This window comes from Lygodium microphyllum, chromosome 22 (assembly GCF_053477565.2).
Source record: "Lygodium microphyllum isolate KBCC chromosome 22, Lygodium_microphyllum_v1.1.10, whole genome shotgun sequence".
Classification (NCBI taxonomy): Eukaryota; Viridiplantae; Streptophyta; class Polypodiopsida; order Schizaeales; family Lygodiaceae; genus Lygodium; species Lygodium microphyllum.
The window spans coordinates 41363000-41507178 of record NC_141156.1 but is presented as its reverse complement, the minus strand read 5'-3'; the positions used below and the strand labels follow the sequence as shown (position 1 = coordinate 41507178).

Genomic DNA, 144179 nt, shown 5'->3' with positions numbered 1-144179 from the left:
ATCAGCTCATTCTTAGTCCTGAATGTTACTCGCTATAGTAATGCGTTGAAGAAAAATCCTTCAGTTTGTTGGCCTAGATGGAAATCAATGAATCTTGCTAGTCTTTTGTGAGCCTGGATATTGTTTTCATAAGCATCGTATAGATTGTCTTCAAGATTAGATGTAGTTGAATATTTGATGATGTTGTATTTTTTGTGATACTTGTAGAATGTTAGGTTGTCTAAATATGATGGTCAGGTAGTATAGATTGACGAGATGCATGATGATATTCCCTATTCTTGTGAGCTTTTGTTATCATATGCTAGCAAGGGAGGTGTCAATGTATTTGATCGTCTCATTGTTACTATTGGAATTTGTATGTAGTTCAACGCTAACTCAGTAGTAGGAGATATTGCCTTAGAAACTATTGTGGTGGATACTAGCTTTTGCTTGTTTGGATCCAAGTCTTGCAAGCCTAGCCTTTTGGCATCTTCTGTCTAAAGGCTTAATCTACACATTGACTCGGCTTCCATTACATATTTCGACATGTAGAATGAGATGGATGAGTTTGTTACTCATTGAGTGTTCATGTGGATGCCCCACAAGACTAGTAATATCGGATGATATGGCACAACATTATGGTGTTCATCTTCGGGACAATAGTAGATGTACCACCGTGTTTCTAGGTCTATTGTTAGTTCTCAACCATTCTATGCACAGCAAATGGAAATCCGTGCTCACATTTTCCATACTAGTACCAATTATATAGCAGGCACGACGACACTTATGAAGTTGTTTTGCCAAGATGAGGGCTATTAGTTTTTGTATCAAACTGCATTGATCATCATTCGACAAAATATATGCACAAATCTCGTTTGTTGTACTATTAATGTTTGCCTCATGTAGCCATAGAATGGCATGTGCATGTAATGAGCTTCTATGTTGAATCTCGTACACTTGATAACATGATTTTGCATGCATCCTAAACAAGAGGCTTCTCCAATGATGTATTGATTGAAAAATAGGTGAAATTCGGTACAAAACAGGACAACGCACTTGGCTAGGCAATCTTTCCATGAGAATTCTAGATTGAAATGTTTTGCAATGGCTTTCAATGTGTTGATCTTCAGCCCACCTTGTACTAGTCACCTCATCTATAGTGAACGTAAGAAAAAAGTGAGGCACGCCCCACACATCCACCATTGTGATAAGGTCCTTAAAGTTACACCGATGTAAAGAAGGGGATCTTGGTATTGATGCGCAAATGCTATAGCAAAGTACATGCCAAATGAGTTCCTCATTGGAAATGTTTTCATTCACTTGCTTGTAGTTGTCGATGTCTCTTTGTAAGCAAGTAGTGCTCATGCTGTTTGCAATTAACACAACTTGTTTTAGTTGGCATAAGATTAAGATGTAGGGATTGTGCAGGGTATAGACAGAGAACAATGTTGATGTGTGCATCATAACGCATTCACTAAGATGCATGTTACCATCATATGCACCATATCCAAGTGGAAAGATGAATGGGAATATGGCATTCTCCAAGGTGATATTTGGGCAGATGAACATGCTGCAAGTCATCTATTTTGAACATTGTTGTTCAAAGAATGATGCATGCAAATTCATCTTGATCAGCCCTTTCAAATGCCCGTAATTGGCTAGGCTCAACTATGTTGTTGAAGATGTTTCATGGTATAGTTCTCTAAGCCTTTCAATTGATTGTTTACTGAGGATGCAAATACCTATCTTTGGACGTGGATATTCTACTATTGTATTGTATTTTTGGATAATTGGATTATACGCCATATTAAACTTAAATACATCAGCAATGGTAGATGTTTTCAAGTTAAGTTTGGTGGATGGATGAGCAAGCATTGCATCATTCCAAGAGACCCAAGGATTGTCAAGAATTGATCTTCAATCCAATGTTCTGTTTGTGATTCCTGATATTGTTTTGGAGACTGAGATAGAGACGTCAATGATGCTTAGAAGACGTAGTTGTCATGGTTCCCACATGTAGAAGCCTTTTTGTATAGTCTGGCAATAGGGGCATGACGTGTTTGTTTTGGGCTTTATTTGCACGACACGATGCACATTTTGCCACTACGATATCAACTATGTTTTGCTAGCACGCAATAAAGAGGATAATCCTTGACAAACCTATCGAAACTTGCAGTTGATCTACATATCTATTACTTGTTTGTGTTTGATGATGCATCGTGACTACTCCACAAGTTGAATATATTGCCAATTTGCTAATGATGCTTGCACATTCTGTTTCCAAGATAATTCAAATTTGTGTATATCATATCAACTTGTAGCATATGGTTTTATTGATGTTTTTCTCGAAGCCATAGTTTTTCTTTTCCTAGAAGACCATAATAACATCCTACAATTTCGCATTTGCATGGAGTCCATTACTATTCTGTATCTTATTAATATACAAGTATATATCTATGCATTAGAATAGTATATTTCCATGATTGGATAGACTCTTACATCTTAATTGAATGCTTGAAAAAACCAAAAAATGTATTGATCTACAACTAAGCAAAATGGAATGATATCTTTTTAAATGTATGCGTTACATGAAGAATACTTATGAGTTTTTTGAAGGTAATTAAATTTGGTTGGAAACTTGTCACTTAGCTTGACATGTTTAGTTGATCAAGAAAACCTTGCAAAACGTAAAATGGAAAACCAAAAATTTGGTTAATGAAAGCGACATGTGGTGTTTTCTATGTTTGAATTTTTTTTAAAACATGTTTTGATTGATATTGAACTTCTAAGTTTATAAAAGTGAAGTAGTAAGAAAAAGTAATTGACAAACATGTTATGCAAGTAGTATGCCGAAGAGTTGGCACATGTTTCTTTGTTATTTTATAATTATGGGGGAAGGTGCCATTGCCTCATCTTTTGAGAAATATTCTTCTTTTATTTTCTTTTCTTTCCTTTATTGTTGAATATAATAAAGAGCTATTGAGTACGATAAAAATATAAAAAGGTTGATTCTAACTAATTGAAAGATTGTATGTATGAAGATTACAATTTCTTTTGATGAAGTGAACTCTACAATAGTGAGACAAAACTAAATCAACAAACTATAAATTCTAAGTACAAGAAATATTTGTTTGATGTTCAAAAATAACAACCAATATGGAATAATTTAAACATAATAAGTATATAATAAAATAACTACATATACATTCGCATCATCCCCAATATAAACATGTATATACACATATACACATACTAATCAAATTAAGCAATGACAATTTAATTTAATTAATATTAAGCACCACATTACAAAGTAATGACATATTTATTAAATTATTATTATTTGAAATATTTTTCTAATAATTTTAATTGAATAATTACATTAATACTAAAAAAGCTTATTAGTATGTGAACTAATTACATTTTATCTACAAAATCACACATGTAACATGCTCTTTTTTATTAATTATTACTTAAATTAACTAATAAATAATTATATTTATATTAATCATTAAAATTTTATTAAATAATATAACTAAATAATCTTAAGAAGTAAAAATTATGTTTTTTAAATTTTGAAAATATTACTTAAAATAGTAACTTGTTAGTATGTAAATTAATTACATTTTTCTACAAAATCACACACTATTTAATTATTGCTTAAATTAACTAATCAATGACTATATTTACATTAGTAATGAGAGAAAGAGATGTTAGAAGTTTGCATAGAAGAGAGAGAAAGGGAGTGATAAGGAGAGAGAAAGACATAAAAAGAAGAGAAACCATAGAAGCGTGAGCAAGGTGATGAGGAAAGAGAGTAATGTTTCAAAAAGATGTGAAAGATTACATGTCTCTCCCTTTTATATCTATGTCAGTGTGACATGGTAATATTATTATTTCTACACTAAACATCTCTTCTTCCTTACTTCTTGCAATCCATGCCATCCCAAAGGTTTTTACCTTACAAAACAAACTTATAAAAGTTGGAAAGGATGGATGAAATAGAGTAATGCTCTGTTTTTAGCTATACAAGTAAGGAAATGAATGAAAGATTGAAGACATTTGGACTGAAATGAAGGAATGAAAGTAAGCCTTAGCTTTATACATGATCAGGAGTGCTTCAAAAGTGTTTGGAGCTGTAAAGTCTTCAAGAAATAGACTCAAAATGAAGAAGACAACTTGTTGTAAGAACATATCCTACTACTAAACCAAATTTGCCATAACTTCTGGTAGAAATGTCTAAATGAAGCGTGCCACATGTCAAAACATAGCTCTTGAAGAATACTTTGACCTATGTAGGTGGCATAATTTTGAAATTGGGCAGAATAAAAATTGTTCTAAAACAGTCTGCTCTGTCAAAACCCTGTCTACACCATAATTGGCTCCACAGTAATCATGGGTCAACCATCAATGTGTCTTGTAGGTAAGGAAACTCATCTAGTATAGAATCGGGCCTCCAAAAAGGTTCTTTAGGTGGCAAACCTCTCCATTTAATCAAATATTCAATGGTAGAGCGAGAACAAAGCTTCTTCTCACTATGGCCTATAACAACCTTAGGGATGTATTAAATAAGACATTCTTCATCAAGAGGTGTGGCTGCTCATAAACTATATCAACAGGAGTACCATAGAAAGGCTTGAGTTGACTAACATGGAATACATTATGAATGTTAGTAAAAGAGGTAGTTTCAATCTATGTGCCAAGTCTCCAATACGCTTCAAGATCATGTTGGGTCCATAAAACCTGTGAGCAAGCTTGTTATTGGATCCATTCTTCAAGGTAGAATAACAAGACTTGGCACTTTCAACAAAACTAATTCTCCTTCTTGGAACTCTAAGGGTCGCCTCTTCTCATCTGCATATATCTTTATCTGATCTTTGGCTTTCCTAAGATTTATCTTACACTATTGAAGAAGGGTTTGCATTCTTTTCAATTCTTCTTTCCCATTAGGATTGATTTTCTCATTGAAAATTATTGTGGTTAAGGGCACCTTATATCCATACATAGCCTCAAAGGGTGAAACTCCAATGTTAGCATGAGTGGAGTTATTATAGGCAAACCCAGTCAAGTGCGACCAAGAATCCCATGAATTTTTCACATTATGAAAGAAGTGTCAAAGATAAGCCTCCAACCAATTGTTTACCCTTTCTATCTGCCCATCAGTTTGTGGCAGATGATAGGCTATAGAAGGAGCCAATTTTGTACCCATGGATATGAATACCGCCTACCAAAAGTTACTCATGAACTTTGAATCTCTGTCATGAACAATCACTTGCAGTAATCCATGTAATCTAAACATTTGCTCCATAAACAGACTAGCCACTTGTGAAGCAATAAACTGTCTTGGTTGGAATGAAATGGGCTAACTTGGTAAATCTATCCACCACCACATACATACTATCTCTTTTTGGTAGTAGGCAAGTTAGTAATGAAGTCCATGGTAATGTGCATCCATTTGCCCATAGGAATAGCTAATGGCTATAATAAACCACCTAGCTTATGGGTGATGTCCTTATTATGTTGATGAGGCATGCACTTCATGACAAAATCTTTAACATCTTTACATAGTCATTTCCAATAAAAGCTTTTATTGAACTTATCATAGGTTTTAAAAACTCCAAGGTGTCCAACTAAAGGTGAAAAATATAACTCCTCCATAATTTTCGGTGTAAAAGAAGAAGTAGAGGGAATAATGATATTATCATTTAACCATATTAGCCACTTTTAAGCTAATAATTTGAGTTTTTCTCCATGAGACCTTGCTGTAAATTTTAAAAAACATGGCTAAGTTCTTCATCCAAAAGATAGGCTTCCTATAATTCTTCAATCCAGTCATTATGTAGCTCAATCATAGCTGAAATCTACATGTCCACATATACGAGAAAGAGAATCAGCCCCACTATATTATCTTTGCCCCTCGTGTCAATGATGTCAAAATCATAATTTTGTAGTGTAGCTATCCACCTATGCTGCTTAGGAGTAAGATTGAACCGAGTAAGGAAATACTTTAGCACCATGTGATCAATTTGAACTCTAAAGTGACTGCCATACAAATAATGGCGCCATTTGTTTGTCACATGTAAGATAGCCAACATCTCTTGGTCATAGACATTCATAGGCATTTTCTTATCTATGAGCTTGTAACTTTCAAAGGCAATCACTCCATGATCTTATAACAAAACAACCCCTATGCCTCGGCCACTGGCATCACATTGTATGGTAAACTCCTTTGAAAAATCTAGGCATATTAAAATAGGGCAAAAGTAAGGAGTTCCTTTAATTGGTTGAAGCTACTATTTGCAAGTGCATCCCAAAAGAAAACTTCTTTCTTCAATCTATTAGTCAAAGGGGCTGTAATAGCTGCATAATACTTAATGAATTGGCAATAAAATGAGGATAGACCAAGAAACCCTCTAAGTGATGTAGTGGCAATAGGTGTTGGCCACAATCTTTAACACATTGCACCTTCTTGGGGTCAACCTAGATCCCTTTTTCACTGATAATACATTCCAAGTGCTCCACCTTAGTTTGCATGAAAGAGCATTTCTTCTCCAAAAGTCTATGATGCCTAAATACATTAGAAACCTTCCTCATATGTGATAAGTAGTCCTGAAGAGTCTTGTTGTAAATCAAAATGTCATCAAAGAAGACCAGGACAAATTGAAAGAGGAAAGGCTACAAAATCTTATTCATCAAACTCTGGAAGGTAGCTGGAGCATTAGCAACCCCAAATGGCATCACTAGAAAATGGTATAGCCCTTGATCAGTCCTAAAGGCAGTCTTGATTTCATCACCCTCTTACATACGAATTTGATGATACCTTGACCTCAAGTCAATCTTTGTAAAGAATCTAACCCCCTTGAGCTCATCAAGCAAATCATCAATTCTAGGTATTGGGTACCTATTCTTCACTGTGATCTTGTTTAGATCCTTGTAATCAACACACATCCTGAAAGATCCATCTTTCTTCTTCACTATCAAAATAAGATAAAATCAGATATACATAAGGTGAAAAACTAGGTTCAATGAATCCCATTTTAAGAAGCTCCTTGATTTGCTTGGATAGTTCTTCATGCTCACACGTAAATAATCTGTAGGGTGGCATATTAATTGGCTTTGAGTTGGGCTTCAAATCAATAGGATGATCTACTACTCTCTTAGGAGGTAAGGAAGTAGGTACTTCAAACAAGTCCTTGTACTCCTCAAGAAGAGCTTCCAAAACTGGTTGATTTGTTGAAATTTGGACTGGTCTTCAATCTCTTTATTCACGTGAAAAACAAAAATCTATGAGTGCCTCTTATACTCCTTCTTGAGTTGTTGAATGGTGATAAGCTAAAAATCTAATTTACTAGAGATTCCCTATAAATGGATGAGCTATCCATATCAAAGATAAAATCCATATACAACTGTGAGAAATCCATAGTAATTTTACCCAATGTCATCAGCCAATCACACCTGAGAACAATATCTATGGGCCCCATTTCCAAAGTTATGAGGTTTACTATTGCTTCATAATTTTCAGCCAGTTGTAAAGAAACGTGTGGGCATATTTGGGTGCTGATTTCTTCTTCACCATTGGCTATTTGAACTTTTATGGGCTGTTGTAAATCAGTGGGGGAAGACAATTCAATTTATCCACAATGGACTTATTCACAAAACTATGTATACTGCCACTATCTATCAAGATAAACACATCCTTTCTATGAATATTATCCTTCATATGAAGTGTATTAGGACTCTCAGAACTCGTCTAAGCATCCATGGAAATGGAACAATTAGTGGCAAAAAGAGGCTCATCATGAGTTCCTCCTAGATCAAAAGGAACACTACCACCCAGATCAAAAGGAAAAGTGTCAAAAGGATCATAAAAATTTTATTATCCAACTTCCTCCTTAACATCCTTATTTTCAGCGGTAGTTATGCATTGATCTCATCAGTCTCATTCTTTGAATCTTCAAAGACTAACATACTATGAACCTTGGCTTTTGCATTTTTGTATACACACTTTATTGCATGATCAACTATATACTTTTCTTCACATTTGAAGCATAAGCCCTTTTATTTCCTTCTTTGTAGAGGTCCATAGGAATAGACTTTGGATTCATATTGGCTAAAGTAGATCTAAACTTGTTGTCCCCTTGTTTAAAATCCACTCTTGGATTGTTTGATGTCTTGAAATTACTTTGAGGTCTTGAAGCATTGAATGATAGATAAATTTGCACTCTTAGGCTCCCACTTGATGCATGATTGTTGCTACAAACATTGCCACCTTGTCCCTGTTTTAAAACAATCTTTGGTTGTCCATAACTAGGCTGAAATGAAGACTCCCTTCTATACTTTCTTCCATAATATTTCGTAAGCTCAATAGCTTTGAAAAGTAATTAATTTAAACTAATCTAATGAATTAAATAATCTAATCAATTTGAACTTATGGCAAACCAATCAAATTATTCTAATCAAATTAAATTAATTTAATTGTTTAATTGTGAATTATTTTATCATAAATTATAGTTATGATCTAGTATAATTATCTATAATCTAATTAATTATAATATAGTTAATTGTTTAATCTAATCTTATATAATCTAATTACAATGTAAATGCTAATCTAATTAATTAATCTAATATTTAATAATAATAATAAGCTATTAAAATATTTACTAGCTAAATTGTTAATCGTTATTTTTTTTTCTAGGAGGGGGCACAACCTTATGGCACAAGGATAGCATGTGAGTAATGGACGATTGATGGCACGGGACATGGCATACGAATACTAGGTGAATGGCCTACAACCATAAGCTAGTGAACGACAACAACTCACAGCCACCACTGAACAACGCAAGTTAGCGATCAGGAATAACAGACAGCTGCTGCCGAATGGGGCAACAAAAAACATCTGTTGGAAACCGAAAATTGGTGAATGACATCAACACAGCAACCACCACAGATCGACGAGGACGAGTGGTGCACCATGCATGGTGAGTGGCAGCAACACACAGCCACCATCGATCGATGAGGATAAATGGTGCACAAACAATAAGTTATATAAAATTAAAAAATTTCAAAAACATATTAGAAGCAAAGCTTTCAAAAATATTAATGTAGAAATAGCACAACTGCAAAAAAAAGTCGACATTTAAAAAAAAAATAAGTAAATACAAAATCGTGTTTAGGTGCACGTGTGAACAGGGACTTTTTGAGGACACAATAGGCAGATTCAGTATAGAGTCTAGACGGACCAATGGGAAGAATGGCAAGGGGTCTTAATGATCTCTCTCTCTCTCTCTGTCTTGCCGTCTGTTCTCTCAGATCTCCGAGTCCCGAGTCCTACCCCCCTCGCCTGTTCCTGTTCTTCTTTTTATTTTTCTCTTTTCGGTTTGGTTAGGGCCTAGGGTTTTCTTGCAGCCTCACAGCCATGCCGGCCACAGCAGGTCGTGTGCGTATGCCCGCCAACAACAGGGTGCATAGCAGTGCTGCCCTTCAGACGCACGGCATCTGGCAGAGCGCCATCGGTTACGACCCTTACGCCCCCGATCAGACCAAACAACAGCCCGGTGGTGATCGCACCTCGTCGGCCCCGGCTTCCTCCGCCGCCGAGCAGAACGCCTACGACAGCTTCCAAGGTCTCCTTGCCCTTGCTCGCCTCACGGGCTCCAATGCAGACGAGGCTCGTGGCTCTTGTAAGAAATGCGGTAGGGTCGGTCACCTCACCTTCCAGTGCCGGAATTTTTTGACTGTGAGGAGAGATGATTCTGCCCTGGCAGCTAATGGTGGTCTGTCTGGTGCGGATGGTGTCACACGAAGGGACAAAGCGTCTGATGGCACTGTAGGTTCAAAGCCCGACCCTTCTCTTCAAGGGCAAAGTTCTGATGATGAAGATGAGAGTGATGTATCGGATAGCTCTGAAGACTCAGCAATGGAAAAGGCAATAGAGGCAAAGTTTGGGAAAAACTTCCTTAAAGGTTCTAAAAGCAGCAGAACCAAAAGCCATAGAAAGGAGAGGTTGGATGCTTCACCCAAACGCAAGAGATCCTCCAAAAGGAGCAAAGCAAAAAGGGATAACGACACAGAGTCTGGCACAGAAGACAGCTCAGAAACAACTGAGAAGCTTCACAAGAAGCATTCGGGACATAAGAAAAAGTCGAGAAGTCACAGAAGGGAAGAAGAGATTGACGACCCAGGCTCTTCAGATGACCGGCACAAGAAGAAGAGCAGGATGGAAACCAGTAGTGATAGTGAGGAAGAAAGGAGGAGGAGGAACCATTCTCACCGAAAGAGGAGGACAAGTAGTCACAAAGGCAGGGGGTCCACTTCGTCTGATGAAGAGTATTCCAAAGCTTCCAAGAAAAGGAAGCACAAGGAACGAAGGCATCACGATTGACTTACACATGTTTCTGATTGGCATGTTGATTTGTCTCGTAAGTTTATTATATCACAAGTGGAAACATAAATGCCTTAATGTAGCCATGTTTTAAAGTATTCGACAGATTGATGACCATTCGTGTTTCTAATACTATTGTGGTGACAGTTTGTTTTCAGCTGCTAGTGTACTTGTCTTGATGGTTTGAATAACATGGGTTTGGCATGCCAGTTGTTGACCTCTGCAGGAGTTTTGATGCAGGTGGTATTGTTTCTCTTTTGAGTGGGAGTTTGCACACGACATTCAGAAAATAACCGTGTCTCTTGATATATGTTATCTTTATCGTATTGTTCTCTTCCAGCCTGCTATCTATATAAATTACGATGTCGCGTGAATCTGAACAAGCTGGGCCTTTCTAATACTGTTGTGGTCACTGTTTGTTTTCAGCTGCTAGTGTACTTGTCTTGATGGTTTGAATAACATGGGTTTGGCATGCCAGTTGTTGACCTCTGCAGGAGTTTTGATGCAGGTGGTATTGTTTATCTTTTGAGTGGGAGGTTGCACATGGCATTCAGAAAATAACTGTGTCTCTTGATGTATGTTATCTTTATCCTACTGTTCTCTTCCAGCCAGCTATCTATGTAAATTACGATGACGTGTGAATCTGCACAAGCTGGGCCTTTTTGAAGATTGCATATGTCCAAGTTGAGTAGATATTATGCGTTATATCTAAACAGCCCAATAAGAGCTTGTATGACATTTAAAGAACATTTGGTATGTGGTTCAACATGTGTGGACTTCAGGGCTACTTGTGGACACAATTTTTGGCTTAATGCCTGTGACATGCAATCTGGTTTTTGTTGTCAGCCCAGCAGGAGGTCATCCAGGATCAAAGATGCTTGTGAAAAGCCCCTTGCATTGGAAGTTTGATGGTTGGATCATCTAAGACAGCTTGTTGGCCCATCTATCTGCTGCCCTAGTAGTTGCATGCTAAAGTGTCAATGATTTATTTCCAACCTGTATTTCAGCGGGATGTACTGTGTGCATGTTAAAAGTTTCAGAAATGTACGAGGCATGTGTTTTTATTCAACTGGAGAAACATGGAAGCCTAAGAGAATTGGGAAGAAAATAGTGCACACCTATGTAACATGTGCACTCGCGGGTCGCTCAACGGGTTGGTTAGTGTCATGCTTGAAGAAGAATTTTATTGTTGTAGTAAACTGGCTGATTGCGTAATTCTACAGTGGGTCAATGTTACTACGTCACCTGGCACTGATGCAATGGTTATGCTAACTGATTTTTGACCCTGGGTAATAAAATATGGGGTCTTTAATGGGATCAGGTCAGTTGCTGCTGAGCATTAATCACAAAGAGTTTTTGTACTGCTGGCAGAGTGCCTTTCTGGTGAAGGGATTGACAGCTGGCCTGGCCTTTGAAGGATGGATTTCCATTGAATTGGAGCCAACTTTGACTGAAAGCTGTCTGACTTTATAACCCTTGTGGTTGACTGTAAACACCTCAGTATCACAAGTTTTGCAGAGATGACCGAGGTTGACTTTTCTGGTCAGTGACAGATACAAGCGTACATTTCGGACTAGGACAGCTTATGAAACAATTGGAGCACTTGGAGAAACTTGAGTAAGCTGCTATGTTTATTGGCTGGATTAATAGTTGGACAACCAGTCTAAGGACCAGCCATCTAGTAGGCCAAGGATGTGGCCAGTCAGATCCAGAGGTGACTGAGGTTGACTGTTCTGGTGAGTGACAGATACAAGCATACATCTTGGAGTAGGACAGCTTATACAACAACCCTTTTTTCTTTTTGCTTTGCTGTGTGATTTTTGTATACAAGCACGTATGCAGCCTGCTTACTTGATACGAGAATCTAGTGATTGTTGACCTATTCGCTTTCTGATCTGCTGGTCTGTGTGAAAGTGAATCGTGGGAGGTAGCTGCTTTGCAAGACTCCTTAGAAAAGTCGATGCATGTCACAACTTCCTTTGTAAGGGTCCCACACCTACTCCATCATCTTTCAGAGTTATCAGTTGTTTCCAGGCTATGGTATGCCAAGTGGCCTTCCCACCTTATGACCAAACAATTTATTTGTTTTCTTATCTGCTGGTCTGTGTGAGAGTGAATGTGGGAGATGGATACTTCATGAGACTTCTTAGAAAAGTCCTCGCCTACCCCACCCTTATAACGAAACAAAGCTTCATTCACTTGCTCTATCTGGGACCAGTTAGTGTTGCTGAAGGAAAATATTAAACCAATAAAGGGAGTCAAAGGGTGCCAAGATACTCCTAGCCACAATCAATTTCCACCCCTTCAGCCATTCAAAGTACTGCTCAAGGTTTATCCCGAATCATAAGGGACAACCCAAATACTGAGCTTGTCTCTTTTATCCAAGCAATTAATTCATCCCAACTACGCACCAGTAATCCACTCTTATCCAAAATACTGAGCTTCTCTCTTTTATCGAAGCAATTGTTTCATCCCAACTACACACCAGTAATCCACTCTTATCCTGGTCAATCTTGGAACCGGAGGCTGCTATGGATTCCATCTCCCAGGAAATTATCCAAGGGCTCCTTATCAACCTTGACAGGCTCAATGTTATTGTCAGGAAATGTTTTGGTCATGAAACTTTTGCTCCTTTGGAAAAGAAAGCCCCCTGTTACATCCTTCTTGAGCTCTCTTAGCATTTTTGGCAGGTAATGCTGTGATTAAGGGCAAAGAGAAGAGAAGCAAGGGGAATCCTTGATGGATAGACTTGAGTCAACCAAAGCCCTTCCATGAGAGATAGAGATGGAAGCAGAAGCATTTGAGAAGAGTGCTCCAGTTTTTTGACAGTAGTTGTTCTTGCTCTCTTAGCATTATTGGCAGGTAATGCTGTGATTAAGGGCAAAGAGAAGAGATGCAAGGGGAATCCCTGATGGATAGACTTGAGTCAACCAAAGCCCTTCCATGAGAGATAGAGATAGAAGCAGAAGCATTTGAGAAGAGTGCTCCAGTTTTTTGACAGTAGTTGTTCTTTGATAATAGCGAAGAGGAGTTGCAAGGGGAACCCCCCACCCACCGCCCCCCCCCCCCCCCCCTTTTGTGAGAGTCCACCAAGGAAATATTAAATTAATTTACTCACCAAAACAATTTAGCCTTTAGAAGTAACTAGGACAGCAAGCTCGTTGTAGCCCTATGGGCTTATTGAATGGTCTGTAAAACTGCAAGAGACTAGAAACTATTCCAGCTTGCCAATGGCACAAATGCCATGGCCCATACAAGTTTTAATCCCTACATACATATAGCAGCAAAAGAATACTAGTGCAATGAAACTCGGGTCAAGCATCTTCAAGAGCTTGAATGCAAGTAATGCTATAACAAGCTCATTGTAGCCCTATGGGCTTATTGAATGGTCTGTAAAACTGCAAGAGGCTAGAAACTATTCCAGCTTGCCAATGGCACAAATGCCATGATGCCCATACAAGTTTTAATCCTTACATACATATAGCAGCAAAAGAATACAAGTGCAATGAAACTCGGGTCAAGCATCTTCAAGAGCTTGAATGCAAGTAATGCTATGATTAATGACAAAGAGGAGGTGCAAGGGGAATCTTTGATGGATAGACTTATGTAAACCCTTCCAAGAGACAATGGTTGATATAGATAACTATGGAAATCCTTTTGTGAGAGTCCACCAAGGAAATACTAAATCAATTTAAACTATTTAGCCTCCGGAAGTAACTAGGACAACTAATACATGGTAGCTCTATGAGGCCTACTAAATAGTCTATGACTATAAGTGGCTAGAAAGTATTCCAACTTGTCAATGCCACATGTCATCATGCCTATATAAGTTTTAGTGCCTAGTATACAAATAGCATTACAAGAATGGAAGGGCAATGAAGCTTGGGCCAAGCATCTTGAAGAGCTTGAATGTATTTAAGGTACTTGCCACTTTGCCATGCAACATTGCAATTTGCGAAGAGGCTTCTTCCTATAGGAAGGCTTGGTTTCACAAGTATGTCATGAAAAGGGCTCCAACAAATGCAATTAAGTGTTGGTTTAGTTGCTTAAAGGACACAAACAAAACCAAGAACTAGGGTGCTTTAATATTTACTGCTCAAGTAAAACAATAGACCTTAGAAGGCGAGATCAGCATGGAAGCCAAATAAAGAAGTACCATCCACTATAATGTCCATGTATGACCAGTCCATGCCTGAAGCTCTCTTACTTTGCCTTCAATTGAATCTTAGCTACTAGGGAGTTGTGTGATGATGTATGTGTGAGCATGCATGCGTGTGCATGTGTGAGTGATGCTTCAAATATAATATGAGGGCCTATCATATGGGTTGATTATAAGGTATTGGCTCTAAACATTCAAATCAAAATCTAGAAATAAAATATGATTTAATCAAGCAAGGATCTAATAATAACTAAATACCAAATTTTATACAATTAAAAGGTGAATGTTGATAGATCATGAATTTCAAGTCCCCACTAGGCTAGGGGAAAATTTTTAGACATCTCAAATAACTCACCTTTAGAAACTTTATTTATAAGTTCTAGGTTATTATGTTGAACGAGTATTCTATTATTATGCTCAATAAGTGTGAATATAAAATTGCTTTTATATGCAACATTTTTTACACTAAGTATGCTTTTGAATGTCAATTTGAACATCCTTTTATATGAGGTTTTATTAAAACTTATGTGCACATTTAAACGTGCTAATAGATGAGAATAACTTTAAAAAAAATTAGGAAGTTATTGGTTGTAGAGCTACCTATAAGGTTGTATGCATTTTTGCAACTAGTAGCTCCTTGGTTCTTTCTTTTACAAAAACCATAGCTTTAATTTTTCGAGGCCAAAAATTACATAATAAGTTCAAAATTACACAAAAAGTTCAAAAATAATATTGTATATTTGTTTATGCAAAGTACATTCATGATTGTGTACATGGACTATAAGCCATTCAGTTTGACTTTATTGCAAGAAATATTACAAAAAACTATAACTAATATGGCTTGTGGTATTGAACAAGCTACTTATTATATATTGTATGCATTACTCAACTTGTTTGAGGAGCTATCATTATCATCCACTCCCTCCTTATCCTCCTCATTGCCCTCTTCTTGGCTTGCCTCATTGTCTTGTTGCCCTTCTAGATGTGGAAAGAGAAAGAAAGAAACAACAAAGAAGTTGGAATATGTATGACAAAATAAATGACTTTTAACAAAATTTGATTATTGTGATATCATGCTACGTATGTTCCATGATGATGCTCTTATATAACCATGTCCATGTATTAATATTGCTATGATGATGCTTATAAGCCATCTTGCAACTAGTGTGATGTTAGCTTGCAATATTCAACTACAAATTAAGAACATTAGTATTACAAGCGATCAATCACAACATTAAGCACATATTAACTTAAGAAGAGATTTAGACACTTACAAACTAGCCTCCCACATTGATGCCTCCTAATCCAAATGTGGCCATGTACATTACTCCATTCGGGTTCGTCATGCCTTTGTTGTAGGCTAAGGATCTCACATGCTAGCCTTCTTAATGCTTCGCTACACTCATCACTATGTGTAGTAATTGGCATTTGTATAGGACTTGAGCCTTACTATGCCCTCTGCTTGTTTTCTACAACACTTTATTTAACCAAGGCCCTCTTATTCTACATATCTTTTGGCTTGAGAATGACTAATTGGAGGAACCAACTGAGTTTTGGGGTCACTAGTCCAAAAGACCTTGGAGTTTGAAAGTGATGGTCCATGTGTGATAATCAATGTCCTAATTGTATTGATTTTTGAAAGTCATACACAAGGCAATGTTTGATGATTGTAGAGGTGCAACTAGAAAGTCTCACTTTCTAAAACATATACAATGGTAATTTCAAAATCCTTGATTTTCCTTGCTCCATTGTATTTAATGCTTTGGAATGTTGATTTAACTTTATACAAGGACGGATTAGTTTCTAGTTGCAACCTCTCCATCAACTTTTCTAAAATAAAAATCATGTGAAGCACCATCATCATATGATATAATAGCTTTTTAATCTTTATTACTAACATGAGGTTGGGGGTGTTGGCCACATGGCACTCTCTTGTCCCCTCTTGTGCTTGGCAAGGTGGTTGCAACGTGGCATTGCGACCCTCCCACGACTCGTGTCTATGTTGTAATGTGGTGCATTCCTCCCATAGGCACAACAAAATTGAAAGAGTCCTTACAAATAAAGCATAAAATGAAGTGCAGGGGAAGGAAGTATTCTTGATCCATGGCCCACTAGCACGGCTCGCAAAGGATGGGCTGATTTAAATTTAAGGAAAATATATAAAACACCTCCCATGTTACTCGCATGTCCACCTACTCAATGCATGAAGCGCGCCATTGTTTACTTGTGTGTGTGTGTGTGTGTGTAAAATTTTGCCCTCCCCCTCCAAAGCGTGCTCACATGTTGCAAAGTATTTATTCCCAAAAATATTTAATTTTTATCTAAAAATATACAACCTCTTAGCATCTTGTTGCTAGATTATATATATTTTAGAAAATATTAAACACCACCCCTCCCCTTGAGATTATCTAATTTTATGAAAAATATTAACCCTTTGTATCAAGTGTTTATTTAATTTATTTTTAAAAAATAACCCCACACCACTCCCCTAGGGCGTGTAGGATTAATTTTAACTCCCTTGTTGGCTCGCTCGTTGTAAGATTTATTTATTCATAGAAATATATATTTCTTTGGCTTTTGAGGCAACTGTGTACACACATACGTGTGTGCATGCATGCACACATGTGCGCACATGCACACACACGCACATGCACATGCACACGTGCATGCGTGTGCGTGCACGCACACGCGCGCGCGCACACACACACACACACACACCCCAAATCCAAAAACCACCCACCCATGCGCACACCCCATAAGAGACATGCAAGCAATGCTGAGTAAGCTCCTCCATTGTAAGGCAAATTTTTGCCAAAATCAAGTTTGCATTCTTGCATTTGAAGGCCAATACGATCCAACACAAGTTCCTTCGGAAATAAATCAATAGGATCTAACAATGGGTGCTTTTAGCTTGATGCAGATGGATCAATTGAAAAAATGACACTCTCTACTTTGATTAAAATAATCTAGCGTTATGTATTATCATATAATTTTACTAATTATTGTATAATGCTTATTGTATGTATATATAATTTTAATGATCATATAATATTATACATGCGTATGTGATATATTATACTATATATTATATATGCACTTGCCCTTGGTGTTAAAATGCACATGATTCCTTCCTTTCTTTGTTGAGATGCATATAGGAGCCGATAATATGGCTACATAATGAAAGGCCTCTCTAAACTTATGTTAATACCGTGGTTGTCTAAATCTTAAAGAGATCAATATCCACTTCTTCCTCTTCTTTCCAAATTCCTAAAGCTCAAGAAAATTAAAATTTTTAGTCCAACAAGAAATGAGTACTCAAGAGTAATAGTAATGAGCATTGATCTTAAGCTTAAGGTCACCCAACACTATGTAACTCTCTTCTAAAAATGAGGCAAACTATATCTTTTGCATATGTCAATCATATAGAGTTGCATCTCACATAAAAAAGAACTTGCTTTGATAGTTGCTCAATCAAAAGCATGGAGAAAGTGAGTCCCCAAAGCTTAACTCATAAGTTGCTTGTTGTAATTGGGTTTCTTCCTCCTCCTGTATGTTTGTCCATGCCATTGGAAGAAGCTTGAGAGATCCTTGGGAAGTCACTTGTAACAATGTCTTTCAAAGTTGCAAATATGCCACTTTCTTTTGCTTTTGAAAAACATGGATGAAGCTCCAATGAAAAAGATGAGTCATATTCATATTACTGTGGAAGAAAAATATTCCATATGGCGAGAAAATAACCATAAGGTGCTTTGCAATTAAGTTGAGATGGGAAGGTTGAGAGATGAAGACAAGAAGTACATTGATCTGTGGGTAAATGGAGGCTTATATCCAACAGATTCATTAACATGTTAGCCACCTAGATTTTGGACATTTCATGACACAATTAGATTTATTAGAGATGGAAAGGATGGCTTCTTGGGGTATTGGAATTATTTGGAGTCTCAACATGTAAGTGAGGCTCACGATTTGAGGCAATTACTTCATTTTCACAACCATTTTTCTTGAGAGACAAAGTATGGACAACAAGCAAATAGATCGGACGAGATAGAAAAATAGTTTAAAAAAATGAAGGAGGAAATGGAGAAGCTCAAGGAGGAAAATAAATCACAGAAGGATCAAGTGGCTAAATTAAAAGCCTCACTAACATCAGTTGGTTTTAGGTTTAGGTAAATGTATTTCAAAAGCCTTGACAATTTAGCAACTTAGAGTAAAAGTTTCAAGTGAAGAATTTAGAAAAATATAACAAATAAGGACTTCAAGAAATTTTGTTTCATAAGGCAAATAACACACAAAAACAAAGAGGACATTATTAATTTGTTGTGGAATCTAGCTTCAATCTCTTTGCGGAAAGCTATGTGGAAGGAGCTAAGTAAGGATTTTCAAAACATGGTTGAACCAGGAGAAATTTTGAAAGCATGTGACAATGCTTCAATAAGTAGATAAGGGTATAAATCGATTAGCAAGGTGGTGGTAAAAAATCTTCATCAACATGATCAAAGTGATTTGGTTTTTCCTAGACCAGATATGATTGTAGAAGAGAGGCAAATGCAAAACATAGCAATCATAAAGCTCTTAGGTGTCTACAAACATATTAAAGATTCAATGCATTTAACAAAGGGAAAGAAAAAAGATACGTTGGTTTTTCACTATTATGAATTCAACAATGTATAGGTGAACCTAAAGAGTGTGCAATTCGCAATGGTACATGCTTATGCTACGACTATAGAGAATACAAAGGGAAAACTTGTATTTGTATTGAAGCTAGATGAGGCACAAATATTAAAACACCAACAGATAGAATGTATGAGTATTGCACTCATGAAGATGGCTCTACAACATTCAAGGGATTTGTCATCATAGGAAAATGTAAAAAATGATCTATGGTGGATAGGTGCAGCCCAGGTGCCCAATTAGAGCCATGAGACCCTCAAATGGATTTTTGGTTACACTGACATTCCAAGCATCATAGAGTCACAAGAAAAAGGAGTGCTACTTGAGGTAGAAGGCATTGGGTCATTTGAAATAGAATGGCATTTAAGCATTGACTTGAAGCCTTAAAATGCATATTTGGGACTTTTGATGGAGCAACAACACCACATCTATGCTTGTATTGTATTGATGAAATGAAATGACCTCCTCGGATTGGTCTGACACAAGAAGCATAGGTATTTCCCCATCAAGGGATAAGACAAATAGTTGAGCTAGTACTTTGAACAATGTAGGAAGGAGTTTACAAAGTAATGTCGTTGATAAATTGCAAGATAGAAATTGGGAGGCTATCTTTCGAATTCCATTAGAAAGAGTGCTTATTTGTATGTTGCATGTAGAGATTCAGATTCTTGGTAAGCTTTTAAAGTTGCATTTAGATTATGCTTATTGTATCAAGCCTACATCACTTTGAGATACCTATATCAAGAAATGTGAAGAACTCCTTTCAAATATGGGCTTTCATAGAGACATGTGCATTTTTAAAAAGATATATAACAATTTGGAAAATTAGAAGATGCCTTAATCCCTATATCAGTGGGAGGGGCAAAGGCTAGAAGATTTCTCTCCAACTTTGATAATGTCCAAAAAAATGCAATATGGGAATGTTGGAAAGAATTGTGTGCATGTACAACCAATGTAGCAAGTAATCCTTTAGTAGCAAATAATTATATGAAGGTCTGGATGGAGCTCAATAACTTCTTGAGACTTTTATGTCAAAGCAGGAGTAGTGCAAGCTATTGTTTAGACTACAAGAAGGCTATAAAAATTTTGGTCGAAGCAATAGTTAAAGTTTGGGCAAAGAAAGACATCACATTTTACTTGGTAAGGATACTACTTGGAACTTTATCTTATAACTGCATTTTTTCTTGGACTTGACATGTTCCTTTTTTCTACAACACATTTTACTAAACCATGGAACATACTTTGTTGAAAACTATGGATCATTATCCATATAGAACACACAAGGCATGGAGAAGTCCCACTATCAAGCAAGAACATTCCACTTTAGAACCATGAGACGTGGTGGTGGCCAAAGGAAAGCAAAATCATATTGTGTGAAATGTTCAATATCTCCTATAGAAGACAACTTAGGTGTGTTAAAACAATTAGCACTATTCAGGAAACTGAGGAATCCACAGAGGACTGATATGAAACTTAGAAATAATATTCTCATTAGCATTAAGACTTTGTACATAAAGTGATTGTCATCACATTTTCTTGGAGAGAACATTCACTCTTTATAACATTCTATACATATATTTAAGGATATTATGTCCATATGGCTCAGAGGTCTTTTGATGTTCTCCACTTTCCCATGTTCTTTGTCTTTATTGTTCTCTAGGAAAAATGTGCTACTACAGGAGATATCTTTGCCTCCTATACCCTTGAAAAGGGGGGTTTCTCAAGGGATTAGCAGCTAGGGCATAAGCATGTAACATAGAAAGTATCTACTTCGTAAGCCTTTGCATCCTAGAACATAGCCAAAAAACCTAATTGCAGCATACTTTTCAATAAGTATAATTTTATCTCTATTTGCAAGTATGTGATAGGTAGGGTATAAGCACTGTAACATAGAAAGTATCTACTCCTTGAGCCTTTGTATCATAGAACATAGCCAATAAACCTAATTGCGGCATACTTTTCAATAATTATAATTTTATCTCTATTTTTGCCATTATGTTGAAGTAGTCTAAATATTTTAATAAGGTCTTAAGGGTAGTCATTGGAAGTAGCCTAAATATTTTGTAAAAGAATTAAAGGATTAAATATATGTGGAAAAGGGCTTCAATGTACAATGGGTTAGAATTGTCTCTTATGCACCCTTTTCCACATATTTTATGTAACATTGAATCCCTATGATGTACATTGAAGCCCTTTTCCACATATTTTATGTTATCTCCAATCAACACTTCATGCATTATAGGTATTGTTCACTCATATTCTCAGTGATTTGTAAGCCAGACCCAACAAAGTGTAAATGGTGTATGAAACCACCATTTTGCACTTCATGTGGTCTAATATTTGAATTCCTTTCATTTACCTTAGACCTCATGGGGCATATATTGTGTTTCGGGTTACTTAGGTATGTACACACTAAAGCACATCATGAGGTCCAGATCGCATTTACATATTGGACCACACAATGTGCACATCTTTGATTTTCTTTCTCCATTCTTGACCAATGCATGTTGTAAGTTCCGATTGTCCCCAACTTACATGTTTTTTCTTGCATTCTTGAGGTAGGTTCTAGGATTTCGTACAATGGCAAGAATTAAGAACATTGTAAAAAAATTGTGCAGGGAACATGTTGGCAGTTTATTAGAGGTCAACCTTGAAGTAGAGGCAACCCAAGCTATTGAAACTCCTTCGCATAGAGAAGTTACCAATCACACTAATGGAGTACCTATTGAAGCTCAATTTTAGGGCAAACAGGTGGAAGAATAGCAGGTCTGGAGAGTCATTGAAGAAGTAGCCAATGATGTTGGAACTCTTGGGGCCTCCATACCATGGACATAATCTACAATTCTTAGCCTGGTGGCATTAGGTGGCCAAACTCAAATGGTAGGGAATCTTGGCAAAGGCAAGGAGCATATGAATTTGCATTAGCCAGTAGTGCCAAGGAAATGGCAGTCAAATCAGTGAAAAAGAGATTGGGCCAACAAATGAATGCCCTTAAGGAAATTCAAAAATCCCAAAAGTCCTTCCATAGTCTCATTCCTAAGGTGCCATTATTGAGACTTGTAAAAAGTATTTGCATTAGATTGGGGCTCAAGGTCAAGCGGCAGTCTTCAGCCATGGCATATCTACAAGAATTAGCTGAGGACTACCCCATTGATTTTATGCAAGATAGTTATGTTCGTGCTATTGATGCCCATAGGTTGACCTTAATGGATAAAGATATGGACATAGCAAAGCTAATTAGGTACCACTTGGATAAATTGCTTGAGCCTACTCACACTCCTAATAGCAAGGCTTATGAGATTTTAAACGTTGCTCCCAATAGAAGATCAAGGGAATCAAGGAGGTCATTTTTTAAAGAGTGTTCATTGAAGAAGTGACCTACAACAAAGGAGACAAAATCCCTCATGAGGCCGGCCTTGGTGATTAGGGTGATGATGATGATAGGATTGTAGAAGAGGGGCAATAAGAAAATTTGAATAAGGCATTGGGTGGGTAGCAAGAACTACCAGATGAACCTCTTGAGGATATTTTTGATAACAAAAACAATAGGCAAAAAATCTCAAGAGAAAATGAAGAAAATGTGCAAGATAGTCGCGTTGAAGAGCAGGAGAAGGTGGATGGTGAGAAAAAGGAGAGAGATCAAGCACTAGAAGAAGAAAGAGAGGTAGAACACCACCGAGCTACAAATTCTAATCCAACAGAAGAAAGCGGAGCCGAATACTAAGAATCTAATGAACACCAAGGTTTTGCCAAACACCAAGAAACTACATATAATTTTGTTGAAGGGAGTGACATAATAGAGAATAGCAAAAAATGATAGAGGAAGTCCTTGAGAATTAGGGGGGTCAAAGTAACTATAACATGGAAGATCTAGAGAAGGAAAACTCTGGGAAGTTGAATCTAATTCTAGGCCAAGATGTAGTCACCGTTGCTCGAGATGAGAATATGCACTACCTATCCATCTCATCGAGGCACATAATCTTCCTTCACACGAAAACTTAGGAAATATATGACACAAAAATTTTGATTCTTTTAAGGTTACTAAATCTCTTGTCAATTTGTTATTGCCTTTTTACTTATCTACTTGCAAACATTGTTTCAGTATAATTAATTCTTGTGGACCCAATGACATGAAATATAAAAATACACCACTAAGCACCAATTTGGGCATCGTGGAGTCTAGGTCTTTGAGATACTAGGACCCTATGGTGTGCAAAAAGACCATGCTTCTAGTTAGTAATGCACCCATGTGCATCATACAGTTTGGATCTTTTAGATACTTGGACCCTATACTGCACAAGTTGACTTTGCTTCCACTTGGTTAGCGCCTCATTGCATGGTAGAGTTGGGGTCTTCAAGATTCCCACACCCTACGGCACACAAAGTGACTCTACATCCACTATGAAGCTCCATGTGCACATTGTTGAGTCTGAGACTTTTGGATACTTGGACCCTACAATGTGGAAAATTACCTAGTGTCCAATCAGGGACTTCCTTTTGCATGCCATTGAGTCCAAGTGTTTTAGATAATGTACCCCATAGTGCAGGAAATAAGCTAGCATCCATTACCAAGTCCCACTTCCACATCATTGAGTTTGATCCTTCCACATTCTTGGACCCTATAGTGTGCGAAAGTAGTTGGCATCCAATCTCAAATTATTGATTGCATGTCATTAAGTTTGGGTGTTCATGATGCACAAATGCTTCGGTATGCAAATATTCTACCCATCCACTTTGGATTAATTCCACATGGTGCATCATTGAGTCCAGGTTCAAGACACCCAAAACCTTCGATGCACAAATAATCTATCTGTCCACTTTGAATTTATCTAATGCACATCGTAGAGTCCAAGCAATGATATCAACCTGTTTCCAATCTTAGCTAATAAATTCTCCTAAATAATGTTTCTAGATGTCTTATTCTTATACTCCCAGCTAACAAGATATCAACAAAGTTTATGTTGTTGATCCCCTTATATTTTCAAAGGAAAATGCAAATTCAATTGTTTTTTTTTTTGCAAAGATAAAGCCTGAAGAACTCCAATTTGTTATTATTCCTTATCATGAGGGGTACACTCTTGTCCGATTTAATTTCATGTTTAGAAAAACCTAATTGTTACCTAATATATAATGCTCAAATATCTTCTCATATGAAATTCACACTAAAGCATGTTAGTGTTGGATTTAAAATTCAAGAAAATTTATCTAATGAATTCCCTTGACAGTTTCCATGGCAAAGTTAGACTGTAAGTACAAAATTAACTTTCTTCCTCTAGTGTTTTCCAATTGAATTTCTACTTCTACCTATCAAAATCATATTGAATATGTTTTTTAAAAGAATATTTGCAATCATTGAGAAATTTCCACATCCTAAAAGGGACAAAGAGGCATTTGTTTGTAGTTTGCAAGTTCCACACTCGCCTAACACCTCATCATGTGGTTGGAGAGTAATTGCAAATGTTTGGAGATTTCTACAAGCAAAGTTCATGCTTGAAAAAAAATCAATAACTGTAAATAAATTTTAACTTTTTAAGTAATATAAAAATACATTTCCATTCATCTTCATATTGTTTATCATATTTTTGTAGTTCCCACAAGATTGCTATCAATATGACTTTGTTTGACTAGTAATGGCACTAATAATCAAGGTTCTTATCAAAAGGCACATTGAAATCTGAGCTGACCCTGACTCCCCTGAGCTTGAAACAATACCTAAAGCCAATAAGAAAGATTCATTCAAGAAACCAATTGCAATGAAGAAGCCAATTGTTGCAAGCAAAGAAAAATGCACTGTGGAAACCAACAACAACCAATAAGCTAGCCATAGTCAAGAAGTCTCTACCAAGAAGTCAACATCAGTTAAGAAGGCAACAACAACCAAAAATCCACAAGTTTCCAAGAAGGCAGTTGCCAAGAAGCTTGCATCTACAACAAAAATTAAGGAGCCTCCCTCTACCAAGCATAAGAGCACAATTGAGGAAATGGTTGGAGGAACAAAGGAGATAGCTAGCAAAAAACAGAATCTCAATGTTGATGGAGGCCCCAATGCCACCACAAATTTTTCCAAAAGCATCACCTCCAAGGCGAAGTGGAGCTCAAGGTTCCTAAACTACACCTAAAGCACCCCAACTTGTCCCATGGAAGTGCCCACAAAGGGAAAGTGCAACTCAAATCTCCCTTAGAGAATCCCTTGGTTCAACAAGTAGGCATCTAGAGTCTAGGTTATTTCCTTAGGAACATTGTAATACCCCAACTAGGGACAAGGCAATTGCTAGTTTTCACAATTCTTTCTAACTCATTATAAACATGCTAGTCTACTGAAAACTCAATCACTAAAAAGGCAAATGGGAAATGTTATAGCAAAGAAATGAGTCCAACTCTTTAAAAATCTTACAATGTCCTCTTGGGGCAATTGAAAAATGTATACACTCTTACTACCCTTCTTCCAATCAATTCACCTTTTATCTCAAACCGAGATCTTGTATGCATAGTTGATAAACTTGCAATGCTTCTCTTACATTTGCCAATGTCTATTTCTTGTTTACCAACAAACATATTTCATCCCCATTCTCCAAGTATACAATCACTATGAAGCTATCATTGCTTTCCTCAGAGTCTAAAGATATCCATACACATTTCATCTTCTTCCATCTCCTATACTAGAAAGAAAGGTGCAATGTTTGCTTTGGAATGTTGTATTACAAGGTACCAAGTTCCTTCAAACATTTGCATAGAAACAAATCATCCTTGACTTCTTTCTCAACCAACAAGGTATTTTCTCCAAAGATTTGAATTAATGTACTATATGACATTCTCCTCACCAACCACATTGTTTTTGTCCTATGCAAAACAGTTCCTTGAAATATTGATCCAAAAATATGAATTGGAATGAACTAAGATAAGTTTACTCTCCTTGATATCCTCTCGATCTTCATGGAATTTTGAATATCTTCAATAATCTTTAATTTGAAGCCTTCGATGGTTCCATTTTTGAGGTTATCCTAAACTATTAGCCCATTAAGTTCTCATAAAGGAAGTTCTTCTAATCGTCTAAATTCTTGTGTGTTTGGTGGAACAACATAGGATGCACATACAAAATATGCATTTTTTTCTATGAAAAAGAAGGATGTGCAATTGGGGAAAATAAGGTTTCCTATTTCAATATGCATTACATGGAATTTACTTATCAAGGACTCCAATGGCTACCATTCCATACTTGTTGATAGAAATACATCTGCGTAGACTAAATCTTGCTCTCCAATCTCTAAGATGACCATATTAAGTAAACAATCCTACAATAACATACTGTCATGAAAAGTAAATTCTATTGCCTTACAATGAGCTTGAAACTATTGTTGCATGAAAGGTGCCAAGTCAAGGATTCTTCGTAGTATACACATGTTGGATCCTTGCAAACATTTTTTATCATGTATTTTAAACCCTAGAATTTAGCCTTTCCAGTGAAAGCTCATGTTTTCTCTTTTCCATTTATTAATATTATGAGGACCTTTACAAGATGGAAGCATTGTTATCCAATATTTAGCTTGTATATTGATGAATACCACACATAATTTTCTCTTGTATTGTAGCATGTACATGCCTATATGGAGTTAGATTCCCATCTTTAGGAAGAACTAAAAGAAGAAGCCATGGAAGACGAATATTGAGATATTGACAAGAAATGAGGTTAAGACAGGATATGGATTTTGCCAAACTAAGTTTAAGAAGTTGGGACAATCAAATAGTGATAACTATGAGATAAATATATATATATATAAAGACGGGAGCTACAAAAACTTCTAAATAATATGTTGCCTTGAGTTGTAATTAAAAATAATCTACTTTTATTATTTTCAGGCAACTTTAAGTACCCCACTTTTCAAAAAGTCACATCAAGGGGATGAAAGCAAGGAAAAGGACTTGAAAAAAAGTCATTGGTAAGGACAAATTAGTTAGTTGGAATTGCCTTGTGAGGATAAGTTTATAGGTTCTTTTTCACCTTTTTGTTGGCTATAATTTTTTTTTGGTGAAACTAGTAAAGAGTCAAATGTTACATTGGACCACACATGGCAATGTCCCATTGGCCTGTTCACTAATCTCATCATTATTGATCATAATGTGGTGCTTGACTTGGGATATGCCATGCAATGGTTTAAAACTCCTTTTCCACATCATTTCGAGCCATGCTTGGATGCTAACTTGAGGATCATCTTTGTAATTTTTTGAAGTGTGTTCTTAAGGTTTTTCTCAAGTAGTTGAAATGGGTTTTTCTAAAGCATTCACAATAGAAGTTGTCAAAATCTTTCAATATAGATAGTCACAATGTTGCCTTTTTACCATTAAAGTTTTGCCTAATTATGGCTAGCATGAAGTAAAACTAACTAGAAAAGAATGATTCTTGATGTTTTTGAAAATTTGCATTCCAAGTAGTAGGATGATCAATGCTATGACAAAGAACATTCCACTAAGGAAAAGCTTAAACCATCAAATAATTGGTGGGACACTTGATTTTATATTTTTCGAGAAAAGATGTGTCATCAAAATAATTATCAAACTACCTCAACCAAGACAATAAAATTTTATAGCCCTTTGCTATCAAAATTGAAGAAACTTACAACTTTTCTTTTTGGTCCTTCTTAGTTTGTTGAATATCAAAGATGCCTCAAAGGATGTGAACAATGTAGTCATCCTTAGGTTTTAATGCTTGATTTTGATGTTCTTGCTCCCGAAACACTTTGTTCAACAAAATCATGCTAAAGGAGATTGCTTTGTTATTTATTGAAGCGATAAGATATCTTAGGAAGTGGAGATTCCATGCTATCCTCATCTATAATTGAGGGTCCTAGGATTTTTAATTATTTATTGTGATTTTTAAATCAAAAGTTCATTGTTCTCTTTGTGATGACATCTAAGTATTTTTTGAAGGTGAGTTGCTTAGGAATACTTATAAAAGATTTGATGTAGTCTTGCACATGAAAGGCCTCAAGATTTTATTTTATTTTGCAAAAGCTTTAAAGATATATAACGAAGCTTTTAAAGCTTAGCATGGTGCATGATCAACAAAAACATCAATTGGTTGAAATGAATAGGTGTTTTCCATTAACAAGGGCATTTGGAATGATCGAAGGTTGAAGAAGGTAGTTTTGTGCTGGCAACATCAACATGAACATACTAGTGTAGTCCAATTTCAGTCTTCTCCCCTATATGGCCAAAAACCATTTTGCTTCTCAATACCACTCTACAGAGTCATTTCACTTCATACTTATAATTTTTTTGGAAAAGAGAATTCTTTACCCCTTTTTGAAAGGTTTATTCACACTCTATTTTGAAAAAGGGAGGGATTTGTTGAGCCACGATCTATGATGTAATGTGAAGAGCCCTTGCAAGGATAATAGGATGATATTTATAATGAATGATGCTAAGACCGTGGATGGATATATGGATCTTCATTGATGTTCATGCATAGATCAACCACCACATGCTCTAATACTAATGTTATTCCCTTCACTATACAATGACCAATTACTCACATGCTAGGCTGCTTCAAGGCAACACCATATGAAGCTACCATGAAGCAACATTGTTAAGGAAGAGAAGTTATGCAACTTCACTCCCCTTGCTTCTTCCTTTCCCATGTAGAACCTTCTCTCCTATGCTTATATTCTCTCTTTCAATCACATAGAGCCTAAGCACTTAGAGGTTTAAGGGACATGTGTCTATGTGCATGTGTATGCATAAGCACATGTGTATGGGGCATTGAAGTTGGGGGATGTTAGAAACCCATGGTGCACCTAGGGATTACTATGGTTCTCTCTCTCTCTCTCCCTCTCTCTCTCACATTTGTGGAGACTAAATTTTGAAATATTTAATGCTATAAAGGATAAATGTGAAGTTAAATACTTTAAAATAAATATTAAGAATCAATTATCCTAATTAAAGTTCACAACTAATCATTTTGAGCCCCAGTTATCCTTGTTGTTGTTTGCTTTCTCCCTATAATGGTTAGCACCTTGTTAAGAGAGAGAGAGAGAGAGAGAGAGAGAGAGAGAGAGAGAGAGAGAGAGAGAGAGAGAGAGATTAGGGCCAAAAACGCTTCAAAAATGGCACTTGTAAGAAAGTGATTAAGTTGCTAATTAGTTGAGGTTTAGGAAGAATAAAACCTCTAAATTTGGTTGTCCAGATGTGATTAATGAGAGAATATTTGGTTCATTGAAGAGGTCGGCCATTAATTGCCCTCATCTTTTAATCTAGGTCAGGGGTCACCTTTTCGGCCGTTTTTGTCTTGGAACTCGAGAGATTTTGTATTTTCGAGATTTTCGTACGAACTTCGCATTTGTTTGCTCCCGCGTTTTCTTTCTACACACTATTCTCTTTTACCATTCCTTTGTTGCACTTGCTTTCTATCACTGTGAGATTCTTGCTCGGTTCATTTGCTAGAATGTCTAGCAATACTACTTCAAATAACACAGGCGCAAGCACACGTAAATACAAGCTATCTATTCAGCTAGATCCGATTTACACATCTTGGAGAAGTATACATCATCGAGTATTGATAGATGAGATTGAAGCCAACGGGTTGTGAACACAAGGAATGAAGCATATAGATTTGTGGGTGGATGGAAATATTTATCCCAGGGATCCTTCTATAGGTAAACCACCTCCTTTTTTCAATGTCCATGACTATATAAGATATGTTGGAGAAGGTTACAATGGAATGCTTGGCTACTGTATGAGGTTATACTCTGCGTCTTACACGTATATAGCTCAAATGCACGAAATGAAAAAAACACTAGAAACTACACAAACAAATATTTTAGAGTTGACTAGTCAGATTGATATTTTGAAAAATCTTAACAAGTCATTGCAGGATAAGCTAACATGCTTGAGAGAAACTCCAGTAGGATTTAGAGAGAGGAAGAGACCATTAAAAAATATAACCAGCTTGTGTGAGAGAGCAAAGAAAAGGAGACTAAATCTTACAAATAAATATGTCTCTAACATATTAGGCATAAATATCCGAGAGAATGAGGAAAGAATCAAACTTTTGAAGGAAACCATGAATAAGAAAGATATTTTGAGGATTCTTAAGTCACCCGAAAATGCGGATTTGAGAGGTCCAACTCTCAAAGAGTTAGTGAAGGATTTAAAAGGCACGGTGAAAGCAAATGAAATCGTAGAGACATGTGATACTATGGGTATAAGTCGAAAAGGTTATCGTGCTATCTCTGGATTATGGTTTAAAAATCTTAAACGCAATAGGGTAACTATATTTGGATTGCCCCGAGCCCTTGCAGTTTCGATTGCAAGAATTGCCATGAATCGCAAGATTCCACATGTTTTTGGAGATTACATTCACATCAAAAGGTCTATGTCCTATGAAAAACAAAAAAAAATAGGTAATTTTTTATTACAATGCGTTTAACAATATATGGGTTGATCTAAAAAAGGTGCAAATTGCAATGGTTCACATGTATAAAATCACAGTAGAAGAAAGTTATGGTGTTCTAAAGTTTGCCTTGAAGTTGGATGAAGCACAGATTCAAAAGGTACAGAAGATGGAAAGAATTAGCATTTGCCTCATGAACATGGCGTCGGACCATAGCAATGGTGAGGGCCAAGCTCCATTGCATAAGATCCAATCCGAGATGGAGATTTGGTGGATTGGTGTAGCCCAGGTACCAATTGAAAATCATCAAACGTTGAAATGGTTGTTCAACCATACAGGTATTCCAAATATCATTAAGTCTCAAAGTGAAGGCGAAATGTTGGTAGTTGATGGGGTTGGTAAATTTAATGTGGAATGGCATATGAGTGCTGATTTGAAAACCATCAAATGTATGCTTGGAATATGTAATGGTGCAAATGCAAAATATCCTTGCATTTATTGCATGGAAAGTATTGGATCCAAAGATTGGAGTAGTTTGCGACCAGTAAGAAGAGCCCCAAATAGAGACTCTATAGATTTGAGTAAATTTAAAAACATAGAAGACATCTGGGATCCCATTCTTTCCATCTCTCTTAAGAATGTTCATATTTGTACTTTGCATGCAGAGATTAGAATAATCGATAAGCTTCTCAGGTTGCATCTTGACTACGCATATTCCATTAAGCCATTATCTTTATCAGATGAGTGTATTGATAAATGCGAGGCATTACTATCGAAAATGGGATTTCATGGGGGCCAAGTTCACTTGAGAAAGGATCCAATACTTTCAGGAAAAATAAGAGATATCTTGGCCAATGTCTCTATGGGAGGCTCAAAAGCTAGACGATTCTTAGGAAACCATTCAGGAAAGCAGGTAAATGCGGCTTGGGAGTGTTGAAGAGACCTATGTGAGATCACAACAAAAGTTGCAAGCACGCCGAGGCTTGGGTTTCTTAGAATGGAGGTATGGATACACCTTGATGTTTTTCTGAAACTCCTCAGGCAACATAAGACAACATATACATATGCGAAAGAGTTCAAAAGATCAATCACAAAGCTTGTTCAGGCGATAAAAGAGGCATGGGGAGAAAAAGATATCACTTTTTATCTGGTAAAGTAACAATTATTTAATATGGGCTTATTTTGATAGGCTTTTCAATTGGTATAAAATTAGTGTTACTTTGTATTGCAGCATATTCTTCGTATTCATGGACCTTACTTTGTGGAGGAGCATGGCCCCTTAGCAACTTATAGTAACCAAGGCATGGAAAAATCCCACTATCAAGCACGCACAAGTTATTTTCGAAGCACAAGGCATGGGGGAGGAGTTACAAGAAGCAATTCTTTGGAGGAGCTATTCAATTGGTTTTTTCGACGACAACTTCAAAGAATGCAGATAAAAGACGGCAATGACACATGAGCAATCACACTTTTATATATAAGAAAGAATATATACAAAGCTAGTTTTCCAAAACTCTCACATTCTCTTCCTCCTCAGGAATCTTTCCTCTATAACGTAGAAATTTTTTTCTCTTGTAGCCAGCTATAGATTTTACATCAGTTCGGTTTGCAGCCAAGGCATAGGATGTGAACGCCAAAAAGTATCCTGCTCTAGAAGTAGAGTAACCTGGACCGTAGCCAAAAATCCTAATTGCTGCAGTCTTTTCCAAAAACATTACTTTGTGGGCATTATATTGTAATCCTGAGAAACCTAGAAGCCTTGTAAGAGCTTTCATACAAAGTATGGGCCATGCTGCATCCTCTGAGAAACTACTATGAAGTACTAAAAAGGAATCAGGGTCAATCCTAGCCAAGTAGTGGCCGAGTGCAATGTCTTTGAATGTACTACCAGCAGCTCTCGATCCTTTGCCATGTCCCAAGAAGTTATTTGTATCAGCAATCTCCAACTGCAAATAAAACCCATACTGAATGAGTATGAAATGTAAACCTACCAATGTGTAAAAGAAAATTCAAAATTATCTTACCACTTGATTTTCATCGTACTCCAATTTAACTGGATTCCATAAATTTATTGATGATGATGTCTCATTGGTGTTCATCAATTCTTTAACATATTTAGACTCCTCTCTTCCAAAATTGGAAATCCCAAGTTCGCTTTGAATGCGATCAAAGTTCTCATCAGTAATACTCAACTCTTTCTCAACTTCTTTGGCCTTTTCAAAACAAAGAGAGAGGGCCTCACCAGCATCAATAAACTTATCGTCTAGAGTTTCTTTATCAAGTTTGAGTATCTCTTCCTTTGATTCATTCTCTGTGTCAATTATCCCATTTGCAGCATCAGAAGCCTCTGCAATAATTGCTAGACAATAATCTTCCCTGAGATTAAAAAGTTTTTGAATATTTGACAGTAAAATGTACTCCTTGTCCTTGAAAGGTATAGATGGTAGAGAAGGAATAGTATGGTGAGAACTCTCATCAGTTGGAGGGTTTGTATCTCCTTGGCTCTCCACAATGATAGTCTCAGCTTTGAAGTGAGCAACATCCAAATTCTCAGCAATAGAAGCCTCAAAATCTGCATCTACAACCTCCTCTGTTTCCTTTTCATCTGCTAGATCATCTAACATGCAAAAGCTGGCAGACTTTGCTCCTTCCAACTGTTGCTCCTCAGCTTTCACAGGATATTTGACAAGGGTGAAAACAATAAAAGCAGCAGATTTTCTCATCATCTTACAATTTTTGGAATGAGTGGAGCACAATATGTCTCTTGAATAAAACCTCTCCAGAGAGTGGGCACCACACTTCTTAGTAAACACTGACTTTTCATTTCCTGTTGACCCAATGGGAACATGGACATATTCAATTGTGCCAACTTCAATAGAAGGACCTACAAGATTTTCAAACTCCAAAAAGTCCTCCAAAATATATTTTTTACAAGATTTCAAAACATTGTCAAGGTCCCAATCAGGATTAAAGACATTCTTCACAACTCCATAGAATGAGAGATCCATTCCATTCTGAAGGATAAAATCAAGAAGCCTCTCTGATGGAGTGATATCAATAAGCTCTGATACTCCTTGACCTCTCATTACCAACATTCGCTTCCCTGGAGATGTACTTGGCATTCTCACACTGGTGGCAGAGCATGGAGAAGAAACAGAATGCACAGGCTCATCACATGTTGATGCCCTTGAGCCTTTTGAAAGCCTTGTTCTTTTACCAGTTCCTGGAAAAACCCTGGAGCCTAGGAATTCTATGGGTTCAGACATGTTTCCAACTTGTGCCAATACGGCGTGATAAGAACGAAATGCTTTAGACGGATGTGCCTCCTCGCGCCGTATCGGTGATTCCAGCAAGAACCTTAACGAAAGAGCCGCAACCATAAGGAGAACAGAGAGCTAGAATCAGTGATCACCCGAGCTTGGGCACTATGAGCTTAGGAGGCAAGCTGAACGAAGACTCTGCAGAACACCCAAAACGACGCGAACAGACAAAAGCGCACAAGACATACACTCACTCTCGCGCTGTATTAGGAGAAGAGATAGAGGTCCACAAAAAACTGAAAAAAGCCAGACGGATTAGGGACACACCCTTATGTAGGCGCGGAATAATGCCACCTGGCACTATCCATTGGGCTTCGACACGTGGCAATAGCCGTTGGCCAACACGTGGCAAACACGTGGACCGGTCGTTAGTCCACACGTAGCATATGCACGATATGCGCAGACACGTGGCACAATTAGCGTCAGACACGTGTCTGACACGTATCATGATTGACGTGGGTATATAAGGGGTTATTTTTCCTACGTCAATCATGTAAAGTATACACGTAAGACTTGGATCTGTGTTTCTAATCTTGCGTCTTCTGTGTTTCTAATCTCTCGCGTTGTATCGGTGGTCTTTTTGCTGAGTCCTTTGCTTCGCTGGTCAAAACAAGGTGTGCCGATACGGAGCGAGGATGTTCATCCGAGGCTTTCGTAACCTCCCCCTCGCGTCATATCGGCCTTGTGTCATTTCCAATACGGAGCGAGGGCTTCTTTACGTAGTCTTCGTTTTCTCCATATTGCACCATATCGGCATTGTCGTCTCCAATACGGAGCGAGGGCGTGGTTCCATTGTCTTCGCATTCCTCCTATTGCGCCATTTCGGCATTTCTCCTCTTGTAATCTCCAATACGGAGCGAGGGCGCGCTTCCATACTGTTCGTATTGTTCATATGGCGCCATATCAACATTTCTCTTTTCATCCCTTCTCACGCCGTATAAGGCCTGTTGCGTTTACAGATTTTTGCTATTTCAGTTGTGTTGTCCTTCTGGTTCTTGTATTTGCTTCTCTGGATGGCAAGGACAAAGCAAACTGCAAGAAGAGTCTATCTGGATAGGAAGGACAGTGGGGGTAGAAGAAAGTTACAATTTGATGAATCTGAGGAGGAGCCCTCTTCAAATTTTGCTGAAACTGGGCCATCACAGACCCTAGAGCATTTTACCACAGAAATCCCCCCTACACCAGGTGTTGGCCTAACATCTTCCATGGAGTTAAAGAATTTCAGTGCAGTGAATGTTTCTTCTCCTGAAGTTGAGGAAGCAAAGGGTGAGACTTGCCCTGTGAAAGATTCATCCCCTACAATTGCACCTGAGCCTACATCTACTGAAGCCACTGAACCTCCCAAGCCACAAAAGAGAAAGAGGAAGTCCCGGTTCTTCTATATGCAGAGATGTTTCAGTGAGATCAGGAAAGCCCAGAGAGCTATACATCATGTCATTCCAAAGGCTGCTTTTATAAGAGTCGTTAAAGAGATCTCTGATAGATTGTCTCAAGTGGCAACTGTCTCTGGTCTAAATAAGAAGTGGCAACTCTCAGCCATTCTTGCCCTGCAAGAGGCCGCAGAGAATTTTGTTATTGATTTCATGAACGATGATTGCATTTCTGCCACCCATGCTCATAGAATCACCCTTATGAATAAGGATTTCAGCATCATCAGCAGCAGAATCAGGTATAGGTTCGATAAAGTGCTGAGGCCCTTGCCTTCCAATGATCAAAAAGCCCTTGAAATCCTTAACATTCCCCCGAAATTGTCCAGGAAAGGGAAAAAGCTTAAGGTTGAGGATGTAACTCACCTTTACTCTACAAGGGGTGCCACCCAGCAGGAGTCTTTCTTGAGTGAAAAAAATCAGGAGGTGTTGGAAACTGAAGACGAAGTTTACAAGAGGAAAGCTGCATCACTTGCTCCCATCAACAGCGAGAGGATGGGCAAAGTGTATGGGCAAATACTTGTGAATGTTTCTGCGGAACCTGAGGAGGAATATCTTAGTATATCTCTCGAGGACAAGCCCATGTTGGAAAAAAGGGATGTCCAACTATCTGACTCCGTTGTTTTTTGTTGCATAAGGTAAGGCTTTTTTCTTCTTCTTTTTTGCGTAAGTAAAGTCTTATAGGTTCAAGTATATTTTGGATGTAATTTGTATTGAATAGCTTTTGCTATTGACTGCAGGGCATTGGTCTCCTCTCTCACTCTCGATATCCGTAGAACCATATATATTGTTGATCCACTTCTCTCTATGGAACTATTTGCAAAATCTGGTTCTAATATTTCACCATTTTTTCGTAGCTTCGATAGTGTGACAAATTACCACATCTTTTTCCCTTATGTAGAAAGGTATTTTTCTTTTTCTGTAGAGGAAAATTTATATTCATTTGCTTTCACCCTTCTACTCACCTCTATTATGAATTTGCAGAGGGCATTGGAGTCTCATCTACATTAATTGTCTTACAAGAGAAATTATCTTTATGAACTCTCTCAGCGGTGTTCATGGTCAAGCACGAATGTATGTTGAAAGAAAATTACTTACTTTGATTTTATTTACAAAAAATATTTTGAACTTACAAAGCTTCCTTTTGCAGTGGTGGTAGACTTGTTTCTACATTTTTGGATACTACATATGAGGATCTTGCTGATCCTCAAAGGCCTTATACGTTTCTTCTACAAGAAGTTCCATTGCAAAGCGATGCTCATTCTTGTGGATGGAGAGTTATCTCAAATATTTGCAGAACAGTGGATTCAAAGTTGTTACAAATAGAAGGAGTGAATGTAAGTTAATTTCATTTGATGTTTGTGTAATCCTTATCATGATTTCTTTTCACTAACTTATAACATTTATTCTTACAGTGTAGAGACTATCCTGATTCATATGTTTGGTGGATAAGGGAGAGATGCATTGAGCTTATTCTGGACAAGGCAATCACACCATATGATCCTGACTCCCCTCTTCCTCCCAAAACTTCAATGGCCAAGGGCACAAGCAAGGGAAAGGGCAAGGGAAAGGGTAAGGACAATGGCAATGGTAAGGGCAAGGGCAAGGGCAAAGGCAATGGGACCACTGCTGTAGAGTCTAAAAAAAAAAGGAATGCCAATGCTTTCTCCTCTGAAATTTGATCAATCCCCTCTTAAGCCCCAAGAAAAGAGACTACTTGTAAAGGTGAAATTCTTTCAACAATCAAAGAAAGGCCCTATGAAAAAAAATATCTTTGAAGAAATCGATAAAGAATCAAAATAGCAAACATAAGCATACACGAGCCTTATTATTTTGGCTTTGTACATTTATATGAAATTTTTGTACCTCATGGTGTAATGAAATTTTTCACTTATAAATCGAATGTAATGTACATTTTATTTATATACATTCGAAAGGCAACTTGCTTCATGATAGCTTATGAGTTCCCACTAAAAAATATCTTAAGGACAGTCTATTAAGATAAATTCCTGCAAAGTTTTCATTCTCAAGGCTCAAAACTCACAATTGTGGGAGACAAACAACTCGTACAAGAGAAAGAGCACTCGGCTCTTTTACCAATTGTTACGCCATTCACTTTGAACTTATATCTAGGGGATGTATTGTCTAGCAATTCCAAGGTATCCCTCACATCTTTCAGGCTCCAATTGGAAGTAACATTCACCTTCTTTACTTCTTCATGCGGCAAAACGTGCACCGCAAGTTTATATGGTGTGCAATCTGTATCGGAATCCAAGGGAACCCAAATACCCAATCTTAGTTTGTATCTCCTGTAATCAAAGCCCAAAGCAAGAGTTTGGCGAGGGATATTGTAAGCCAAAGCCAAGGATTAAGGGCATGCACTGCACCTCAAGATATCACCCTTATGGTCGCACTCTCTAGATTTCCAAAGCGTCCCTATAGTGTTGTCCAAATCCTCTTCCGAAAAGTTTCTACTTAGCCAGGATACCTTCGTTCTTTGTAAATTTGCTGTTTTGAAGCAAGCCACGAAGATATGGAGGGGTACAAACCATGATAAACGTATTCTTCTTGAGATCCTTCCAGCTATCATGGACTTTTTAATGTCCTGAGATATTTTGAATTTGAAACTCTGCATCGTTACCTTGTCAGGAATCTCCCAGTTTAGAGATGAAAGACTTGGCAATGGCAAATCTTCGATATTCCCATACCTATCCGCTTTAGAGGGAACCATATACTGTGCATAATTTATAAAAACCTTGCATTCACTAAAAAAAGACATAGTTTGATCGGCATAAATAATGTCTGCCAATACCTTATGAATGGCATGAAAAGTCCCACTTAGGCTTTCCACAGGTTGCCATTCAATACTTGTTGACGGAAAGATATCTACAATGACGAACCGTTTGTTAGAACTTGCATAAATGGAAAAGAATTATATACGTTATTCAACTAATAACTTACAATGTGTTTGTTGGGGAACACGTTCGTTTGGAGGCAAGTGCATATCCTTGGCCATGTAAACATGTTGCACCTTGACAAACCAGCCTTCGGGCATAATTTTGAAGGCAATGATATGCCCCTTCCAGTGATGTTTTATATCATCTCGTTTTCTTATTTTCACCTTATGAGAGCCCTTGCAAGATGGCAGCATGGTAACCCAATCGTTTACAGCAAAGGTTTTGGGCTCAAAATTTCCATCTGCTCCCTGGCTATAGACTGTGCAAGAGTGTATTAAACGAGAAGGGCGCCTGGAGGAAGCCATGAAAAGAATGAAAGCGCAGAGAAAGAAGCTCAAAGAGGGGTGAATGAACTAAAAAGTAGCGCCAAGAACACAAATGAGTATGTATTGGGTGCCAAAAACAATATTGAAAGATCTCCCGACTTTCAAAAAACTCATTATTAATTTCATCACATCTCTGTCACGTATTTTGTCAGATTTGTAAGTAAATAACGTCTTTGGGACTCCAAAACATGTCAGATTTTAGGGGTTTTGGCTTAAAAAGAAGAGAGAATCACGAAATGGACTCCACTATCTCTAAAAAAGAGGAGGCAAGAATACCATATTCTTGCACACGTGGCGAACTCTCTTTGGCCCTTTCCTTAATCCCGTGATTAACAAGAGTGCATTTTTTGAAGCGTTTTTGGCCCTAATGAGAGAGAGAGAGAGAGAGAGAGAACTCTATGCTTGATGCCTACTATGTGTTTGTCACTCCACCCTTGCCATTCCACTATTTTTGCTCCATTCACACCATTTTTTTAGGTCTGAGTATAGTTAGATTTGCCGAGCTTGAATGTTGCACTTATCTTTCATGATTAAGTTGTTTGGTAACCTAGACCCTATGGTGTTTAGCCATTTTGAGAGTGTTGAAATGGCTCCTTGCACATTGTAGGGTCTAGGTCAATTTTTAATGCTCTCTTATAGATATTTTTTCCAATGGAAATGAATATTCTCCCGTGCCTATCAAGCTTGAATGTTGGTCTTGTCTTCAACAATTGCATATTCATAATCCAAACACCATGATGCACATGAGCCCTTTTGAGAGTGTCGAAATGGCTCCATGCACACAGTAGGGTTTGAATTAGTTTGTCATGCTCTTCTATAAGATTTTTTAAAAGTATTGTTTTTGTTACTTTGCTTACAAAGCCAATGGAGCCTAATGAAAAGAAGACCATATGTCTTGATGTTCTAGAGTCTAAAGATGTATACATTATAGAGGAGATACCAACTTTTTATGAAGAACCCTTTTTTATATCAAAGGAGAGTGTGAAGCCAAAGATAGTCCTGAAAGATTAAAATATCTTGATATTTGTATTAGAGAGGAAGTCATTGCACATGAGTGCCTTGTAAAGAGTCTATTCTCCTTCCTTCACAAAGTTGGTCATAGTTCAAGCTTTGATAGTGCCAAGAGAGTTCAACACCTTCAAAGACCTTGCGAAGTCAAAAAAATTGTTGAACATTCTAAGTTCTTCATACACTTTCCAAACCAGGCAAAGATGTACAATCCTAGGAGGATTGTTAAAAGAAGGCTCCAACAACTTCTTGATAATTGCATGAAAACATTGAACCGTCCACACCATAGGAAGTGATGTGACATTTATGAATTCTACTCTAGTTTCTTGAGCTTCTTGGCTTATTAGAAAGAGCTTTCTCACCCAACAAGGCTTCAGGAGACTGCCTCCTCATGCAAGAGAAACATAGATATTGAGGAAGCTAGCATGGATATGGAGAAGATCCTGCCTATTGAGCAGGAGGAGAAAATGTCAAATGAGCTTGATATAATTAATTTGAAAGTGTGCAATCTTGTGAAGAGAAGCAGAAAGACATATCAATGTCCATTGAATCCCTCACTCTAGCCAATCTCCCCTCCATTCCCATACTTGGGAATGAGTTTTTGTTGCTAAATGATATCTAAAAGTTCACATGGTTTAGGGAATAATTCTATATTGGGGTACTTGCTGAGGCTTATGAGGATGAGCAAGACCTTGTTGATGATTCCAATTAGTAATTCTACATCCTAGATACCAATACCTCAAAATTTGGTTACAAGAATGGAGCTCTTAAATTTTGCCTACAAAAGGCTCTTAAGCACTTAGAGACAATTCCAACTTCTAGAGAAGTTTTTGGAGACTCAAAGGTGAGTTAGAATTAAACACGTGGATAGAGAGGTGAAAAATGTCACCATGGAGGAAGCTCAACTAGGTTTTATCAATTTGTGGATAGGAGAAAGGATTGCAAAGAAGAAAATCCTGAAAATGTGAGCCCTAATTTTGTTTCTTCTTTGCCATTTCTATAAATCCTCAAATATTCAATAGTCAAAATAAATCATTTTCACCTTTTCTCCAAGTATTAGTTTACGTTGATAAGGAGGTTATTCCATCCATATAATACAAGCATGAATGTTGTATTATCACTCCACCAAAAATCCCAAACATGCATTTTAGACCTTTGAAGTCAGTGCTTAAATGCCATATACTTCATATGACCCAATGCCTTTTACCTCAAGTAGCTCTCCTTTGTCTTGTGACTCTATAATATTTAGGATATATGTGTGATTGAAAAGCCATTTTAGGATCTCATGGCTCTCGCAGTACTTGAGTTGCACCTATCCACCCTAGATCATTCTTGAATTGAATGCTTCTAACCTTGCCCTGTGATGACAAATCCATTGCATGTTACAAAGCCTTGTTATGAGTACATTACTTATATATTCCATCTTTTGGTGTTTCAATATTTGTGCCTCTTCTAGTTTCCTCTTTGCATTCTCTAAAGTCATATCATAAGTTTCTACCATTGCAACTTGCACACTCTTTAGATTTAGTGTTTTAAGTATTTGTACCTCGTCCAATTTTAATACAAATACAAGTTTTCCCTTTGCATTCTCTAGATTCATATTCTAAGTATGTACCATTGCAACTTGCACACTCTTTAGATGACCCATACATTGTTTAATTCATGTTATTGAGAAACCAACACATCTTTTTTCTTTCCCTTTGTGAAATGCACTAAATATTTAATATATTTGTAGTCACTTAGGAGTTTTCTTATTGCTAGGTTTTGCATTGCCTCTCTTTTGCAAGCATGTATGGTCTAGGAAAAGCTAGAACACTTCCCCAATGTTGATGACGGTTATTCACCACCACCTTATAAATTGCTATGTACCCTTTTCTATTTGTTGAAGCATTGTCACACGCTTTCCAAACTTCTTGTGGTTCAAATATGTTTTGAAAATCCTTGTTTAGCTCCTTCCATACATCTTTTCATAGGGAAATTGAAGGCACTTCCTATAACAAATTAATAATGTTTGTTTTGGTATTCTATTCACCTCATGAACTGAAAATTCTTGAAGCCAATACATGTTATATTCTTTTTGATACTTTGCTTGAAGCAATCCCTTTGGTGCTTAACTATCAATGCTTTTAGAATACCTTTATGTAAATCTAAAACTAGCCAAAGTTGCCAATGCCTTCAATTTAGCCACTTGATTATAATTTCTTCTCCTCCTTGAGCTCCTCCATTTCCTCCTCCATTGCTTTTAACTATGTGTTTGTCTCAAGCAATCTATTCACTTTTTGTCCATACTTTCTTCCCAAGAGGGATGGTTGTGATAAAGCAATTGTCTCAAATTGTAAACCTCACTTACATGTTGACTGCAAATGATTATAATGCCCCAAAAGCCATCCTTTCTATCTCCAATAAACCTAATTGTGTCATGAAGAGTCCAAAATTTGGTTATTTGACCTGTTAATGGATATATTGAATATAAGTCTCCGTTTATCCACAATTCAATGTACTTCTTGTCTTTGTCTCTCAATCTTTCAGCTTCAACCTAATTAGAAAGAACCTTATCATTCTCTCCTATCCATGTGAAATATTCTTGTCTTTGTCCACAATTCAATGTACTTCTTGTCTTTGTCTCTTAATCCTTCAGCTTCAACTTGATTAGAAAGAACCTTATCATTCTCTCATGTCTGTGTGAAATATTCTTATTTCACACTGATCTGAATATGACTCTTCTTTTACGTTAGAGCTTGATCCATGTTTCTTGAAAGCAAAGGAGAGTAAAAGACTTGCAACACTGAAAAAATAGGTTATGAGTGACTCCTTAAATTAATGCAAGTGAAAAGACAAATGGAAATTACTTTAGTATTCTAGTTACCTTAACAAATTCCTTACTTTTTCCAATCCAATTGGCATGCCAAGACTTTTCCAATAGAGCATACAAATACATTAAATGTAAAAGAGTGATAATAAGAAAGAAGGCAAAAGGTTGTCACAATGAAAAAGACTTCTTAATTCTTATAGTGAGCATTTCAATTACATTCAAAATTTTCTTTCTTTTTTCAATTCAATTGGCACATGAAGCCTCTTTCAATAGGGCATACAAATATATAAAAAGAGCAAGAGCAATAGTAAGAAAGAAAGAAAATAAAGAGGTTGCTTATCATAACAAAAATGACTTCTAAAACCATAACAATCTTTACATTCCAATTACCTTGTCAACCTTCTTACTTCTTCCTATCAGCTTGGCAGTTTTATGTTATTCGGATAGCCGTTCCTTGGCTTTGTGGGGCACTCTCCTTCATAGTTCATTAGTCTATTTTCAAATTGCACTTGGATATATCTTGTTACTTTTTGTGTGCAAATAAACTTTTGTCGTTACAGCTTTTTCATTGAGTTCAAAGAATCCATTATTCAATATTGAAAATCTTGATGGAACAAACTTATCATATGAAAAAGAGAAAATATACAATGTACTGATCTAAAATAAGCAAGTGAAGCTAGTCAATCATAGTGAAATTAAGCCTTAAGACTAAGGGCATGGATGTAGATTATAGGAGCGATTTGCTATTATGTTGACACTCTCAAAGTCCATGTATTTTAATATGAAAGGCACATCAAATGCATGTGGTGTATGGATTTATGACATATATGAAAAAGAAAGTATGGCCTTGCAAGTTTATTGACTTAAAAAACTAATTGATCTCCGCATGGAGGAGAGGGCTTTCATGTCTAATCATCTCAATGACTTCAACACTATTTTCAACCGTGACATCTCAAAATATTTTTCTCTCATGATTCAGTGAAGGCCATATTCTTGTTAGTCACTTTGCCTCAGAGTTGGAATACTTTTAGGATTTCCATTAATAACTCTGCACCCACATTGTTCCTATAAGTGCTAAATAGAATGAACAATACATGGTCACAGAGCTCTAATGCACTTGTGGTGAGAGGAAGGTCAAATGCTAGGGGAAACTCTTATGAGAGAGGCAAGTCAAGAAGTAAGTTACGCAAGAAAAATGATGTGAAATGCTTATTTTGTAACAATAAGGGACACATAAAAAAGGACTATTACAAGTGGAAGAACAAGCAAAAAGGCAAATGACAATGATGGCAAAAAGGAAGAGAAAAACAAGACAAAGAAGAGATAAATGCATGCAGTAGTAATGATGGTCATACTTTGTATGTATCCTCTTTGGGTGATGCATTCGTGGTTGGCACAAATAATGGCATGTCTCAAAATTAGCTTTTGGATTTTGGAGCATCATTTCATATCACTCCACATAGAAAGTGGTTTACTACCTATGATGCTAGAAAGAGAGGATGATATACATGTAGCATTGTTAGTGTTGGGGATATACACTTGTCATTGCCAATGGTTCTTCTTTTGTCTTGCAAAATGTATGACATGTTCTAGACTTGACAAAAATTTTAATCAATATATGACAGCTTGATAACAGTGGTTATAGAGTGATCTTTGGTCTTGTGTGGAAAATTCGCAAGGGATCTCTTGTTGTGCCTAAAGGGCCAAAATCTAATACTTTATATCATTTGTATATTTTTATTGTTAAACTCCATGTTGTATTTGTCATTGAACAACCATATATTTCTTTATGGCATCATTGTTTGGGCTATATATTAGTCATTGTAATAAAAGATTTATGCCATTTGAACTATCTTTCTTGTTTAAATTTTTCTGATCTTAGCTTTTGTGAGCATTGTCTCTTTGGAAAGCAAACATTAATGCCATGACTAGGGATGATAGTCATAATTAAAAGAGGGCTATATAGTGGGAGATGGATTCTTTGGTAAAGAATGTGACATGAGAGTTAGAATCTTTGCCTAAAGGGAAAACATGCATTTCCATGTATAAGTGGGTCTAGAACCTGAAGGTATCTCCATCTAATGTATTACCTAATTGCAATGCAAAATTATTGGCCAAAGTATTTAAGTAAGAAAAGGGGATTATTTGATGAGATCGTCTCCCAAATAGTGAAGATGACCACCCTTCGTATAGTTCTTGCTTTGGTTGCTAGAGAGGAGATGAAGTTGGTTTAGATTTGCGCATTGAGCTTGTCAAGATCTATATGGATGATAACTATGCAAATCTTCTCACAAAGAGTTTACCTTCTAAGCACTTTACACACTGCAAAGTGCTAATGGGCATTGGATAGTAGCTTTACTATCTTCTTATATTTCCAGAAAGATGTATTGGCTTTTAAGTGGGAGGTTTTTGGGTAAAGGCCAATGGCCTATAGCCACAGGGGCGAACACCCCTTGTATATGTACACATTGTATAGTCATATATACATGAAGATAAAAAAGAACAAATGTATATTTCACTTGGTACCCACATAACTCTCTCATGGTCTCTCTCTCAACCCTCCTTTACTCCATAGTTTCTATCTCACATCCCACCATTGCTTCCCTCTCAAGTATTTTAGTAATCCATTAAGGATTTGTTCGTTGTGTAGCTTGGCTCTATCAATAGACTTGCGGTAGGGGCTACATCCATGTGGCCTTATTTTATGGTTTTCTTAGCCTTATGCCATTATGTATTGGTCATGGTGTGCCCCCCCACAAGGACTAATGTTTTTCTAATGTCATATCATTTTCTTCAAGAAGACCTTATTAGTTTGAATTTTGTTTAATGGAGGCTCTTTTTGCATGTAGGGAGTAGCTTCATTATGTGTGTTGTTCTAAAGCTCATTCTTTTGAACTCATCCATTATGTTGAGGTGTTTCTTGTCTATGAATTCATGCTCTTCCCATGTTATAAGCCTATTACATTCTAGTTGTAGGTCCTCATTCAATGCAAATATGTCATTCAATTTGTATGCTATTGCTAGTATGTTGTGAAAATCATCTAAGTCCTTTAAGTGTGTGCATAGTGTAAAGCCACTCCCCCTAACTTAGTCTTTGTCCATTTTTTTAATCTTGATTTTCTTTTTCATAGTCTAGCTTTAAATCAATAGGAGGGTTAAGTCTATAAAAGCATACCTTAAACACATGTTATTTTCCCTAAGTGTTGTTGGGCCTTAAATTATACTTGTTTTGAATCAATAAAGTCGTTGAATGCTAAAGCCTTGGTCTCTTGTTCATCTAATGTGGATGCAACTATTGGTCTCTAGTTACATTGGTTTCACAAGCGGCTACTTCTTTTTCTACTCTCTTACCTCCTTTCAAGGTCATCATTTCTCTTTACTCCTTCCATGGCTACGGTTGGTTGTGGGACTTTTGCATTAATATATAATTATTGTTTCAATTTCATTCTTAATGATTTTGATAAGGATTTCACTTAATTGTATGCAAGCACTCATTTTTAAAAGTCCCTAGTGGCTTTGATTGTCACTATTGCTATGGTTGTGTGCATATTTAGCACTTGAAGGACGGTTGCTCAACCTTAGGTTGGGTGTCCTTCTGTCTTATATTGGTAAGCCAAATAATGTCGATGTCTTTATATTGTCCATGTGCACATGCTAACCTCTTGGGTATCCATCATACCTTAGTCATTCACTTATTGTGATATCTACTCCTTCCAAATGGTGGCAACCTTTTTTCTATTTCCAATATGACTTTACTTAGGTTGATTAGGTGACTTGACTAATTAGTTTAAGATTCTCCTTAACGACTTCTTATAGTGTTTTCAATAACTCTCCAAACCCCCTTCCTTGCAAACCATTAGATTAATGATCAAATGGTATACCTTAATTGTGTTGGCCTTTAAATAGACATGCCAATTAATTCATCTCTAGAATGTGACTTGACATGATGATGTGATAACAAGGCATGACTTTAGAGAGGAAACAAGACAAAAAGCACATGACATGCCACATCAACATGACAAGGGTAAGCCATGTTAGGCCTACATGTTGTCGACATCAAGTTATAAGTAATGTGAAAACAAGAGAGAGAGAGAGAGAGAGAGAGAGAGAGAGAGAGAGAGAGAGAGAGAGAATTGTATTAAAATCCTTTTAGAGGCCCCAAAGGTGTATCATACCCAAGAGACAAAAATCAAGGTTTTAGTTAAAATCCAACTCAAAGTGTCGTTGGCACAAAAAGAAACCCGATTGAAGGTGCCATTAGTATAAAAAGAAAACCAACTATCAAAGCTATAAATGTTACTAGATATGTCATGATCTGAAAATAACTTAATGCTTAGGCCTTCTTAACTTCTCTATGATGACTTTGCCACCTTTATGAACTATCCTTTTGCCCTTGTTTCTAGCTACCTTCATCTTGGCAATTTCACACGATCATATGCTTTGAGATGTGCTAATGTAAGTTCATTTGTGATCTGTAATCAAGGTTCCTTGAATAATTTTGGTTGCTTTTATACTTCAACCTTATCTTCCATGCTTCCAAACTCTAAATTTTATTCATGCTTTTCTTAATGATTTTGATTTTCCATGGCATCCTCCACTTGATCCCTTTTTCTTCTAAAATTGACCTTAGAATCTTTAACCTACATGTCTCCAAACACCCTTGGCACTCTTCATTAGATAGTTCATTTTATGTTTCTTCATGCCATTCATTAGGAAGGCCTCCTTAAAGTGCATGGCATGCAATTTTTTTTCGAAATGTAGCTTCATTAACTATGGAAAAGATAGTGTCTTATCATACCTTGTTGATGTGTCTCCTTCCGTGTTTCAACTTCCTTATGTATTTCCTCTTGCACTTTGGCTGTTATGTCTATGACTACATCTTACATTCTAATGGTTGTAGCTACGTCTATTGCTAGGATTCTCTCTAGCTTCGCCAAGCATATAAGCACTTTGGCAAGTGAGTCTTTCAAAACTACATTCTCAGCTTCCAATATGCAAACTTGGTGCAAGTATTCCTGTAATGGACTTGGCACTAAATTTGGTTTGGGTGGTGATGCAAAAACCTTTGAGAAAGTCTTTGGGTATCCCTTGCTATTAGGGCAAGAGTCAAGTCAAACCCTTAACCTTAGGTGTTTTCCTTGCAATATATGGGAAGGTGGTTAAGGAAAATTAAATACCAATCAAGCCTCTATGGATGAATAGGTATTTGAATAACAGAGGAGAAGAGAAGGGGGAGGAGCAAGGTGGGGACACACGCGTGTGTGTGCACGCACACGCACACGCACGCGCACACACACACAAAGGTTGAAGCTACAAGTAAGGAAACTTGAACTAGGTCCAACATAATAAACATAAATCTTTCTCGAGAAATGAAGACATGAACTAATAATATCACGTCTCCTAGGATTTACCAAAAACCATGTGCTTAATGACATTTATCTTTTAGAAAGCTAAGTTGAATGTAATCCCTCCAATATTAAACTCATGCTTGAGCCAAATGGTTGTCAATTGGTTTCTTAATTGCCAAAGACATAACATATTACATGTTTGAAGATGTTCCAATTATGAGCTACATAAACATAGTAATAATTCACTCATCCAACCAACTAGTCTATTCAATTATACTCACTTGCCTCCCAACAATATCATTTAATATTGTTTTATCATAATTCCATGCACTTAGGCCTTTATTTATTTTATATTGTATTTTACATTAATTGAATTACTTGGCAAAAGCTCAATGGTTTGCATCAACTTGGTATTTCTAGCCTCATCTAGTCTACTACTTCTTGTTAAGGTAAAAATTTCCAACCAAACTTGTGAACTTTAAGAAACATTTGGAATTTCCATGGGGAAAATTTTGTATTTGGTACGCAATCAATGTAAGAAAAGCTACTTCCTTACATGTGAGTTCAAAATCTACAACCTTTAGGGCAATGGTCCACAAGGGTGGGAAACATCTCATCCCATATCATTGTTAAACCCTTTTGGCCTTCTAAACAAGTGAACCCATACTTCTTTTGCTTCAAAATTTTAACTATGGCCTAAAATACCAACCAACCAATTATGAAAATTCTACACTATGGAAATAAGGCCATATAGCCTTCAAGTGAATATAGGTAGCATCCATTATTGACTACTTTCCAACCATGGAATCCAATTGAAACCATTCCATTATTGCTCATAATGACCTAATAAAGCTTCTTACCAAATTCATTAAACTTCCTTGCACAATAAATTTTCATAGGATGATAAAAACACAACAAATTAGTTGCTTAAATAGCATTTTTGAATGTCAATTATAAATGACACAAGAAGCTTGGAAGTAATTTATGTTTGATGCAAAACTTGTTAATTCAAAGACCATACAAAAAGATTTAGTCACCAATAAGCCAATAAGCCAACAAGGTAAGTACCTAATAAGCCAATAAGCCATTGCCTATATAAAGCAAGAGCTGCTTAGACTCACAATTTAATATTGAAATTTGGTTAGTAAACATATTCACTATTGTTCTAGGCTCCAATCCCATTTTGAGTTAGATAGAATGGCATTTCAATTTTCTAGCATGGATTACTAATTTATTTGAAAATCATAAGTACATACTTATGCTACATACTACCCCAATTTAACACAATATCAAACATTGGCTTGATATTAGCATTAATATGACTTAACAATTCAAAACACAACTCAAATGCTACAACCTTCCTCTACTATATATGGTATCAAACATTAGCATGATGACACCATCAATAAAGACCATCATTTACAGCATATTCAAGGGGGAAACCAACTTGAGAATGCTTGCTTTAGCCCCTGGAAGCTTGAAGCCATATGTGCACGTACTTGCAACTTACACGACTTATTAGACAAACTCAACAGCTTTCTAAAGTCTTAGCATGGCAATGACAATTCCTTAGCAAGATAATAGATTAAAATGTCATTAAATTTAGAATGATTACATTTGAAGAAAGGTAAACTATGCCAATAGGTTGTAGCCCAAGTAGTTTGAGTGTGTGGGTGTGTGCATGGGTGTGCAAGTTCAAACCTTGGATACAACCTAGAGGCATCTTGCATCTTTCAAATTCCAAAAAAAAAAAAAAAAAAAAAAGGTGAATTATGAATTCTCTTGGACACTTTGCAAGCACATACACGTCCAAGAAACAAGAAACCAAGACTGAAGAATGTGAAGTCAATTAAACAATTATATGCATACAAAGTGAAATGCAAGGAAACTCATAACATAAACCAACTATACAAGAATACCAAGACTTAATGCAAGCAAGTGTTAGAAATGTTTGAAGCCTCAAGTGCTCAGATCCGAGAACCTCAAACCTTGGAATCTTGTTAAGCTAGACTTTTATGCTTCCTTTATACTGTTGCACAAAGCCTCTCTACCACATGCAAAAGAGTGCATAATCAGTATATGCAGCCCCCTAGCATACATCAGACTCATTACACCTTGAGTGGACAGATACCTGAATGCAAAGAATTTTAGAGACTCAATAATTAGGACTGCTTGAAAGCGGAGATCATAGAAGTGGTCTCGCATAAACCTTGGCTTAACTTCAGCAACATTCGCATGAACAATTGTGATGAAAAGTCACTGCTGTGGAAATGTAAACCAGTAGTGCCATATCTGGATTACTAATGTTAATGAGGTGGCATTGCATCACTAAGCACCATCATATCTCATAAAGTAAACGTTGAAAGCGTGAACCAATTCTCTTTGTTTGTACGACAAGCAACACCCTGGACACATAAGAAACAACTTACTATTGTCAAAACAGCTTGCAAATACATGACTTCACAATCTCTATCGCAGGCTTGCAATGCTCATGGTACACAGGCTAAGGCTGGCAAAGAAACATTATCATATCTAAATTAGGGATGTTGCTGAGGCGTCTTTGGCCAACAATCACCCTCATATATATAAGTAAACAAGATTTGCAAGCAGAGAACAAAATGTAACTTCAGCCAAGGAGTGGAAGATCTATTTAGATCAGTTACAATTGGCTTACAAACAGAGCTGCTAGAGACTCTTACACAAACCCATGTGCCCTCTTCACTGTCCGGTGGAAGCCTTCAACATCACAGGCTTCCCCACAGCAATGACCATTTGAAGATTATCACTAGTTAACTTTTGCAATACTTCAAATATTTATACAGCCATGTAGTTTATAGTAAATAATACACAGGTTAACCTGCTGTGACTTGCATCTCCTAATACCATCTGTGATATAAAGAATCTTGTCGGCTTGAAATTTGTCATTACAATTGTTGTGCAGCTCTTTTACTATCTGAGGATCACTTTTTCAGACCCTGTTATACCCGACTCTCTTGTTGAACATTCTCCGAATCAAAAATATTTGTGAGAGACTAGCCACAGCCAATGCCAAATATTCTGCAAATGTATAGGCCATTAGGCGCCTCTGAGTGCTTTCTACAGCTGCAATGGGGAAAACCATTGGACGTGAGTATAGATGTTGCAAGCCACATTATCAGGTCAATAGCTTAGAGCTGGAAATCGGATGCATAAACAACACATATACCATGTACAGGACAATGTGCGCACGCACGCGACCAATGGTCATCACTAGTTGTGCAAGCATGCATGCAACCACACACACACACATTGAGAGAGAGAGAGAGAGAGAGAGAGAGAGAGAGAGAGAGAGAGAGAACTGTAGCGGTGTCGTGCATCCCGGGCCCTTAAGTACTGCTGATCTGCAATTACTTTTTCAAGTGCCTCTCCCAGCTCTGCTATTTTCACATTCACTGGATTGAGATGTTCTGGAAAGACAACATAATAAATCATTAAACCAGTAATGTTGATTCATAACAGTTCTTCAATTGTTTGAGCAAGTGTTGTCTCAACATACCGTCTTTTGCAAGGTCATGTTCATTGGGAACATGGCCTATGTGTAGATAAAATGAGATTGTTTCTGGTGTGGTTCCCCTGTTGTGAAAACAAAATTTGTAAGCACCTCTCCTGGGTGCTCTGAATTCGAATTTCTCACCAGATGTGCCCTGCTGACTCAGGACCACTGTTCCAGCAGGTGCTGTCACCTACTCAGAAAACATCACAGAAGCTATTCAATTATGCTCTTTAAATAGAGGTTTCAAAAGAAATCGAGATAGCACCTTATCTAATAGACATTAGGAAGGCTTCACAAAGACTTCATAAGATCTAAGACACATCCTACAAAGCATGGAGAGGAATGCAGGCTTAGCAAGGACTTCATATGATCTCAACCAATGGGTCTACTATCCAGTATCTATAAGTCACACCCTAATTCATGCTGCAGATCCACCGAGTGCATGCTTAACTAACCGTTCAAGCTCTACCTTTAACAAGTGTATATTTAGGCTTCATGAGCCCAGTTGAACAAAAACTGAACAGAGATGAAGCACAAACACGTGAACAAAGTGCACTATCTTGCAAACTAAAGGCCACAAGATACTGAAGGCCATGGGAACAAGGAAGACCCACTTACTAAAGTCGTAAGAACTGTACAAGAGGTATTCGACTGAAACACTAGGAAAATCACTAAGCACTCAAATACCATTCCAGACTCCCACAAGCTATTGCAGCTAGCATATTATAGCACGCCTATAACATGGAAGCACTTCCTTGGCAAAACAAACAATTTTTGGCAGCAGAAAGGGTCAAAACCTTCTCTAAAATGTTGCCTAACCATATGTACATAATTGGTAAAAGTTTTCAACATTTATGATCACCCTAGATAGTCATTTTAAAGGTCGAAAGTGGGATTTAATAATTTGACTGACTTCAAATGTTATTCACACTTCGCAAATTATTTCAATGAGTTTCGGGCTACTTAAAGCAACTCTTGGTCCTCAATTGGGAACCAGAATTAGCATTTTAATGACAGTGTAAGTGCCTATGGAGCCCAGATCATGGATCAAAGAGCATCAACACGAGGCCCATGAGATGGCCTACATCTCTTTTCCTCAGCAAGATCTCACCTAGAGTGATCGAGATCTTCTTGGAGAGTTATAATAAGATAGCAAGTACGAAAAGGCGCAAGCACGAGTGAGTGATTCAAGGAGCATGGATTGGAGCGTCGTGGCTGCATGGGGTCAAGTGAAGGCCAAACAGATCAACACTATGCTGGATTAGGCAGGCATGTGCTTTGCAAATAAAAAGCACGGTAGTATATCGAATAGCACACAACTTGGCCTTTTGATGTCATAACGCAAACCCCCCAAAAAAAAAGTATCATTTCTATTATTTTGCATCTATAATTATTTATTAAATTTGTTTCCTTTGCACTTACTAGATATAAATAAAAGTGCATTAGAGTTGGCCACTCATGAATAGTCACAAGCTATGGTACACCAATTAGATATGCTCAATACTCCACCCTCGTAAGGTGCCACCAATGATCCATGATGCCCTAAGTTATAAGGCCCCCATTATGAGAAGAAACCAAGTGTGAGCCTGGACATTGGGTCCTGACTTGTATGTCAAATGAGATCTATGTAGCCAATCTGTCTCGATCGCCCTCTAAGCTTCATAGTGAAAGCACACGGGTGGACAGAGCCATCTTTGTATTACTTCATTGAAAATTAAAGCAGTTTATGTTCTTCTAATATTTGCCGTGCATTCTCTAATCCTTTGCTCAAATTCTATCCATGGTACCATGTAGCTTTTACATGGTATCAAAGCCCAAAGGGCTCTAAGGAGTGAATAGTACGCGAGAGGCAAGGGTGTCAACAATGAAGATAAGAAATGTCGTCTACTACATCAAGTAGCGATACTAGCGCATCAGGTGGTGGTGGTGCTATACCGACAATTCAAACACCGAGGCTTCGTCCACCAACCTTCAGCAAGTAAATGATACAAACTACACTTTGTGGAAGTTTAAAATTATGCCTATCCTCGATTCTTATGAGCTTTTGAAGACAATACTAGGGACTAGCCCAAAACCACAATCCACCTCTAACCCATCAAATTCAAGTATTATGATTCCTCCAAATGCAGATCTTCTACGGGCTTAAAAACAAAGGAACACATATGTGTCGTGTGTCTTAGTTACAAGCTATTCCGACAGTGTTTGAACCTCAATTCAACATACAACCAAGGCATCAAAGTCTTGGAACGTATTGAGAAGTGAGTACAAAATGTGAAATCAAACAAGGATTCAAAACTAGAAGAATCAACTAGCAACAAAGAGGGATACAAAAGACTAGTAATGAGGAGCTAGCTCAGAGATATCTTCAAATTTGTCCATCAAAGTTTGTGGACTAGTAACTGCCCTAAACACTCAGGTGAGACCCTAAGCTTTGACTTTTGAGAGATTTTGTACACTACTAATGAAGGATCAATTACGGCTTAAAACCCAAGAAGTTAGCAACAGTGGAGATACTCCATTCTCCGACAATGCAAAAGACAACAATAGTTTCTTCACCAACAATGACTAAAGACATAAGGGTGATAAGAAAAAGTTTCAAAGAATGTGCTACTACAAGGACATGCAATCGCATATTGTCATGTCAAGAAGGCGGATGAAAAGAATGGCACCATCAAGACTAAAGGAGAAAATAATCAATACAGTTGAAGCAGAGTTCGAATTATTCATAGCGACCATTGAGAAAGTGTGTTCCTCAGCACAAGAAATATTTACCACTAACTCATAGATATTGGATAGTGGCACCTCTCATCACTAAACTAACAAGAAATATCTATATAGTTTTGTGAAGCCTCTACAAGAATTCATCACTATGATGCTTGAAAATGATGCAAAATGCCCTACTGAGGACAAAGATACTATTTTATTTGTTGTTGCAAGTGGTGGACTCAAAATCTTTCAAATGTGTCATATGTTCCAAAGATAAAGAGAAATCTGTTATCAATTGCTTCTATAGCTGATCTTGGCCATGAGGTGAGATTCACAAAGATAGATGCAAAAATTATTGCTAGTGCTAATAAAGTTGTCGACAAAGGAGAAAGAAAAAGCAACTTGTATGAGCTAAGTGCTTTTATAACCAAACCACTACTGGTGTGGATACAAGTAAACTTTGGCATAAAAGATTCGGTTACATTGGTTTTACAGTGCTAAAGGAGATACATAATCAAGGTATGGTTTACTCACCTATCTGCAATAACTGAAATGAAAGAACCATGTGAAGCTTACATGATGGACAAGCAATAGTAAGAGGCATTTCCATAAGAAAGGCAAAACAAAGCAAAGACTCCTCTAAAGTTAGTGCATGCTGACTTATGCAATAAAATACCTACACAAGCCTTGGGCAATCTACTTATTTTATATTGATTGTCGACAACTACAGTAAGAAGATATGGATATACTTCATGATAAGGCTCAAGCTTTTTATAAGTTCAAATAATGGCTAAAACTTGTTGAGAATGAAACAGGACAAAGTGTAAAGAAGTTTAGAACTGATGGCGGTAGTAAGTTCAACTCAAGGAGTTTGAAGACTTTTGCAAGAGCAAAGGGATTAAGTGTCAATTGACGACACCTCATATACCTCAACAAAATAGTGTTATTAAACATCGAAATTGCACCATTGTGAAAATAGTAAGATGTATGCTTAAGAGGAAGGGATTACCGAGCTAGTTTTAGGCAGAAGCTATAAATACTGCAATCTACATTCTCAATCGGAGTTTCACAAAGGCTCTTAAAGCCAAAACTTCTCATGAGACCAATACTAGTAAGAAACTATCTATCTCATACTTCAAAACTTTTGGATGTGAATGTTATGTATATATTCTAAAGGATAAGAGAAACAAGTTTTTTTTAAAAAGCACCAAATGTATTCAATTGGGTTATAATGATAAGCAAAAGGCTTACAAATTATACAACCAAGAGACAGAAGATCATAGTGAGCCGTAATGTGGTGTTTAAGGAGCAACCACATAGTGGAGGAGGAGAGTATCAGTTCTTCCACTTTATCATTCAACGAAAAAGTAGTCCACTCTGAACTTATCCCAAGAGTGTCTCTACTCTCCAAGAGGAGGAAATATCATCTTCAAATGATGAGAAAAAAGTTCACCAACCTGCAATCACGCCACCAAAAAATCCATTGTCGCGATGGATAAAGCAACTCTGTGATTGCAATAATGGTATGTCTACCACTATTGAGGAAAAGATAGATGAACCAAGAATATCTCAAAGAATAGAAAAGCAAAGAAAGACTTATACTCCATTGTCAATATAGCCTTGATGGCTAAGATTATGAGAAAATTCTGCCCAAAAAGGAATACCATATAGAAGAAACAAGTGACCACTTGTCACACCTCATGACATGTGGCTGGTAGACACTTGTCTTATGCTAATTCATTTTTCCTTTTTGCACTAGCTCTTTCATTTTTCCTATAAAGAGGTCTCTTTTTCCTTATTCTACATCAATTTTCTTGGCTGTAAACTATTGTATAATAGGTGAAGATAGCCTAGAGTTGGCCCTATCCATCTATATCATCATCCTCCACTCTATCATCAAATACCTCCATATTCTCTCTTCTTTCATTGATATTTTACAAGGTAGCAAACTTGTAAATTCATTACGACCCCTTCTTCTTGAGCTCTTCTTCCATTTCAAGAACAAGAAGCAAGCCATATCAATTTATTGTCGTTCATCAACAGAGAAAAGCTATTTTTTTTTTCTTTCTATTCTCATCTTGTAAAAAAATCACTTGTAATTATTGCATAATGAGTCATGCATATTTACATGTATATCTTTACATGATCTTGTGAGAGTAAAAACTACTTTTTAGTCTCTGGTTGATCGAAACTCAACTCTTTCCTAAAGGACTTCGGTTGAGTGAAAATACATTTATTCAAGGAGAGTTGCCCACATTACTATTACATTTCCATAGTTGTAATTTTTTGAATAGTTATCATAAATAGCTTTAAGTATTTGTCTTCTCCATTTCTTGAAATATCAAGTCTCAAGAACAAATGAATATTATAATTATTGAGCATCTTACATTGTTTAGGGTATTTACAATGGTATCAAAACTTTGGCTCAATCCTCACCCCAACACTAGTAGTGCTTATGTTTCTAAGTTTGCTTGTTTTTAACCCTTGCATTGAGTGCTTGAGCGTATATTCTTAGAATCCCGATGAAAGAGTTAAGTGTTATCTTTCAAGCCATTCAAAGCCTTAAAGATGAGAACCAATATATTTATGAGTAACTTCTCAAACTAGAAAGAGTTTAGAAGCCTAAAGAATTCAAGGAAAGAAATCCATCTACTTCAAGGAGACAAAGCCATACCAATGAAAAAAGTAAATTAAGAGGTTCGACTACTTTCAAGAGGTGTAGTAGAACAAGTAAAATGTCTCATTCTACTTTAAGACAAAGAAAGATATCACCTCAAAACCATGCTCTTTTTCAAAGGCATCTGATGCCTATTCTAATAGACCCTCATCAAGCAACAAAGTCACATCTTTCTCATGGAAAACCCCCTCATCAACAAGAGGCATCAACATTATTCACAATCATCTCCACCTTCATCCCCATCAACCACTTCATTGGGAATACACAATACTTTCCATGCAAGTTTGCTAAATCCTTACACAGGACCAAAACCAAAGAAACCCATTGCTGAGGATTCTCCAAAAATTGAAAACTCCGAGCTCTTAAAACCTAAACAAACTTTTTTTCACAAGTGGCCTTGTGACATGAAAAATTCTTGCTAAAATTCAAAAATTTACTAGCAACATATACACAATGGATAGATAAAAATTTTATGAATCAATACCCAAATATTCTTTGGTCGTATGAAGAAGCTTTTCAATAGAGGACAACTAAATAAAAGCCGAAGGATTGTCATAACACAACATAAAAACAATTTGTATCCTTTCTATTATTTTGCGTATTAAATTGACATTTAATTTTATTTTCTTTGCACTTGATAGATATAAAGAAAAATGCATCAGAACCGGTCACTAATGAGTAGTCATAGGTTATGGTGAACCCTCATGGTGGGTTAAAGAAAAGATAGCACAAACTCATTGAGAAACCACTACTTCAGTTTACAGACTTCATTTAGAGTTTCACACTAACAACCCCAAAAAGGACTGGTGTCTATCTATATTATGTTCATTTTTTCAGTAGGTGCCTATACAATGGTGCACTACCCTACACAACTTATGCCTATAAATAGGCCATCACAACATTCATTATTCACCCACTTTAGTCATTCTTCATCATTCTGATACTCTTCCCTTCTGCCTCTCCACTGCCCTCACACCCCTTTAAGTGGACATTGTGGTTCACAATGGACATCCATCAACTTCCCTCTTCTTGGCATCACCCACAGGCATCTAGCATCAGGATTTCAACCCCTAATCCTAGCCTTTGGCAATCAAGTCGCCTTTCCATCTTGCATTTGCAATTTCCCAGATATATTCTCCACCTAGCTTCATCTCCTATACATCAAGCGTCAGGCTATAGGTTTGCCTTTGTACTCCAAGAGAATCTCCACCATGAGGTGTCGCCTCTCCCACTCTTGGTATCATCACGACTTCTGCATTTAGGAGATTCAAAGGTTCTTCTACTCTATTACTGGTTGTGAAGATATACTAGGGTTTGCACTGAGAAACACAACATGTATGAACCAAGACTGAAACACAAAGATTCACACAAAGACAAGTAAAACTCAAACCCTAAACGCAAAACGCACAACACACAACGCAAATGCAAAGCTCAAAACTCAAACACAAAGAGAAGAAACTCTGAAGTGAATGAATGTTGTAAACGAACGTAACAGTGTACAAAATGCTTAAGGGCAGAGCGATGCAATGTCAGAGAGTGACGTCCACCGGAAATGGATCCCAAGTGCTGTGATTATCTATCGAAGAGAGAAAGACTATCAAACACAGACCCCAGCAGATGCTGGAGATGATGGCAACAGCTATGGAAGATGGAAGAGAAAGATGGCAACACCAAAAGACTGCAAATGCAACCACGAAGGAGATGCCTAGATGAGGAGTGTCGCCAGCTGCCGCTTGGAGTGGTGAAGGCCAAATGCAAGCAATAGGAGATCGTCGAAAGATGTGGGAGATCGCTGCCAACTGTCACTTGGTGGAGTGTTCAAACACAAGCTGGAGGAGATGGACTATGTGCTAGCAACGGTAGAAGAGTTCAAACACAACAAGGAGAAGGGTACTAGACGATGGTTGACAGCCAAGGAGGAAGGCACCAAGCACTGCAAGGACTGATGAAGGAGTATTAACAATCGCAAAGGGTAGACCGCCACATGCGTAAATACTAATAATTGAAATCTACATTGAAAGAATGAGAAACATGCACAAAGGGATTAGGCTGAATGATGGGTAGCCTGCCTAATTATAGATGTTCAAGGGTGTCCCAAATAATTAGGGTTTTGGGAGACCACTGAAACTCTCTCAAACCACACACTAAATTAGTGTTTTTCATTAATCAAGCATGTTTTAGGGCTGATTATAATGCTAAGCAACTGTAAAGTGTGTTTTAGCTCAACACCCCCTCTCATGCCCAAAACTGAGCCTAAAAGGCAAGACCAGCAATGTTTACCCCACAGCATCCCACCCCAACGTAGCCAAGGCATCAGACAAAGAGCTAAGCAACAATAAAGCATGTTTTAGCTCAACACTCCCTCTCAAGCCCAAAATTAAGCCTAAAAGACAACAAGACCAGCCCCCATAAGGGCTAAGAGTTGCACTAGTCGGTGTGAGCTCTGGTTGGCCTAGTAGGGTCCTCAACACACACCACCCCACCCCTCCCCCCCCCCAACGCGCCATGTCGCGACGCGCCCTCCCCCCCTCCCCCCCCCCCCTCCAAAATTCATAGGTCAAGATGTTAAAATCTGCTCCTTCATCAATCAGAGCATCGATAGTATGCTCTCTTTTCTCGATGAGTTTGACCCTAAGATAAGCAGGTGGTATTATGTCTTCATCTTCCGGGTCTTGGCTTGTAAATTTAAGCCTTCTGACAGATGCCCTTGAGTCCCCACTTGCATGACCAGACGTGGATTCTCCACCAATGTCTTGGGTTGTCTGTGTAGTGTTGCTCAAGGTACATCTCTCGTCAAGAGTGTCATGTCTAGTCATCTTGGCATTTGTAGCTTGCTGATGTTGCATTTCGCTCTGACTAGACATGGTATGAACACAATGTCTTTGTGTTCTCGTGGTGTGGCCTTTTTTTCCTTGATGGCTAGATTGGCCCATTGATGTTCTAGGGTCTCTGTTTCTCTCTGTTCGGGTATGGGCTTTTGGTTGCTCTTTCGCAAGTGAGAATCCATGCTTGTGTAGAGCCATTACTTCACTAGGGTCCAATTTGGAAGACCTGTCACGGCGCACGTTTTCTCTCCAACCTACTTGGGGGAGGTGCGGAGGGGCCCGCAAGGCCGTTACGGTAAACACCATGCGCAATTTAGAGGGCCGTTTATAGCCAAATTTTGAACTACTTGCTCTAAGTTTCAGCCCAGTGATCAAGTGCTCTACACAATGGGATGCATAGTATGCTACATGTTAAAGAATGCTCATGTAGTAGGTGCTACTTGAATAGTATCCCTCGTGGAAAATTTGTTCACTTGTCCAAGCACCCTAGTACAAAGATGATAAATTCATACAATGCATGGAAAAAGATATAATAGGGAAGAAGAGCCGATATCGAAGATAAGCGCCGAAACCTATAGAACACCGAGAAGGGTAGAAACCCCCTTTTAACCTAGAGGTTGATGCCAAAGAAGAAAAAGGAGCCCGATAATGTCGGTCTTCGTGTGATGCCGAGAATCATGGAGATGAAGATGATGAAGCATTCCAACTGGCAGAGCAAGGATAAAAGTCACTACCATCAAAGCATCAAGAGAGATGCTACACAATCCGCCACCAGAGGAAAAGCCTCCATACTGGTAGAAGAGCAAAACTCCAAGTAGATGAAACAATGAAAGAAACGGTGCACAACTCCCATCTCCAGCTCACAAGGAACTGATGCAAACCTACATGTTAGCCCTACATTAAAATACATAACCTTGCAAAAGAGATCAAGAGCTACAAGCACAAAGGTGAATAGTGAGATGCTCAAAAAAAAAAAAACTGAAAATAAAGAAAAGTAAAGCTAAGTGCAATGCAATGAATATGTAAGGACACATCATACAATGGAAGTCTAAAAAGGAAAAGGCTAAGTTTATGGCTACCATCACATACAATGGGGTGAGAAAAGGGTCAATGAGCCACTAGCAAACCAATCAATTAATCCTTTAGGAGTAGTAACAAAGATCAACTGCTGAGACTCTTCGCATGCCACATATCTACTAGAAGCTAGGACAAATGGAGTAGATGATGCAGCAATGGGAGACGTAGCTCTATTGGACTAGCCAGCTAGAGTAGAGACAATCACAATAGTCTGTTGTGGTTTTCTAAGAGGAAGACCTGGGCCTTGGTACGATGTTGCTCGTCCACATGCCCTGACCTCTCGTAGTGTGTGCAAAACCTATTTTTCTTGAAAATTTGCTACCAAAGGGACCTTGTTTCTTTGGTTCCATCGCAGAAAGTGGTGTCACCCTTGTTTTGGCTTGCCTTCACATCTTGAGAGTTCTTGCCACTCGTGGTTTCCTCTCACAAAGAAGAGACAATCAACCTTTGCAACTTTGAATGGATGTGTATGGAGAACATCTTGTGAACTTGATCATGTAGCCTCGTGTAACACAAGAATTGACACTCAAACTCGTAGAAAGTTGGCAATCTAGCTAGTGAGATAATGTACTGGATAAAATGAAAGTATTTATCGGGTATCTGCATTTGGTAGCTCATACATCTATGGTACTTGGATTTGCAGCCCGACCCATCTCCCTAGCATCTAAGGACTACAGTTCACTCCCTCCACAACTAGTGATCATCTTCCTCATCTCCGATGGCATTTGAGTATCATGGTTTGCTCCCTCAACAGTTATCCTTCACCTTTCAATGATTACTTTGATAGCCTACTGTCCGGAGGACTATGCTTCTCTCCCTTCACTGTGCAAATTCCACACAAGTGTTGCTGCCTGATTCAAAAAAGACAATGCAATTATGTTTTGAGCTTCGGCTCCGCTATATAAGCTTTTCTTCTCATAGCATAATTCAATACATCATCATCGTATTCTTATGTTTCTAAGTTTTTATTCTCTCTTAATATTTTCTATACACACTTTGTGTTTCTCCCCACAAACCCTATTGTCTCTTTGGTCTCTTAGTCATTTTTTTGACATGGTATCAAAGCATACCTGTTATCTTGACAACACTTCCATCTATATAACCCGATTGGGTGCCTATGATCAAAATACAAGCATATCAAAAACAAGCTTACACACAAAAAGAATTAATATCTTAAAGTGCGGACTAGAACTGTCCGTTTGTACAATGTACATATGTAAGCTGAAAGTTTAAAATGCGCATATCTTTGCATAGAAAACTCATATAGAGATTTCAACATTGTTTTGTAATCTAGTCATAAAGAGCTTTTCTATGATATCTATATTGGTAGGAGATCCCTAAATTTTAGGAGTCTCAGATTGGTATAAAAATACTAGTCCTAAAAATTAGGGATGACATTCAAAAATAGAGAGTTTTATATTCTTGCAACACTTACTAAATTTGATTGTTTCTATTCTTGACACTACTCAATAAAAAAAGAAATGCCATAGAGAAGAGATAAATGCCACAATACTTGTCACATAAACTTCCAAGTATCCTACTACTAATCACAACTCATGACATGTGGTTAGACAATTGTCTTATGCTACTCCACTTTGCTCTTTTTGCAATAGCTCTTTCTTTTTTTCTATAAAGAGAGCCAATTTTTCCTCATTTTACATCAATTTTCTTGATTGTAACTTGTAAACTTTTGCATAGCAGTTAAAGACAGCTTTAAGTTGACCTCATACATCTACATCATCATTCTCTACTCCATCATTGAATATCTCCATATTCTCTCTTTTTTCATTGCTTTTTTACATGACAAAAAACCTATTAATTCATTGAAGTTTCTCCTCCTCGCGCTCTTCGTCCATTTCAAGAACAAGAGGCAAATAATATCACGTCTTTACATGATCTTGTGAGATTAAGAACTGCCTCTCCTCACTCTCTGGCCCGTTTCAAGAACAAGAAGCAAGTAATATCAATGTGTTGTTTGTTCATCAACTGAGAAATGTTAATTTTCCCTCTTTCTATTATCATCTTGTACAGAAATTAGTTGTTTTTATTACATAGTAAGTGGTGCATATATACATATACATCTTTACATAATCTTGTGAGATTGAGAACTATCTCTCCTCATTCTTTCGTCGATTGTAACTAAGCCGACTTCTTGAAAAGACTTCTAGACCTTCAACATTTAAAATAGCAAATCCCAAACCTCTCTTCTTCAGCATTCTTTTAAAGCTGCCATCAAAAAACAAAGTGATGTCTTTATCTTTTATTTCCTCATGAATTCGAGGATGCAAAATCGACTTTTGTTATATAACAACTACATTTTTAGCAAGCTCTTCATAAGTCAAAATATTAGCTAAATTAGCTCTTACAATATCCTCTCAAACAAGTAAATTCAAATTCATGTAGAACCAATAGCCATTTAGTTACCCTCAAGGCATTTTCAATAGACCACAAAACCTATGGTAATAATTAGAAAGTAGTAAATACTACAAATGGTATTTGAATTATATATTATTTTCATCTTTTAATTGTATTTATTTACATGAAATACTAAATGGACCTTACTAGTGGCAAGAAATTTGAGCTTGTAAGCAATAGTTATTGTCAATGGACCACACTACATTAGTGATAACTTATGGACATGGTCTCATTTTCATGGTTTCAAAATACTAAGGCATTGTAAGAAAGAATTGTTTTCCTTCTTCCAAATGAAGAGACATTTCACTTAGCATATACTCTCACTCAATCGTGTGCCTTTGAGACGCCCAACCACCCCCAGCAACTAGCACCCCTTGCAATATTTCTTTATTTTATATTACCAAAGATTGAAGTACACTAAGATATGGACTGATCTCCTTCAATCTTCAATATAATGGCCATCATAAATGACCAAAAACTCTTGGATTTAACTTGCCCCTGGATTGAACTTCAATTCGAGAACATTTGAGTCTTCAACCTACATGCAAGCCACACTAAATGGAGAATGGGCTCACCCCTAGATCAATTGCAAATTCTTGTCTTCAACTGCTACATTGAGTATGGGGTTTTCAATAAAATGGCCATGGATCCCAAGGTGGCTAACAAACCCTAATTGCTCCTGTACATTAGGGTTTCAACAACAATTTCGTTTGTTCATGGCCAATAACTGGCTAATGCCCATTCCAATGTAATGTGTGTGCTAGTCCCCATGGAGCATTTAATCATCCCAAACATTAATTGGTCTTGGACTAGCATTAATCATTTAATTAATTCCTAGTCCCCAATGTAACCACTCAACATGTTAATTTCTCAATCAATGGCCTAGTCCCAATCTGAGGCTATCTACACAACGCATTAGCCACTACATTCTTTTTACTATAAATGTGTATAATCCGAAAGGCTATAGGTTGGACAACTAGTGAAAGAGGAATGATGACTGAAACCTACAAGACAAAGGTGAGGCTGAATGGTGGGCAGTCTATCTATTTATAGATGTAGAAAGATCCTCCCAAATTAGGCTTTTGCATGCGGGACACATAACTCTCTTTAGAACCACTCCTCATTTAATGAAACTTTTGATAATTCATTGTTTTGGGACTTTTTAAAAGAGTTGATTAGAATGGAATGAATTTCAGCTCAAGATCCCCTCTTAGGCCCAAGCCTAGAACCAAGAAGGGATATAAAGATAACCTCAAGCCCATTCTTACCCCAAGGCATCTCATGTTGAGCTAAAACACATTCTACAATTGATTAGCATTTTTGAACAGCCCCAAAACACGCTTAATTAATGAAAAGCACAAATTTGGTACGCGTTTCAAGAGAGTTTTAGTGGTTTCCTAAAACCTTAATTTTTGGGGCACCCTTCAATGTCTATAAATAGACAGGCTACCCACCTATCATCTACTATCCAACCATCACTGATTGCAGCCCATCACTATCCAGCCCTAGGTGGCCTATTTTCAGCCATCACCTTGTTCTTGGGAGGCCTCCATCTGCTACGTCATCATAACACCTAATTAACTTGTGTTTTCAACATTTGGTGCCAGGTGACAGGCTATTGCCATCTCTCCACCTAGCGCCTGCTCTAGTACCTGCATTTTTGTTGTCTAGCAAGCCATCTACATCAACAAACACCTCCCCTGCTATCACATCAATTCCTCGACACTCTGGTGATCAGCGTTTGGTATTTCCCACACTTCGACACTCCGACTAGTGGTCACAACACTTGGGATCCATCTCTGATGGACATCACTCTCCGACACTGCATTGCTCTACCTTTGGGAATTCTGTACACTCTAATGTTCATTCACAACATTCATTCACTTCAAAGTTTCTTCTCTCTATGTTTATCTTTGTGCGAGACTCACACACGACTCAATTTTGACTCATAATGTCTCAAGCACCTTCTTCTTCTAATCCTATGATGCCCTATCAGGCTTCTCTATCATTGGAGGCTCTGAGAAGGCATTATGGTCTCAAGGAGGAGGTAGACACACCTTCACATTTACTATCTTTTTCTTCTCTTTTTGGTCATCTTACAAATGAAGAGCTTGAGGAGTACTTGCCCATCACGTATAGTTTAATTTACACTCCTCCAACAAGTGCTACTACTCTGTTTGGACCGATTGGTAAGACTGACCATCTCTCTGATCTTGGACGGCCACGACATTTGGCACGTGTAGCGATCCATCTCCTTTATCTTAGCCAGGCCTTATGTTAAGATTATACAAACCTTTTGAGTCGTATGAATCAAAACTCTCTCCTGTTTCTCCTTTTGATGTACAAGAGCCAAATGGTTTTCAATATGTTAACTTTATTATGATAGAGAAGACTTTGGAAGCAAATACCCTTCATCAAGTATATCTCTACTATATGTTTCATTTGAGCAAGAAAACCACACATCTCAACTCCCTTCCATCCCACCATCTACCTACCCTCCATTCACTCTCTCTCTTGGTACATCGTTAGGGAAAATGCCACCCTTTAACATTGTACCTTCCACATACTCCCACTTTACCACATCCTTTCACTCTGGGACGGTTGTGATGGAAACCACCTTCGAACACTCACAAACCCCCCATACGACCTTTGAGATGCAAGGATATCCATCCTCTGCTTACAAACTGTCGTCACACATCCCTTAGGTCACTCCTACATAAGGATTTCCAACCACGACTCCCCATACCCCTATCCCTCTAACTTGGGCTCCATAAGCAATCGCCATGCCCATACCCAATTTGCCCTTGCCCACATTTGAATTGGCTATGCACACTTCTCGTAAGCATGGTGGACACTCTAGGATTACTTCCCAAGTGTACTCCACTCCATCTCCCTATCCACCCTACCCCCATTACACACCTTCTTCATCTTTCAACACTACCACTCCTGTTGCAACCACCAAGAATGCCTTCACAGATGAGACTCGTTTTAACAAGTTGAATTTCACCACTTGGTCGAACTTCATGCAACAAGCACTCGAATCTTAGGGACTTTGGGATCATTGGTACCAAGCCGATATCAACGGACCCTCGATTAGCTCACCCTAATCACATCCGTCAATGGAGAGCCTGCAATACCAAAGCCAATGTTGAGTTAATGTAAGGGTTGCTTCCTAAGTTCCACTCTCAATTACAACACTTTTCCCAAGCATGTAAGCGTTGGAGTCATCTCATTGACCTCTATGCGACAAGAGATCACACTCAACGTATCAATCTCGATTTTGAGCTTCAAGAGCTTTCCATTAAGAAAAGGGATGATCTAAAAGTCAAGTTGGCCAAATATCAATGATTACTTGCCAAGTTTGCCACTATTGGATCCTTAAAGTCGGATGATAATCAAGTCACGTTCTTCTTGAACAAGTCGCCCGACAAATATTTCCATTTTATCCAATACATTATCTAACTACCTAGATTGCCGATCTTCTACCAGTTGGAGTGTCACTTCTTGCCATATGCGAGGCTGCATGATTAAGTCCACAAGAAGTCCTCCACACAAATCCATTCAAAGGGGCAAGGATTCATTACTTCTTCTTCGGAAGGAAAAACCGATATGGCAAAAACTCATAAGATGCGAAGGCAAGTGTCATGAGGACATGTATTTTTAAAACCTCACTTAACATGTGGATTAATTTTTAATCACACGGTTAAGTAAATGTTACATATGAGGTATGATTGGGGTTAGAGTAAATTTACGAGCCCGCGACTTGAGGAAACCATGGGATATCAAAGGCAAAGGTTACCATAAGTTATGCCACACAAGTACTTGGTGGTATCTCGTGCCAATCGTTGGCTTGGGTCATTCATTTGGACATAAGTATCAATTGGTGACACTAGAGAAGTTGCATTTAATGGTACCTGACACCACCCTGATCACCAAAGATAGCATAAAGACACTCAAGAATGGAAGTTGCCTAGCCAATTTAATTATTGGCCAGTCTAATTACTTTTCAAGGCACCCAAATAATAATTAGATTAATTTTCAGTATTTAAAGACTAAAAATTAACATTTAATTATGGATAATACTGAAAAAACCATTTGGAAAGGCTGCCACCTATTAAAAATGCCCATACAAGACTAAAAAACGTATTTAGCGCCTAGAGAGAGGCATTTTAGTGTATTCAACCTGCAAGAGAGAGAGAGGAGATGCTGTAGTCTGATTTGCAGCCATTGGAGGACTTTCTGGGGCAGCCAGGGGCAGGAGAAGACCAATCATCAGCAACTAGCAGCATTTACATGCTGTTGAGATAGGGCAGCAGTAATAAATGACTGATTTTCTTCAGTTTTTTGCATCTACAAGCTGTTGAGACAAGGCAACACCAGTAAATAACAGATTTTCTTAAGTCCTTCGCAAAGAAAGTCTGAATTTTCTCTCTCCTCAGCATTCTCTCTCATCTCTGAGCCTTTCTACAGCCTTGCTCTGAAAATTACAACATTGAGATCACCAGAGGCTGAGAAATTTCAGATTTCTCTATTGTAAACCCTAATCTGCACAGCAATAATCAGGGTTTAGCAACAGCCTCGGAAAGCATGCCAAAAATTGGAAGCTCCAAGACTTGGATTCAACAAAGCTAAAGTTATTTTCAATCAAATTCAAGTGGAGGGACCAACAAGTCAATGAATTTGGGGCATTTTACATCTCCATCAAAACGGGTGAAGGCCAATTGACTGCCCAAATCAAGGGGCAAAGCAGATTGAAGACTTGATGGTCATTTTCGACAAGAAGGGGAGTTGGAATACCGAAAGAGATTAGGAGAATTCCATTATACATCAACTTCTTCTTCAATTAAGTTAAATAAATACCGAAAGGGGCACCATTTTTGGGGCCAAGAGGTTGTTCATTGTCCAAGATTGTAAGTTAATTTGCATTTCTCAGTTTTGTAATAAATGTTACTGTTGTAACTAAGTTGTAATTAGGAAATTACCACCCATCCACAAAAGGAAAAAATTAGGGTTTCATGGTTCCATCGCTGAGATTACCACTCAATCCCTCGATTTGGTGGACCCGAGGCACTTGATTACGAACCAAAGCTTCGTGCTAGTGCTGATTTTTACTCTCAGCTGAGATATTACAGCAATATGTCTTCATATAGTGAGATGGACTCCAACAGTGATGATGCCTCTCAATATGAACATTTACATAGGAATGAAGGAATGCAATGTCTGACGTTGGACAAGGCTCAGACCATGGACAACAAGCTGAAAATGTTGTTATTGGGCAACATCCACAGCCTTCAAAGCATAAGGAGGCTCATGACCGGCAAAGTAAATAGGAATTTGATGACCAATTCAAGAATTGAATGAGAACAACAGCAAATCTCTTTGCTGAATTGGCAAAGGATCCTCAATTTACCCAAATTTTTCAATGCTCCAAAGAAGAACAGCAAAGGCAAGAAGAAGACGACGTCTTTTACACCTTCGAGACAACAAGATTCACCAAAGATAATGCCAAACCCCTTCATTTGAAGCTCCCAAAGATGCTAATGAAATAAAATAGTTGGTACCTATGGGGCAAGGAATGCAAATTCAAGGCCATCACAAAAGTGCCAATCTAATGGATTTTGGACAGCCAAGTATGCATGCTATGATGGGGCAGCCAAGATCTTTTGGTGGAAGCATGATTTTTCATGCTATGGTTGGACAATGACCACATACAGAAATGTATGGCACGAATCCCTATGGTATGCAATAGCCAATGCATGATGTGCAAGGCCCAATGTATTCGGGTATGTTACATCAATAAATGTAACTTATTGGGAAACAGGCGCGAGAGATGACCGTCCGGGGGCCTTGGGCGCCCGTACGGGGTTAAGGGGAGCTTAGGAAGTAAGTGAGTCATAAATATAGTATAACTCACCAAAAGTTGACGGCTGGCAAGGGAGTCACGACGTCGTTCTCTCCAGCAACTTCCTAGGCGTGGTTGGATGGAGAGTCAAAGAGAGACCTCTCGTGCTTTATGAAGGGAGTCGGCAAAAGTTCTGGCATCGGCGGAAGACAGTCCTGCAAATATTTAATATTGGTATCAGAGCCTTAGTCCACGACTCTTGCGGATTGGAGACGGGGGTCGATACTGAGAGCGACTCGCGATCTGAAGTCGGGCCCATAATTCATCTAGGCCGTCGCCCGTCTTCTCTTCAAATCGACCCCGTAATATTTCACTCGAAGTTCAAGTGACCCCGTAACACGTGGCCAGTGACGTCCTTCCCCTTCGGCCGTAAATTTTCTTTCGCATCCAGCGTGGCAGGCTAGCCCATCTTTCCTCCTCGACAGGAAAGCACGAAATCTCCACCTCGTCTTCCACGGCCCGTTTGCTATCATACTGCTTGACAGAAATCAGGCGAACGAAATACAGGAAGTGTCCCATCCTTTGTTTCCAAATTTCTTGCTTTTTCTTTCCAATTCCAGTGTATAGATGGAGAGGAAAGAGAGAGAGGAGGCAACCGAAGGCTCTAGTTCCAAGGACCACCCTATGGTGGATCCCCATGAAACCGAAATACAAGAAGAACACTGGGAAGAATTTTTTGCTACACGAGAACAATTTGATGATTTAACTACTCGTGTGCAAGCATTGGGGTTTAAATGGAGTTGCTAACTCAAGCACTCACCGAAATAAAATCCCAATTAGCATTATTACTAGAAAGGGATAAAGGTAAAGTAGAGACCTCAAATGTTCCATCTTCACCGAAAGATGTAGATGTGACTATGTGAGACTCAAGGGAACCCCACCAAAGGCTAAGGGATAACCCAATGTTAAAAGATATGAAACCCCCTTAGTTTCATGGGAAGGAAAAAGATATAAACAAAGACACTATCTTTAATTTCCTCCAAAAACGGGAGGATTTACACAAATTAAAGAATACTCCACCACATCTCCAAGCGCTGGAAGCTAGTTTAACCTTGGGACCAAAAGCATATAAATGGTGGAGAACTTTAAAGGAGGCAAATAAAATACCTGAAACTTGGGCTCAATTTGAATCGGTCTTTTTGAAAGAATTCCTTCCTAAGAATGAAATGGAAAGAAATTGGAAAGATTGGAATTTTGTTAGACAAAAGGGAAGACCTTTGCTGACATATCTCAAGGAGTATCGCGGGATAATCCTCAAATTGGAAGGAATAGATGAATTTCAAAAGACAAGAGGATTCATAAGGGGACTAGATAAGGCCTATAAAAAGGAAGTGAAAAGAAGTTCACCTAAGGCGCTTGAAGAGGCAATTAAATTTACATTAATCAATGAAGATAATACACATCCAAGTGCACTCACTAGTCTCACCGACACGGAGCCCAAGACAAAGGAATTAGGGTTTAGGGTTTAGGGTTATGCACTTGTCAAAAAGTTGAAACTTCCCCAACAAAAGAGTGAGAATCAATATGTTGTTTGTATGATGCAAGGTCAGGATGATAAAATATGGGATACAATGATATCCAATTTGGAAATCGAGATCCAAGGATATAAAGATAAGCTTGATTTCCAGATTATGAATATGAAAAGAGCCAATATCGCTTTAGGGAGGGAGTGGCTATGGGAATTGGAACCATCCTTAAAGCGTAGTTATCATCATAATACATTGGAATTTGAAAGGGATGGTAAGACTTTTGTGATTCCCGGTGAACATGAAGTATCTGATAACCCTTTGATGTGTTCCTTTGAAGTTCAGAAGCTGATAAAGAAGGAAGCTTGTGAGGTATATATGTTATGGTCCCTTCTTGTACAGGACACTTTTACTTCTTGTAATATAAATCAACAATTTTCTTATGTTTGTGAGTTGAATGTAAATAATGAATTAAGTGGTTTGTTGGATGAATTTAAAGATGTGTTTCCTTCTAACTTACCTAGTGGCCTTCCACCAAATAGGGGTGATGTAAATCACCCAATTGATAGATAGGGATACACACCCTATTTCTAAACCACCTTACAGGCTAAGTGAAACACAGCACCAAGAAGTCGAAAGACAAATTAAGAATTACCTTGATAAGGGTTTTATACAACCCAGCAATTCACCTTGGGCTTCGCCAATTTTATTGATGAAGAAAAAATATGGTTCTATGCGACTTTGTGTTGATTATAGACCACTTAATAAGATAATGGTGAAGAATAAGTTTCCCATGCCTAGAATGAAAGATCTTTTTGATCAATTACAAGGGGGAAAATTTTTCACAAAAATTGACTTAAGATCGGGCTATCACCAAGTAAGAATTCGGGACCAAGATGTTCCTAAGACGGCATTTCGTACTAGATACGGACATTATGATTTTTTGGTGATGCCTTTTGGTCTCACTGATGTAACTTTTATGAAGCTGATGAATAGTGTGTTACGGCCCTATCTAGGACACTTTGTAGTAGTCTTCTTGGATGATATCTTGATCTTTAGTAAATCAAGAGAAGAGCATTTGGAACACTTACGGTTAGTATTCCAATTGTTAAGAACCCATCCCCTTTATGCGAAGAAAACTAAATGTGAATTCTTCCCACAAGAGGTCAAATATTTGGGGCATATTATCTCGAAAGAGGGAATCGAGATGGATCCAAAAAAAGTAAGGGCAATTATTAAATGGCCATCTCCAAGGAACCTAGAAGAGCTGCAGTTCTTCCTAGGTTTATCTGGATTTTATCGTAGATTCATTCGAGATTATGCCAGGATAGCTGTTCCAATGACGGACCAACTTAAAGGAAAAGAGAAGAGCTTTAATTGGGGAACAGACAAAAACGAAAGTTTTAAAAAACTTAAAGGTAGCTATTGCTACAGCTCCAATACTATTAATTGTGGATCCCAATAAACCATTCGTGGTTGAAGTTGATGCCAATGACAAGGCAGTAGGCGCGGTCTTATTACAAGAGGGTCGACCAATTACTTTTGAAAGCAAGAAATTAGACCGCGCAAAACGGAATTATTCTGTTTGTGAGAGGAAGCTGTATGCAATAGTACATGCAATAAAGAAATGGAGGCACTATTTGTACGGTGCCAAACTTTTGATCTTGTCAGACCATGAAAGCATTAAGTGGCTTAATGACCAACCGGATCTACAAGGGCATAAAACCAGATGGGCGGAACTCCTCCAAGAGTTCGACTATGAGATAAGGTATAGAAAAGAAAAGTACAATATAGTGGCTGATGCACTCAGCAGAATGCCCATCATAAATGAATTGAGTTATACTCAGTTCACTTCTGATTTGCTTGAATCCTTAAAAGGGAAATGCCATGTTGATCCGACATATTCCAACATATGGAAAGCAATAGGAAATGGGGATCCAAAGGGAAGGGCCTCCATTGAGGAAGGAACATCTGAGGATGTTCAACAAGGAAATGGAGCATCAAGGGCTGCTTAAACAGGATTCAAGTGGAAGAATTTTACCACTGATAATGGTTTTTTACTCTACAAGGGTAAGGTATGTGTCCCGAAAGATGAAGAAATAAGGTGTCAGATACTCTTTGAGTGTCATGATACCCCTAGTGCAGGACATCCAAAAGTTAATAAGACTTATAGTCTTATTAAAAGGCTGTTCTATTGGCCTGGAATGAATAAGGATGTCCTTAACTATGTGGTCCAACTACCTGCTGGTAGTAAAACACATCCAGTTTTCCATGTAAGTAAGCTAAGAAAGAAGCTAGGTGATATGGATAATCTAGTCTTCAATAATAACACTGAGGAACTATTCAATGACCAATCTATTCCACATGAACCAGAAAGAATTTTAAATGTTCATAACAGACGAACAAGGCATACTATTTATCAAGAATGTCTGATAAAATGGAAGGATTGTTTAGAAGAAAGCTCAACATGGGAGCAAGTAAACACTTTAAGAAAAAGGTTTCCCAATTTACAATTGGACCTTCCAAGTATCGTTTTCAAGGACGAAACCGATTCTTAAGGGAGAGGAAATGTTACATCAATAAATGTAACTTATTGGGAAACAAGCGCGAGAGATGACCGTCCAAGGGCCTTGGGCGTCTGTACGGGATTAAGGGGAGCTTAGGAAGTAAGTGAGTCATAAATATACTATAACTCACCAGAAGTTGACGGCTGGCAAGGGAGTCACGACGTCATTCTCTCCAGCAACTTCCTAGGCGTGGTTGGGTGGAGAGTCAGAGAGAGACCTCTCGTGCTTTATGAAGGGAGTCGGTAAAAGTTCTGGCGTCGGCGGAAGACAGTCCTACAAATATTTAATAGGGTATGGCTGAAAATATGCAAAACCCTATGTATGGCAGCATTGGCTTGATGCCTGGGGCACAAAGTAGAATGTTTGGTATTGCATCTGCACACCTGAATACTTATGGGCTCAAGGAATGAATGATGTCATGCAAATGCTCTGTTTGGCATTGGTTTTGATGTAAATTCAGCAAATGCACCCTTTTTGCAACAGCCAGTGTAGGATGAGCGTGGAAAAGACTATGATGAGTGTAGAAAAGTAGTGAAGTTGGAGTCCTTTAGTGTTGTACAAGATAGGCTAAAAGCTTTGACTTTCATTCAGCAGTTTGATGCAACCTATTCAAGGGGGAACTTCACGGAGTCCTCAAAGATTCAAAAGGCAACCACTTTCTTGAAAGGGAATGCATTACAGTGGTGGTCCACTCTTTTGATGCAAGGTAGAGCACCGTCAACATGGGTACAATTCAAGCAAATATTTACATTGAATTGGTTGACAAGTACCTTTGAGGTGGACATCATGACAGCTTGGAATAAGTTGGATGCTAAGGAATGTAAGAATTTGGAGTAATATATAAAGAATGTTGTGGTTAAAGCACTGTCACACAAGCCACAAATTTCAGCCGTCATCAGCATGATTTATCACACTGAGTTGAATGCCATGAAAGAGCAATATGTTGCTAATTCAGACTCTGCTAATGTTTATGATCAGCTTTGCAAGGGCCAGAGGCATGAACACTTTGTGCTAAGAGATAGATTTCTAATGATACATGGACAACTTTGTGTCACAAAGCAATTTAGGCCTAGACTTATCATCCTTGAAAGTGGTGCTTCTCCATATGCTAACACAAAGGTATTGATGCCACCATCAAGGATGTGGAGTATTTCTTTTATTGGTCAGCTTTCAGGCAAGATATAGAACAGTTTGTTAAGACATGCATCGTATGCCAAAAGGCAAAGCATGATAGGCAAAAGATGCTCGGTTTGTTACAGCCCTTCCCTATTCCAGATAGGCCTTGGCAAAGCATTGCAATGGACTTTATTTTTTACCTTCCTCAAACACCTACATGGAATGATGGGATATGGACTATCATTTGAGGTTTAGCAAACAAGCCCATTACATTCCGATGAGGAAGAAATAAAGGCTGATCATATGGCACAATTGTTTTTACAGCACATCCTTAAGTATCATGGTATGCTAGAGTCGATCATCAATGATCAAGACCCCCAGATGACCAGTTTATTTTGAAACGGGTTGTTTGAGAATATGGGTACCACCCTAAAATTCTCATCATCCTTCCATCCGCAAACAGATGGTCACTCTCAGGAAGCAAATTTCATAGTGCTAGATCTTTTGAGGTGCTATGGTTCAAACCACAAGACACAGAGGGAGTAGTATTTGCCCTTCGTTGAGTTTGCTTACAACAACACAATTCATAGTTCTACAGGCAAAGCTCCGTTTGAGGTGGTTGAGGGTGGCAAGAAGATGCCACCAATTTTGCAAACTAAGGATAAGATCTTTGAGGCTGATCGTTATGTGGAAAACTTAGATGTAGCCTATGCAAAGATAAAATATACACTTCAGAGATCACAAGAAAATCAAAAGAAGGAAACTAACACCACAGACGTGCTTTGCAGTTTGCAAAGGGTGATTATGTATTGCTACATTTTAAAAAGGCAAGGCTGAAAAAGATTAAAGAAAGAGAAAGATTGTATGCGAAGTTGAGTATGAGATACTATGGGCCCTTCCAGGTGTTAAAGAAGATCAACGATGTGGCATATCACCTGAAATTACCTCCACATTGAAGGATACACAATACCTTTCATGTCAGTTTGTTGAGGCCTTTTCATGGTGATGTGCCAAAGCATATGTTTGCTGAAATTCAGCCTGAAGTTGAGGAGTTAGATGAGATTTTGGTACCTGAGCAAATTTTGGCACACAACGAAAGAGAGGTCAAAGGTAAAGTTTCCACGAGATACTTGGTGAAATTTCAAAATTATTCACCAATGGATGTGAAATGGATGGAAGAGGATGACTTGAAAGACCATCCTCAGTTATTGTAGCTTTACCTAGATGCCTTTCACTTAGAGCCAACTTTAGTTCGAACTCTGTCACGTTCAATAGAGCAAGGGTCCCGAGTATTGCCTAATGCTCAAGGGGGAGGTAGTACTTCCACTCCTCCAGTTATGGATAGCTCTCGTATGTAGTGGATCTCAAATGTATTCAGCATGCATCCAAGGTACACGAGGTCAATACCTAGTGTATACTATTCACTGTGAGATGTATGCAAATAAGTATGAGATTCACCAAGCACTTAAACTAAACTTTTGCATTAGCTTATGATAAAATTGGCATGAATTTTGACTCAATTTTGAGATAAAAATTCTGATCAGTTTCAGCTCAATTTTTATCAGCTCGAGAACCATTTATGGTCACTTTTGGGATCAATTTTTGCATTGATTGCTGGTCAGTTTTTGCAATGAGTTTGTGATCAATTTGGGTCACATTTGCAACAATTTGTGATCAGTTCTCAGATCAGCAAGTGATCAATTTATGATCAAATTATGCTCAGTTTTCAATGGTTTATATCTGGTTCCATGGACAATAGCATATGTTATGATGCCATTGATGTTTTAGCCATGGTTTATGCTTGGTTATATTATGCTATGGTTTGGTTTTGCCAGATGAGTTAAGCTCATGAGAAATAGACATGTACATGATAATTCGGCAATGTTTTTAAGATTCTTTGTGAGTCTTATATTATGTTATGATTAGCTAGTAATTTTCAGCATGTGTTGGGCATATGGAATAGTTGAACAATAGTGCGCAATGTTGTGTTAACTATGATGCCTTGTGCGAATTCCAGTCCACTATTTTGCTTTTGATGCATCTGGCGATGCAATCAAGGACGATTGCAAGGATTTTAAGGGGGAGGACCGTCATGAGGACATGTATTTTTCAAACCTCACTTAATATGTGGATTAATTTTTAATCGCATGGTTAAGTAAATGTTGCACATATGAGGTGTAACTAGGATTAAGAGTAAATTTATGAGCTCGCGACCCGAGAAAAACACGAGATGTCAAGGACAAAGGTTGCTATAACCTATGCCGCACAAGTACTTGGTGGTATTTGGTACCAATGTTGGCCTGGGTCATTCATTTGGCCATAAGTGTCAATTGGTGACACAAGAGAAGTTGCGTTTAATGGCACCTGATGCCACTCCAATTGCCAAAGATGTCATAGAGACACTTGAGAATGGAAGTTACCTGGCCAATTTAATTATTGACCAGTTTGATTATTTTTCAAGGCATCCAAATAACTATTAGATTAATTTTCAATATTTAAAGTTTGAAAATTAATATTTAATTATGGATAATGCTGGGAAAACCATTTGGAAGGTTGCCACCTATCAAAAATGCCCATGCAAGACTGAAAAACGTCTTTAGCGCTTGGAGAGAGGCATTTCAGTGTATTCAGCCTGCAAGAGAGAGGGAGGAGATGCAACTGGACTGATTTGCAGCCATTGGAGGACCTTCTGAGGCAGCTAGGGGCAGGAGAAGACCAATCAACAGCAGGTGATAACATCTACACGCTGTTGAGACAGGGCAACGGCAATAAATGACTAATTTTCTTTAGTTCTTTGTATCTACAAGCTGTAGAGACAAGGCAACAGCAGTAAATGACAAAATTTCTTCAATCCTTCGCGAAGAAAGTCTAAATTTTCTCTCTTCTTAGCATTCTATCTCATCTCCCAACCTTTCTAGAGCTTTGCTCCGAAGATTACAGCATTAAGATCACCAAAGGCTGAGAAATTTCAGATTTCTCTTATGTAAACCCTAATCTGCACAACAGAAATTAGGATTTAGCAGGAGCATCAGGAAGCTTGCCAAAAATTGGAAGCTCCAAGACTTGGATTCAAAAGAGCTTAAGCTGTTTTCAATCAAATTCAGGTGCAGGGACAAGCAAATCAATGTATTTGGGGCATTTCCGATCTCCACCAAAGCGAGTGAAGGCCAATCAACTGCCCAAATTGAGGGGCAGACAGGTTGCCCACCATTCAGTCTTATCCTTTTATATAGGTTTTTAATGTTTGGTGTTTGGCTTGTCTTTGTTTGAGTCTTTGTGTTTCAATCTTGGTCGTACATGCTATACTTCCTCAGTGCAAGCCCTAGCATATCTTCACATCCCCAAAGTAGTCACGGTATCTGACAAAGGGTACGCATCAACTACACGGTGGCCTGCCAAGACTATAGAAGCAATGGTTATCTTACCAAGGGAGTCCAAGTGATCACCTCAAAGAGGCCAAGGTATTGGACAAAGGGTGCTTGTTGACTACCCAATGGCCTACCAAGACCTGCAAAGGCAAATGGAACCACATTGAACTTTTTTTTTTTAAGAAATGGATATGGTTTGTGGCCTTTCAAGTAACTGTGCCCCGTGGGAAGAATGAAAAGGAATAGGTAAAATGAAAAGGAATTGGTAAATCCAACACATCACAAAAGAAACAAGCTATCCCAACCACTCGAGGGTGTCAATGATGAGGGAAGGGGTGATGAAGGTGAGGTGGTGAAGAACTGCCAATGGTAACAACTCAAGATCCGCCTAGGTGTGCTCTACACAATGAGATGCATAGAGAGTAGTGTGCTACATGATGAGAATGCACATGCAACAATGTTAGCAAATATGTTAGTTCATGGCTGAGTTTGTGCCTGTCAATGGGCTACGGAACCAGGACATTTCCTCAATTATTTAGGCATTTTATGATGGTCATTTATGCTGGCTGACCAGCATTAAATGTTGGCCGACTTGACATCATTTATGGCATTATTTTTGCCTATTTATTTAGGCTCCTCCTCCACACTCGTTATCATCATGCACCATCTATCATTCATCATCTAACAGGTTCTAGTGGAGGGAGAGGAGCAAGTGCCAGTGCATTCACAGCCGTGACTCACATTGGTTCTATATTGTCCTGTTTCTTGATATATGGATTCCATTTTCCGAGTATCTCTTTGCTTCTAAGTTCTTTGTATAGTGTTTTGTTCTTTTGCAGTGTTTCTCTTTCTCTTTCCTTTGTCTCTTGTGTTCAGCATTCTATTACAGCAGTTTTCCACACTTCCATCACTGCATCCACTTGTGACACGGTATCAGATTGTAGGATCATTGTTCCTGCTGCTGTTTTACACTGTTTTAGGTCTGAATTTCGACTTTTCATTGACTGTTTCGACCTATTCTTGCTGCTGCAACTGATTTACAGTCAAGGCGACCTTCCTCTCCTAATTTTCAGCCTGTTCTTGTGCTATATCTCAACCTGTTGCAATCTACCATCTGCGTTTACAGATTTCTAGGGCTGTTTCAAGGCTGGGGACCTGTTATTGACCCATCCCAATCTGTGTTTTGAAGACAGCAAGCCGAGGCGACCTATTTTCCTGCAGGTCAACTGCATTTATTGCAGTTTGTGACTGTGCTTTGTCATCAGGATCAGTGTTTTGCTTTTTTGCTTTTGTGCAGGGCTGGGCGAGCTATTTTTTGGCTGTGTTTGGTCCATATTTTCATTTTGTGATACACTTCTCACCTTTAGAGAGGGTTCATGTGTATCTACTTGTGTTCTCATCACTACACTCTAGTTACTGTTGATCTTTCCTCTATGTACTTTCTTTACTACTTTGAACTCGTGCGATCCTTGAGAGTGTATTTTTGGCATACTTTCTCCCTAAAGATCCCTTGTCTACATCTTCTCTATATCTCCCTCATCATGGATCCTTTGGCATCTCCTCCCGAATGCCAGCATGCCGATCTATAAGTGTTATGTTGGAGACTCATTGTGTTCAAATTCAGGTTTCTGTGAGGATCCTATCTCTTGGTGCTTCAAATGTTCCAACTTCAGAGAGGGGTGGTCCCATCGGTAGAAGAAGAAATCTCCATGCTATTATTGTGGCAAGAAGGGACACCTCTAGAAGAACTATAGGACATTAGTAGCTTTACAACAGAAGCAATTGCGAATGGTGACAAAGGGTGATGACCCTCTCAGCGAGTCTTCCTCATCTCTAGGTCCCAGTTTCAGCTCCAACTATGTGGCCCCCAACAATGGCTGCAAGGGCATCCCTTCTAGGTTGATAGTGCAAATGATGCAGTCATCCCTCACAACTCTCCAATGCCAAAGAGGGAGTGTGAGAGGGTGGTGAGATGGGTTTGATACACCTCATCTATACGAGCATATAGGTGCACACGTTCCCAAGAGGATTTTCCTAACATCGACTGAAGTCTGGCAAGTTCAAATCTAGAGCTGGGATTAGCATCCAAGTTCATGATGTGCTAGTTCTTTAACAAGAAGCGGAATTAGCTCCTAGTCTAAGTCACATGAGGGGACACTTCGACAGTTGAAACCAGCCTTTCTTCTCAGATAGGGTGGTAAATAACTTGATTAAGCACTAATTACAACAAGCATAAAATTCACATAAAATGAAAATGTATACTTTACCACTTTAATCCTGAACATTGGACACTCTATTGGCCCCAAAATTGGTGCCCCGTAAAGCAACATGTGACAGCATTGTACGGACCTTGTCTTAAATGGTCCTATTCATACACTCTGCAACACCATTTTGGGGCGGATTATGAGGAGCAATAAGCTCCCTTTTAATCCCTTCGCTGTCACAAAAGTCTTGAAAGGATTTGAACGCATTCCCCACCATTGTCAGAGCAAAGGCATTTTAATGTCTTGCTGGTCTGATTTTCAGCAAGTGCCAAGAATTTTTTAAATTTATCCAAGGCCTCGTCTTTGTGACGGATTGATAAACCCATACTTTGCATGTGGCATCATCAACAAAGGTAATAAAATACTTCTTCCCCCCTAGAGATAATCCTGGCATTTGACATACATCTGAATGTACTAACTCTAAGGGTGAAGACTTTAGAGAAAGATTTTTTGTGTGATGTTTGAGCATGTTTACTATAAATACAATGATCACACTGTTCAAAATCAGCATACCTCAAACGAGAGAGCACTTTCATTCCAGATTAACTCATGTATTCCAACCGGCTATGCCACATAGAAACACTTGGCTGCTCAATTATGGCGACAATGTGGTCACGCACACTAGATACATGCAAAGAATATAAAGTATCACTTTTGTATCCCTTGGCAACAATGCGGAAGCCCTTACATTTCCATTTGCTATCCCCAAAGGTGGTGTAATAGCCTTCATCATCTAATTGCCCTGTGCTTATCAAACTCTTCTTGAGCTGCTGAGATACATGTCTCACATTATGCAAAACAAACACGAAGTCATGCTGAAATTCCAATTTCACACTGCCAATGCCTGCAATTATACATGCATAGTTATCCCCCAAGTGGACAACACCATGTACAGCACCATTGTAGTCAGAGAACCACTCATGATGTGGTGTGACATGAAAGAACGCACTTGTATCATGTATCCAAGTGTGAATATCATCCTCAGAATCTGCAATCAATGCATGTGCATCCAAAGAAGAAGCAAGAAGTACATCACCATCACTGTCATTGTCATGAGTGACTACATTAACCTCTTCTATTTTCACATTGCCCTTCTCTTTCTTCAATTGAAAGCAATCCCTTTTATAGTGCCCTTTTTTGCCACAATGATAGCACTCCACGTTCTTTCCACCAGATTTGTTGCGTGCTCTGTTTTCAAAACTGCTCTTATGCTGAAATCTGCCTCTAGTGTGTAATGCATTTGAAGACTTGTTTGCTGAGTTATTCTGTCTATTGAGTTCTTCCATCAGCAAAGAACTCTCCACATCAAAGTATAACAGTTGAGCATTCGAATTACTCAAAGTTGTTCTGAAAGTATCCCAACTTTCAAATAGAGTGAATAGCAAGAAGGTAGCTTTGAACTCCATCCGTCGATGAGAATGAAGCAACCATATTTTATCCATGCAGCCGTGCCCATCGTAGCCATCTTGAGGTGAAAAAAATGCTCACTTGTGGATATGTGAAAGACACAATGTTAAAGGGTGGCATTTCCCCTAATGATGTACCGAGATGCAAAGGGGTAGTGAAGTAAGGGTAGGTAGAATATGGTGTAGAGAAAAAAAAAGTGCTAGGAGCAAAGATGGGGGATCCAATCCCTAGTGTGCTGTGGAAGTCGAGTGTAATCCAAGGTTTTAGAATGAGGAAATATCATGAGAACATGTGTTTTTGAAACCTCACTTAACATGTGGATTAATTTTTAATCACATGGTTAAGTAAATGTTGCACATATGAGGTGTAACTGGGATTGCAGTAAATTTACGAGCCAGGGATCCGAGGAAATCATGGGAAGTCAAAGACAAAAGTTGCTATAAGTTATGTCACACATGTACTTGGTGGTATTTGGTGTCAATTATTGGCCTAGGTCATTCATTTGGCCATAACTGTCAGTTGGGTGATACTACAGAAGTAGCGTTGAATGGTACCTGACGCCAATCCAATAGCCAAAGATGACGCAGAGACACTCCAAAATGGAAGTTGCCTAGCCAATTTAATTATTAGCCTGTCAAATTATTTTTCAAGGTACCCAAATAATAATTATATTAATCAATATTTAAAGACTGCAAAATAAATATTTAATTATGGATAATGCAAGAAAAACCATTTGTGAAGGCTATCACTTGTCAAAAATGCCCATACAAGACTAAAAAACGTCTTTAGAGGCTGGAGAAAGAGGCATTTTAGTGTATTCAGTTTACAAGAGAGAGGGAGGAGATGTTGGTCTGATTTACATGCATTGGAGGATCTTTTGAAGTAGCCAGGGGCAAGAAAAGACCAATCAACAACAAGTGACAGTATCTATAGACCGTTGAGATAGGGCAGCAACAGTGAATGACTGATTTTCTTCAGTTCTTTGCATTCACAAGCTATTGAGACAAGGCAACAACAGTAAATGACAAATTTTCTTCAATTCTTCGCAAAGAAAGTCTAAATTTTCTCTCTCCTCAGCATTCTCTCTCATCTCCCAACCTTTCTACAGCCTTGCTCTGAAGATTACAGCATTGAGATCAACAGAGACTGAGATATTTCAAATTTCTCTATTGTAAACCCTAATCTGCACAGCACAAATTAGGGTTTCACAACAGCCTCAAGAAACATGCCAGAGTCCAAGACTTGGATTCAACAAGACTGAAGCTGTTTTTAGTCAAATTCAAGTGGAGGGACTAGCAAATCAATGAATATGGAGCATTTTCCATCTCCATCAAAGCGGGTGAATGCCAATTGATTGTCCAAATCAAGAGGCAAAGCAAATTGAAGACTTACTAGTCATTTTGGACAGTAAGGGGAGTTGGAATACCGAAAGAGATTGGGAGAATTCCATTATACATCAACTTCTTCTTCAATTAAGTTAAATAATTACCGAAAGGGACATTAGTTTTGGGGCCATGAGAGTATCCATTGTCCAAGATTGTAAGTTAATTTGCATTTCTCAGCTTTGTAATAAATGTTACTATTGTAACTAAGTTGTAATTAGGGAATTACCACCCATCCACGGAAGGAAGAAATTAGGGTTTCATGGTTTTATCGTCGGTATTACCACTCAATCCCTTGATTTGGTGGGCCCAAGACACCTGATTACAAGCCAAAGCTTAGTGCTGATTGTTACTCTAAGATGAGATATTACAGCAATATGTCTTCATATAGTGAGATGGACTCCAACAGTGATGATGCCTCTTAGTATGAACATTCACATGGAAATGAAGGAATGCAATGTCTAACCTTGGACAAGGCTCAGACCATGGACAGCAAGTTGAAAATGTTATTGTTAGGCGACATGTACAACCTTCAAAGCATAAGGAGAATGATGACCAGCAAAGTGAAGAGGAAGTGTATAAATTAAAGAAGTGGTTTCTCAACAATAACATGTTTCCTTTTGTTTTTTGTACATCTTCTATGGCATTGGTTTAGCTACAACAGATATTGGAAAGCTTGTGACACTTCATAGAGAACACCAAAGTGCCTTGTTCAGAAACAAATTAAAAATTTACCTATCTACTACATGCTAGACCCATATCTCTTTTTTTTTTCAATTATCACTAGGGTTTTCTCTCACTGCTTCATATGGTATAGAATATTAAAACGCTTGTAACTCCCATTTGTCTTATTAACGTGTTGATTATTCTGCTCACTCTTGCGTCCGAGCTGCACCCATTATCCCCACACAAAACTAGAGTAAAAGCCACCAAAAAAGAGTATAAAACCAATCCAGCATTTTGCACAAGAGAGAAGCCAAATAATACTTCCTTGCTCTAAAGGGCTCCACTCCTCGAGAAGTTCTCTAGAGGAACCATATGGTTCTTTTTGCCAAAGTTGTGCAACGTCAAAGAAGCTCGTTCATTCAACCAGGAAACTTGGGGGTTGAATGTTGGCAATAACTATTAGCCCTTTGTGCATCTCATCTCATACAAATTAAGGACTTACTTGGATATGATGGACAGCATTGGACCTCCAATATACAATGACAAAGTAAGGAGACCCTATGAAACGTCAGGTGCATGTACACGTACCGTGAAATCGATTCCAGGGTGATCGTTAGTCCAGAAGATCTCATGATCCACCACCACATAGTTGCCAGTGACAAGGTCCCCCTCGTATTCTACATTCTCGTACACGCAGTCAGTGTCCTGGACGGTGATCTGCAAGCCATGGCAATGTTGAAAGACGGCACAAATAAAGCACAGGAGTAAAAGGAAGGTGGCCCATGGGCGAGGGACCTTCGCCTGAGCTCGCCTCATCCTGCAGGCGATCTACTTTCCTGCTTATACTCTGGAATCCGAGAGAGCGAGCGAGCGACAGAGAGAGAGAGAGAGAGAGAGAGAGAGGGAGAGAGAGAGAGAGAAGGGGGGATTCCGAAAAAGAAAGAAAGAGAAGGGGGGGATTCCGAAAAGAAAAACAAACACGCATTGCTGAAAACCGGGTGGCGCTAAAGTCTACGTCACAACTAGTCTCTAGTGTGTCGCTACGACTAGTTGGGCTGGTCAAGCGCGTTTGGACCTGTCTCTACCATGAAAGTGGCTCCCAACCAGTTCGAACACTAGCTAGTTGGGAGGCCATTTAGGCTAAATCCGCACGCACATGCTCTTTTTTTAATCATAAAATATAGTTTTCAGACCTTCAAAAGTTGTTTTGGCCAATCAAAAACAACTAACAAATTGGAATCATCCTCACATGTGCAAGTCAGCAATGAACCCTTTCGAACAGCGCTTTTGTTGATGGCTAAGCAAGGTTTTGGGTTGACAAACTGGTTACAAACTCTAAAGCATGCAAACTAGTAGATTTCACAAAGATTTCCCACCCTAGTTGTTTGTGGATCTGAGCCAAGTGTAAACATGTCCTTTATGGGACATTGTGCAGTTTGCGAACTTGTTCACTTTGTACAATAAATTAGCATTCCTTGCATGAGAAGCTGCTATGAAGCATCATCCCACAACATGATCTCTCTCTCTCTCTCTCTCTCTCTCTCTCTCTCTCTCTCTCGGAGGCAAAGAGAGAAGAGGGTAGAACAAGAAAGAAGACAAAGAAAAAAGAGGGTAGAGAGAGAGAGAGGAAATAGAAAAGAAAACAAGAGAGAACAAAGAGGGTAAAGAGAGAAGGGGAGAAAGGGAGGTAAGAGAAAAAGAACACACCTACACGTAGAGGAAATAGAAAGGAAGACAAGAGAGCGAAAGAAAGAAAAAGAAGGGGGAGAGAGAGAATCTTCTTGTTCTTCTTCTCTCTCTCTTTTTATTTTTCTCTATTCCCTCTCTTTCTCTCTTTTTACCCTCTTTCCTTTCTTTTTGTTTCTCCTATTTCTCTCTCTTTCCAATTCCTCCTCTCTCTACCCTCTTCTTTTTCTCTTTTTTCTCCTCCTCTCTATCCCATTTTTCTCTCATCTTCTCTCCCTCTCCTTTTTGTCTTTCTACCCACTTCTTCTTTCTATGATAAGATACCTTTGTTGCTGGTAGAGTTTGATCTAACAACAAAGCAAAGTTTTTCTTGGCCAGAGGAACAAATCTAAGGTAAACTAGCTTGGGAGAAGTCTTCAACTTTTCCTTCTTAGCAAGCTAATCGTGGTGAAGCATGTTTTGCAACTTATGATCGTATTTTTAGCTTAAATATTTCAAATATGTAAATTTGCATGGTGTGGGGTTGAGAAGGTGCTCATGGATTTTGTTTGGTACAGAGAGGAAGAAAGAGGATGGGACTTTATTAGCTAGGAGAAAATTATCTTGACAAATGAAAGTACAGATTTCGAGATCCCAAAATTAAATAAAAGGGCAATCGATTTTAGTTGTAAGTGTTTATTAAACCTAAATCTCCTCAACCATGGGTAGTGTTATTACACTCATGGATTGAATCTTCTCCCTTTGCAAGGTTGGGAGGGAGATGGATGAATTGGTGGGACATAGCTATGTGTAAATCTCTTAGAGTGAAAATCAAGAAGTCAAATACAAATGAATAGCATTATGAGCAGTGGAATGGTTGGGTGACTCCATCAAGGGTGATACTCATTTGCATTTGTCAATTTCATTTTACTCATGATGGAGGGTCAGTGTGGTTAAACTCAAAACTATTACTCTCATTCTCTAGCTATGATAGCACTACTTTTTGAAATGGTAGCATAGGGCATGCCCATTTTCAATGCATTGTTCATATTGACACTCTTAAGGATCCTTCACTAAGCTACAATGGCTTACTCATTGAACCTAAAACAATAAGGTAGGCTCTTTTAGTCTCTAACTAAGTGGTTGTACTACAAATGGTGGGGTTTCTAAGCATGAGGCTCAACAATTGCAGTGACTATGAATGTAGCTCAGTGTGCCAATTTTGTTCTTGTTGCCTCATTCTTTCGAGCTCAAGAAATTATGAGACTCTCTTACGTACTAGATTGATAGCACATAGTCACAAGTTCTAAGAGCAAGTCCTTCAATGAGTGCAAAACTTGATGAGAAAAAGCTTTGCAATAACATGCCAAGTCAAGCTATCTAGAGGTTGAGTGAGGGCTTTAGGTGTGCCAAGGGTAACAATAGCTTAGTGTTATAGTGTCTATTTCATGTCCAGGGGGGTTCTCGTTAACAAGTCTCATGTTTAAATTTCCTTACCCCCTCTAGAGAAGTTCGAGTGATACAGATTAGGGTTAGTAGTGTGAAAAGTGTTGAGTTCTCAAGTCTACCCTATGCAAGCCTTGTCTTGTCTTTGTCAACTTGATTTACATCTCCCTCCAAAAGTCAAGATGTGTATCTATGATTTTTTGCTACTTTGCCCCTATGTTTGTGTTGTTGTAATCTCTAAGCACTTTGATTTCTTCTATTTGAGTATGTTTTTCTAAGGTCCCTCCTTTGCATTGGTGGTCCTAAATGCAATGCAACCTCTTTATGGTTTAAATGCAAATAGTTGAGTATTGAAATGTGATTAAGTGCAATGTCAAATATATGAGTGTGACCTAGGGTTTGTGGAGGTATGTTGGTTTCAAATTGCGACATGTAACCAATTGCAAATGACTACACTAGAGAGCCTCTCAAATCCTCTCTTCACTTGAACTCAATGAGGTTGGTCATTGAAGAATGCCATGGGAGGCCCTCTTGACACTTTTTTTAAATCAATATTAGCTATCCTATGAACCTCAAAATTAATCTCAAGAGAACCCATTGAATGGAGGAACTAAAGCGTATGTGTCTATATTTTTGAAGGATGATAGGCCAATGACAATGTGACCATTAATGATAAAGAAACAACCTTGTATTATTGGGTCTATGATGTTCTCAATTGGTGTAGGTCCTACCTCCAAATCAATATATAAAAGATATAAATGTTAGAATATTAGAGTGGTGACATGGAGATGTGTGCACAAGAGGGAAAAGAGAGCTCAAGTACAAGAACAATATCTTACTTATTAAGTTGCTCAAGGTACAACTATACAATCTCTCATCTTCTTAAGAGTGACCTTTAGGCTATTTATATAGCCACTGGAAGTTAGGGTTAGGGTTTCCCCTATCCTCTATTCCATTCACACCTCACCTTCCCTCATGCACCCTTACTTACATAAGATCCCCATGCTATACTTATAACACCCACCCATCAATGTCAAGGTGGCATTGGATTACATAGCATGTAAATGGTTCCCCCCTCAATGAATCAGTGGGATGCCTTTATAAAGTAGGCTACAAGGATGTTTATGGTACGATGATAGAACAAATACTAAAAAAGGTGGTAATCAGATGCTTTGGAGACATAGTTAGCCTCCAATTCTTTTGGTACTTTAAGGGAGTTAGGACATTTATTGATGATATGTCATGTTTGTTGTTTACTTACATTTGTTGCACTTCATCTTGTTGGGATATTTTTTTATAGCCGTTGCTTACAATATGTCCCTTTTTGTTGCAAAATGAACATTTAGTAGAAACAATATAAACTAAGAGTTGATCACAGGTTGCTAAGGTGGATGTTGAGAGCCAGTGTTGCCTTTCTTTTGATTTATTTTTTCCTCATCCAAACAAGACCGAATTACACCTTCAAGTGTAGATTTTGGTACATTTATTAGGGTAGTGACAAGAGTTGAAAAGACTTTTCTTATACCTTTTAAAAGTATTGCAATGGCATCTTCTTCAGCGACTAGATCTTGGACACCGAAACTAATTGGGTTGTCAATCCCTTCATGTGGGAAATGAACTTTCCCAAGTCTTCTCCTTGCTTGTTTTTGAAGTTGAATAACTCTATTTTGAGGAATATTTTGGAGTTATTTCCTCTTGCAACATACGATTTCTTGAGCTCATCCCACTTCTCCTTTGTAGTTGCAAGTTGATCAATGTAGTGGATTAAGGATTCATCTAGGTGCAACATTATAATGGCTTGGGCTCTTTCATCATCTTCATCTATAGGGTTGGATGGGTCAATGGCTTTGGTCCCCTAGATGAAGGGTCAATATTCCCTCTCCATCATTTCATATTTCACCAATACCTACCATGGGTGAAAATCTCTCCCATCAAACTTGTGGATTTGAGGCTTTACATTAATATATGCCACAATAGGAAGGTCTTACCAATTGCACAAGGCAATGGCAATGTCTAATCCTTTACAAGTGGAAAATAAGAGTGGAAGCAAATGAAATGATGTTTAAAACCAAGTGAATAGTAGGCTAAAAGTAACTGATTTATAATCAAACAAATAAGATTAGATGAATAGATGAAAATGGTCTATGTGTTTATAGTTGACACATAGCCTTATAGTAGTCAAGTAGGGTGATGATAGTTAAGCACTCAATGAATATGCTTAGGGCCTAAAAACCTTCATATTTCTAAGATTAACTAGCAAGCAATGATCACTAGTTTGATCATTGGTGTTTAAGAACACTATTATCCAAGCTTAATGAAATGTTTGTGTTGGAGTCCAGTTGAATGTTGGCTTTAGAGTCACCTTCGGGGCGAGAAGCTTTGAGTTTTGAGCTTTCAAATCTGCAAATGAATTCCAATGGTAGTTATTCGGTGATTAGAATCACTATTAGCGACTTTCAAGATTATTAAAATGGACATGAAGAAAGCTTGAGCTTCTTGGCTATGGTTGCCTACTGCCAAATCCACAGTTAGGGTTTCACTATGTGTGGCCAGTAGAGAGGGAATTAGACCAAACCCTTTTAGAGTTAGATAGCCTATTTGGGGGACTAACAAAGCCCCATGAAGCCTGCTAACATTGCACCTTCCACAGCACACGGTAGCTTGCTAAGCATCATGCTATCTAGAACATTGCCATTTTTGCAATTTCTTCAATATTGAACTATACACACCACAATATTGAGGTTCTATGTGCTAGGTAGGTATGCGTGAGCTGGGGAAGAGGTCTCTAGAAGAAAACACACCAAGATATCCCCTCCTTTGGCAACACCAACTCCTCCAAGGTTTATAGGTCTAGCTTGGCTATGGAGGTTAAGAGATATGGTTGAGAAATGAACTTCTCATGTGCACTTAGATTGGGACATGGATAGGGGAAGCTCAATGGATCAGAGTGGCTTTGATATCATGTTAGAATATCAGAGTGCGAACATGGAGATGTGTGCAAAATAGGGAAAAGAGAGCTCAAGTACAATAACAATATATTGTTTATTAAGTTACTCAAGGTACAACTGTACACTCTCTCATCTTCTTGAGAGTGATCTTTAGGCTATTTAGATAGCCATTGGTAGCTAGGGTTAGGGTTTCTTCCCTTATGCACCCTTGCTTACGCAGGGTTCCCATGCTATACTTCTAACAATTAACAAGAGGCTTATGTCATTAGCGGATTCCTCACCCTACTACTAGCATATAGTGCCTTAAAAATATTCAAAAGCCTTCCCAAATGTGTACTGATGCCTTCTCATGAAGTTCATGAAAATATAAATCCAAAGCCCATATTGAACTTAAGTTGCATTTTGATTTTCTCTTGAACAAAGAATGCATAATTACTATATTTTCTTGGAAACTATTGAGAGAAATAACTCCACTTTAACGTGTCCAAAAATGCTAATCATGGTTTGTTTTCAAATCAAAATTTCCAAATTATTGAGATGAGTAAAGAAAATCAATTCCTCTTTTAAAAAAATTAAGTTGCCTTCAATGGCAAGGGAGCCAAAGTCAAAACAAGGTATGAGGTTTGGATTGATGTGATGGATGATTATGTTGTTGCTACAAGTACCACCACTAGTAATTTATCCATGACTTCATAACTTTGCATCATTGGTGAAGCCAAACTTTGGTTTGAAGCAATGGTATCAAAACAATGTTGTAGCTAAAGCTTTCAAAACTTGGAAGCAATGTAAGGAAGATGTGAAAGGATGTTATTTACCCACGTCTTTAAAATCCATAAATATAAATGAATTTTATATCCTTCATCAACTAAACTTTACCTTGGAATCTTAAAATTCAAAATTTGTGAGCATCTAAAGGTACGCTCTGCTAATAATGACAATGGCTCAACAAATCACAAGTTTTTGCAAGGGAGTGAGGCATCCTCTAAACACTCGTTTGAAAGCAATAAGTCATGAAACCTTGAAAGACTCCCTTGTTATTGCCAAAATCTTACTACAAAAAATCTCCAAGAATAGCAAGAGAAAATGTGGCATGATTGGTAATTATGAAAGGAGCCATATTTCCAAAAGAGCTCAAGTAAATATTAGCATGACCAATAGGATTTGCAATCTTGACTGAGAGCAAAGGAATGTGAGTGACAAACAATGCTTCTAATTAAAAAGATTAGACACTTAAGAATAGATCTTCATGATGCTCTTAAGCCCAAATTTCAACCAATCATCAATGAAAGGAAGAGAAAATGGAAATATTAAAAAAGGCCAAGGAAGAGAGAGAGTAGTGGGAGCCCAAGTAGGCCAACCATTTGAGAGAAAAGCAACTCTAAATAGAGAGGTAGATAAAGGATCTATCCATCCTGCCATTGGAAACAAAGGAATGGACCACCAATGCTTAGTCATTCAACCATTAATAATTTTTATGGCTACAACATCATGAATATTGATTGACTATTAAATTTATTATCTTTTTAATCTCCAAATATAATAAGAAGGTTACAAAATCAAATGTTGATATGAAAAAAATAATCATAGGAATTGACCAATGGAAATAAATAGTATTCACAATGAGCCAAAGAAATTGGTTTACTTGATAGTTTAAACAAACTAGAAGAGCCAAAGGGAATCCCATCATTTAAAGGAAAGTTGTGCCATTCTACATCGATCCTATCAACATCCATCATTATGAGTCAACTTGGCTATATTGAGTCCAAGAGCCCTCCATGTATTCTTGAAGAGTTGATCAATCTATTTCCTGATAGGAAGGTTGAGCATAAAATTGAGCTAACCCATATAATTGATCTAGTGTCCAGGAGACCTTAAAATGTTTACTCCAAAGGGCATTGAAGTCAAGAAAGAATTGAGATAGGTAATTGAACATGGATTTTTCTACCCAAGTAACTTGCATTGGGATTCATTTGTCCTCTTCTAAACCAAGAAGGAGACCACATCAACTCCAAAGGTTTAAATCAAGTAATGATCAAGAATAATGTGCTATCTTTAGGATTGTCAAGTTACTAGATTGATTATATGATGCCAAATTATTCTCCAAGATTGATCTAAGATCAGCGTAGTATCAGATCTAAATCAAGGAGCAATACATTTTCAAGACATTTATTATTATATGCTAGGGCCATTATGAGTTCATAGTCATGCCACTTGGATTGACTAATGCATTAGCATTGACTTATTGACTAATGTAATATAATTTCCACCGTTACTTTGATGACCTTGTGTGTGTATTCTTTTATGATGTTGTTATATAGTCTAAGTCTTAAAGGAGTCACAAATTTCAAGTTAAGATTGTGTTTCAAACAGTTTGAGAAAATCGACTCTATGCCAAGAAGAGTAGGTGTATCTTCTGCACATGTTATATCAAGTGATTAGATATATGTCACTTCTATTGATGGAATCTTAGTCGATTTTTTCAAAGTCTAGGATATTCTTAATTAACCGATTTCCAAGTAGGATTTTAAGGATTGACATGATGGAATTAGATTAAAGACTCGAGGGACTATTCCTAATGGACCAATTTCCAATACCATTAAGTAGGATTTCTAGGATAGTACTAGATTTTCATCAAGGAATATTCTATTAAAGCAATACCTTGACCAACATTTTTAGAGAGACATGCTTAGATCGTTTGGCTACTAGAAGAGCACCAATACAACTTCAAAAAACTTATAGAATGTGTCATGATAGCTCATACACTAAAACTTCCTAACTTAATGTAGGAATTTGAGGTGGGTATTTGTGTAAGCAAACATAGAATTGCGGGAGACTTAGTATAAAAAGGAAGAACTAGGGTTTATGCCTCCCAAAAGTTGAAGCACAAGCTTGTGGAGGCCAAAGTGTGAAGCTTGGGAGTTATTAGCCAATGAGATTGGTGGAGCTTGGGACTTCGCTTGAATCGCCTAGACTACAACTCATTGAGTCTCCTTACCATGTTTATTTTCCTCTTTTTTTTTGCTAGCACATCCGCAATAGCCTTTGTGGATAGGTTACATGAGCAAGATAGGTATGGCATAAATGCTTGCAGTGTGAGAGGCCATAAGTTATCGAATGGTTAGAGGTGCCATGAATGAATAGGCATGATTCTATCTAAGTTTGGCATATTTTTGTCCAAGGATGGACATTTTGATTGTGTTTTTGGGACTAGACATCATGTCAACTTGTCAATTATATGTGTCACCCATATAAGTGGAATACCCTATGGAAAAACCTTGCCAGGCATAGGTAACCAATCCAACAATTGAAGTTGATTAGCGTGGAATTAATTTGATTGGAGAAATACATGTTTAGATTAGGATCTCTCTTTTCTTTTATTCAAAAAGCAAAAAATCCCTAAAGATAGCACTACCCCCTTGTCAAGCATCAATCAGATACATGTATTTCACTAAAAATAGCACTACCCCCTTGTCAAGCATCAATCAAATACATTCATTTCACTAGGGCTCACAAGAGAGATTGATTTCACGTGTCTTGATGAGAAGGGAGAATAAAAAATTCTCCCATTTTTCAAACTATTTGTTGAAAAATGCTTCTTTTTTTGAGACATAATCATAGCGAGCATCATAGGTGAACCATTGGTGCATGATTAGGTGTTATAAGATCCAAGATGCATGCTCGACCTTCTTATATACTTAAAATATATATGGTGAATATTATGTTGGTGCAGAGAGAGAATATATGAGAGAAAAGAAAGATGTAAAGAGAAAGAGAGAGAGATTGAGAGATTGACAACACACTAGGGATTAGAAGATGGGCCAGTACCCCCCCCTGTGGAGTTATATTATTAACAAGGAGCAAGCTCCTCTATTACACATAAACCGGTTCTTAACTTGTAGATCTTGGAAACAAGGTCATGGTTCCTTGCACAATATACAATCGGCTAAGACTTGCACAACTTGGAAGTTGGCACCTTTTGATCCTTCTTGAGTCTCTCCTTCTCTCCTACACAATATGTATAGGGATCTCCTCTTGGAGCTTGATTTCAGCAGAGCTTTCCTAGCACTTACACCTTCTCTCCTATACATATTGTGTAGGGATGTCCTCTTGGAACTTGATTTCAGGATCTCCTCTTGGAACTTGATTTCAACAGAGCTTCCGCAACACTTGCACATTCTCTCCTACACAATATGTATAGGGATCTCCTCTTGGAACTTGATTTCAGCATAGCTTCTGCAGCACTTGCACCTTTTTTCCTCCTCTTGCATGCATGCAAAGTGATGCTTCCTTCACCTCTTCCACACCCAAGGAGAGCCTCCCTTTTATAGGCTCCAAGAGCTTATCTTCTTGTAGAGAGACTTGAGTGCCAAGATTGGAAAGGTTGATCTTCATGCAAGATGTGGATGTTCTAGGACCTACTCAGTGGCACCAATTTTGGAATATCTCTCTGTGCATTGCTCTGATGGAAAAACGTCCAACACAAAAGTTGTAGATCTCATCGTTTGTGATAACTTTCACAGGCCGTTTTTAAAAATCAACTTTTTATTGTGAGATATTAAAAAAATGGATTCACTATATTTATTTTAAGAAAAACAGCTTTTTATACTCTATTCTTAACTTATGGTCCATGCAACCACCTTGAGCCATAGATAAGGAGAGCTCATTAGATTGCCTTGGGTCTCAACCTTAAGATTGACTTCCACACACAAGCTTGTGTCATCTTAGACCTTAGAAAGGGAAAATCACTTCTCTCCTCACTTCTAGAGGATCACGTCTCTTGTCTTTCTTAGTGAGAGAATTACCTCTCTCATCTTTCTTAGTGAGAGAATTACCTCTCTCATCTTTCTTAGTGAAAGAATTACTTCTTTCCTTAATTCATTAAGAGAGAAATGACCTTAAACCTTGACTTGTAAGGGAGAGGATGACCCCAAATGAATGCAATGTTCATTGCACACAAGTAAACATTCCCATGCATCCCTGGATGCACACATAAATACATATAGACAATGCTAATGCACTTCCTCTTTTTAGAACTCAATCCATCTTCATTTATGTATAACTCCTTGGTTCTTGTGTACACTCTTATACTTTGCAGACACTTCCTTCCCCCTTCATAACTTGTACTGTTTGTACCATATATCCCCATCACAATGCTCAGATCACCCCATTAAGTGATGCACTAGGAATACTGGTCTCTAAATGGTCTCATGGCCATGCCAGATCATCATCAACACTTAAAGAAAAGTGGGCCATTAATTTATTGACATAAATTCACTAAATAGAGAATGTGTAAGAAGTAATCAATTTAGTAACACTAGATAGTTAAAAACTACATTGATTTTATGCATCAAGAGATATCTTAAGGGGAATAAATTGAGATGAAATCTTGCTTATGTTTACTATTATTATGCTAAAATTTCCCTTAATTTTTTGATTTATCATGAGATTGATGTGTGCATATATGATGGACAACATCTAGGTTTGACTAGTTAGTCATAGTTTAGGAGCGAAAGCATGTATGGGTGGCTTAGAAAGTAATGTCTAGGACATTGCTTCTTAGCACTTACAAGTGGAAAGTTGAAAGTATTTATAATCTCAAAGAGAATCTCAATAGTAATGTAACAATAAATTTGGTAATCTAGACAAAAAAGTCATTTTTTCTCCATTTAAAAAGGTTGGCAATTATAGCTGCAGCCATGCAGTTACTCTCTCTTTGGGCTATGCTACACACACACACACACTCTCTCTCTCTCTCTCTCTCTCTCTCTCTGTGTTTCATGTTCTTTCTTTCTTTCTATCTTTGTCTATTGAAGTTGAGGCATTGTCCTCCTCTCTTTGAGCTTTGTCTCCGAAAGCATCTTGCATGGGATATCTCTAAGCTCTTTTTCCCTCTATGTGTGTGAGCGCGCGCGCATGTGTGTGTGTGTGTGTGTGTGTGTGTGTGTGTGTGTGTGTGTGTGGAAACTTGACATGTGAGAAGGCTATGGAAGCACCACACACACACACACACACACACACACACACACACACACACACACACACACACATCGCTGCAGTCTTGGGATGCATGCTCTTGGCTCCTCTTGTATGTCCTCCTTAGGTACATCTGCCTCCCAATGAATAGACAATATTGTTGCAAATCAGTTATATATTTTTTTCATGTTTGTATGAAAGAGAGCACCTACTTATGATCTATCTTGTTGATCTTGTAGGAAAATCCCTTACAACAATGGAACCCTCCATGATCTCTCCATCACTGAATAGAGAGGTTGAATTTCAGTGCAGAAAAACAATGAGGGAATATAGGGCTCCTGAAAAGCAGAAGTAATGAGTGGCAATGGTCAAAATATTGGATGGAATGCAATAACGTGGTTCTTGATGAAGGAAAAAATGCAAGATATGTCAATCCACGGTGGAACACATTGAGAAATTAACCATTGGAATGGATGCATGTGCTAGGAAGGAAATATTTGATGAAGCTCTTTAGCATCCTTGCTTCCATCCTATGTAATATAAGTTGAAAGAGTCAAAAGTAAGTGTGCTCATAAATATTTGCAACACTTTGAATCATGTGAAGATCCCAAGATCTTCAGATGAGTACCACTTGCAAGTGATGGGCAAGTGGCATAGTTCCACTTGTAGTTGGTCCCTTATGACATACAAATGGTACGTTACAGCTTCTATGTGTTTCTATATAACTTATAATTGGAGCACAAGTACTTCCAGGTGGTGAGCTATCATTCCTAAGTAGTTTGCTTCCTCTTACATGTGGTTCCTACCATCTAAAAGTGGTGCATAGAACTTTCAAGTGGTATGCTACCACTTGCAAAAGAAAGCACACTATTTTAAGCCTTGAGACCACTTACAAAATATCTATGCCCACCCTATGAGTGTCTTTAGTAGTGTTATGTAATGCACCACCATTTGAAAGTGGTCCCTCACCACTTGCAACTGGAGCCCTTCCATTGGTAGGTAGTTCACCATTGTTCCTAAGTGGTTCATGACCTTCCAAATGGTCCTTTACCACTTCAAGGTGGCGCTTCCAAGAAGTGGCTAACAAAATGTCTATCACCCCACCAACCAACAGTACGCCACTTGTAAATATTTGCCACCACTTGCATATGCTCAATCATATTTTTCTACTCATTTGTCACATCTTTCCATTGATTTGTGAGCAAGTTATATGATTGAATCACCATTTAAAAACAAAAATATGCATTCTTCATTGGCACTCAGTATTTGAATACAATTATGATTAATTATGTAGTTTTACTTGTTGGTAATCCCTAAAAATTGGTATTTATCACTAAAATGTGCTTTCTCTTAAGCACCCCACCAATCTTAGGTGTTCATAGACCACTATATTTGAACATCACACCCTACCATTTCTCAACCTTTTGGAAGTGTTGCTTGCCTTTTTGTGTTGTCAACATCACTTTCAAGCACTATGATATTGCTTATAATATTGCCTCATCACTATTTTTGGTGCTGAACCACTTGATAGTGGTAACGCTTTTTAGTGGTGCTTGAAACCTTTCAAAGTAAATTTTATTTGTCACACTATTTGTAGATGAACCTCCATTGCTTCAAGAAGAGACTGAAATTCTAGCATCCAAAGTTATCCTTGACCATTAGACCACTAGCCGAGCAAATACTCAATCTCTTAAGCACTTAGCTAAGTAAAAAAAACCATTTTTTAAAGGATCCCAATATATTTAGAAGTCATATCTTGATCCAATATGACTATCTAACTTTTGCATAGCACTCATAATTACATTAAGTTTGAACAAGTACAAATTTGCCACATAAGGTAGTGTTTGAGAAATCCATGGTTGAATTATTTTCATAGCAAATATGTAGACTTTTAGCATGAGGTCACACATGCATTCTGGATTACCTCGTTGATTTAGTACATATTTTCCATATGAGCAAGCAATAGCATGTGGCTAGCCACCCTATTATTTCATTTTCAACTACCATGGACATTTGCTCTTTTATTTTACTTATTTATCGCACAATAGTGACATCCAATTCTAGCACTACATGTGATATCAGTTGCATTGAGCTTCATGGATAAATGATGGGGAATTGATGCATTTTGTATTTTTGATGAGCGAATTATTAAACAGAGTTATGCAAGTATAATTATTTTTATATTTAGTAACAACATGCATTTTAATATGCAATATTATGTTATTTTGGGTGTTACTATAATGAAAATTTATGTGCTCATGCATGGAATTAATTTTGATTATCATGACCTTTATACTAAGACCTAAGTGTAAGACGAATATTTTTGTAGCATTAGATTTATTAATTAGGTGTTAGAATATTATTAGGCAAAAGTATGCCATTCATGCAAGGAAAGCATAAAGTCCAAAATGATACTTTTCATGATTTTTTAGTAGAAAAGTTAAGGAATATATATCCATAAATACATACTTGAGGGAGGTGCTCACTCATGCATGGGGGGAGATTATACCATTCTCTTATCATGTACTCTTATATCTATTTCTCTCTTGTTCAATTTGTGTTCTATCAATGTTTAGTTAATAATTGGTTATTGTATAGTGAAAAAAAAACAATTAGGGTAAAAGTCTAGTTTTTACCTTGATGGTAAAAAAACTAAAAAGAACAATTTTCAAGCACATGAGCAAGTTGTATTGCACATCCCTATTCTAGTTGCTTAGTTAAGAAAATATAAAGAAGGCAAACAAGTCTTAGTCTATATGTCAATCTCTTTTTATTTTTTGATTAAATAAAAAAATTACTATTTTCTATGAATTTTTTAATTGATCTTAAACTAGCCACCACAATGGGTTTTGAAATGCTATGCTCACCATAACATAAGACAAAGCTCTCAAGGGAGTAGAGAAGAAGGGCCTCACACATTCACACTCAGTAAATAGCTCCACGTGTACAATAGAATCCTTCTCAAGCTCAAGTTCAAGCTATGCATATGTGTGTGTGTGTAGAGAGAGAAAGAGAGACAAAAAGAGACTTAAGTGCCACACACATGTCATTTCATTAATCTTTAGAGCTTTATATAAGAGTTTGGATAGGGTTTTAGCCCTTCCACTTGACTTTTAGGACATTCACATCTACTACACTAGTGTAAGTATTCAAGACATTCTCACAAAATAACATGTGCACAAATACCTTTTAATATTTGGATTTCACAAAAAGTGGTGGAATCAATTTATGAGGCTCAAAAATATATATTGGAGGAAATAAATCAATAAAAGGCCTTTATTCATGCATCCTTAATATATGGCTTGTGGTTCTTCTTTTTAAATTGTGGATTATTTCACCTTGCTACCTTTACTCTATCACCATTCACTTCTTCTTGCTTCTCTTTTCTTTATTCTATGTCTTTTTGTGTCACAAAGAGGAGACATGCTTGAATCTAACTCTATATTTATCCTATCAAACTTCTTTGTTCTCAATCTTACATAAATGCAAAGTCACCCACCAACGTAAACTAGACTCAGATTAATCATATGCATGTTATTATACATGGAAAAAAATTTGTTATGAACACATAGATATACACAAAGGGAAATCGATGAGTGCTCATGTTCATTGACAACATCTAACAACAATAATTAGAATCAAAATGAAGGTCATGCAAATTAGTGACTTAAACTTAACTTTGGTTCTAGAGAAACCATAAGAGAGAGGAATAGATCATCGCTTAATGTCATGTTAAGTGAAGGGACAAACTTGTTGAAAGAGATGTAGCACTCAATGAACTAGCAAACCAACAAAGTCTCTCTCGAACTAACCCATGAGAACCATGACAACATATGAAGACAAAATCCCATGGCTATTTTTTAAATAAATGCAAGCATTACTTAAGTGGCAATGGTTCCGGCTTCACCTCAGTACCCACATTATCTATGTGTCGTTGCTGGAAGACATGGTGGACAATAGTTTTGCCATGTGTACATACTCTTGGAGTCCTTGTTACAATTACATGAATCTGCAAAGGAGTATCTTCTCAATAAAGGATGCCTTCAATTTATTGAGTGGCGATGGTTTCAACTTCACCTCGAAGCTATAGTATTATCCACATTCTATGCATGTAGTTGCTAGAAGACATGGTGGACACAAGGTTTGCCATGTGTACATACACTTAGACTCCTCATTACATTTACATGAATTTGGGAAGGAGTATCTTCTCAATAAAGGATGCCTTCAATAAATACTTAGGCCAAATTTTGAGTAATGTGTCACCTTTTATACTTACTTATATTTTATTTTATTTTAAATAAAGGGAAATAAAATAAAAAAAGAAGAAAGAGAAAAGCATGTACCTCTCTTAAGGCCTAAATATATCAAGAAAGCATATAAATATGAACCATAACTTACATTGGTAACATTCCCTCTGGTCACTTTGACAAAAGGTTGGTCCATCTTTGTAAGAAGGTAAGTACTCCAATCAATGGCAACCCCTTTTAACACCATCCTGGAAGCTGTGAAAAGCTCCTTGGACAAATAGTGGGATGGTGTTTTGGCAGGCATGAACCTGTCTTGGAGAAATTGGTGGACTAGCTTCCAGAGAGGATCAATGATCATTGAAAAAGACACTCCTGAAGTGTTAAACACCTTCTTGACATCAAGGACCTCTTTGGTCTGCTTCTGTAACAGCTTGAGAATCTCATCATTGGAGAATAATTGTCTAGCTGTAACAAAGGGTTCTCCTTTATAGGGAAGAGCCTTCCCTAACCCTATAGGTGTCAAAACCATGGAAGTACCACGAACCAAGCCCGATTTCTTACTGTGCTGGATCGTCTGGAATCAAAGGGAGTGAAGTAGCCACAAAAGTTGCAAGGCCTACTTTCGCGATAGGCTTAAAAGTCAGTAGGAAAGAATAATCCCGACTGATCAATGGGACATATTGAACAGGAGGAGGAGCTTGAGGTGCTATTCAAATGGAATATACACACACACACCACAAACACAGACAATCATAGAGAATGCCTGCAAAACAACAAAATAGCTATAAAAAAGAAATCGATCAAAATAAGCACACATATACGTAACTAACCAATTGACCACCCCAAACAACCCACATCTTAGAAAAATTTTGGCATGACCCCTACACATATGCGATTGAAAGCTTCATGTTATACAACAAATAGGCACCCAAGACCTCGTATCAGGCAAAAAAAAAAAACTACAAATCGCACCCATAATCGTATCACACAATCAAACCATAATACCTCAAAAACCTAATTAGGACATAACCAAAACTTTAATAAACAATATCATCTTAAAGGACTATACGTTCCCATCCCATGAAGCGTATTTATTAAAAAGGGAGAAAAAGTGTAGTGAGGGGAATGATTTTAGTGAAGGGTTCATTTTAATAAATTATTAACAATAGTTGAAATTTTATTAGGTTGTAAACCTTAATAAGAAAACAACAGTTCATTTTTAAATTGTTAGTTACAATTTATTAATGTAAAACAGTGCTTTTAACGAAACCCGGACTGCGATTCCTAGACTCAGGTCTCTAAATGCATATTCATTGATTAAAAATTTAATGTGTCTAAAGCGCTCTTCTTTTTTAGCGCGTGCATTTTTGTGACGGCTAGTTCATTTTTATTTAAAAATTAAAGTGCATCTGAAGCGCATGTAGCGCGTGTAAAGTGAACGACGGGTTGATTTTAAGTTATTAGAAAAATGTGTGTTTAGCGCGAGCGCACGTGGAAAAGTGGGTGAATAAAGTTCATTTTAACGATTAATTGTGGTTAAGAGATGACCAAAATAAATAAAGCACGAAAAATAGATACCCAATAGGGGTGTGTATGCAAGAGACTGAGGGCGCACTGAGTAGTCCCAAATGCAAGGAATCCAACAAAAAAGCAAAAGCCACTAACTAGAAAAAATAAAATATCGTAGTTTTTTTAGTTTATTTTTTTTAAAACAAAACAAATATCAAAGAAATATTACGGGATCACATTTGGTTTAGGCAATATTCATTAGTATTTGGGTGAAATTGTTATTTTACTATGATTTTTTAATGGTAATTTAAGTGTGTTTTTTATTTTGTATTTCATGTTATTTTGTTGTTTTTTTCTTCTTTTTTGGTATATTTTTTATTTTAAAATGTTCCAAAAGCAGCTAAATGCATTGATGGATTTTTTGGTTATTTTTTTGAATTTAATTTTGATTTTTAGAGATTTTTAATGATTTTTTCTCAAATTTTAGTGAATTTTAAAAGGATTTTAAATATTATCAATTTTTTAATAAGAATTTTTTATTTTATAATCACCAAGATCAACAAAAAAATTACCCAATTCAATAAGGAAGTTTTTTAGTAACTTTTTTTGTTTTTAAATTGAATTTTAATGATTTTTTAATGTTTTTAAGTATTTTTAGGTATTTTTAAAAGTATTTTTCTCGGGTTTGTAGTAAATCAAAGGAGATACCCAGGCTGTGTGTGAACAGCTGTGTGTGCTCGGAGACGGCATACATCACCGCACGGAGAAGACCAAACGCGCGGCCTCGCGCGTGAACACTCGCTGGCCACTCCCGTATGCGCAAGCACACCGGGACGGCTGCGCTGTGTGTGGAAGGTAGGAGTAAAGTGGAGAAGGGGCAAGAAAGGGGGCTAAAACCGGGGAAAACGGGTGTTAGTAGAGGTTAGTTGATTAAGTGATCTAAGTTAGGTTAGGTGAGGGTAACTGAATTAGGGGAGTTAAGGAAATTAAGTTAATTAAGTAAGTTAGGTGAGGGTAAGTAAATTAGGTTAAGTAAGTTAATTAGGTTAGTGAGGTAAATTAAGCTAATTAAGTTGCTTAGGTTGATTAAGTCACCTAAGTTGATTAGGGTGATTAAGTTAGTTAAGTCAGTGAGATTGATTAAGTGAGTTAGTTAAGTTAGGTTAGTTAATAAAGGTAATTAAGGTAGGTTAAGGTTAGGGAGGGACCTAACCAGGATAAGGAGGGGTGAACATGGCGTTCAGCGCGGCGGAAGGAGAGGAGGAGGAGAGGTGTGTGGCAGTCGGTGGCGTGGGTGGAGGAAGGAGGAGGAAAGCGTGGTGGTGGCGGCGGAGGCGCGGCGTCAAGGGGAAGGAGGAGCGGCATCATTGACCCGAGCGGCGGCTGCTCGGGTGGCGAGGCGAGGGTGGCATGGGAGGTGAGGCCATGAGGGAGAAGGGAGAGGTGAGGATGGCGTGTGGTGACGAGGCCACGAGGGAGAAGGGAGAGGCGAGGAAGGCGTCTGGCGGAGCGACTGGCGGAGCAAAGGTCGAAGGGAGGAGGAGGTTGAGGAGGATGCGGCGGGGCGTTGCACAGGAAGGAGGGAAGGGAGGAGGTTCGACGAAGAAGGAGGGAGGGGAAGATGTCGTCGTTGAAGGAAGGAGGGAGGGGAAGACATCGTCGGAACAATGAACATGTACGTTTTTTTTTTTTTTTCGTTTTTCTTTTTTGTTTTTTTTTTTGCTTGTTTTTCTTTTGTCTCTTTGTTGGTTTCTTGGTATTTTTCTGTTCCTTTTTCTTGTTGGGGGGTTAGGATTATTGTGTTGTTTTTTGTGTTTGATTTATTATGTGTTTGTGGTGTTGTTTTTGGTGTTTGATTGGTTTTGTTTATTATTATTATTATTGTTTATGTTTTTATTTATTTTATATTTTTATTATGATTATGGTTTTTTTTTGTTTGGTTTTTGTGTTTAAAATTTATTGAGGTGTGGTTATGTGTTGTGGGTTGTGTGTGTGTTTTTTAGGAAAAAGTGAGCGCACCCCCATCCGGCGCGCATGCGTGGGGCGGAAGTAAAAAAAAATTGCATCGGCAGGATTATACGGGGCGGGGACGGCGATATGTGAGGCTTAGAGGCCACGGGGGCGTTTCGAGGCGCTGAAAACCAAAAACAGATGCGTTCACGCACGACACGAGAGACGCTGCCACATAGCAAAATGAAGAAAAATTAAGAAGACCCAAACTGGACACTGATTCAAAAGTTGTAAAAAAGAAAAATGGGCCAGGAGACGAGGGGAAGATGATTAAAAAATGCAACATGGGTTTCGGGGAAAAATCAGGGTGTTCACATGGAAAAAAACGTAAAAAACAGACCCAAAAACACATACGTGTATTAATATCAAAAAATTCGCAAATCCAAATGAAGTGTGGAAAGAAGGAAAAAGGGGCAAAATAATGTGCCCAACAAACCTATCATGTCAACAGATAGTTTTGACTGAGAGAGGTCACGTTCACATGGGAAAAACCCAAAAATCATACCCGAAAAGGGATTCGAAAATTAATACGAGAAGAACCAATTGCCGGAACAAAGTGCGATAAACAAGAAAAATGTCCAAGGGAAGGAGATTCACAGGGCTGGCATATCAAAACTCAGTTTGGGAGGAATGAGGAGGGGTTCATATGGAAAAAATAGAAAAAATACGCACGAAAAGGTCCCGAAAACCCGCAAAAATTAATAGCGGACCAACTGTGCATCGAAAGGATAGGGTGTAAGAATAAAAAATGTCAGGGGGAATGGGTAAGGCAGGGCTGGCATGTCAGATCATTGTTTGGAAGCAATAAAAGCACATTCACATGGAAAACCGTCTAATTTACGAGAATTGCTTCAAAAATTAATAACTTTAGAATCGTCTGTCGGAACAGGGGTTGGTAAAAAGAAAAAAGTGGCATTTTGAAGGGACACACAGGGCTATAAGGTTGGATGTGAGTCTCAGTGAACGTAGGATGCGTTCACATGAAAAAATCACAAAACAAAGGATAAAGGTAAATGAACAAGGAACAGCCACGAGGACAGGGTGAAATAAAACAGAAGAGTGCAGAAGGGACCTCATCAGAGCATAAAAAATGAATTTCCGCATTTGGAGGTGGATAGATGTATTTCCATAATGATGCAGAACTTATGCGTAGGGACGCGTCCCCACACTTAAGACCTTAACCATGAATGTCCCCACACTGAAAACATGACCATCACTGAGAAATAGAAGGTGTAGGGTTAAAAAAACTTGGCCCATATTGTCGAGGAGTAATGTCGACTATCGAGGTTGCGTCTTGTGTCGTTGTCGGCTACAGGATATACCAAGGTGTCTTCACTATACACGTCCTTCATGGCAGGGACCACGCGGCAACATCCAAGGAGGTAGCTAGTTGAAGGAATCGCAGGAAATTCGTCGATGATGAGGGATATTGCACTCAACTTACGATCACTCAAATGGAATGAAAAAACAGTCACTCGCCCCATAACTTACATCACTCGAGGTAATATTGATAGAAACCCAGATCTCACACCCGGTTTAGAAATTGACAAGGGGGTGGTGTAACGGGAGTATGCCAAGGTGCACAATTGATGGTGCATTAGTGTATCCAACCTCGTCTGGCATAAGTGTAAGGAGGAAGGCCAGGGAGCCTTGCAATGCAGTGTACAGAACAGAGTGACGTGTCATGTGCTGATGGCAGAGACCCATCCCGTGGGTACATAGGAAAACAGAAATGTACCTGACGCCAATTGTCGTAACGTCCCTCAATCCTCACATCTCAATAATTGATTGAAGAAACATCTGTCACACTCAACCCACCCTTTGTCTTACACTCTGTTGAAAGATACAGAGGGTAGCCCATTCCTGAAACCCATTGATGTAATCCTCACTGTCACTTGTGCAGAGGTTGTATGCCTTGTACGCTTTTGATGATGCAACTGTGCATCCCTCCCTGTGCCGGCATATAGTCCAAGAAGGAAGGCCAGGGAGCCTTATGGTGCAGTGCACATGAACAAATTGTGCGTTGTGCATTGAGAGGCCCATCCCGTGTGTGCAACACTCCGTTCACACATCTCACCTCTCATTTGATTTGAAGGAAAAAACTGGTCACTCACCCTACCCTCTGTCTCACGCTCTGTTGAAAGATACAGAGGGCAGCCCATACTCACGCCCCCATCCTATTAGGATGAAAGCTCACATCTCTCAAGGGGTTGGTGATGAAGATCATGTCGGCTGTTGTTGTCATCATGATATTCAAGACGAGGCGTACCCAGGGAGGTAGCCAACGAGTCTTGTACTTCAATGATTTGTAAGAAAGGTTATCTGTTAAGAAGGGCAGACAGACTGATATTACAGAGATAGCGCGCCAAGGGAGGTGGCTTCAAATTACTTGTTGGAAAGGTTCTGCTGGTGAGTCAACTATCCTGAACTGCGGGGTGTTACCACCTTTTCCACAGTTAGCTTCCCGCCAAGGGTGTTTTCACCTTTTCCACAGTTAGCTTCCCGGCAAGGGTCGACTGTGATTGTCAAGATCCCGAGGGAGGTGGTAACACCTTCTGATAACAATTTTGTTTGTTTTGTTTTGTTTTGTTTGTTTGTTTGTTTGTTTTTTTTGTGGTTTGTTTTGGTTAATAAAGAGAATGGTAGAAATACAATGTGTTAGGACCAACCTCGCCACCGTTGTTAGATCAGACGAGAAGAGAACAAGGTCGGGTTGAGAGGTATCTATGAGGGGCTAACAGAACGAGATCGCCTCATGAGAAGAATCATAAGGGCTATCAGAAGCATGAAGAGAAGGATGGTGCGAAACCCAAAAGGGAGAGGGTAGGTCGACTGTGATTGTCAAGATCCTGAGGGAGGGAAGTATTTCTTCAGACGATAGGCATTGATTAGGAAAGGATCATCAGATGCATCAACGGTCTGCAAGTGAACAAAGCCATTAGGATTGATAGCAAGTACCTTGTATGGGCCCATCCACCGTTGTTGAAGCTTGCTGCAAAACTTGCCAAATCTCAAATCATAGGCTAGGACAAGATCACCTTCTTTAAACTCCTTGTGTTTGATGAAATTGTCATGATAGGCCTTGTGTCGCTCTTGAGTGGTTTCCATACACTGTAGGGCCATCTGCCGTATCTCATCCAAGCATTCCATGTGCAGGAGGCGGCGTTGCAGTGACTCATCATCTCCCAAGAGTTCTTTAACTACCACTTGCAAAGAGGGCAATTCTAGTTCAACATGGAAGACGGCTTCTGTACCATACACTAACCGGAAAGGGGTATGTCCTGTAGCTGCCTTATGGGAAGTTCTGTATGCCTAGAGGGCCTCTGTAAGTTGATCGTCCCAGTCGCAACGATGTGCGGCAATCGTTCTTGTTAGGATCGAGCAAAGAATGCGATTGGTGACTTCAACTTAGCTGTTGGCTCTGTGGTAGTAAGGAGTAGACTTATGATGGCGGATCTTATACAGCTTTGTCAGCTCCTCCATGATTGTGTTAAGGAAATGAGTACCTCTGTTACTTACCAGCTCGAGGGGATTGCCAAAACGGGTGATAATATTCTCATACATGAATAGGGCTATGTTGTTACCATCATCCCGCTTCAGGGCTTTAGCTTCACACCACTTTGCGACATAATCCGTACATACTAAGATGTATCTGTTCTGCTTCCGCCTAGTGGGTGGATCAATGGGACCCACAAAATCAATCCCCCACTTGTCGAACGGCTTTAGGAGAAGAATAGGTTTCAGTGGCATGGCACTTGTTTTGGTGGGTTTTTCCATGCGCTAACAAGCATCACATCTCTTGTAATAGTCATGTGCATCCTTGTGGAGGGTCGGCCACCAGTATCTCGCCAACAGAGCCTTCCTGGTTGTCGCTTCTCTTGTGAAGTGCTCGCCACATGGTTCGTCATGGCATACTTTCAATACTATGCTGATTTCATCTCCTGCAATACATCTTCGCAATACTTCATCTTTGCCTCTCTTGTACAGTGCACCGCCTAGCAAGTTGTAGGGGGCTGATTCTAATAGAAGCTTCTTCTTCTCACAGCTTGAGATGCTAGGAGGATACTGTTGAGTTGCCAAGAGGTTGGCTATGTCTGCATACCAGGGAGTAACTATTTCAACTAGAAACAAGGAAGCATCAGGAAGGTCTGGATCATCCTGTTCCTCTTTTGCAGTTTGAGGGATCTGTGATAGATGATCGGCTAGGACATGGGAACGGCCAGGCTTAGTGACCACTTCAAAATCGAACTCCTGGAATAGGAGCAACCATCTCATCAGTCATCCTTTAACATGTGCTTTTTTTAATTCATCAGGAAGGACAGAGCTTCATGGTCCACATAGAACTTGAAATGCGTTGACAATAAATAGTGTCGAAACTTCTCTAGTGCAAACATCATTGCCAAGCACTCAAGCTCTGTCACTGTATAGTTCCATTCCCTATTAGTGACCTTTCGGCTTGCATAATATATTGGTTGATCTAATTTAGAGGGGCCCTTTTGACATAGGATAGCATCTAGCCCTTCAACTGATGCATCTATGTGCACATGAAACTCCTTCGTCCAATCAAGAGGTTGTAAGATAGGTGCTTGGATAAGGCAGTGCTTTAGGGTATTAAAGGCTTCTTCATAGTCATCAGTCCAAAGAAAATCCACATCTTTCCTTAGGAGCTTGTGCAGAGGGACTGCCTTGGTTGAAAATGTGCAATAAATCTTTTGTTGTAGCCCACATGGCCAAGAAATCCTCTCAATCGCTTGAGGTTTGTTGGTGCTATCAAGACGAAAATCTTCTCAATCTTTGCAGGGTCTGTGACAATCCCTTGTGCAGAGACAATATGGCCCAAAAGAACTCCAGATGATGCCAAAGAGACATTTGTCGGGGTTGAGAGAAATCCCATACTCTCAGCATCTGTCAAAACATTGCTCTAGGTGTCCCCAGTGCTCATGGATTAAGCTATAGACACAAAAGTCATCAAGATACACCTCAATGAAATCATGAAGATGATTCTGGAAGGCAGCCATCATTACTCATTGGAAGGTGGCAGGAGCATTACAAAGCCCAAATGGCATCACTCTATAGGCATAGGTCTCCCATTTTGTGGTGAAGGTTTTTTTGGATTGGTCCTCTTCTACAATTTGGACTTGGTTATATCCACTGAATCCATCCAAGAGGAAATAGAGCTCATGGCCTGCCACTGTGTCCAGCAATTGGTCTGTAAAAGGGATAGGGAAATGATCATTCTTCATCTTCGAATTGAGCTTTCAAAAGCCACACATATTCGAAGTTTCTCGTTCTTCTTGGATACTACCACAATGGGTGAAACCCATTCATTGTTAGCAACGAGATAAATGAACTCGTCTTCAAGGAGCTTTAATAATTCGGCCTTCATTAGAGCAGAATAATTAGGGTTTATACGCCTTTGTCTTTGCCTTACAGGTTTGGCATCGAGCTCTAGGTCAATGTGATATTGGCATACTGTGGGATCAATCCCCTTTAGGTCTTTATATGACCAAGCAAACACATCTAAGTTCTTTTTGAGTAAGTCTTGCAGGACCACTAGTTCTTCTTCTGGAAGATTGAGACCCACTTTCAGGTAACGTTCAGTACTGTCAATATCCAGGAACGTCACTTATCTTTCACCTTCTACTTTGCGGATAAATGTCCCACAGATTGCTTCTAGATAGAGGTCTGACTCTTTCAAGGAAGTAGTGTCCTTGTCTGATGTTTCACTAGAACCAGTGTCCTCCTTCTGAACAGATGACTCATTTGTCTGTTGAGGTTATTGGAAGGGTATCAGAGCTTTGTTTGCTTCTGTGTGAGTGGTAATTTCTTCGAGACTTAGGGATTCATCTTCAAAGGATGCATCTAGGAATGTCACATAGCACGGATCTTCTAGAGGCCGTGGCTCTAATGGCTTTGGCTTCTGTTGGCAAGGGGCATCATCATCATCGTTTCTCCAGAATGAATGGTCAGGGTGACAGGAGCCACTGGTGAACTTAATTTTTGTGCCTTTGATCCATTGCCTATGCAGATTGTGCATACTTTGTGGTCCATTGATCAACACAAATGGAACCATGGTCATTCCATCCAACACCCTGAGATCTTCGGCCTCTGAGGTCTCCGTAGGGCCTTCAAAAAGATCATCCACTATCAGAGGATCTTCTTCAACTACAATTTCATAGCTTGCTTCATTTTCTTCCTCATCATTTTCATACTCTTCCTCTGGAGGCTCTGTCTCTGCTTTTGTAGAGGCTCTGTAGGAGAAGAATTGAACCTTTTCCTTTGCGTCTGCTTCTGCTTCTGCTTCTGTCTCTGGCTCTATTCGCTGTGACTATCTCTGGCTTTGCTTTTGCTAATGCCTCTTGCTCTATCCCTGCTACTATCTCTGTGACTATCATGTAACAGGGAGAACAGTACATCCATGCTTCTATCTCGCTATCAGAGGTGATTTCAAAAGTTAATTCTAGTTGAGGCAGGAGGTATTCTCCCATAGACAAGGACTTTGCTTCCCTTGGTAGTTGGCTTACAGTGCCCACTGTTAGGGATTGAGCCTTTGTTTTCTTGGGAAAGATCTGTTTGACAGCCTCTTCGTCTCCTGATATACCATCTGTTACCTCATTGGAGGAGTCAGTTAGGACTTCGATGGATGTGGATCCATTGCCTTTTTGCGATCCATACAATTTCAACACCACTTTTTTGGATCCTCTGCCTAGGGTTAGCGTTCTTTTGAACCAATCCGTCTTGGCTCTCGCTTCAAAAAGCTAGGGTCTTCCCAACAGCAGAGGGTATGAGGTCCCATAAGAATTTGGTTTGACCACCAAATACGTCAGCTAATAATCTTTTCCTGCAAGGGTTGTTTTTACATATGGGAGGATGCCCAACGGTTTAATTCTACTTTGGTCTACCAATCTGATAAGCCACTGTGTAGGTTGAATTTCTTGCAACCCTAAGTCCTTCATTGTCACATCCGTCATTATATTTTACTGATGAACCTCCATCAATCAATGCATCTGAAATAAAACATCCTTTTATCCATACACTAATCTCTAGGGTTCTAGGATCTAGGAATACGTTAGCCACATCTACTTCCTTTACAGGCTCCGGGGCCTTATTGATCTTGGTTGCTGTTGAAGGAACAATCCTTAATCCACGTCTTTGAGTCAAGATGCTTTTGAATTTCTTTCGGCAGCTGGGAGACAACATCAGCAACTACCGGAATGTTAAGTTAGGTTTAAAAGTATCTAGGTCTTTTACCAAGTCATATTCTTTGATAGGATCCATAGGCTTCTCCAGCCTGCTCGGAAATGGGGCTACACCCATTTCCATCTTTCCTTTTTCTTCTATCAATGGTAGCATCGGCACTTTTTCTGTTTCTGGAGGTGCTTCTGCATCGTCTATCTCCTAGACCTCTGGTCCTGTTTCTAGGACCGTCTCTGTGACTCTCTGTGGCACTACAGTGCTATGTACTGCACTGTTCAGTCCTATACTGTTCTGTCCCTCTCTTGGCAGGTTGAACTTCACAGTCTTGGCAGGAGAGTTATTCTCTTCTTGAACAACTGGTCCCTTCTTCTTGGCGCACGTGACAATATCAACTTCCAACTCTACCAAATTGGAGGCAGGATCTTGTGCCTTCTATTGGCTATCAGTGGCATTGGCCTTTACAGGGGCTAGACTTGGACAGTCCTTTGCAGTGTGGCCTTTGCCTTTGCATCGGCTGCATAAGGGCTTGTAATCCACAGATCGTCTAGAGTTTGCACAATTCGGGGAGATATGACCCTTTTCTCCACACCTATAATATTCCACGTTTGATCTCTAACCACCGCTAAACTGTCGTTCTCTGTAACTTTGAGAGGGAAACCTCCTTGGACCGAAAGTAGGGCCAAACTCCCTAGGCTTTGGTCAAATATCCTGTGTTGTCATTTTGGACTCTAGCAAGTTGAATCTTGCATTTTATCCTTCTGCCTTCGTTCATGCATCTCTTTTAGAGAGCAAATATCCTCTATATGGTTCTTCCGCAAACAATAGAAATAGAAGGCTCCAAGAATGATTGGTTTTCGGGTACATTCAGTGGCTAAATGTCCCACTTGATGACACTTTTTGCACCATGTATTAGAGCGCATCACATCTCTCCCAGCTTCTGTAGGGGTGGATATATTGGCGATATTCACCTTCAGCGTCTGTAGCTGCTCTGTAATCACATCCATAAGCTCTTTCTTAATACTTGCAACTGAGTTGGATAAGTAGTCCTTCGGATTTTCACCTCCTGAAGTACTTGTAGTAGGGTTTTGGGAAGCTTCTGTAATTATTGCATGTATTGGTTGGGTTGATCTAGAGGGTCCTCTGTTCTGGTTCTGATTCAGAGCTCTTGTTGAGACTTGGGATTGTTGATTCCAGTTGGTAGGGTTCCACTGTTGTTGAGTTGCCATTGGAGGAACTGTTTGAGGCCACTGTTGTTGTGGTTGACGAAAGGTGAGAAGGATCGAAGCTTGCACACGAGCTATGGCGGGAGAGCAAGAGCAAGAAAGAGAGAGAGACAAGAAATGGGAACTCCAACAGTCACAATGTGTGACCGGGCCTTCCTTTATTTACTAGTCACTAAAAAATGAATGTAAAGAATAAAGTGACGTGACGAGCGCCCGCCACCTGCAGTATGCAGTGGCGGGTACTGTCAGTGTAGTAATACACGGGGCGGCACGGCGGAGGCGCCTTTACCCCAACAACCTCCCACTTAAAGGCGAATCTGCCCCAGTGAGAGAGAAAGAAAAGAAAAAGATAGTACAACTGTACATAGGTACAAGGGATGAGGAAAGGAAACATCTCATCCAACGCCCATCAATCTCTTGAGGAAGGCAAAGTGCTCAGTAGTGAGGCTTTTCGTGAGTAGATCTGCAGGATTCTCGTCAGTGGAGATCTTGACAAGGTCAACAAACTTGTCCTCCACGACACCACGTATGAAGTGATACCTCACCTCAATGTGTTTTGTCTTCGCATGGAAGACTGGATTCTTAGCCAATTGAATGGCACTCATAGAATCTGAATACAGTGTAGGTATAGCATCAATCCCAAGGTCAGCAACTAGACGGCCTAGCCATATGGCCTCCTTGCAAGCCTCAGTGGGCTACAACGTACTCGGCCTCAGTGGTAGACAAAGCCGTACACTTCTGAACCCTGGACATCCAAGAGACAGCACCTCCAGCATAGGTGAATACATAGCCAGAAGTGGACTTCCTACTATCTGCATGTCCTGCATAATCGGAGTCAGTGTACCCCACGACACCTGTATCCTGGCTGCCATAGCAAATACACATATCCATAGCACTTCTGGCTATGTATTCACCACGGGCTTTCTTCTTGTAAGAAACATTGGGATGCCGTGAAGGGTATCATGAGGTACCTGAAGGGCTTTCTTCTTGTAAAGACACGGATCAAAATAAGCAATGAACCATCACGGGCTTTCTTCTTGTAAAGACACGGATCCATAGCACTTCTGCTGTAGCCCTGTGACTGCATAAAGGCATCAAACTTATGATACCATTCCCTAGGTGCCTGCTTCAAGCCATAAAGACTTTTCTTCAACTTGCACACTAGGTGCTCCCTGCCAAGTTCTGCAAAGCCCTTAGGCTGCTCCATATAGATCTCATCATGCAAGTCTCCATGTAAGAAAGCCGTCTTGACATCCATCTGATATAGATCTAAGTCAAGCTGAGCAACCAAAGCCAAGACCAAGCGCAGGGTGGTCATCTTAACCACAGGAGAAAAGATCTCATCAAAGTCTACACCATGCTCCTGCTTAAAACCCTTTGCTACCAATCTAGCCTTGTATGCTGGCTTGGGGTGTCCAGGGGTACTTTTTAGCTTGTACACCCACTTGCATGGCAAAGCCTTCTTGCCCTTAGGTAAGGCAACCAAATCCCAAGTCTCATTCTTATGCAAGGAGTCGATCTCAGACTGCATAGCCCTCTCCCAGGAGTGACTGTCACCCCTGCGCATAGCCTCATCATAAGTGAAAGGCATCTGTAACCAAAATATAATGCATAGAGGGCTGAAATCTATCAGGTGGACGTCTGTCTCTAGCAGGCCGTCTCACTGCAGGCTCTGCTGCCTGCCCAGTTGCATGTCCAACACCCTGACCATGAGCATCTGCTACAGCTGTAGGCTGTCCAACTGGCTGTGCAGGAGCTCTAGGCTCCTCCTAAAAGATCACTCTGCGGATCTCAACCACTTTCTCAGGCTGACTGTGCATCTTGTCTTCATGGAAGACTACATCATGGCTGCGTACTATTTTCCACGCCTGCGGATCCCATAGGCAATAGCCCATCTCTCCTGAATCACCATAACCAAGAAAGATGCATTTAATGCTCTTTGGATCCAACTTACTCCTCTTGTCCTTGGGCACATGGCAGAATGCCTCACATCCAAAGACACGGAGATGCGCATAAGAGGGTGGCTTACCAGCCCAAACTTCCTCTGCAACCTGGAAATCCAATCCACTAGAAGGCGATCGGTTTATGACATGCACTGCCGTACTAACTGCCTCAGCCCAAAAGCTCTATGGTAGGCCTGCATGGCTAAGCATAGAGCGGACACGCTCCTGAATAGTCCTGTTCATGCACTCAGCCAAAACCATTCTGGGCGGGGGTGTAAGGGGCGGTCAACTGACGCTTAATACCCCTGTCATCACAAAACTGCTCAAAAGCACGTGAGACATATTCTTCCCCATTGTCAGTCCTAAGGCATTTCAGCCTATACCCAGTCTGGTTCTCAACAAGAGCAAGCCAACACTGAAAGACTGCCAAGACATTGGACATTTGCTTTATGGGATAAGCCCACACTTTCCTAGAAAAATCATCAATGAAGGTAACAAAGTACTTCGCACCACCCATAGACATACACGGCATGGGCCCACAAACATCTGAATGCACCAAAGCCAAGGGCTCACTCATGCATGGCCTACCCGATTTCTTATACGTAGACCTATTCTGCTTACCACCATAAAGACAATGATCACACGAGTCAAAACGTGCATAGTCCAAAGGCGGAAGATACTGCAAACCAGATAACATTTTCATTCCCTTCAAAGACATATGCCCCAAACGGGCATGCCAAAGTGATACATGTGGGATAGAGCCCATTGCCAAAACATGGTCTACAGAAGACCCAGATACAACAAGAGGATAGAGGCTGCCAGCATTGGCGCCTCTAGCAAGCACAAGTCTGCCTTTGGTAATCTTCTAGGCAGAATCCCCAAAACAGACATGAAACCCTGCATCATCCAACTCTCCTGCAGACATAAGATTGCGTGTAAGCGCAGGTACATGACGTACATCCCTGAGCAAAAAGGAATTGCCAGTGGAAAACTGCGACTGAATATCTCCACAGCCCACAATATCAAGAGACATGTCATCTCCAAGTCTGACTGATCCAAATACAGTACGGTAAGAGTGAAACTACTCACGGTAAGGCATCACATGGAAGGACGCACCTGAATTCAATAACCAGCACTATGCATATATACTAGGTGTCTCAGTCAAGTGTGAAGCATCAGAAGAACTAGCTGCAAGTATGAACTCATCACTACCATCGGAATCCTCGGTCTGCATGACATTAATTTCTTCAATCTTGACGTTGGACTTCGTAGGTACTATGCTGCGATCAGAGGACTTCTCCTGCACTTTCTCTTTGCCCTTATCCTTGCGCTTCTCATTGCGCAACTCATGACACTGTGGTCTGATATGGCCCTTTTTCCCACAATGATGACAAGTGACATTAGCGTTGTGCCCACGCGACTTACTACGTGACTTTCCACGAGATTTAGACCGACCCTTCTACGAGTCACGACCACGGTTATTACCACGATCATTCCTGTCATTCCTACCTCTAACTGTCAAAGCATGTGAAACACGAGAGGCATCCAAGTTTTTGCGATTAACCTCTTCCTGCAGAAGAGCACTCTCAACATCATTAAGTTTTCAGAGTAGCATTAGAGGCACATAGGGCAGTGCAGAATACATCCCATGACTCATTCAGAGTCCCAAGCAAGAAAAGAGGAGTTACTTTCTCTCCAAAGGTGATATCCTGCGAAGTCAGGTTCTTCAGTATAGTATGGAACTGGCTCAAGTGAGCAGACATAGTCGCATTATCCTTCATGCGCAGATCCATAAGCTGCTTCAACCAGTACATCTGACTCGCCAGACTTTTCTTATCATAAAGATTCTTGATCTTATTCCATAGATCCCATGCACTCTATGCTTCCTCAAATACATTATAATGTACCTGTTCAGTGAGAGACAATACAATCGTGGACTTGCATACCTCATCAAGTTCAAGCCAGTCGTCATTGTCCATAGTTTCAGGCTGCTCCCCACTCAACCGAAGTGGCTTAATCTGAGATTTCTGCACCAAGACCTGCCAAATTTGACTCTTCCAATAAGAGTAGTTGCTACCATCCAACTTTGTGATGTTAAATATGGCATTATCAGTCGAAGAGGATGCCATAATGCAGGCTGGAAATGCACAGACAATGTAAAACTGCTGGCTATTTTACTGCAGAAAATGCCCAAAATCCACTGAAATGAGCTCCAAATGGCGAGAAAAGTGTGCCAAAAGATGCTGCCCACTTAGTACTAGATGTGGCACACCAAATCAGGATATTTCAGCATAAAAAATATAGCTAAGTCCACCAATAAATGCTTGCTGTAATAAATTTCAGAATTGCAATAATGAGAGCAAACTGTCCCAAAATTGGATCTAATGTCAACTAAACAATGCTAGGTCCAAAACCGGCATAAAGAGGACAAAGCAAAGCCAAATGACAGTGAAAATACATGAGCATAACACCGAGAGATGTCAAATAGCATCTGCCAGTAAGAGGCACACCCCAGACAATCTAGGCAAAACATAGAACCAACTGCCAAAACTTGACACAAATAGGTGTCTGCTCAAAAGAAAGCAGATCCAAAATTGAGACTCAGCTCATAAGCATCCTGTGAACCAAGACATATACTCAATGCAACATCCAATTGTCGGAGTATAATCCCAAAGTCTCAATACATCCATAACTGCTCAATGACATAGACTGCTCCAATAGCATGTAATCCCTGCTCAAGGTCAAGTAAGCATGCAAGATGCTCCCACTGGCACAAAAGGCGTACAATCAAGTTAAGGGCTCAAGCAACCCAAGACAAAGTACCAGTGACAAGTGACCAAGTCAATGCGTCATACGCTTCCCAAGAGCATGACATACATGAAGCAACTGATGTAGCAACCACTAAGCAAGACATAATCCCAATGGCAAGGTCTTTGTCAAGTCAATACATCCAGTAGCAAGCCAAAGTCAATAATCCTGTGAGTCAGAAGTGCTCAAAACATCCAAATAGGAGCTCCAAAATATCTGTCAAGCATGGACGAACTAAGAGGCATCAACCACAGACCAAAGCATGTAATGCATAGAGCTTATCCGTCAAGTACAGACAATAGGCATAAGCGGCCCAAATGCCAGTCAAGTCAACCAAACTGCCAATGACAAACCAATAACAACGGAGCAAATGCGATACTCAAAAGCATTCCAGAATCACGATCATGAGTTCGAAGTCGATCCCCAAAGTGTAATACATCATGACATAACCCATAGCATACATCCGGTATCGATAGAGAAGCAATACATGTGACAAATGAGCTTCAGCCCGCTCATGTACAGCAGCTCTAAATAGTCCAAAATTGTCAATTTCCAGCCCAAAAAAATGCCAAATCATGGGCAAATCGAATGCATACATTCCCAATACATTAGGCATCATGTAGACTGCATACGGGCATCAAACAAGGTAACCAGAGTAGAGTATAAGCATCAAATGCCAATGCCAAGTGTGGCTGCCCTGTTTCCAGCACTGTATAACAGTAAATAACAGTCCCAAATCAGCCAATATTTCAGGCCAAAATCATGGCATAATCATGTGCATACATTCCCAAGGCACTAGGCATCATGTAGACCGCATACGGGCATCAAATAGCACAATCAGAATGGAGTATAAGCAACAAATGCTAATGCCAATGGTGCTGCCCTGTTTTCAGCCTGTTATGACAGTTTATGACAGTCCCAAATCTGAAGAAATCAGCCCCGAATGATCAAGACCAATGCCCAAAGCTTGAATGACATCAAACATGAAGTCTATAGCCCTCTTGATCAAGGTAGAGAGCAAGAAGCAATGGCCAAGTGTGGAGCTGAAGTAGACGAGTGCTAACAGCCTGGAAAAAAATGGTGCAATCTGCCCTATTGGTACTGAACTTGCTGCTGCTCCACATGGGCTGAAAAGGGGGTAATGGGGGGCTCAAGAAGGGCCTATCAAAGGCCTATGACAAGCCTCTTTGAGCCTTGATAGGTGTAAGGCACAATATGAGGAGAATAAGCTTCAAGGGTTTGAAGCCATGGCTGCCCTTGCCATTTGCAACCTGTAGACTGAAATAAAACCCTGAAAGAATGATCAAATACCTCAATATCAATGCATTGAAGGTGCCTCAATAGGCTGGGAAGGTGCTCGGGAAGCCAGGGAGTGACGGGAGCTCGGGGAGATCGGATATAGCTACCGGGATGGAGATCCAATGTGTGAAGGGAGTTGATGCGAAGGTAGAGAAGCACCGAGTCGAGCTCGAGCAAGAGGAAGCCAAGCTCTGATACCAGTTGAAAGGTGAGAAGGATCAAAGCTTGCACACGAGCTATGGCGGGAGAGCAAGAGCAAGAAAGAGAGAGAGACAAGAAATGGGAACTCCAATAGTCACAATGTGTGACCGGGCCTTCCTTTAATTACTAGTCACTAAAAAATGAATGTAAAGAATAAAGTGATGTGACGGGTGCCCGCCACCTGTAGTGTGCAGTGGCGGGTACTGTCAGTGTAGTAATACACGGGGCGGCACGGCGCAGGTGCCTTTACCCCAACAGTTGAACCATCGAACCATCATTTGACGCACTATCGTCTGTGGCGACCATAGTGGATTAGGTGCATTATACTGCGGAAGTGTTTGCATATGGGGATAGGGGTAGGGAATTGTCCTTGAGACTGCATTTGGTGGGTATACCATTCCTGGCATGGGAGGAGGTAAGACTCCTCTTCCTGGAGTCATTGACAACCTTGCTTCAACTTTGTCATACAATCTTGTACCTTCCACTGCAGCTTGTAGATTGACTGGTCTTCTCAATTCCATGAACTTGCAAACTTCTGGTTGTAGGCCTCTGAGAAACACTTCTTTTAGATACCTTCATCCAAATGATGGTTAGTCCATCTCTTTAGGATGGATTCCATTCGTGAGACATAAGCTTCTACTCTTTCTCCAGATGACTGACTTAGGTTCATGAACTCCTCTCGCATCCGCTCTTCAAAACCTTCACGCTTGAATTTAGTGAGGAATGCCAACTTCAGGTCGTCCCACGTGCCAAAAGTTATTGCTGCTTGTCTCTCATACCATTGAAACGCCACGCTCTTGAAAGTGGCGGGAAATATTAGTAACCAATGCCTAGGGGTTTTGGCATTGTTAGCCACACATGCTACCATAAATTCTGCTACATGAAGATCAGGGTCTTCATTGTACTCTCCCTTAAAAATTGGCAATGGGACTACATTTGCTGGCTTGTCATCAATATTTCCAGGACGAATTTGACTAGGAAGGGGACCTTGAGTCGCTATGGGAACTTCTATAAAGAGTGCTTTTAGGGCGTCAAAGGAAGCTTTTGCTGCGAACTTGTTCTCAGCTTTGATTTTTGCGTTCTCTCTTCTCACGTACCTCTGGACTCATTCTAATGCTTGCCTCTTGATTATGTCATTCATCAGGGGTTTGGCTCCAACCAGTTGTTTAGTACTCAATAGAATAGAATCAGAGAGGGCTTCAATCTCTGGGGGATTCTTTGGCCAACATCTCCTCTACTTCCTTCTTTTCAACATCTTTGAATTTGGCTTTCAAACCACTATAGAGAGGGAGATATTCCGTTTTGAATGTATCAAAACTCATCCTTCTTAGGATCGTTGTAGTACCATCATTATAATAATGCCAACTTCTGAGGGTTTCAACAATGTATGTTGTGAAAAACACTCTATCCACCAACTTCTAGTGGGTTGCTAATTGGAAAAATAGAAGATTGTTAGTGCACCAAGCATCCCACGTATCTTGCTGTTGAGCATCCACGAACAAATTCCAACTCTTTTCCCTCTTGTTTTCGTGAAACTCCACAGACCAAGACTCCTGAAGCTTCTTCATAATCTTCTACTTGATGATGTCTGAAAACTTCTCAATGAATACCAAATCTTCCATGGATAGTCATTTTCTCTGCTTTTACTCTTCAGTTTGTTCCCAAACAATTTTCCATCAAGATGCAAGTTTCTGCTGCTTCAACAGGAAGAGGAAACAGTCCACCGCATAGAGCTTGCATCATGATGGTAATATGTTTCTGCCAATGTGGGATGAAATTCTTGTGGAAAGTGGCTTTGGCAATAAGAATCTCCAACTCTTCAATGGAAGAAGGAACTTTGCAAACATCCATTGAATTCTTCTCTTCTTGGCAATGCCACTTCCTTCATTTTTAGCCTCTTTTGATGCTTGTCAATGGCAAGTTTCCCTGGTTGCGCACCAAAAACATGGAGCCCCAAGAGGAACACCAAGGAAAAGGGGATTCTACTGCAAAAAAATCTATATTGTAACATCAACAAGCTTTTATTTCATTCTTTTGATGACCAAAACAAAGAAAATAGCAAATCTTCATGCAGCATCATAGTAGATATCTCCCACGGATTTGATAGAATCAACCATAATCTTCAACTTCTTCATAAAATCCTTCAATAGAACAATGAATATAAAAGAATACACCATTTTTGAATGGAAATCAATCACATAGTATTCATCTTCAATGTCTTCATAGTTCTCTCTCTCAATCTCTCATATATAGATACACTGTTTTTTATAGAATTGGCTATCTCTGGCTCTCTCTCTCTCTCTCTCTCTATCAATAGTACATAATCTCCTCACTACAATACTCCATAATAACTCTCAATAATCCTTCTTAGGTCGTGGATGCACCTCCCAAGATGTATGTCTTATGTGAAGAGGTACTAGAGGCACTATAGTGTCTCTTCATAGCTCATTACTGTCACTGTCACTCCAGTCTTCTCTTCAGTCTTTAGCAGCTGCTTCTTCCATTTGTTTTAGCTCTTTTGAACTTAGATTCATCCTTTCCAAAAAATAGAAAACTTTTCCAAAGTCACACATACATTCTACAGAACACTTACAGAAGATCTACAGAATAGCACAGAATAGGAATAGAGCAAATATAGAACAGAGACAGAGCAGAGATAGAGGCTCTATATAGAAGGTTTACAGAGGGTTACAGAAGATCATCAGAGAACAATATATCCTCATAACTCATACTAAAACCATTCCAAACTATCAAAAACTATTTAATAAACCTTCAAAATATTTCAAACTTCATCAATCATCAATCCATGCTTTATACATAAGAAAACCAGAACAAAACAAAAGCTCTATAGAAGGTATCAGAACCAATCAGAACCTCAATAGAACCTATCAGAACATCACAGAGCCTCATATTTCTACTAAAAATCATCATGAACTTCCAAAACATAATCAATATCATCCAAAACACTCTCAAACACTTCCATTAACAACCATACATCACTCTAAATCCATCAAAAATCAATCATTCAGACCTCAAAAACAACAAAAATCAGTCAAAAATTCAGTCCTTTTCCACTCTCAACATATCCCCACACTTAGAAAGGAAGCGTCCTCGTGACCTAAGGAAAAGAAGAATATAAGTTCACTAAAGAGCTCAATTTAATATTCTCTAGTATCTTCAACAATCACTCCAAACCATGACCCCAACTTCAACCTACCATCTAGTTCTTTAGGAAATGTGCCCATATCAACTTGGGTATACATCGTGCAAGCAACTTCAACCTACCATCTAGTTCCATAAGGCACTTTGTGGCATTTCTATTTTCTAAGTAAGCTTGCTTTGATGCCATATGTTTTAGGGCTCTGACCATTGGTTTGGGCTTTAGCACGGTGCGAGGTTTGGGGTGAGAAGGGCAAGATTGAATGCACGCATGATTGCTTGTGCTTTCAAGGTTTTTATGTTTATCCTTAGGCTTCGTGGCTATCATGTCTTATTCTTTGTTGGATGATGTGACATGTATAGTCACAACTAATGGTTGTGACTATTTTTTTTCCACTTTTGATTGGGCATGATGCACTTTGTGATTGGTGGATTGAGTTTTGTTTGCAGTAGTTGAAGGCGTTTGTTGCTTGAAATTCTTAAAACTTATTATAAAGAATCCCTAGTTTTAATACTTTCAAGAGAAGCAAGCAAAGAAAAATGTATAGATTGGTTATGTGACAAGGCTATTCACTTCTCAGTTTTCTCCATAGGCTCTATGTTTGTGGCTTTTATGGTTGCTATTGTTGTTTCCTTTGCTTTCCTTTTCTTTCTCTTAGATAATGAAGGTGGAGACTTAGGAGATTTTGTGCCTTCAATTTGATTGACATTTGTGTCATTGGGTTGCTTGTTAGCAATTTCCTATTCTTTGGTTTTGAAGATTCCATATTTTCAATTGTTTCTCATTCGTAAAATGTATCAATTCTAGATGTTGGTGATTGCTCTTGCTTATTTGCTAGCTTTTGGTCTTTGCCCTCTTTGATTGTGGGTGGTTTGTCTTTGGGGATCTTGATTAGTGTTGCATCCCTTGGCTTCTCCTTTTAGGGTTTGTTTAATGTTTAGGTTTTGCGTTTCTTTCATTCGAGGCATTTGTGTGTGGTATGATAGAGTTGGCCTTGTAGGTGGTTTGGGTAGCCACAACCAATGATTTTTTGAATAGTATCTTTGAACAAGCTAGAGGGATCGTGGAACCCATTGCTATATACTAGCTCTCTGTCGATATCTTTGCCTACGAGGTTTGGGGCTATTTCACGGTTTTCTATGAGTTCTGTAAGTCTACTTTTTATATCCTTGGTCTCTTGCTCCCTAGGTTGCTTGTTTGAAGGATGGTTGTACGGACAAATTCTCAAGCATTTTCTTGCTTCTCTCACTAGCCTATATCTCTTTTGAGCTAAGGATTTGCTTCATGCCTTTCCCTTGAAGACTGATGAGATTACCCTTTCTAAAAGTTGTAATTAACCTCAAATTCAAAAGCGATAGATGTATATGTTACACTACATAATCAACTTCACATTTAGTTGCCTGCTTGAAGGTTTTGTCAAGTACTTCATATCCTATGTCCCCATGGTTTGGGAGTACATGAAATAAGATGGGAAAGCTTTCATCCTCGATGATTGTGAAGATTATAAAATTTTCTAGGAGAGAACATGGTTTTTCCCCATTGGGATGGAGGATTGCGTTGGCTAGTGTTGTTATAGAATCCGAGATACACGCTCAACTTTCTTATATACTTAAAATATATATATGGTAAATATTATACTAGCACAGAGAGAGAACATATGAGAGAAAAGAAAGATGTAGAGAGAGAGAGAGAGAGAGAGAGAGAGAGAGAGAGAGAGAGAGAGAGAGAGAGAGAGAGAGAGAGAGAGAGAGAGAGAGAGAGAGAGAGAGAGAGAGAGAGAGAGAGAGAGAGAGAGAGAGAGAGAGAGAGAGAGATTGAAAACACACTAGGGATTGGAAAATGGGCAAGTTTCCCCCTTGTGGAGTTATATTATTGACAAGGAGCAAGCTCCTCCGTTACACATAAGCCAGTTCTTACTTGTAGATCTTGGGAACAAGATCATGGTTCCTTGCACGGTATACAACCGGCTAACACTTGCACAACTTGGAAGTTTGCACCTTTCGATCCTTCTTGAGTCTTCTTCTCTCTTACACAATATGTGTAGGGCTCTCCTCTTGGAGCTTGATTTGACCAAAACTTCAATAGTACTTGATTTCAACAGAGCTTCCGCAGCACTTGATTTCAGCAGGGCTTCCGTAGCACTTGCACCTTTTCTTCTCCTCTTGGATACATGCAAAGTGATGCTTCCTTCATCTCTCCCTTACACCCAAGGAGAGCCTCCTCTCTTATAGGCTTTCAAGAGCTTCTCTTCTTGGAGAGAGAGTTGAGTTGAACTTCATGAAAGATGTGGTTGTTCCACTCTACAGCACTAATTTTGAGATATCTCTTTGTGCGTTGTTTGGATGAAAAAACGTCCAACACAAAAGTTGTAGATCTTGCTGTTTTCGATAACCTTATGTGGCTTGTTTTTAGAGATCATTTTTCTATTGCGAGATAATTTAAAAATAAATTTTCCAAAAAATAGCTTTTTAAATTGTACTCTTAACTTGTAGTCCATGCAACCACCTTGAGTCATAGATAAGGAGAGTTCATTAGATTGCATTGGGCCTCAACCTTAAGATTGAATTCCACACAAAAGCTTGTGTCATTTTAGACCTTAAAAAGAGAAAATCACTTCTCTCCTCACTTCCAGAGGATCATGTCTCTCGTCTTTCTTAGTGAGAGAATTCCCTCTCTCGTCTTTCTTAATGAAAGAAAAGACCTTAAACCTTGACTTGTAGGGGAGAGGATGACCCCAAATGAATGCAATGCTCATTACACACAAGTAAACATTCCCATGCGTCCCTAGATGCACACATAAATACATATACACAATGCTAATGCAGCTCCTCTTCTTAGAACTCAATCCATCTTCATTTATGTGTAACTCCTTGGTTCTTGTGTACACTCTTACACTTGGTAGACACTTCTTTCCCCCCTTCATAACTTGTACTGCCTGTACCAGATATCCCCGTCACAGTGCTCTGATCACCCCATTAAGTGATGCACTAGGAATATTGGTCTCTAAATGGTCTCATGGCCATGCTAGATCATCATCAACACTTAAAGAAAAGTGATTCATTAATTTATTGAGATAAATTTATTAAATAGAGAATGCGTAATAATCAATCAATTTAGTGACATCCCTCTGGCTTCTAAACAATTGACCTCAATTGTAGAGGGGATACATAGTCCTTAAGAAGATCTGGAAGGTCTTGTAGTTTTCTCTTAGTCATAAACTGAGGGTCCAATGGGGAATAATTCTTAAACTTAACCGGATACTTCCGTAATACCTTACCTGACCTTAGAGTATTGTCCTGATGGTGTAAAATTCTTTCAGGTGGCACAAGGAACTCTTCTGTTTCTTCTATGTCAGGTAAATCTTCCTTGATTGGTTCCATTGGAGGTTCTCCAATATAGGGACGTAGTAAACTTATATGGAAAGAATTATGAATGTTCCAATGACTTGGTAGATCCAAACAAAAAGACACATCGTTTATCTTGTGATCTTGAAAGGGCCATGATAGCGATTAGAAAGCTTAACCACTTCACCCTTTTGAGCTTTCTGCTTCTTCAAGCGAGCCTTCTCAAATTTAAGAAGAACATAGTGTCCCAACTTGAGATCTAACTTACGACGATGCTTATCTGCTTTGCATTTATGCTTCTCTTGTGTCCTTTGGATAACAGCTTTTACTTGAGTGAAAGTTGTATCAATGTCTCTAACAAACTCATCTGCTGCAAAGATCTTATCCTTCATAAGAAGAATGGGTGGTAAATGAGGCTTACCACAGATGATCTCAAAGGGTGCCTTACCAGTACTAGAGTGCACTGTATTATTGTATGCAAAATCTACTAAAGGAAAATACTTTTTCCATTCTCTTTGATTAACAGAGACATAGGATTTCAAACGGTCCAAAACAATAGAATTAGCACTTTCAGTCTGTCCATCCGTTTGAGGATGATAAGAGGATGAAAACTTTAACTTTGTCCCGAGGTTCTCGAAGAGAGCTTGCCAAAAGAGGCTAGTCATGTGGGGATCTCGATCACTTATAATGGACTTAGGCATGCCATGATGCTTGAAAATATGAGCAATGAATAGCTTAGCCATATGATCAGATTTGATTGTCTTTCATACATGTATAAAGTGAGCTTGCTTATTGAATCGATCAATGATAGTCCAGATTGGATCATTGCCTGCTTGTGTGCAAGGAAGCTCCATGATAAAGTCCATGGCTATACTTTCCCAAGGCTCATTGGGAATAGGTAATGGCTTCAGTAGACCAAGTGGTTTATGTGTGTCATACTTTACTTTTTGGCATATCTTGCACTCGCAGACATATCTTTCAATGTCAGCTCTAAGAGTGGGCCAAAAGAAATATCTTTCCAATGCTTGAGTAGTGGGTAGAATACCCCTATGTCCAGCATATGGAGATGCATGTGCTTCATCCATTATCTTGTGTCGCAATAGTAATGCTACAAAAATTGCTTATGATGATACAAATAACCATCTTGAATCGAGTAAGGAGTAATTGACTGACCCGAGTTAAGCTAATCCCATATGGTTGAGAAGTCAGAATCAGTTGCATACATTTTGGGTAAATCCATGAACTCGTTATGGTAAACAATTGTGATTGAAATCACTCGAGGTCGCCGTGATAGAGCATCTGCTACCACATTCTTAGTTCCAGATGTGTGAAGGATTTGAAAATGAAACATAGATAAGAAATTTGCCCAACGTATCTGTTTCTTTGAGAGCTTCTTCTGAGTGAGGAAGTATCTTAGACTTTGATGACCTGTTTTAATAACAAAATCTACACCAAGTAAATAGTGTTTCCATACTTAAAGAGCATGTACCACCACCATAAGCTCTTTCTTATATACTGGAGCATGTAGCTCATGGTCCTTGAGGCATCAGCTCTCAAATGTGTAATATCCCCCCTCCTAAATATTTTTTAATTGTTTTTTCAAATTTTTTAAAACTCTCACTCTCTCTCTCCCCCTGCTGGCTACATGGCGGGGAGAGAGAGAGAGTGTGTGAGTAAGAGGGAGTTAGGGGGGGCATGTAGCCCCCCCTAGGTGGGAGGGGTGGCGGCCATACCACCCTCCACCCCCTCTTTAAAAAGAGGGGCTTTCCCCCTCCCTCCGGCAGCTTAGCCCCCTCCCCCCGTTACCTACATCGTCACCCCCCCTCCGTCTGTGATGGCTGCGGCTCCACCCCTCCCTCGTCAACGAACGGTGGCCTCCTCCTCCTGGGTTCCAGCAGCAGCCCCCGCCTTGGTTGTCAAACCCCCCCCCTTTGTGACGAGAGAGAGAGAGAGAGAGAGAGAGAGAGAGAGAGAGAGAGAGAGAGAGAGAGAGAGAGAGAGAGAGAGAGAGAGAGAGAGAGAGAGAGAGAGAGAGAGAGAGAGAGAGAGAGAGAGAGAGAGAGAGAGAGAGAGAGAGAGAGAGAGGAGGAGGAGGAGGAGGAGGAGGAGGAGGAGGAGGAGGAGGAGGAGGAGGAGGAGGAGGAGGAGGAGGAGAAGAAGAGGAAGAAGGAGGGAGAGAGGGAAGGAGAAGAAGAGAAGAAGAGAGAGAGAGAAAAGAAGAAGAGAAAGAAGAGAGAGAGAAGGAGAAGGAGAGAGAGAGAGAGGAGAAGAAGAGAAGAAGAAGAGGAAAAAGAGGAAGAGAGAGAGAGAAGGAGAAGAAGAAGAAGAAGAGAGAAGAAGAAGGAGAAGAAGAAGAAGAAGAGGAGAGAAAGAGAAGGAGAATAAGAGAAGAAGAAGAAGAAGAAGAGGAAGAGAGAGAGAGAAGGAGAAGAAGGGAAGAAGAAGAAGAAGAAGAAGAAGAAGAGAAGAAGAAGAAGAGGGAGAAGAGAAAGGAGTTTGGAAGCTTCCAAGAAGCTTCCAAAGCATCTCCTTTAGGAGGTGTTTCACCCGCAAGACTCGGCTTAATTTTTCCTTATTCCCTGACCACATCGATTCAAGTGCAAAGGTGGTGAGGATTGGTGGGAAGCTGGTGGACAATTTGCAGGAAATTCTTGCGCATCTAATAGCTATCCCCGCACATGAAGGCCACTAGATTTCCACAAAAGATGGCACCCAAGAGGCACACAACAAGCAACTCTGCAGGTGTTTCTACCCAAGGTAGAGGAATGGCTGCTAATAGGGTTTCGATTATCGAGAATCAGGTCCATGATCCCGCACTCCTTGTCGATGAACTCAATATGTTAAATGATTACGTAACCTCGTATATACGAAGTTCATGAGATATGCATCGAATAAATTCATAGGGAATTTTTGCATTAGACACTCTCATAAAAATTGTTTCATTGCATTGTTTAAGAAGGTTCTCTCGAATTTAATAAAAAAGTCTAGCGCATGAGTTGCATGAATATTTGCAAACACGGGGTGATTTCATGGAAGTCAGTTGCACTAATGGAGTGACTCAGTATTACCTTCGTGTCCCAAATATATTAATTATGCTCCATCGTGTATTGATTTGGAAATGGCATATCCTAGGGTCTTCTTTTGAGATTGATAGTGAAATGCATAAAGTATCACAATCATATTAGATACATGCAAGGAAAACTTCTACATGCATGGGAAAGATTCTCGCATAAACAAGCAACATGTTAAGTTGCATGCATTGAAAGGACCTTCGCATGTGTCATACAAAACTATTGCTTGTGACTAGTATTTATCATGGGTTCCTTTCATATCTTAATTGCATGATCATGAAAAGATAAGTGCATGGAAGGGTAGACATATCTTAAGGGTCTTTCTCTCGAATTGATTAGCGAAATCAAGTGATATGGTTGTTGCATCCATACTAGATGCATACGAAGGAACTATTGTATGCATGGGTAATATCAAGATTGCATGAAATTAATGTGCATTAGAATGCTTGAATTCATTCTTTGTACATTGGCCTTGAAATTTTTGAGTAAAGTAAATACTTCTCTTAATCAACGTAGTTAGACAAGCTCAAAGAAAGGGTTAGAAAGGGGCAAACATTAGTGCATGTGAGTACTATTGAAAAAGGAGGTTAAGATCAGGTATTATTGTATCACCAAAAGTATCCTTGGTCAATTAGGGATCGAAGGAAAGATCACATAGATACTTCAAGGGATCTAGGAGATAACCAGCAAGTTGACCAACCAAGGACAACGGGGTTGTCCATGACCTATTTTTACCAAGAGACCTAAGGTAAGGATAAATAGGGTCGGCAGGGTACAAACCCTAACCCGAAGATAAAGGGGAAACAAGCAACCTAGCTTGCCAAGCCCTTGGGATCTCGCCAAGTCGTGAACGATCCAAGATCGAATGCTGGGAGCATTCGGGAAAAATGAATCACACCTTAGTAGTTGGTCGTACAAACGGCCTCCGAAATGATTGTGATTGTACACTTAGGTACATTGTTTGAATTTCTTTGCTCAAGGAACTAACTCAAGGCAAAACACTTAATGCTTCAGGTTAAAAGCCTGAAGGGAGAGGCAGCTTCAGTTACCTCTGACTATCTGCTTGGCCCTATCCAAGGGGGTTGTTAGCCGCGTCGAGTATATGGACCTAACGTGCCGCGAGAGGTCTCTCTGTGGGTGGTGCTTGGAGTGGGAGGACACTTGGGTGCCAGGGGAGGCTCTGGCTGTAAATTCCTTGCCTCCGGATCCCGCACAAGAGGCCGACGTGAGTCGAGATGGGATCTCGAGGCCTTTGTACTAGTCTACGGATGGAACTTGGAGCAGCAATCCTATTGATTTTACTGGGATAGCCTTCGGGCATGATACTTGATGCATTTCGAGACTATGATAAATAAAGATCAGCTATTTGAAAAAGGAACTTGCTTGACATTGTTTTTGTGTCAGTGCCTAAGTTGCGTGAAGGAACCTGTGATCAAATTGATTAATTAAGGAAGCTACTTTTGCATGTCAAACATAATGTGGCAGGTAATTAGATAACTAAGCAAATCGAGGAAAGTGCGGTGGACGTGACATGGGTCCATCCTATGGAAGGGTGGTCCCGATTAGCAGGGAACTTTTCTCAAAAGACATGAAAACGATACTGTGAAGACCTAGAGACCGTAGAGTTAGAACCTCAATTTATGTTGTTTTAGGGGAAAGGAATGGGACTATGCCTTATGGCAGAGAGGTTGAGCTTCGTATACCTCTCATTTCCCATTCTCCATGAACCAAGTGTAGCATAAATCCGCTTTGACTCTGTTGTTCCTATGCAAAGTGGTTCATCTGGAACTTGACGCTAGCTACTTCCTAGTGACCTTGCTGATAGGAAAGGAACCCTGACTTTAGGTCGATCCTAAGTGGGAACGGTCGGACACGTCTGCTCGGGGCAAACTCAGAAAGACCTAGATCGCAAACCTTGTGGCATTCCTTGCGAGTGCGAGGTGACGCTTTCTAGACTCTCTTCTCGATGGGCTGCTAAGACATATCCCACAGGCGAACTAGCGGACATGTTACAGTTGGTATCAGAGCGAACCAACGAGATCTAGAGATTACAAGGGAACTTAATGGAGGAAAATGAAGGGAATAAGGGGATAAATAGGGGAAGATGAGTTGAATAGAGCAATGCTTTCTGTTGAAAACATTTTTTTACTCACTTAGGGATGCTGGGTTGCAGAGTTACGAAGCATGGAGCAAGTTCTTGGTGTTCCAGGTCATGTTCATCACTGCAATGCACGCTTAGAATTATCGCCAGAGGCTTGGCATGATGGATATTCTGGACCGCATCTATAATCCTTCGCCCCTGTATGCAGAGCGGAGATGGACGCGAGACTCAGGAATATACTACATAGTAGCCTATCGACTCGCGTACCTTTATAGACCAACTTGAAGAGAATCAAGTAGATGGAGGATTTAAAGATTATGAAGCTTTTCATATTTGTCGAAGCTCACGTAAACACAATTTTGCATGTTAGCGGTCGGCAAGTCAAGCAGAACAAGTATGTTTATAAAGAGGTGACACAGGTGATCTCTGCTAACATAATCAAAGTGTTAGGGCGTTATGAGAAGAACAGGCATCAAAGGAAGGGATACCCCAAGCTTCCTATGACATGCCATTTCCTGAAAATCCATGACCCCACTCCATATTATTATTCCATCCCTGTAGCTGATTGTAACACAATCCTATTTTCCCCAAATTGATGTATCAATCAGCCTGTCCTACTTATCCAAAATAAATGTACTCAAGGGTTATGCCTTCATGAATAAATAAGACTTTTTTATCTTGATCGTAAATGTTAGCTGAGGTGTTAAGTGATTAAATCACTTGGCTAAAAGTTGTGCTAGTCATATTAACATAATATGGGAACGTATGATAAGATGTTAACATAAAGAAGCTTATTGTTCAGACGCAACCCCAAGCGCAGGTTCCAAATCCAACTCCTGCACTAAGTCTAGGTGTGATTCAAGAGAATAAGTTTCTTCTCAAACAAATTAAGCCACCCGAGTTTGATGGCAAGGGAAGGACTGTTCAAGCCGATGCCGAGATCTGGATTGAGTCCATGGAGAACTATTTGAGGCAGCAGGAACTGCACTTGCTAACCAAGCCATGCTCGCCAAACTTAAGCTTACAGGCGAAGCGAGACTTTGGTGGAAACAGTGGTGCAGAGACCAAGCGATCTCGGAAGGGACAGTCACTTGGGATAAGCTTAAGGAAGTTGTGCGAGGGAGGTATCTGCCACCTGCCTACCGCACACAAAAGATGAATGAATTCTATAACTTGAAGCAGCTAGGATTATCCCTTGAAGCATATTATTCGAAGTTCGTTTCACTCCTAAAGTATGCACCCCCAATGAATATGACACAACATGTGTCAAAATTCTGTGTTGGGTTGAATCCACCCATAAACACTCGATTGAAATCAATGTGCCCAACGGACCTACAAGACGCACTCATTCGAGCTACTTCAATAATACAGGAGGTGCAGACCAACCCAAGGAACAACAGGATTTGGCCTTACAAAGATCAGAATAAGGGTATGTCTAAGGCTCAAACCAAGACAGCACAGGGTCAGAATCAGGGCCAGAGAAAGAAAGCTAGGGCCAATGTTGTCAACAACTTTGTTCCCACACAAAGTAATGATCGCAACCCACATTGCTTCCATTGCAATGAGCCCGGACACTTCAAGAGGGAGTGTCCTAAGCTTAGCAGAGGGCATTGCCAAGGGCAATTCTAAGGTCAAAATAGAGCCGCTCATGGCCAAGGAACCACCGTTATGGCCAGAGGGAGAACCTACAGTGTTTCCAACAAGGAGCTGGACGATGAAGAAGATCCATCCATGGATGCTGACATTGAGAGGGCAACGGTTCACGCCACTCTTTACAAGAAGGGTCCGAATCGCCAATTTTCGGTGATTCAAACTCCATTAGAATATCAAGGTAAAAGCTTCAAAACCTTGATTGACTGTGGCAGTACACACTCCTTCATTTCACCAATCTGTGCAAAAAGATTAGGGATATCCACAATAGATGCACCTACTTTACTTGTGGAATTAGCAAATGGTCGTAAAGTCACTTGTACTAGGTAAACTGCTAAGGTGAAATTCCTATTGGGTGGGAAGCCAACTTTTGTGAGATTCAGGGTAATGAACCTAGGTATCCATGAACGTTTACTCGGAATGGATTGGATAATATCCAATGATGCCCACATCCACTGTGGGAAGAGTCAAGTCTCCTTCCGAAATTCTGAAGGGGAACTAGTCACGACTCAAGGTGAGGCTGGTAAGCCAAAAATACAGTCGGCAAAAGCAACACGGATAATAAAAGGTGTTCAAAAGGGCCTACCTATCTATCTGATTAAACTGAATAAACTAGATCAGAATCAGAAATTTGGAGAAGAACCTTCATGGTTAAAGGAATATGCAAATGTATTCCCTGAAGATCTGACGGAACTTCCTCCCCAAAGGGAAGTTAACCACCAAATCAAACTTGTGCCAAGAGTTGCATCGGTCGCAAAGAGGCCGTATTAGATGTCCATCCCAGAAGCTATCGAATTGACAGAACAACTCAAGCAACTGTTAGATCAAGGCTACATCCATCCTAGTAGTTCACCATGGGGAGCTCCAGTGCTGTTCCAAAAGAAGAAAGATGGAACGCTTCGTTTATGCATTGACTACAGAGGGTTGAATCAATCAACCATAAAAAATAAATACCCCATTCCAAGAATAGATGAATTACTTGACAGTCTTCAAGGAGGGAAGATCTTCTCTAAGATCGATAATATCAAATAAGGATCAAAGAAGAAGATATCCCAAAGACTGCATTCAGTACAAGGTATGGACACTTCGAATTCCTAGTGATGTCATTCGGGCTGACGAATGCTCCTGCTATCTTCAACAGATTAATGCACGATATCTTTAGGCCCTATCTTGATGACTTCGTACTCGTCTTTTTTGACGATACCCTAGTCTACTTGAATCAGAAAAAGGATCATGAGCCCTAGCTTCACATCATTCTTGAAACAATGAGAGTACACAAGCTTTATGCCAAGAAGAAGAAGTGCGCCCTTTTCAAGTGACAGATTGAATATCTAGGATTCATTGTATCAGCAGAAGGAATTTCAGTAGATCCAGTTAAGGTCAGAGACATTTTGGAATGGTCAACACCAACTTCTATCAAAGAAATACGTAGTTTTCTTGGGATGACAGGGTGGTACAAAATTTTCATCAAAGATTATGCTTTGATTGTAGCACCTCTGATTGATCTACTAAAGAAGCAAGTAGCAATTGTATGGTCACCTGCTGAACAAACCAGCTTTGAAAAACTAAAGCAAAGCTTAGTATCAGCACCCATCCTGAAACTTCTTGATCTCAGTAAGGAGTTTGACGTGGTAATTGATGCTAGCACACTTGCTTTAGGATGTGTACTTATGCTACCCACGACTTGGAGCTATTGGCTGTCATCCATGCTCTCAAACTTTGGAGACATTACTTGCTAGGTAATAAATTTTCCTTAGTAACGGACCACAAGAGTCTTAAATGGATTTTCACCCAGAATGAGCTTGATATGAGGCAACGTCGATGGATCAAAGCGCTGGAAGAATATGATTTTGAAATCAAATATAGGCCTGGAAAAGAGAATGTGGTTGCCAATGCACTCAGTCGCAAGGCATTTCTAAATTCTCTTATTTTGCAAGATCCATCAACAGCAAGGTCTCTAGCCACAAAGGTATCAATGCCAAGCAACCCGATTCTTGAGCTAGCAAAAGAAGAGGCATATCATGACCCATTCTATTAGAAAATGCTAAGGGAGATTCCCATCAAGGATCAAGACCCGAAGCTAAAGACGAAGTATCAAGAATTCTCCATCAGTAGTGGACTTGTCTACTTTAGGACAAGATTATGTATCCTTGCAAGCCAAACTCTCATGTAGAAGATACTTTGGGAAGCCCATGCCTCCCCTTTCTCAGGGCATCCTGGTTATGCCAAGACCCTTAATGCGGTCAGAAAGAGCTATTATTGGGAAAGGCTCAAGGGTGACGTACTCAAATATGTCACGTAATGTTTGTCTTGTCAACACATTAAGGTAAAACATGTCAAAATGCCTAGGAAATTGCAACCACTTGACATTCCACAAATGAAATGGGAGTTCATTAGTATGAAATTCCTTGTTGGCCTACCCCAAGTTCAGGGAGGATACAACTCTATTATGGTTGTAGTAGATATGCTCACCAAGGTCACACATCTCATCCTTGTCAAAACAAACTATAAAGCTTCAGATATCGCAAGATTATTCATCAAGGAAATATTCAAACTTCATGGGTTACCCAAAAGAATCATTAATGATCATGACACTCTCTTCACATCACACTTCTGGAGGGCTATCTTTGAGGCTATTGGAACTCAACTTTGTTTCAGTACAGCTTACCATCCCCAAACTGATGGTCAAACAAAATGAGTCAATCAAGTCATTGAAGATATGCTTAGGGTGTACTGCTATCGCGAACCCAAAAAGTGGATTCAATACTTACCGCTGGTTGAGTTTACCTACAATGCTTCTTACCAACAAAGTATTCAGATGACCCCTTTCCAAGCATTGTATGGGCATGATTGTCGTACCCCTTTGAACTTCTCAGACCCAACCTTGAGGGTAGAAGCTTCAAGGCAGATGCTGGAAGACATGGATGATCAAATCAAATCAATAAGACAAGACATTCAAGCTGCCAAGGATAGACAGAAGGCATACGCTGACTTGAAACACGAAGACAGATCCTTCGTTGAAGGTGATATGGTCTTCATTCGTGTATGCCCTAAAAAGAGTTCATTGTCCTTGGGAGAGTACAAGAAGCTAAGTCCAAGGTATTGTGGACCCTATAAGATCACCAAGTGCCTAGGGCCTAATACTTACAAACTACAGCTGCCCGCAACTCTAAAGATTCATAATGTATTCCATGTTAGCCTATTGAAAAAGTACCTACCTAATCCGAATCATGTACTTGATGATCAACAAATTGTAATGCCTAGCCAAGGAGTCCTTGAGCTACGGCTTGATAGAATCTTAGATGTTAGGGAGAGGCATTTGAGAACAAGGACCTTGAGAGAATACCTCATCCAGTGGAAAGATTACCCCGAAGAGGATTCCACCTGGATGGATAAAAATACTCTCAATCAACAATACCCCTAGGTCTTCTCGAGATGAGGACATCTCGATTCCTCTAAGGGGGAGAGGATGTAATATCCCCCCCCCCCCCCCCCCCCCCCCCCCCCCCCATACTCCCCCTGTGCCTCCCCCCATGAGAACCCCCCCTTTAAAAAAATGTTTTTTTCAATTTTTTTAAACTCTCACTCTCTCTCTCCCCTTGCCAACTGCATGGCAGGGAGAGAGAGAGAGAGAGTGAGTGAGTAAGAGGGAGTTAGGGGGGGGCATGCAGCCCCCCCAAGTGGGAGGGGTGGTGGACATACCACCCTCCTCCCCCTCTTTAAAAAGAGGGGCCTTCCCCCTCCCTCTGGTAGAATAGCCCTCTCCCCCCCATCACCTGCATCGTCACCCCCCCTCCGTCTACGACGGCTGCGGCTCCTCCCCTCCCTCGTCAACAGACAGTGGCCTCCTCCTCCTCAGCTTCAGCAACAGTAGCCCCTGCCTTGGTCGTCAAGAAAACCCCCCTGGTGGAGAGAGAGAGAGAGAGAGAGAGAGAGAGAGAGAGAGAGAGAGAGAGAGAGAGAGAGAGAGAGAGAGAGAGAGAGAGAGAGAGAGAGAGAGAGAGAGAGAGAGAGAGAGAAGAGAAGAAGAAGAAGAAGAAGAAGAAGAAGAAGAGGAAGAGGAAGAAGGAGGGAGAGAGGGAAGGAGAAGAAGAGAAGAAGAAGAAGAAGAGGAAGAAGAGAGAGAGAGAGAAGGAGAGAGAGAGAGGAGAAGAAGAGATGAAGAAGAGGAAGAAGAGGAAGAGAGAGAGAGGAGAAGAAGAAGAAGAAGAGGAGAGAAAGAGAAGGAGAAGAAGAGAAGAAGAAGAAGAAGAAGAAGAAGAGGAAGAGAGAGAGAAAAGGAGAAGAAGGGAAGAAGAAGAAGAAGAGAAGAAGAAGAAGAGGGAGAAGAGAAAGGAGTTTGGAAGCTTCCAAAGCATCTCCTTTAGCAGGTGTTTCACCCACAAGACCCGGCTTAATTTTTCCTTATTCCGTGACCACATTGATTCAAGCGCAAAGGCAGTGAGGATTGGTGGGAAGCTGCTAGAAAATTTGCAGGAAATTCATGTGCATCTAATCGCTATCCCCACACACGAAGGCCACTAGATTTCTGTGAAAGATGGCACCCAAGAGGCACGCAACAAGCAACTCTACAGGTGTTTCTACCCAAGGCGGAGGAGTGGCTGCTAACAAGGTTTCGATTATCGAGAATTAGGTCCATGATCCTGCACTCCTTGTCAATGAACTCAATATGTTAAATGATTATGTAACCTCGTATATACAAAGTTCATGAGATACGTATCGAATAAATTCATAGGGAATTTTTGCATTAGACACTCTCATAAAAATTATTTCATTGCATTGTTTAAGAAGGTTCTCTCGAATTTAATAAAAAAGTCTAGCGCATGAGTTGCATGAATATTTGCAAACACGGGGTGATTTCATGGAAGTCAGTTGCACTAATGGAATGACTCAGTATTACCTTCGTGTCCCAAATATATTAATTATGCTCCATCGTGTATTGATTTGGAAATGGCATATCCTAGGGTCTTCTCTTGAGATTGATAGTGAAATGCATAAAGTATCACAATCATATTAGATACATGCAAGGAAAACTTCTACATGCATGGGAAAGATTCTCACATAAACAAGCAACATGTTAAGTCGCATGCATTGAAAGGACCTTCGCACGTGTCATACAAAACTATTGCTTGTGACTAGTATTTATCATGGGTTCCTTTCATACCTTAATTGCATGATCAAGAAAAGGTAAGTGCATGGAAGGGTAGACATATCTTAAGGGTCTTTCTCTCGAATTGATTAGCGAAATCAAGTGATATGGTTGTCGCATCCATACTAGATGTATACGAAGGAACTATTGCATGCATGGGTAATATCAAGATTGCACGCATAGAAAGATTGCATGAAGTTAATGTGCATTAGAATGCTTGAATTCATGCTTCGTACATTGACCTTGAAATTTTTGAGTAAAGTTAATACTTGTCTTAATCAAACGTAGTTAGACAAGCTCAAAGAAAGGGTTAGAAAAGGGCAAACATTAGTGCATGTGAGTACTATTGAAAAAGGGGGTTAAGATCAGGTATTATTGTATCATCAAAAGTATCCTTGGTCAATTAGGGATCGAAGGAAAGATCACATAGATACTTCAAGGGATCTAGGAGATAACCAGCAAGTTGACCAACCAAGGACAATGGGGTTGTCCATGACCTATTTTTACCAAGAGACCTAAGGTAAGGATAAATAGGGTCGGTAGGGTACAAACTCTAACCCAAAGATAAAGGGGAAACAAGCAACCTAGCTTGCCAAGCCCTTGGGATCTCGCCAAGTCACGAACGATCCAGGATCGAATGCTGGGAGCATTCGGGAAAAAGGAATCACACCTTAGTAGTTGGTCGTACAAATGGCCTTCGATATGATTGTGATTGTACACTTAGGTACATTGTTTGAATTTCTTTGCTCAAGGAACTAACTCAAGGCAAAACACTTAATGCTTCAGGTTAAAAGCCTAGAGGGAGAGGCAAGTTCAGTTACCTTCGACTGTCTGCCTGGTCCTATCCAAGGGGGTTGTTAGCTGCGCCGGGTATATGGACCTAACCCACTGCGAGAGGTCTTTCCATGGTTGCTGCTTAGAGTCGGAGGATGCTTGGGTGCTAGAGGAGGCTCTGGCTATAAATTCCTTGCCTCTGGATCCCACACAAGAGGCCGACGTGGCTCGAGATGGGATCTCAAGGCCCGTGTATTAGTCTATAGGCGGAACTTGGAGCAGCAATCCTATTGATTGCTGGGATAGCCTTCGGGCATGATAGTTGATGTATTCCGGGACTATGATAAATAAAGATCAGCTATTTGAAAAAGGAACTTGCTTGATATTGTTTTTGTGTCAGTGCCTAAGTTACGTGAAGGAACTTGTGATCAAATTGATTAATTAAGGAAGCTGCTTTTGCATGTCAAACATAATGTGGCAAGTAATTAGATAACTAAGCAAATCGAGGAAAGTGCGGTGGACGTGACATGGGTCCGTCCTACAGAAGTGTGGTCCCGGTTAGCCAGTAACTTTTCTCAAAAGACGTGAAAACGATATTGTGAAGACCCAGAGACCATATAGTTAGAACCCCGATTTATGCTATTTTAGAGGAAAGGAATGGGACTATACCTTATGGAAGAGAGGTTGAGCTTTGCATCCCTCTCGTTTCCCATTCTCCATGAACCAAGTGCAGCATAAATCCGCTTCTACTCTGTTGTTCCTATGCAAAGTGGTTCATTTGGAACTCAATGCTAGCTACTTCCTAGTGACCTTGCTGATAGGGAAGGAACCTTGACTTCACGTCGATCCTAAGTGGGAACGGCCGGACACTTCTACTCGGGGCAGACTTGGGAAGACCTAGATCGCAAACCCTATGACATTCCTTGCGAGTGCTAGGCGGCACTTTCTAGACTCTCTTCGTGATGGGCTGCTAAGATGTGTCCCACAAGCGGACGAGCGGACACGTTACAAAATGCTACTGCATGATGCTCTTGGTTAAGCACAGCTCCAATGCAATCCCCAGAAGCATTGTAGTGAAAAAAAGTTTTTTGAAGATTCAGAACTATGAGAACCGGTTCTTAAGTCACAAGAAATTTAATTCTTTCAAAGGCTTGTAGTTGCCTTGATCCCCAGCAAAAAGGCATTTGCTTCTTAGTAAGGTCATGCAGAGGAGATGCAACATACGCAAAATCTCGTATGAACCTCCTATAGTATGAATATAGGCCCAAGAAACTTCTAACTTCATGTACAGAGGTAGGTGTAGGCCATTCAACAATGGCTCAAATCTTCTCAGGATCCATTCTCACCAAATTGTGAGAAACAATATGGCCTAAGTAATGAATTTTCAAAAGGAAAAATTCACTCTTCTTAGCATTGATTTGTAGTCCATGCTTGTGAAGCTCTTGAAAAACAATAGATATATGTTTTCTATTCTCTTCTTCAGATAATGAAAATATTAGAATGTCATCAAAGAAGACACATGTGAACTTTGAGTGAGGTCTGAAAATTCTCTCCATCATTCAATTGAATGTGGCGGGTGCATTAGTCAAACCAAATGGCATGACTAAGAACCCGTACAGTCCAAATGTCATATGAAAAGCTGTCTTATGAACATCTTCAGGTGCTATCTGTATCTGGTGATAGCCACTCTTGAGATCAATGCAACTAAAGATACTAGCCCCTTGCAACTTATCCAAGATATCATCTATCCTTGGGATAGGAAAACGATTCTTTATTGTGATCTTGTTCAAAGATTTGTAGTCTATGCACATATGGAAAGAATCGTCTTTCTTTTGAACAAGTAAGATTGGAGAGCAGTATGGAGAAGAGCTAGGTTGAACTAACCCTTTTTCCAACAATTTGTTTACTTGTGTTAGGATCTCCTCTTGCTGACTTGCACTTACTCGGTAAGGCGGTTGGTTAGGTGGTGAACTGCCTAGGATAAGATCAATTGTGTGATCTTTCGGGTGCTTAGGAGGTAACTCTCCTGGGAGTGAATCACTAAAACAATCTTCATATTGTTGAACAAAATCATGTCTAGCTTGATCAATTAAAGAGAGGGGTTCTTTTAAAGTCTGAGACTTAGAAGCATTAGTTGGTATTGTGTGTTCATTAGAGGCACCAAGAGCCCTTGAACCATTAGTTTCTTTTGACTCTCTCACAAAAATCATGTACGCAAAAATAGCTTTCTTCATTTCTTTAAAAATGCTAACATGACTAACCATTGGCACAGGCCAATCTCTAGCATCAGCAATGCATACTATGTTCCAACCCTTGAATTGAAATACAAGAGTTTTCTTAACAAAATCGGGAAGAGGTCTCATCTTATAATGCCAAGGCATGCTTAAGATAACATCACAGCTACCTATGGGTGCAAGTGGAAAAGATTCTTGGTCACGGTAATCCCCAATTCTAAGATTCAACTTCCCTTGAATAGGAGTAGAATTGGTTGTAAGTCCTTCAAATGCCGAACCTGATCCAATTGGTTTTCCCAAATGATCCGACGGAATTTGTAGCCTTTCAACAGTATCTGCTCACGCAAAATTATATGTGGACCCTGGATCAAAGAGTATCAAAACTCGTTGATTGTTGAGCGTCCCCCAACCCTTTAAGAGTTTTCTTTTCTTCTCATTTGAATGAGTGTTAGCTTGCACATTCGGAACAAAATTCGAGGATGGCGGAGGAGGATCTTTAACCACATTTCCTTCCTTCCTTTTGTGAGGACAATCAGGCTTCATATGCCCTAACTCACCACAAAGAAAGCACCTTCCTTCCTCTTTGTAGTTTTGTATCTCAGAGGGTGAGAGATACTTGCGCTTTTTCTTGTTACCCTTTGGCTTTGAATATTGGTCATGGGTAAAGATAGGTCTTCTTCGATTAGTCATGTCTCTTGGTTGATCATAGAGCTGCTCTTGTCTAGCTCTATAAGAACTCATCTCCAACTTTCAGATGTACCAAGTTTATGCAAACTTTCAGCTATGATGGCAGACTCCATCATGCGAGATAAGGTTTCATGTGGATATACATTCATGGTTCTGTGTAAATGAGGGAGTAGGCCAGCTTCAAACTTCCTTTTCTTCTCTTCATCACTAATCTCCATGAAAGGAGTAACCTTGAGAAGAGTAGACCAAAACTTGTCCACATAACTAGTGACCTTTTTCATGGTCTTTTTTGCCTAGCCAATCCCACTTCTTCTTGACATCATTCTCAAAATCACGAGGCAAGAATTGAGCATAAAACTTCTTCTTGAACTTTTCCCAAGTCATAGGTTTCCTTCCCTCCAAAATGAGAGTCAACCACCAATTGCTAGCGGTGTCTTTTAAGTGCATGCCTAGATGCCTAGGCTTGGACTTTTCTAAGAAATTATCATAAGAGAAAGCAACTTCAAATTGCCTTACAAAGGCTAACACCTTAGTAGGATCTCTCTTACCGGAGTAAGAGTCAAACTTTATGTCCTTATCCCCAGACTTGAAAGTCTTAGTCTTCTTAAGCTTGCTCCTCTTATGGTCCCTCTTTGTCCGTTTGCGGATTGCACAAGACTTAGAACCAAGAGAGTAGAAACTAGAAGATGATGAGGAGGAGGAGGAACTTGAGTAATCAGGGGAGTAGCTGGTTGTTGAGGGAGATGACTTCCTCCTTATCCGCCTCACTCGAGGTGAGGTCCTTTTACCCTTCTTGACATGAGAATCCTTCTACCTTCTAGGAAGCTTCTTAGCAATTGGATGCTTTGCATCTTCACCATCAATTGGTGCAATGGTGTTTCCTCAAGTATCACCACCTTTTGGAGGATTCGGTCCTTCATAAGCAGGTTCTTCCTTTGCCCTTAAGCTGTCAATCAATTGACATACTTTGGGAATCTCCAACAAGCTATGATACTCTGTCAATTGAGCCTGTAATTGCTCACTTGTAGGTGCTTCATGAGTTGCCATCTTTACCTTCTTCTTGCAAGGATCACCTTTACTTTGAGAAAAGCAAAGAGACCTACTCTGATACCATTGTTATAGAATCCGAGATACACGCTTGACTTTCTTATATACTTAAAAGATATATGATAAATATTATACTAGCACAGAGAGAGAACATATGAGAGAACAGAAAGATGTAGAGAGAAAGAGAGATAGAGAGAGATTGACAACACAATAGGGACTGGAAGATGGGCCAGTCCCCCCCCTTGTGGAGTTATATTATTGACAAGGAGCAAGCTCCTCCGTTACACATAAGCTAGTTCTTACTTGTAGATCTTGGGAACAAGATCACGGTTCCTTGCACAGTATACAATCGGCTAATACTTGCACAACTTGGAAGTTCGCACCTTTCAATCCTTCTTGAGTCTCCTTCTCTCCTACACAATATGTGTAGGGCTCTCCTCTTGGAGCTTGATTTCAACAAAACTTCAACAGCACTTGATTTCAGCAGGGCTTTCGCATCACTTGTACCTTCTCTTCTCCTCTTGGATACATGCAAAGTGATGCTTCCTTCACCTCTCCCTTACACCCAAGGAGAGCCTCCTCTTTTATAGGCTTTTAAGAGCTTCTCTTCTTGGAGAGAGAGTTGAGTTGATCTTCATGCAAGATGTGGTTGTTCCATTCTGCAACACTAATTTCGAGATATCTCTTTGTGTGTTGTTCGGATGAAAAAACATCCAACACAAAAGTTGTAGATCTCGTTGTTTCCGATAACCTTAGCGGCCCGTTTTTCGAGATCATTTTTCTATTGGGAGATAATTTAAAAATGAATTTTCCAAAAAATAACTTTTTAAATTGTACTCTTAACTTGTGGTCCATGCAACTACCTTGAGTCATAGATAACGAGATTGAATTGGGCCTCAACCTTAAGATTGAATTCCACACAAAAGCTTGTGCCATTTTAGACCTAGAAAGAGAAAATCACTACTCTCCTCACTTCCAGAGGATCACGTCTCTCGTCTTTCTTAGTGAGAGAATTTCCTCTCTTGTCTTTCTTAATGAAAAAAAAGACCTTAAACCTTGACTCGTAGGGGAGAGGATGACCCCAAATGAATGCAATGCTCATTACACACAAGTAAACATTTCCAAGCATCCCTGGATACACACATAAATACATATACACAATGCTAATGTAGTTCCTCTTCTTAGAACTCAATCCATCTTCATTTATGTGTAACTCCTTGGTTCTTCTGTACACTCTTACACTTGGTAGACACTTCTTTCCCCCCTTCATAACTTGTACTGCTTGTACCAGATATCCCTATCACATTGCTCTGATCACCCCATTAAGTGATGCACTAGGAATACTGGTCTCTAAATGGTCTCATGACCATGCTAGATCATCATCAACACTTAAAGAAAAGCGAGTCATTAATTTATTGACATAAATTTATTAAATAGAGAATGCATAATAAGCAATCAATTTAGTGACAGGTGTAAGCTCTAATTGGCCTATTTTAATCCATGCTTCATAGGCTAAAATGTTTAAATGGGATCCTTTGTTAATAAGAATGTCAACAACACAACATACTCTCCTTTGTAGTAAGTTTGACCCTGAGATAGGTAGGAGGTATTAGCTCATCATCTTTTGGGCCTAGGTCTAAAACCTAGCCGTTCAAATGCAAATGTTTGAAGTTCTAGCTACACTATTGGATATGGTTTGCATATTTTAATGATGGCTCATTCTTGCAACACCGCTCACAGAGAGAGAGAGAGAGAGAGAGAGAGAGAGAGAGAGAGAGAGAGAGAGAGAGAGAGAGAGAGAGAGAGAGAGAGAGAGAGAGAGAGAGAGAGAGAGAGAGAGAGAGAGAGAGATGCTATGTTTGTGGTGCCTTCAATAGCTCTCTTATGAGCATTACCTTATTGTCTTATCACACCAAAAGGAAAGAATGAGTGAGCACATATACGGTTAGGGTTAGTGAGTAAGATGGACTGTTGACTACATTGGCCTTTACCCCAACCATGTCCCACTTAAAGGCCAATATCCCTTTAAAGGAGACGAAAGAATGAGAGAATGCATGGGGTATAACACAATAAATGTGAGTTACCCTCACCCAATGCCCATCAATTCCCTAGAATGTATGATCTTTTTGGAAAGTAAACTCTTGGTGAGAAAGTATGATGGTTATCATCAGCATGCATTTTGATAATCCCAACTTGCTTATCCTCAAGCACTTGATGATTGAAGTGATACCTCACTTCTATGTTTTTTCATGAAACATAATATTCTTTGCTAACACGGTGGTACTTTGACTATCACTATGCAACATTGCTCATAGATGAATATGGAATCTTGGCCATTTCAGCTTTCTTCTTATCAGATTTGGGACAATAATTAGCACTAAGTTTCACCTATGGAGGCAATGGAGTACTAATTGCCTTTTCTCCCCTCCATATTGAAATGCTTCAACACTTTGCTAACATAATCCTATTCGGATAGATAGACCAATCTCTTTGTTCTATCCTTGATTGTGTGCCAAGAATGTGATTTTGATATTCCAAATCCTTCAACCTTTTCTTTGGGTGCATTAATCTCATACTTTTTTTTTTGCGAGCTATCAACATATCATCCACATAAAGGATCAACCCTATTAAGTTGCCATCTTTAACCCTTTTAGTGTATAACTAGTGGTACATCTCACTTCTCTTGGTAGCCATGGGACAACATAAAGGCATCAAATTCATTATACCACTTTTGTGGGGCCTGCTTTAATCCATAGAGGCTCTTTTTTAGCACGACAAGTTTTTCTCTGCCATATACTACAAAACCCTCTTGTGTTGCATGCAGATCTCATCATAAAGATCATATGTAGAAATGTTTTCTTGACATCCAATTGTATAAGGTCCATATCATCCTTAGCCACCAAGGCACTCATAGTGCGAAGAGTAGTTAATTTCACCACATGTGAATGGATCTCATCAAAGCTCACACCTTTTTCTTATTTAAAACCTTTGGCCACTAACCTTACTTTGTACTTTGGTTTAGCATCACTTGTAATCTTCAACTTACAGATCCACTTTGTTGGCAAAGCATTTTTTAGCCTTTAGAAAATGAACCAACTCCCGAGTCTAATTCTTCATAATGGAATCCATTTTAGACTACATAGCTAGCTCCCTCTTAAGCTTATCATTAACCAACTCCCAAGTCTAATTCTTCATAATGGAATCCATTTTAGACTACATAGCTAGCTCCCTCTTTAGCTTATCATTATAAGTCATAGCCTATTTATATTAATATGGCTCCCCACAATTTGGCAACATCACATAGTCAACCCAAGGCTAAAATATCTCAAGGGGACAAAGGGATATGAGTAGA

General features: G+C 39.2%; 2 protein-coding genes and 1 pseudogene across 3 annotated transcripts; 2 read left to right on the top strand and 1 right to left on the bottom strand.

The window, feature by feature from the left end:
* The first annotated feature begins 9223 nt into the window (after window positions 1–9223).
* Window positions 9224–10514, top strand: LOC148017069 (uncharacterized). Its single transcript, XM_087662978.1, has one exon. The coding sequence runs from the start codon at window positions 9392–9394 to the stop codon at window positions 10355–10357; it is 966 nt and encodes a 321-aa protein (XP_087519104.1). The 5' UTR covers window positions 9224–9391; the 3' UTR covers window positions 10358–10514.
* Window positions 10515–10560: 46 nt separating this feature from the next.
* On the top strand, window positions 10561–20652 carry LOC148017068 (uncharacterized; annotated as a pseudogene).
* Window positions 20653–50302: 29650 nt separating this feature from the next.
* On the bottom strand, window positions 50303–84093 carry LOC148017067 (emp24/gp25L/p24 family/GOLD family protein). Of its 2 annotated transcripts, XM_087662786.1 has the most exons (5): window positions 83937–84092; window positions 83730–83858; window positions 51307–51493; window positions 51110–51217; window positions 50303–50873 (listed from the first exon to the last, which is right to left on the bottom strand). In XM_087662786.1, the coding sequence occupies exons 1-5, from the start codon at window positions 83955–83957 to the stop codon at window positions 50740–50742; spliced, it is 579 nt and encodes a 192-aa protein (XP_087518912.1). In that variant the 5' UTR covers window positions 83958–84092; the 3' UTR covers window positions 50303–50739. The 2 variants fall into 2 exon arrangements, with proteins under 2 accessions (XP_087518912.1, XP_087518911.1); XM_087662785.1 differs by having other exon boundaries at window positions 83730–84093.
* Window positions 84094–144179: the final 60086 nt, after the last annotated feature.

What these genes read in the sequence shown, in the direction of transcription:
- LOC148017067 (XM_087662785.1), bottom strand. Translation starts at nt 83,957, where the DNA reads ATGAGGCGAGCTCAGGCGAAGGTCCCTCGCCCATGGGCCACCTTCCTT. An exon ending in ACATGACCTTGCAAAAGACG is followed by an intron (nt 51,218 to 51,306) that starts GTATGTTGAGAC and finishes TTGTCTTTCCAG; the next exon opens with AACATCTCAATCCAGTGAAT. An exon ending in GGATGCACGACACCGCTACA is followed by an intron (nt 50,874 to 51,109) that starts GTTCTCTCTCTC and finishes TCCCCATTGCAG; the next exon opens with CTGTAGAAAGCACTCAGAGG.
- LOC148017069 (XM_087662978.1), top strand. Translation starts at nt 9,392, where the DNA reads ATGCCGGCCACAGCAGGTCGTGTGCGTATGCCCGCCAACAACAGGGTG.